This window comes from Hemitrygon akajei, chromosome 4 (genome assembly GCF_048418815.1).
Source record: "Hemitrygon akajei chromosome 4, sHemAka1.3, whole genome shotgun sequence".
Classification (NCBI taxonomy): Eukaryota; Metazoa; Chordata; class Chondrichthyes; order Myliobatiformes; family Dasyatidae; genus Hemitrygon; species Hemitrygon akajei.
Genome location: NC_133127.1, coordinates 97,044,875 through 97,189,053, shown reverse-complemented (window position 1 = coordinate 97,189,053; position 144,179 = coordinate 97,044,875). Strand labels below are relative to the sequence as shown.

The 144,179-nt window shown below is 42.3% G+C and overlaps 1 protein-coding gene and 1 long non-coding RNA gene across 4 annotated transcripts in view; both read left to right on the top strand.

Moving 5' to 3' along the window:
- Nucleotides 1-15,497, top strand: part of tll1 (tolloid-like 1) — a 396,079-nt gene extending 380,582 nt beyond the window's left edge. For both annotated transcript variants that reach the window (XM_073043080.1, XM_073043082.1), the window contains exons 21-22: nucleotides 2,723-2,973; nucleotides 12,844-15,497. In XM_073043080.1, the coding sequence (XP_072899181.1) occupies nucleotides 2,723-2,973; nucleotides 12,844-12,978 (386 nt within the window). In that variant the 3' untranslated portion in view covers nucleotides 12,979-15,497. The remainder of the gene's footprint in view (nucleotides 1-2,722; nucleotides 2,974-12,843) is intronic.
- Nucleotides 15,498-59,829: 44,332 nt separating this feature from the next.
- LOC140725940 (uncharacterized) lies at nucleotides 59,830-115,509 on the top strand. 2 transcript variants are annotated; one of them, XR_012098537.1, is made up of 3 exons: nucleotides 59,830-59,913; nucleotides 62,014-62,172; nucleotides 114,418-115,509. It is a non-coding gene; the product is annotated as an uncharacterized lncRNA (long non-coding RNA). The 2 variants fall into 2 exon arrangements; XR_012098536.1 differs by lacking the exon at nucleotides 114,418-115,509 and adding an exon at nucleotides 62,622-63,223.
- The last annotated feature ends 28,670 nt before the right edge of the window (nucleotides 115,510-144,179 follow it).

Here is a 144,179-nt window from a genome sequence, read left to right as displayed (position 1 = left end):
TCCTACCTGATGGTAACAGTGAGAAGAGTGAATGTCCTGGGTGATGGGTGTCCTTAATAATAGATGCTGCCTTTCTGAGGCACCATTCTTTGAAGATATCTTGGATACTATGGAGGCTAGTACCCAAGGTGGACCTGACTAATTGTACAACTTTCTGTAGTTTCTTTCAGTCCTGTGCAGTAGCACCCACCACCCCATAGCAGACAATGACGCAGCCTGTCGGAATGCTCTCCACGGTACATCCATAGAAGTTTTTGAGTGTTTTAGGAGACAAATCAAATCTCAAACTGCTAATGAAATATAGCCACTGTCTTGCTGCTTTTATAGCTGCATCTTTATGTTGGGATCTGGTTAAATCCTCCTAGATCTTGACTTCAATGTTCTGCTGACAATGAACCTCCTGGTTCACTCATGGCTTTTGGTTCGGGAAATGTACAGCAAATTTTCATAGGCACAAACTCATCCACACAGGTTTTAATGATACTTCAAGATTAAATCAACTTTTTGTTCAGACATTATGTCCTCAGTGGAGCTGGATGGATTTATGTTATTTCGCAGGCATTGCTCCTTCAGGAGCTTCGCAGAGAATGGGACCTTGTTGTCCAGTGTGAGGTTGGACTGGGATGTCTGCCAGGTGAATTATTAATGTCATCCTTAGTCCTACCATATCTTGATCCCAAGGAAATTTCTACCATCCCCTTCCATGCCTTTGGTTTCCACAGGAGATGTGATTGCTTAAGTTCCAGACCCTTGTCTGGCACACTCCTACCCAATAAAAACTGTCAGTTCTGTTTTATTCCCCCTTTCCTCTGAATCCCTGATTGTTGTTCCTACTCGCCCTTCTTCCTGATCCATATGAACAGCAGCATTCCAACGGTCCATACTGGTCTCTGAAAACAATGTCAGCAGGTGCACTTTAGTTCCCAAGGTCTCTACTTCCCCATCCACCACTCTTTTTTTATCTCGTAAACAATCAAGTGATGTGTGGTCAGTACATAAAAGTGGGGTAAAAGCTCGGTCAGGATGTATTAAATGGCAAATTAAGCACAAAGGGTCCAAGAACTCCACCTGCTCTCTCTTGCTGTTAAATAACCTGACCTTCATCCTTCAATCCTCCTTTCAGACTTCTCTAATGCATCCCTTCATCTTTTCCTGCTGTCCCTCCCTCTCTCCTTCCATTTCTTACCAGTGCCCCACTATATTTCCCTCACCTCTCATTCTCTTTCCTTTTGTCATTCTCTCTCCTTCCTCAGCCTTGCCTTTCATTCCATTCCACTCTGACTTCCCATCCCCTCTCTCATTCTCTTTCCAACTGCCAACACTCTTCCATTTCCTCTGTCCACTGCACCCTGTTATGCCTCCCTTCTTCCCTCTCCCCACCTAGAGCAACAGCCAGATGTAAGCCTTTGACTGTTGTCTGGGAACTTGGGGGATGTCCGTGAGCAAGACTTGTCAATGCAGCATTTATGACTCAACAGGAAGAATTTCTTCCAACAGTTCTGGAAAATTTGTGCCAGTTAAGTTTCAGTTTACTTTTATAGATAGCAATGATTTTGCAGTGTCTCTGCTGACTGTAAAATCCTGGTGGCTCAGTCTTTCCTGACCCGGAACTTGACCTTTGTAGCAAATTTACTAAGGGAAGTAGGGTAACCCTTAGTAATGTTATGAGAAAGCCTATTTCCCTTTGAAATAAAGGCTGCCCCAGGTAGTGTGAGATTGTCAACATCCCAAACTAAAGCACGTCTCCCATCGTGCCTCATGAAAGAAGTCCCTTACCCTGTTTTACACATTGTCCCTGTTCCCCATAGCCCTGTGTCTGTCATCTCCCAGTTCATCTAAACTTTAATTTCACAATCTCATGCTTATTTTAAAGTTTGCAAATTTTCGGAAGTTTATTTTTTAAAATTTTAATTTATTGAGATACAGTGTGCAATAGGCCATTTTGTCCCTTTGAGCCATGCTGCCCAGCAATTCCCCAATATAGCCACAGCCTCATCATGGAAGAATTTAGAATGACCAATTAACCTACCAACCAGAATGTCTTTAGAATGTGGGAGGAAACTGGAGCACCTGGAGGAAACTCACATGGTTACAGGGCTAACGTACAAACTCCTTACAGACAATAACAGAAATTGAACCTGGGTCGCTGGTACTATAGAGTGCAGTGCTAAGTACTACACTACAATGCTAGCTTGCTTTACAGTCTCCCCATAATCTCTGTGCTTTTATGAGGCCAGTCTCTTGCACAGGTGATTCTAGACATTGGACCATTGGTGGCATTGCTCTCAGGTTAGCCCCTAAGCTCTCCTTGACTCCATCCGACCTCTCTCCACCTTCAGTTTCTTCCTTAAAATATATACTCATGCCCAAGCTCTTGGAGAATATGGGTCATTGTTAAATCCTTGGCTAATTTACACTCCCGTTTTGAAACAAATTTAAATTGTTACTTTTTTTATTTACTAAAAGGATCAAATTAACTTTTAATGTTTATGCTTATGTTTAGTTACGTAGTGTGGGGAAAAGAGTTAACAATTTACAGAAAGACAGTTAATGTCTAATTGAGAATGGATTTTGGAAAACTCATAATGAGGATAATCAGGCTATGAAGTTAATATTATGATAGAGTATTAAATTTCTTCTGAATGGATTTCCATGCCTTCCATGTCTTGTAACCAGATGTGCCAATTGACAAATTGCTTACTTGTTAAATTCTTTGTTTCAGAATGTGGTGGGAGACTGCGGGCTGAAATTATATCCAAAGAGCTGTACTCCCATGCACAGTTTGGGGACAACAACTATCCAGGCCAGGTTGATTGTGAATGGCAGGTTGTTGCAGAAAAAGGTTATGGAGTGGAGTTATCCTTCCAAACATTTGAAGTGGAAGTGGAAGCTGACTGTGGCTACGACTTTATTGAAATATTTGATGGGTTTGACACCACTGCTTCAAGGCTTGGACAGTTCTGTGGATCAGGGGTAAGGAACAAGCCAACTTCAAAGGATTTATATTAAGATGTCTAACTATGAATTATTCTATGAAATTGTAAATTATTGATGATCTTTGCCTGAGAAGCTGGCTGGTAATGGAAACCTGCAATAAAGTAGAAAATGATGGAAATAGCAGGTGAGACACCAGACAATGTCAGATCTCAGAACAGTTAGAAATCAAACAATTTGCAAAGAGTGGAGAGGGTAGGAGAAAATAAAGAGAAGCTGAATGACAGAAATGTAACAGCTGAAAGATGTGGTGGATCACAGCCGCCCAGAGGAAATGTAAATCAAAGAAGATGAATGAAAATAGAAGAGAGAAAAGAAATACAAGAACTTGGATACAAAACACTTCAGTTGTTGGGCATATATAAATGTTGTTGATGTAGAACAACATGGCAAATAATCTTGCAGTGTAGAAACATCATCCATGTTCTTTTCATGCATCGTTCACGTTTGGCTCTCCCTTATCCTTCCATTTCTTTCTCAGCATGTATTAACACAATCAGAGACTCACTGGTTAGCCCAATCTGCTGTAAGTTGGGATGTGGACCAATCCTTTGGTGTATTCAGTTATTTACAGCTAATTCCAGTGGCACTTCACCCAGGGTCCTGATGAAGTTACAATGGAAATATCCCACATTTATTCAAGACCATTACCTTCTTCAGTAAAACGAGCACAATCAAGAGAAAATCTGCAGATGCTGGAAATCTGAGCAATGCACACAAAATGCTGGAGGAACTCAGCAGGCCAAGCAGCATCTATGGAAAAAAGTACAGTCGATGTTTTGGGGCAAAACCCTTCAGCAGCACTGGAGAAAAAAAGCTGAGGAGTAGTTTTAAAAGATGGGGAGGGGAGAGAGAAACACAATGTGATAGGTGAAAACGGGAGGGGGTTGAAGTAAAGAGTTGGGAAGTTGATTGGTGAAAGAGATACAGGGCAGGAGAAGGAGTAGTCTGACAGAAGAGGCCAGAAGGCCATGGAAGAAAGAAAAGGGAGGAGCACCAGAGGGCCGTGATGGGTGGGCAAGGAGGTAAGGTAAGAGAGGGAAAAGAGAATGCGGAATGGTGAATGAGAGGGGGGGGGCATTACTGGAAGTTCGAGAAATCACTGTTCATGCCAAGGGAGTCATGTAGCGAGTGATCCCTGCAGAGAGCAGAAAGTGGCGGGGTGAGGAGATGGGGGAGAGGGAAAGATATGCTTGGTGGTGGGATCCCATTGGAGAGAGCAGAAGTTGCGGAGAATTATACGCTGGACAGAGTCTGGTGGGATGATAGGTGAGGACATTCTACCCTCAAATTTACCTGGTCCATTTCTGACATGCTCTCCCCTTTCTCGATCTCTCTGTCTCTATCTCTGGAGACAGCTGATCTACTGATATCTATTACACACGCACGGACTCTCACAACTACCTGGACTATACCTCCTCCCACCCTGTTACTTGTAAAAACGTTATCCCTTTCTCTCAGTTCCTGCATCTGCTCTCAGGATGAGGCTTTTCATTCACGAATGAAAGAGATGTCCTCCTTCAAAGAAAGGGGCTTCCCTTTTTCCACCATCAACGCTGCCCTCAACTGCATCTCTTCCATTTCATGCATGTCTACCCTCACCCCATCCTCCCTATCAGGGAGAGGGTTCCTCTTGTCCTCAGCAACCACCTCACCAGTTTCCACGTCCCCCATATATTCCGTCTGGGTAGCCTCCAACTTGATGACGTGAACATCGATTTCTCGAACTTCCGGTAATGCTTTCCACCCCTCCCCCCCCCCCCCCCCCCCCCCACTCCTTTACCTTTCCCCATTCCCTCTTCCCTCTCTAACCTTATCTGCTTGAATGTCCATTGCCTCCCTCTGGTGCTTCTCCTTTTTCTTTCTTCCATGGCCCTCTGTCCTTTTCTATCAGATTCCCCCTTCTCTTGCCCTGTATCTTTTTCACCAATCAACTTCCCAGCTCTTTATTTCAACCCACCCCCTTCAGGTTTCACCTATCACCTTGTGTTTCTCTTTTCCCATCTGCTTCTCAGCATTTTCCCTCCAGTCCCACCGAAGGGTCTTGGCCCGAAATGTTGACGGTACTCTTTTCCACAGATGCTGCCTGGCCTGCTGAGTTCCTCCAGCATTTTGTGTGTGTTTCATAAAACAAGGTTTGTTTTATTTGTTGAAGTAACCTTCTGCAAGTCAACTGCTACAATTAATTGCCACCAACATTACAATGTGCTGATATTTGGCTGTAAGTTCAGACTGGCCAGTCCTGGCAAGTTTGGTCAATGTGATTAGACACTGCTGTCTACGTGGTCCTGCCATGACATTATCCCACATACCATATTCCTTTCAGAGCTTTGAGCTCCACCACCAGGTACTCCTGGTACAGTGAGGCCTTAAATATCCGCCACTTGCATTAAACCACGTCATTCAGCTAATGTAGCATATTTCTCAATCACGGAGACGCTCCCAACTTCCCTGTGCTAGTCTGTTCCCAGGAACCCATGACTTGTCTTTGCAGTTGAACTCCTGGCTTTGAGTCCTTCCTCTGAACACCAGTGCCCAGGAAATTCGATCCCATTACTTCTCTGTCTTCCCTCAAATGGCAGTCATACATAAGCAACCCCTCCCCCGCCCATACACTCTCTTTTTACACAGTCCCTCATGGAAGGGTGACATGAAACTGCTCTTTTCAGTGAGCTGTAAGGTGACTGATGTGACCCTTAAACTCTGTCACATCGGAGTTTCTGATGGGGTACGGTGGTGATTGGTGTGGTTCTGCCACTTTTGTTTGGCTTTTGTGTTCTGATCAAGAGTTACAAAATTCTGATTGCCATCCTGAGAGTTCCTTCTCCATTTTGACTAATAATGGGCCAAGGATTCCAACAAATATGTAGAGATACACACTTTTCCCCGAAGGCTTTGATGGCTCCATTTAGGCATTTTGTCTATCCATCTGGCAAACTCTCAGCTCAGAAAAGAGCATCTGATTGGAGAGTCTCAGTTAGGGTATGTGAATGACATGACCTTCCCAGCAACCCTGCTGCCTCTAAGCTGGTTAATGGTGCCAAGGAGATGGCACTGACACTGGTTCTCTTGTCCTCTAGGAGTTTGCAGATACGTTACTGCTAGTACCTTTCTAATGTGCCTTCTGCAAGTACTCTATGTCTCTGATTGCTGTGAGTGTACAGGAGGGCACGGATGCCCAGTAGACCATGAGTTTGATGGCGGGTTTGTGCTACCACACTGGAGGTTTTGTGTTGTTTTCAGTTGACATATGTCCTTTTCAAATTCCTGTCAGTCTTGGGAGTCGAGATTCTCATACCGAATATGTGAAAATTATTCTTGTTTATATTGCTGAGTAAATGGTCTATGTAACACCCAACATTCTTAGGATGTGGCTGATATTGCAAAGTTCCCATTCATTGCTCAGCCGTAGCTGCCCTGTGAAGATGGTAGTGAGTTACTTTTTGAGTCATTGTAATTGCTGTCATGAACAAATTCACACTGTGCTATTCCGGAACTTAATCAGAATCATAGGGAGAGTCATAGAGTGCCACAGCACAAAAGCAGGCCCCTTGTCCCACTGCGTTCATGCAAATGATCGGCTAAAGATAGACTCTTGATCATCCAGTCTACGTCATCAGAACCTTTCTGTTTTATTTGTATGTCTTATTGACATCTCTGTAGTTACAACACTGTTCTCCTTTTCATGACCAGTACAAAATGAAAAGTTTTTCACTGTATCTCAGTACATGTGACAATAATAAACCAATTTCAATACTAATCAATGTCCTTGTCTATATTAATCCCATTTATTCACATTTGGTCTATAGTCTTCAATGTGTTAATGATTCATGTGCTTGTCAGTAATCCTACTTAAGTGTTGTTAGAATACCTATCTCCACAAACTTATTCAGCAGAGCATTCCAGATTGCACACACTCAGTGTGGGGGAAAAATCCCCCTTCAGAACCCCTCCATTCCTCCTGCCTTTCATTTTACACCTCTTTATTTTAACACTTCCACCAAGGGAGAAAGTTTCTATCCTCTGTATCCCCCTCATACTTCTGTATACCTTTATTAGATCATACCTCAGACTCTTCTGCTCTGGGGTAAACAAACCTAGTCAATCCAATCTTTCCTCAAAAGTGAAGTGGTCCAATGGTCCAATCTTGCCAAATTCCTTCTGTACTGTCTCCAGTGGAATCATATCATCCTGTAGTACAGTAACCAGACTGCACACAATAGTCCAAGTTTTATAAGGTTGCATCCTGATGTTCCTGTTCTTATATTCCATGCCATGGTGAGCAAGATAAGCATCGTAAATGTCCACTTTTGGAGATCTATTGACCTATACTCAAGACAGTTCCATTCATCAAAACTCCCAAGAACCCAAATATTTATAGTGTATGCCCACCCTTATTTGATCTTCCAAAATGTATCACTTTGCATTTGTCAGGTTTAGAATGCATCTGCCACTACTCTGCCCAACTTTACAGCTGGTCAATCTCATGTTATTCCACCATATTCATTGCGGACTATCATAAGACTGCAGAGACCTCTGGCTCGCTCTGTTATTGAGAAACTTTAGTTATCAAAAAGCAGACTAGGTCAGGGCTGATGCTTTCTTTTGTAAAGGACATCTGCGTTTCTGGCAAACTACCTGCTTCATGGTACTGGTACCAGTTTACTTTAACGGAAATCAAATTCTCGAGCTATCATAGTGGGAAGTGAACTCGCACTGTGGATTATCCCTTTAATAATATACTGCATTTATGAGAACACAATTTTTACAGCCGCTACAAAAACCTGCAGTGAAAGCACATTCAATTCTCTGTGATGCTGTTGAATCATAAAAAAAACTCTTACATTTCAAAATTCGATTAAACTGAATATAATGGAAGTTTCAGATGCTGATTTTATTAATCACATCAAACTTCAAATTTTCCACATGCTTGAATCCCTCCAGGGCCTCAGATCTTGTGTTTCTAACATCCTGCAATTATACATTCCCCTTGCCAATTTTACCCATCCTCTGACTCATTCTGTCTTTTATGCATTTTTTCTTTGCTCTACCAGCTATGCAGGCAGCACATTTTGAGTTTTTATCCCTAAGGCTTTAAATTTGCTTCGCATCCTTTTATGGTCTTCCTTAGACTTCTCTTTTAGATTGAGCTTTTGATCACTGAACTTTAACTTTTCCTCCTTTGGCTCAGTGCCTGCATTCACTTGAACTTTTACGGGACATTTTCCCCATTAAGGAGCACAAGATCTCATCACATATTGTAGTTGATATTTTTATGCATTTAGTTTAACTCTTGTAACACTTGATGGCTTTAAAATTTGAACCTCCTCTACCAGGTACCTGACCCTGCTATAGAATCAAAGCTGGCAAAACAATTGCAATGTGAATAAGATCTTGGTAAACATTGCCATGATACTGTTCTTGGCATCTTTGCAGCCATTGATGTAGCTGACATACTGCAAGGTTGACGGTGGTGTTGGTGGTGAGTTGCCTGTGGCTACAGGTCAATATTGATCAGTTCATAAGATGATCTGAGAAATGGCGGAGAATGAATACAAGATGTGAAGTGATATATTTTGTGAGGAATAATAAACCTAGGATACTTGCACCCTTGAAAGTACTGAACAACAGAAGGACCTTACTGTATGCATCCAAAGCCCTTTGATAATTAGAGATTAATTATCAGATAAGGTGACTAAGTTATACATGAAGTCTGATTTTACTAGCCTGAACAACAGCAAAAAGGTTATGCTACAACAAGATAAATTATTAGTTAGGCCACAGCTAGAGTACTGTGTACAGTTCTAAACATCACACTGTAGGAAGAATGTCTAGAGTGTGCAGAGGAGATTCATTGGGTGTTGCCCAGAATAGAATATTTTAGCTGAGGAGAGATTAGACTGGTTGGATTTGTTTCGTTTGGGGGTTGTGGGTGGGGGAGGACTCATGAGATGTACATAATTATGAGAGGTATCGGGTAGATAGTGAGAAAGTATTCCGCTTTGCAAATAGTCCTAAACCAGAGAGCACTGGTTTGAGATAAAGGGCAGATTATTTAGAAGGGATTTGAAAAAAAAACTTTCTTCACCAGATGGAGGCTGAAATCAGGAGTGCACTGCCTGCAGTGATGTTGGAGGGCACAGACTCTCATTAAATTTCAGAATCTTGAAACACAATGGCATAGAAGCTATGGGATGGCTGTTGAATTACTATAAGTAATTATTTGATGGCTAAAACATGCACAGTGGGCTGAAGGAGCTGCTTTCCTGTTGCGTGGCTCTGCCTCTAATTTCCTGTTATGGATTATCCTCTTTTCCTTACATTTTAATTGTGGAGTCTCCCAAGGGTTTGTGTACTGACCATTCCAGTTAATATTTACATGTTATATCAAAAACTTTTTTTGAAATGAAAAACATACTTTATTCTTAAAATGTTCAATGGTACAATCAGGATATGTTGTAATCCTTGCATCAAGCAATTCAGTGCCTTCCTATTGCATAGGAACATAAGAAATAGGAGCAGGAGTAGGCCATCCGGCCCATCGAGCCTGCCCCACCATTCAATAAGATCATGGCTAACCTGTCTGTAAACTCAGCTCCATCTACCTGCTTTTTCCCCATAACCCCCCATAACCCTTAATTCCCCTTAATGTAAAAATCTGTCTAACTGTACTTTAAGTATATTGCAAATCAGAGGTGATGGTGATATTGCGGCACATAAGGATAACTAAATCCCCAGGGCCTGATGAAGTCTTAAGATCTTTGCATTGTCCTTAGACATGAGTGAGATACTAGAAGACTGATGAGTGGCTAATATTATGCCTTTTTTTAAGAAGGGCTGTGAGGACAAGCCAGGGATCTATAGACCAGTGAGCCTGACATCAGTGGTGAATAATTTATTGAAGTAGATTCTGCGAGGCAGGATCTATCTGCATTTGGAAAAGCAAGGGATCATTATGAATAGTCAGCATGGCATTGTGCATGGGAAATTATGTTTCAAACATTTCATTGAACTTTTTGAAGAGGTGACCAAGAGCATTGATGAAGGCTGGGTAGAAGATGTTGTCTACACGGACATTTTCCAGGCTTTCAATAAGGGCCAGCAGAATAGGCTGTCCAGTGGGTTAGAGCACATGGGATTCAGAGTAAGCTAGCCAACTGGATTCAGAGTTGGGCTGGTGGCAGAACTCAGAGTGGAAGTTGAGGGTTGATTTTCAAACTGGAAGCCTGTGATCAGTGATGTGCTGCAAGATCAGTGGTGGGGTCACTAGTACTTTTCATTTACGTTAACCATTAGGATGAAAATATTGGTGGCTTACTTAGTCATTTGTGGATGATTAGTGTGTGGTTAACAGTGTATTAGGTTGTCTAAGGCTACCACTAAATCTACATCAAATGAAAAAGTGGGGCAAGAAATAGCAGATAGATTTCAACTTCAGCAAATGCGAAGTAGTACATTTTGGGAAGTTAAACTAGGGCAGGACCTGCATAGTATACGACAAGCCTCTTGGGAGAGTTGTAGATCAGAGAGACCAAGAGGTAGAAACATATAGTTCCCTGAAGTAGTGTCACAAGTAGATATGGTGGTGAAGAAGGCATGTGGTAAGCTTGCTTTCATCCGGTAATTCACCTGATCCCTCAACACCACCTTTTTGGTCAAGAAAGCACAGCAGCGTCTCCACTTCCTGGGGTGACTGTGAACAGTGAGGCTCCCTCCTCTCACCATCACTTTAACCAGTTTTTACAGGAGCACCATTGAGAGTGTCCTGACAAGCTGCAGCACCATTTGGTATCAGAATCTGGTTTGATATCAGTAGGATATATCATGAAATTTGCTTTTTTGTGGCAGCAGTACATTGCAATAAAAGCTATAAATTACAATAAGAATATATTTTAAAAAATAAACAAGTAGTACAAAAAAGACATGAAAAAAATACTGAGGTAGTATTCAAGGGGTTCGTTGTCCATTCGGAAATCTGATGATGGAGGGGAAGAAGCTGTTCCAGAAACACTGAGTGTGTGTTGTGAAGCTCCTGTACCTCCTCCTTGATGACAGCAATGAGATGAGTTCATGTACTGAGTGATGGTAGTCCTTAATGATTGTTACTGCCATTTTGAGGAATCACCTTTTGAAAGTGTCCTGGATGCTGGGGAGGCTAGTGCCCATGATGGAACTAGCTGAGTTTAGAACTTTCTGCAGCCTTTTCCAATCGGAGCTGATGATGATCAGTCAGAACAGCTTCCAAAGAACAAGTCCTTGTGTTTACTATGATTGACACTATCCCGTAAACTGACAGTTGATCCTGCTCAGTCTGCATATTGGCAGTGGGCATGGTCAAAGGCTGGCAACATTTTTCAGGGAAGCTCTGAATTGAATATCTCCATGATGATAAGGAAATTCTCATCCCTGCTATGCCAATAACCACCTCGTGGTTTTGAAAAAAGATACAATACACGTCTTGACAGAAGAGAGCAGACTTTAGATTTCATGAGGGATTGCTGTGAGCCTATAACAGAGGACAGCACAACTATCTCAGACACTGATGATGAAGTTCACCACTGTCTTCAATAAACAATAGCAACCAAGAGATTTGAGAATGAACTCCTTAGACGTGGTGCAAAACTGTGGTCTACTGGGAAGCAATCATCCCTGTGTCATCATAGGTGTCTCTGAGACTTGTGTACAGCATGCACTGCAAAGATGCCAACAGCACCGTCTCAGCAGAATTCTCCAAATTCACTGGAAGGGGAAGTGAGCCGCATCAGTTCCTCTCCAAGCCAACATCCCAACATTGAGTTATTAGTTGCACTCAACCAACTCCTCTGGGCTGTCACATTGTCCATCTGCCTGATGTTAGACTCGCAAAATAGCCAGAGTTGTTGTACGGGAGGAAATTACCAATCTGACAAAATGATTCAAGGGTTTGCCCAGAGCTTCCAATAAAATGCCGTAATCCGACTGACTCCTGAGAAACCCTAGCCCATGACTCATAATTAGATCTAATGGTGAAGGAACAAAAGATCAGTCAGAACTTCCCATCAGCCACCTCTTGCCCATCATTTTCCCAGCACCTTGAAGCACCTGCAGTTCCTACTTTGGTATTCCAACATCAAAACCAGAAGAGAAGTAAGTCACCTTTGATCCCAAATAACTGCTTAAGAAGAAATGTGACGATGACCTGCCAGTTCACCACTTCCTTCCAGTGGCTTGATTTTTAATGTACTAGTGGAACATAACTACCCCTAATTAAGTTATAAAGTAAGTTGCATGGTCTTTCATTTGTTGATGCATTAAACAAAGAAAAAGATACATTGTTGAAGGGTAATCAATATTGTAATGTATGAAATTGGATCATGACACAATTCCATTCTCTCAGCACTGATCCCATTATCCTTCCCACAAAGGTTAAACTTGCTTAACAACCTAGGCATCCTGTTTGACCTAAATTGGTGATGAGCTGTTCTGCTCTCTTTTACAAAGACTACCCGCCACCAACTCTACAGTGTAATTAAAGATCCTTGCAGCTTCATTCTGTCACAAGCTCCAGTCCTTTATATAATCTTCAACTGTGAGTCTTTTATAAATCCCACCCCTTCTCCCCTTCACTGTGGCTCCTTCCTTTAGTTACTCTGAACATAGATTCTTCCCAAAACCTTTCTGTATTTCTGCTTCCTATTAAATACTGATTAGAACCCTTTAATGTCTCCAGCTTGTCAAGCTATCATTTTTTGATCTTGTGAACTGCCTTGAGGGGTTTTATTCTATATAAGTAGGAACTGGTATGTATTGTATAAGTCCAGCAATCATTTTCTAAGCGATTTAAAGTGGATTTGTTTACTTTTTTTATAGCCACCTGAAGAAATGTATTCAACAGGAAATGCAATTTTACTCCACTTCCATACTGATGACACAATTAACAAGAAAGGATTCCATATACGATACACAAGCACAAAATTCCAGGATTCCCTCCACATCAAAAAGTAACTTGGGCCATCAATACAGTTTGCTGTATCCTTAAAATAAAACAAAGGCAAAAATAACCTGAATGATTTATACTGACAGAACACGGAGGAACTGAAGGAAATGAATTGTTGCAATGTCAGCACGAAGTTGAAGAACTTCCAGTGGAAAATTCAAAACTGCGGAAAATTAGGCTGAGTACGAAACTGCAGGAACAGGATGCTACTGCAGAGTAATTATAAAGGTTTGCTTGCTGCATCAGCTTCTGTCCACTACTGGCTAGAGTTTCACCCAGTGGAAATACTGCTATACAGACTCTCAGCCAACTGCACTATCCTTAGGAATGAACCTATAAATTCAACAAATGCTATTCATTAATTTCTTCAATCAGGCACAAACAATAAAAGGAGAAAAGAAGTATCCTATGTACTGTTCACTTTTCAACATGTGGTTTATTAATATAAAGGAAAATCATTTACTACATAATTTATGAGGATTTTGTAATTTTTTTTAAACTGGATGTCTTTACTGGTGACTATTATCTGTGATTACGTCTCTCAGATACAGGACTTCAAGCAGAACAAATGAGCACTGTAGCAAACTGTGAATTCCTTCAGTACCAAAAAAAAATCACAGGTTTAAGAGCATTGAAAATCCTGATAGCATTTTTTTATATTTTGCTATTGGAATGTGCCAGGATAGTTTTATATATTGTGTGTGTGTGTGTTGGTAGTTTGCACTTAGAATGATACCAAGGGCCTAGTTTTAGGCTCTATATTGTATGTGTCTCTGAGCTATTATGTAAATCATCTGAAGTGATAAGCATATGACTTTATGTGAATGAAAATCAAATTAATAGGTAACCAGTTAACAATAGTGTTACAGCAGTAGTGTGAGCAAATGGCCATGGAGTATTAAAACAGCTAACTGCAATTCCACAACAGTACCCATATAGCAATTCTGTGTGTTGAGAAATTATAACTAAGCTGGTGACAATTGTTAGTGCTATGATTTTCAGAAAGAGGAACAAAATACATAAATAAACTCTGCATCCTATATTCCCATAATTCATCATCAGCTTTTCAGGATAGTCAGATCTCCTGAACTAGCAAACGAATCAAAGCTGAATTATACCCCTGAAAGACTCGAGAAAATGCCGTGTAAAGCAGGTTTCAAATGGTGCTACTCCATGTTCAGAACCATCTTGTGCTTATGAGGCACCAATCTTTACAACTTCATATGATTGTCTAAACAGCTGCAGACATACAGTAGGGCAAAGACAAATCTCATTTTGAACATGAAACAAAATTGTCCTGCTGCAAAACCACTGCTCCTATGATAGATAGATAGATAGATACTTTATTCATCCCCATGGGGAAATTCAACTTTTTTTCCAATGTCCCATACACTTGTTGTAGCAAAACTAATTACATACAATACTTAACTCAGTAAAAAATATGATATGCATCTAAATCACTATCTCAAAAAGCATTACTAATAGCTTTTAAAAAGTTCTTAAGTCCTGGCGGTAGAATTGTAAAGCGTAATGGCATTGGGGAGTATTGACCTCTTCATCCTGTCTGAGGAGCATTGCATCGATAGTAACCTGTCGCTGAAACTGCTTCTCTGTCTCTGGATGGTGCTATGTAGAGGATGTTCAGAGTTATCCATAATTGACCGTAGCCTACTCAGCGCCCTTCGCTCAGCTACCGATGTTAAACTCTCCAGTACTTTGCCCACGACAGAGCCCGCCTTCCTTACCAGCTTATTAAGACGTGAGGCGTCCCTCTTCTTAATGCTTCCTCCCCAACACGCCACCACAAAGAAGAGGGCGCTCTCCACAACTGACCTATAGAACATCTTCAGCATCTCACTACAGACATTGAATGACGCCAAACTGAGACAACGAATGCTTTAGAATGATTCCTTGTAAATCTTGCACATGGCGTACAGATCTTTCTGTAATACTTTGAATACTTGATTTAAAATAATTCAACAACTTGAGCATTTTTCATATCATTTTTACTTGCGGAAAATTATTCACAAAGTCAGTCTATTTAGTTCAATACAAAAGTGAAAAATTGGAACACAATTAACCTACAACAGAGCTGAATAACCAGCCTTCAGCCTGACAGCTCTGTCTTAACCATTCTTTCCAGGTTCCATAGATGAACCATAATCTTGAATGTTTAGTTACAACATGTGTGTTAGTACGTGTTCACTTACAAAGGCATTCTAAGATTAAGCAGTGAATTGTTACAGTACATGTCAAGCTGAAGCTTTTTTTTTGGTTTACTTTTTTTCTGTTGTTTATAACCAGAACATTGTGGTTTTTGAAGCTTCTTGTTAAAGGTTTTTCTCCAGTCAAGGTTCAGGAGTAAAATTAAATCTCATTGCAGGAGATGTTGTTTTACAATGTCTTTCATACAGTAAATTGCTACCTAAGTTAGCAGTTAGCACTAATGATCCTATTTGTATCTGTATTATACCCTACATCCATGACAGCATCACTAGCACTAATAAATATGTTTTTACAAACATTACACCAACATCTGCATATTATTGATGCTGTGTCACTAACTGCAATTTGTATGGAATCATACTTTTTTTAAGTCCCAGAAGAAATTTGTCTGTTTTGATGAGGTCATCTCTTATTCTTGGAAATTCGAGGGTATGGGCTTCCAGAAAGGACCAGTGCTCCAATCCTAAGAATTACTATTGTAAATGTTTGTTCCATTTCATTGTTCTTCTTTAGATAACGAGACCAGATCAATAAGGTCATCTCTTATACTTGGAAACTTGAGAGTATGGGCCTCTGGAAAGGACTAGTGTTCCAATGTCAAGTATTAATGTCGTAAATGTTTGTTCCATTACCTCTATTCACTGTTCCTCCTTGGGTAGTGAGACTGGACCAAAACACAGTGTTCCAGATGCAATGTAACTGGAGCATTATATAATTGCAGTAAAATGTCTTTACTCTTGTATTCAAATCCTTTTACCAAGATAGTTTTTTTTCTGAATGCTCCCTTTCAGACCCCTTTGTTTGAGGAACCCAGGTCCCTCAAAATAGTAAGCCCTTTCAATTTACAAATACTCTTCTACCTTTGCTAATAAATTATATGACAACATTTTTTTCACATTGCATTCCATCTATATTAAATGCAGACTGAGCTGAATCATCCTGAAGAAACCTAGGGTGGCCATTGGGGTTCTGGGTCTTGAAGAGTCAAGACAATTGAACAGCATTTTTACTGACACCTGATGAATAATAGATTGAGTAAAAACTAACCACTGGAAAATTTTGCACTATCTATTCCTCATTGCTTTTGTGGTTGAGCATATATTTTGTCCCATGTTTCAGCTGTGCCAGGATGCACCTTGTTTTGAAGCACAAGAAATTCTGCAGATGCTGAAAATATTGAGCAACTCAACAAGTCAGGCAGCGTCTGTGGAAAGGAATAAACAGTCGATGTTTTGGCACAAGAGCCTTCTCTGGGGCTGGAAAGGAAGGGCAGAAGCCAGAATGAGAAGGGGGAAGGAGTACAAGTTGAGATCAGGTGGGGGAGTGAGATGAAGTAAGAAGATGGTTGGAAGCAGTAATGGGTGGTAGAGGGCTGAAGAAGAAGCAATATAATAGAAGACAGTGGACCATGGAAGAAAGGGAAGGAGGAGGAGACACCAACTGCTCCACCTCCAGCCTCAAATGCCTCCACCTCCAGCCCAAGGCTTCCTCATATTCTGGGTCCCACTGCTCCTCTTCATCCACAACTGCCCCCCATCCACCCCTGGTGTCTCAGACTCTCCTATACTCTTTGTAACCCCCTTCATTCCTTTGAGCCTCAATCTTCCTCTCACCCACTTTGCATGAATACCCCAACCCTCCTCTCTCTTCTGATGCCCCTAAGCTTCTAACCTCCCTATAACCCTGGCTTCAAACCCTGCCATGCCTTCACCACTCTCCCTTTTCTGAGGCAAACTGTTTATCCTCAGCAAAACTCTTAGCTTTGACCCCCTACACTCACATTTCAGTGAGTTCCATGCCCACCATGATGTCAAGCTTTTCTTTCCAAAAATTCAAAGTTAGAGGTAAATTTATTGTAAAAGTTCATATATGTTATCATATACAACCCTGAGATTAATTTTCTTGCAGGCATACTCAATAATATCTAATAATGGGAAAATGGGGACACCGCCCTCTCCCTTATTAGGGAGAGAGAATCTGTGATATGTGGAATGCTGGATGAAACGCAAGTCTTCGGGGTAACTGCAAGTCCGTGTCTTTGCTCACGCTTGAGTGCTCGGTGGCGGTGCCAACGCTTGCTCTTTTGCCGGTGGGGGGAGGGAGATTGTTGCTCGCTACCGCTTACACATGGAAGGGGGGAGCTGGGAGAGACTTCGGGGTTCTCACATTTAACTGCCCTTCATTCTTTGGGGCACTTCTTTGTTCTCGTGGATGCTTGTGAAGAAAAAGCATTTCAGGATGTGTATTGTATACATTTCTCTGACCTTAAATTAGATCTTTGAACCATAATAGAATCAATGAAGGACCACACCAACAAGGTGGACAAAAGACAATAAACTGTGCAACTACAAAAAAGAAAGGAAAAATAAATAAATAATATTGAGAATATGGGATGAAGAGAGCCCTGAAAGTGAGTCCATAGGTTATGGGAACAGTTCAGTGATGGAGCAAGTAAAGTTGAGTGAAGTTATTCCCTGTGGTTCAAGACCCTGATGGTTGAGGGATAATAACCGTTCCTGAACCTGATGGTGTGAGGCATGAGCTGGGTGGCAGGGGTCCCTGATGATGGATGCTGCTTTCCTGTGACTACATTTCATGTAGATGTGTTCAATGGAGGGGAGGGCTTTGCCTAAGATGGACTGGGCTATATCTAATACTTTTTGTAGGATTTTCCATTCAAGGGTATTGGTGCTTCCATACCAGGCTGTGATGCAACCAGCCAATGTACTCTCCACACACATCTATAGAAGTTTGTCTAAGTTTTAGAAGTTATGCTGAATCTTTGCAAACTTCTAAGGAAGTAGAGGCGCCGCTGTACTTTCTTTGTAATTACATCCATCTGCTGAACCTAGAACAGATCCTCTGAAATGACAACACTGAGGAATTTAAATTTGCTGACCCTCTCCACCTCTGATTTCCCAATGAGCTCTGGCTCATGGATCTCTGGTTTCCTCCTCCTGAAGTCAATAATCAACTCCTCCATCTCTGAGCCTATTTCTTTGACAAGAATGACCCGTTCTCCTCTTCTTGGATGCCCCACCCTGGCCTTCTGCCCACTCTGAATCTGTTTACTTCTAACTGCTAACGACATAATGACCATCTTGACTTCCACTTTGCTCTCACTATTTTAACCTCTCCCTCTCTGAACGCACTGCCCTCCATTCCCCACAATAATCCCACTCTCAGCAGCAAATCCACAGACAAGGGTGCCTTGTTGAGACCATTTGACAGCTCTCAGACATGTCCTCTTACTTACCCTTTGCATAGGCCCCTTCTAAACAGCACCAGGCCTCGTCTCCACACTATCACCAACCTTATTGACTTGGATTAACTTCCATCCACTGCCAACAATCTCATAGTTTCCTGACCCCTCACTGTTCATTTGTACCTTCTACCTAGGATCCACAAGCCTAACTGTCCGGGTAGGTGCATTGTTTCTGCCTGCTCCTGCCCCACTGAGCTCGTTTCAACATAACTCAATTCCATTTTGTCCTGCTGTGTTCAGTCCCTTTCTACCCAAATTCATGACAATTCATTTGTGCTGCGTCACTTCACTGTCTTTCGCTTCCCTGGCTTGGATCACCATGCACCCCCAGTCTCTATGTACTTTCACCCCACGTCAGGAAGGTCAGAACTCTCTGCTTCTTTCTTGATAGCATACCTAACCAGTTCCCCCTACCATTACCTTCCAGGACCACTGGCAAAACTGGTCCTTTCCCTCAACAAACTATGTCTGCTTTTTCATCCTCTACAATAAGCTGTCCACGTTCCAAGCCTATATTGGTCACGGTCCCCAACTTTTCATCCACTGCATTGTTGACTGCATTGGCGCTGCTTCATGTATCCATGCTGAGCTTGTCAATTTCATCAACTTTGCATCCAGCTTCCCCCCGTGACCTCAGATTTATTTGGTCCATCCCTGACAGTTCTCTTTCTCAACCTCACTCACACTCTCCATCTCTGGAGGCAGGCTATCCACTGGTATCTTTTACAAGCCTGCTGACTCTCAGCTGTCTTTACTATAGCTCTTCCCACACTGTCACTTGTAAAAATGCTATTCCCTTCTCTTAGTAACTCTGTCTCCACCACATCTCTGCTCAGGATGTCCTCTTATTTTTTCAAAGAATGGGGTTTCCCTTCCACTACCATTGGCAGTGCCCTCGCCTGCATCCCCTCCATTTCCTACACATCTGCCCTTGCCCCATCCTCCTGCCATCATAACATGAATAGGGTTCCCCTTGTCCTTACCTACCATTCCATAAGCCTCCATATCCAGCGCATCATTCTCTGTAACCTCCAACAAGATCCAGCCACCAAGCACATCTTTCCGTTTCACCAGCCACCCTTCCACTTTTCATCAGGATCACTTGCTACATGCCACAATATCCACGTATTCCTCCAGCACTTATCCCTGTAGTGTGACAAGTGCTCTTCCTGCCTCTACACATCCCCCCTCACAGTCAAGCCTCAAACATTCCTTCCAGGTGAGGGAACATTTCACCTGCAAGTTTGTTGGGGTCATTTACTGTATCCAGTGCGGCATCCTCCTGACTTAAACTGGAGGACCAGTTTAGAGTCACAGAGCACTACAGCACAGAAACGGATCACTCCGCCAATCTATTCCATACTGAACTATAGCCCCAATTTAAAATCACAGCCAGAGGACTAGCCCTATGCTTCTCCATAATTATCTTGAACCACTGTAATGCCCTACACACACTTCTGTCATCTGCCTTTCCCTAATACCAAATCCAGTATTGCACCCTCTGATTGGAACCTCTATCTATTGATTAAGGAAACTTTCCTGAACACATTTTATAAACTCTAACCCATCCTGTCCTTTTGCAGTATAGGAATCTATGAAGAAAGTTAAAAATCAACTTCTACCATAACTTTCTATTTTTTGCACCAGTCTGCAATCTCTCTACAAATTTGCTGGTGTAAATCCTGCTGACAATTGGATGGTTTATAATATAATCCCATTATCTTGGTATTTGCTTTTTTTTTTCTTTTCAAATCTTTTTATTAATTTTAAGAAAAACATAAGTAAAATATGAGTACAAAACATTTGAGAGTACACCATTAATAGTTTAAATAAACAATCAGATATGTATTAATCAATATATAAAGTCTCCCAAACTCATAGTATTAATGTAAAGGAATTAAGAAAAAGAGAAAAAAGAGAAAAAAAAACCCCAAAAAACTAAGAGAATTTTAAAAAAAACTAATAAAAAAAAACTAATAAAAAACAACTAACCAACATGGGCAATTGCATAATGTTAAATACATACAGTAGTGCCGATAACTCCGAACCTCCATCCACACAATTCAGGATAGTAACAATAAGGTTCAGGATCAGACCATTTAATTCATATGAAAATGTTGAATAAATGGTCTCCAAGTTTCCTCAAATTTAACTGAAGAATCAAAAACCACACTTCTAATTTTTTCTAAACTCAGACAAGAAATAGTTTGAGAAAACCACTGAAATACAGTTGGAGGGTTAATTTCTTTCCAATTCAGTAAAATAGATCTTCTAGCCATTAATGTAACAAATGCAATCATTCGTTGGGATGAAGTGGATAAACGCTTATTATCTATCATTGGTAGACCAAAAATTGCAGTAAAAGGATGTGGTTGGAAATTAATATTTAAAACTCTTGAAATAATATTAAAAATATCTTTCCAATAGTTTTGTAAACAAGGACAAGACCAAAACATAAGGGTCAACGAAGCAATATTAGAATGACATCTATCACAGGTTGGATTAACATAAGAATAAAATCGAGCAAGTTTATCTTTAGACATGTGAGCTCTATGTACAACCTTAAATTGTATTAGAGCATGTTTAGCACAAATAGAGGATGAGTTTACCAATGATAAATTTTTTTCCCATTGCTCAGTAGATATAGGACAATGCAATTCTTCCTGCCATTCCTTCTTAATTTTTTCTGATACATCTGGCTGTACATTCATAATCATATTATAAATGATAGCTACTAAACCCTTTTGACAAGGATTGAGAGCTAAAATTCTTTCTGTAATGTCCAATGGACATTCTTTCGAAAAAGACTTTAATTCATTATACAGAAAATTTCTAACTTGCAAATATCTAAAAAAATGGGTTTTAGATAAATTATATTTATTAGATAGCTGTTCAAAGGACATAATGTTGTCATCCAAAAACAGATCACGAAAACATGTTATACCTTTTGTTTTCCATAAGAGAAAAGCTTGATATATAGATGATGGTCGGAAGAAGTAGTTAGATATTATAGGACTTGACAGCATAAACTTATTCAAGCCAAAAAATTTACAAAATTGAAACCAGATTCGTAATGTATACTTGACTATGGGATTAGTTATCTGTTTATTCATTTTGAGTAACGAAAAAGGAAGTGAAGATCCTAAGATTGAGATCAATGAGAAATCTTGCACAGATTTACATTCCAAATTTACCCATTGTGGGCCAGCAACTGTAGTCGATTCTTGTGTCCAAAATATCAAATACCGTATATTAACTGCCCAATAGTAAAATCTTAAGTTTGATAGAGCCAAGCCGCCCTCCTTCTTAGGCTTCTGTAAATATTGTTTACCTAGTCTAGGATTTTTGTTCTGCCACAAATACAAAGATATTTTAGAGTCAACCATATCAAAAAAAGATTTAGGAATAAAAATTGGTAATGCTTGAAATAAATATAGAAATTTAGGTAGTATCATCATCTTAATGGCATTAACTCTGCCTACCAAAGACAAAGATAGTGGGGACCACCTATTAGCAAGTTGCTTAATTTGATCTATTAAAGGTAAAAAATTAGTTTTAAATAAATCTTTATGTTTTTTAGTAATTTTAATACCTAAATAAGTAAAATAATCTGTAACAATTCTATATGGTACATGATTATAAATTGAAACATGCATATTTAATAGAAATAGTTCACTCTTATTAAAATTCAATTTATAACCAGAAAAATTACTAAATTGAGCAAGCAAAGAAGAAATAGCAGGAATAGATCTTTCAGGGTCAGATATATATAATAACAAGTCATCTGCATATAATGATACCTTATACATCATCTCCCCACAGGTAATACCTAAAATATTGGGTGATTCACGAATGGCTATAGCCAAGGGTTCTAAAGCAATGTCAAATAATAAAGGACTTAAAGGACAACCTTGCCTTGTACCCCGAAATAATTGAAAAAAAGGGGATCTTTGATTATTGGTAAAGACCGAAGCTGAAGGTTTATGATATATTAATTTAATCCATGATATAAATTTTGAACTAAAATTAAAATGTTGCAATGTATTAAATAAATATGACCATTCGACTCTATCAAATGCTTTTTCAGCATCTAAAGAGATGACACATTCTGGTATTTTAAATGAAGAGGTATAAATAATATTAATTAATTTTCTAATGTTAAAAGATGAATAGCGATTTTTAATAAATCCAGTCTGATCCTCAGAAATAATCCGAGGCAATATATTTTCTAATCTAATAGCCAAAATTTTACTAAAAATCTTAAAATCCGTATTCAGCAAAGATATAGGCCGATAGGATGCACATTCAGTAGGGTCTTTATCTTTTTTAAGAATTAAAGAAATAGAAGCTTCATAAAAAGATTGTGGTAGTTTGCCTATACTTAATGCATCTTTAAAAATTTTACAAAGCCAAGGAGAAAGTATGGAAGAAAAGGATTTTAAAAATTCTGCAGAAAAACCATCTGGACCCGAAGCTTTACCCGAGTTCATTGAAAAAATAGCCTTTTCTATTTCAGACTCCGTAATAGGTGTATCCAAAAATACACTATCCTCAACAGTTACTTTTGGAATATTCAATTTCCTTAAAAATTCATTCATTATAGAAGACTCCTTAGTATATTCTGATTGATATAAGGAATTATAAAAATCTTGAAAGGCTTTATTTATCTCTTTATGATCAATCGTCAGAGTACCATCTAGTTTGCGAATTCTAGTAATCTGTCGCTTATCCGAAGCAATTTTCAATTGGTTAGCTAGTAATTTACCAGACTTATCTCCATATGTATAAAATAGAGCTTTCGATTTAATTAACTGACTTTCAATCGAGGAGGATAATAGTAAACTATGCTCCATTTGAAGTTCCACTCTTTCTTTATAAAGTTCTTTGCTAGGGGTCAATGAGTAGATCTTGTCAATTGCCTTAATTTTATCAACTAATGTTAATATTTTAGAATTATTTTGTTTCCTAACTCCAGCAGAATATGAAATAATCTGTCCACGAATATATGCCTTAAAAGTATTCCACAAAATTCCACTAGAGATCTCTGCTGTAGAATTTGTTGAGAAAAACAAATCAATTTGCTGTTTAATAAGGTTGACAAAGTCAGAGTCCTGCAGTAAAACAGGATTAAACCTTCAACCTTTAGTACTAATATATGAATCCGTCATCTTAATAGATAACTTCAAAGGTGCATAATCAGATATAGTAATAGAGTCATATTTACAATCCATAACATCTGTAAGTAAATGCTGATCAATGAAAAAGCAATCAATTCTTGAGTAATTATGATACACATGGGAAAAGTATGAGAACTCTTTGTCATTAGGGTGTAAAAAATGCCAAATTTCACAAATAGCTGAATCAATCATAAAAGAATTAATAAGAGAAGCCGATTTATTCGGAAGAGTTTGAGTGGGCTTCGATCTATCCATCAAAGGGTTTAGACAACAATTAAAATCCCCGCCCATTATCAATCTATATTGATTCAGATTGGGAAAGGATGTAAATAAGCATTTAAAAAATTCAGGACAATCAGTATTTGGAGCATAAACATTAACTAAAACAACTTTTTGACTAAAAAGTAAATCAGTAATAAGCAAAAATCTACCTTGCGGATCTGAAATTGTTTCATGATGTATAAAAGCAGTTGATGAATCTATAAAAATAGAAACACCTCTCACTTTGGCTTGCGAATTTGAGTGATACTGTTGGCCCTACCAAAACCTAAACAACCGCTGACTATCCACCTTCCTTACATGAGTCTCTTGTACAAAAATAACATTAGCATTCATTCTATGGAATACTTTGAATGTTTTTTTTCCGTTTGATCGGATGATTTAAACCATTAGTATTCCAAGAAACAAAGTTAATAGTCTTATCCATATTGACAATATATATTACAGTTAACACATAAGTTTGAAAGAAAAGTGAACTCATGAACCCGGAAGAAGGAAGTAAGTTCAAGGGGAAACCGGAAGTCACAGCACTGCAACCATTTTTGTAGTTTCATATAAGCCCATGAAATAAAACTAAGCAAAAAGCAAGCGAAAAAAAGAGAAAAAAGAAAAATCCCCCTCCCACCACCCTCAAAACCCCAGGAAAAAAGCCAAAAAGAGGCAAGCAAGCAATCTAATACTAAAATTACCCCCTTGTCTCAAGACGGCAACTCAAACGTAACAAAGTTAAAAAAAATACAAACAACCCACATTATAAAAAAGGGTTGATATAACAAAAGTTAAAATATAAAATTAGTGTTATAAATGTATATAAACAAAAGGGTTAAAAAAAAAGAATTAAAACAATAAATGAAAGTTTAAAACTTTCAAACACATCAAAACAGTTATGACGCTCCAAACACTGAAGTCTGTCGGGAAGAAGAAACGCCATTTTATTTTTTTTCCAATCTTAATATTCAAATGTTAAAAGTATAAAAGAGAGCGTATATCGATTTAAAAAAGAAAAGCAAAAAGGATAAAGAAACCCTAATAAGTTATTTTCAACACTAATAGATTAATAATATGAAAAAATATAAATTCAAAATAAACCCAGCAAAAAAAAAGCTTTAACCGTATATAAGAAATACATGTAAACCATACCCCAAAAAAAAAACCAAACGTCAATCTATAACAGATCCAAATCTATAGGCTAGATTACATTGGTCAGCCCGATAGAATGTCATTGTTCCAGGAAACCTTGAGCATCCGCTAGCGATTTAAACAGCCGGAAATTTCCATCCTAAAAAGTGACTCTCAAGTGTGCTGGAAATAGCAGCGCTTGCTTGTAGCCTTTCTGGTGAAATTTCGACATAACCGATTTAAAAGCCAGCCTAGCCCGTAAAACCTCAGGGCTATAATCTTCCAAAATGCGAAACTTGAATTCTTGATGGCTTATCATACCTTTTTTCCGAGCTGCCCGAATCAAACGTTCTTTGATATGGGGATAATGGATCCGAAGAATTACGTGTCGTGGTTTCAAACTTGAATCAGCCCGAAAATGGGAAACCCGATGTGCCCAATCGATTACCGGGGGAATATCCAGTACCTCTGAACCCAGGACATCCATTAGAAATTTAGAGAAGAAAACGGTAAGATCACCGCTTTCAAATTTTTCCGGAATCCCAATTAGCCAAAGATTTTGTCTTCGAGAGCGATTTTCCAAATCAGTAATTTTAACTTTATAGCGAGCCATCTGTTGAGACGTCAAAGTTTGCTCTTCTTGTATTTTTTCGATTATACGATCTTTCTTAAGAGCGGCTTCTTCAAGAGCCAAAATACTTGCTTGTTGTTTTTGTGATTCCAATGAAAGGGTCTGGAGCTTTTCTTCAACTAATTTCAAATGTTCGTCATACTGAAAAAACTTTACGGATATTTTTCTCTCCAGTTCTTCAAATTTGTCTTCTATAAGCTTCACAATTGTTTCTAAAGTTATCGGTTCTTTTGTCTGTTTCGATTCTTTTGCTCTAGATATTTCAGCAAGTTGAGAATAATTCAAATAGTTAAAAAGAAAAATTCTGTATGTTTAGACCCCTTTAGAATAAGTATAAGAATATCCCTTAAGGGGTGTTTGTAGGTTAAAAAGACATAAAAGGTTTGGAGCAAAGCCTAGAAGCGGTTTACTCCATGAGCGCCATCTTGAGACTCAGTTTTGCTTTCTTATTCGCTTGAACCAGTGTACTACCCTGGTTCATATTTTTACTGTTATGCTGTATGTATTTCATTTTAGCAGTTCCGTAAGAGCAGGCTGTTCTGTTTTCAGCCTGTTTGGGTTACTGTTGAAGATAAGAGATGAGGAGAAATGTGTACCATACAATTAGGATGGTTGGATTAAGGGGAGGTTTCTCTAGTGAGGGGCACTGAGGTTGGGTTTGGAGCTTTTGCTTGAGAGGAGATGATGAGAGAATACGCTGGGGAGAACCAGTCATAGGATATGACCCAGTGGGACACCTATTTATTCAAGATGGATTGCGAGCAACATTTGGAAGGTGGTGTGTGCTTTCACGTTGACCGAGGGCCCAACGCATGAGTGACAGACAAATTCAAGATGAGCTCCAACTTGTGGACATTTGTCTGTGCAATTAGATTGGGCCCTTTTTGTTATTCTTTACTAACCCTTTAGTTAAAATTCATAAATATAATTCCTTTAATCGAATGCAGTGGCATTTATTTGTAACAGAGTAGCAAATTGCACAGCATACACACCAACAGGGGTTTGGAGCAGGAGCGTGCCTCAATCTTCCACGTTAGACAGGGCTGGAGGTTATCTTCCCTAGACTTATGTAACTGAGGAAACCAGGGGGTTTCATCCCCTTATAGCTTCAGAGGATCAGCTCTCCAGTTTGTCCTTTCTGAGCACTGCTGTTGTGACAATTTCCTTGACTACTAATGCCTCCCATTCCCTATTAAACCCTCTCGCTCTATCATATCTATCTTTGTCAAGCACCTTTTGTTTGTCTCTGCTGCGAAAGGCATTATCTCCTGGTTTCAATTCGACTTACAGTTCCCATTCTGACATGTATGTCTTTGGTCTCCTCTGCTGCCATGTTGAAGCCAAATTCAGGTTGGAGGAGAAACACCTCATATTCTGTTTGTGTAGCCTCTAACCTGATAGCATGAACATAAGTTCCTCCCCCCCTTCCCTCTTTCTCCTTCTCCATTCTGATTATCCTCTCACCCCTGCTCTTCTCCTCACCTGACTATCATCCGCCTATACCCCTTCAAACCCCTCCTGCTGTTCCTGCTCTGAGCATGGCTTACAATGCTCGTATGACAAGGGAAGTGAATTCAGAAATCAGAGGTGCAAAGGGACTTGAGAGTCCTAGTACAGGATTCCCTGAAGGATGACTTGCAAGTTGAGTCAGCTGGAAGGAAGGCAAATGCAATATTAACATTCATTTGTAGAGGACAAGAGTGCAAGATGCAGATGTAAAACTGAGGATTTTTAAGGAATTGGTCAGTCAACATTTGGAGTACAATGAGTAGCTTTGGACCCTATAACTAGGCCTAGTTAAGAGTGAATGTGAAGCAGGTGTTCCTTATAGTGGAGATTGTAGGACCAGAGGACACAGCTTCAGAAGAGAAGCACATTCCTTTAGAACAGAGATGAGGAGGAATGAACCCCTAAACCAGCTATTTTCTTAAGTTCTGATGTACAATCTTCAGGTATTGCTTGTCATTTCTTCTGTAGTTTGCTGCAACCATCTGCAGAACTTTATTCCACTTTCAAACTTTGACTTTGCTACAATAAGTGCCATAAGTTCTGGCCGCAAGCCATACATTCTACACTTTGATATCCTTGGCATTGGCAACTGGGATCGTATCAGTAACCAAGCTATCCCTTAAATATTAAATCACCTGTTCTCCTGTCTCTTTCACTTTGTACAGCTGGTATCTTCATCCCTGGCACCATGGACTGTACTCTGGTCATCCACATCTCTTGGACAATGTTTAAGAAGGTAGAGGTGACAGTACTCCCAGTTTAATGCTCCTGGATTAACCTAGTGGTCACCAGTTTCCTCAGTTTGAAAATCTGTCTGTCGCTGACCTCTGCCTGGAAAGTGCTGTCCATACCATTTTTTAGGTTCATGAATGCACGGTAGGAACGCCCGCTGTTGCTCATTTTACAAAGTCCAAATCTTGAGCTCTTGCAGGTTATGACACAGGTGTGGATTTCCATGGTACAAGATTAAATGGATCTGCTGTACCTCTATTTACCAGAATAAGAACTAAAATCCAATGGATCCCACGTGCTCATTTGAAAATGACTACCATTTATTTAAAATCAAATCATTGTAATTTTCTTCATATTTAACCTGATTTATTTTTTTGAATTTTAATACCTAGCAGCATCTCTTTCTCCCTCTTCACCAAGTTTTTATGCTCATCCAATTTCTAGCTTTCCTTCTGCATTCCATTCTGCACCAGATATAATCACCTTCCATATCAGGTAATTTTGTTTGGTTATATACCTTTCTATCAAAGAAGGAGGTTAGCGGGTTGGATAGAAGAAGAAAAGATTTGACAATGTTCTCTAAACGTCCTTGGAAAAACAATGCAACATCCTAGTGAATCCTGGGAATCTGTGTCCCATAGTTGGCTGAAGTGTAGAAGGGTTATTTGAGAATGACATTGATAATCTTGAGTCCATGTCCAAGTCAAGTTCATTGTCATGTGCAGAAGTGTATGTGTGCACAAGTGTAATGAAAAACTTACCTACAGCAAAATTATAGGCAATAGCAAGATTCATAAGAAATTAAACATAAATTACCGTAGATTTCGCACTACAGAGCGCACCTGATTAAAAGCCGCTGGCTCTAATTTTAGAAAGAAAATCAATTTTGTACTTGTACAGGCCGCACCGGATTTTAGGCCGCAGGTGTCCCACGTTGTAATATGAGATATTTACACAGAAAGATATTACACATGAGGATTTTTTAACTTTTAATTAAATCCATATGGTAACATAAACAAATACATATTACAAATGCTTTTTTTCGAACCGTGCCTGTAACGCGGCTACTTTTAAATATACATACGTATCGGTAACACAAATTACGTTGCGTATACTTTTTTACTGAACAACATTCCAATATCTCCTAATGACTGGTAAAAAATATATATACTGCAGCCTACCAGGAAAAGTTATTGATCGCCTTTAACTTAAAAGCAGCGTTCGCTCAGATCTAATGCCGCTCGCCCCCCACCTTCCCGTTTATCGCAAACCGGTATTTCCCACAAGACGCGGCGAAACCGGGTGTGATGTCATAGCATCCCGGGATGTAGTACAGAAAACAAATATAGTTAAAACACTTCTAACTTTAACTAGAAATTACTAACAAATGAATTACTAAGCGAAAATATTATAAACTAAATAACTGCCATAAAGGCAGCACAATGCTTTTCTTCGAGTGTTTTCCATGTTGATGAGGGTGAGTACAAATGACTGATTTACAATAATTTAATTGTGAAAGTGCGCTTGATTTATCGTGCAATTTCATTGGACCTCGGTGAACTACTCATCAATTTTATTGGTCTACTGTTACGAGGCAAAATGTTTTTGGCGGCATGAAAAAAAATCATGCATTAGCCGCACCGTAGTAAAGGCCGCAGTGTTCAAAGCTGTTCAAAATGTGGGAAAAAAGTAGCGGCTTATAATCCGACATCTACGGTATACACAATTTCTTTAAAAGAAAACACAATTAGGACAAAAAAAATGCTCATTTTAATATAAAGTGCTCAAAATGTTCATAGCTTTGCTAAACTGCAGTGATTAGGGTTTTACCAGTTATTCTAAGAACCAAATGGTGGAAGGGAACTAGGTGTTCTTGAAGCCGTTGCCATGCATCTCAAGCTTCTTCACCTCTTGTCCAATGGTAGGTGCAAAATGATGACATGACCTGAGTGGTGGGGATCTTTGCTGATAGATGCTGGCTGCTCGGGGAGGGATGTGCATGTGACAGATCGGGCCGAGTGCACCACTCTCTGGAGCTGCTTATGTTCCCACACATGTCTACTGTTGGTGTTGAATGAGAGCTTGTTTATACAGCACCAGTCAACTAGGTGACCTACCTCCCTCCGGTAAGATGACTCATCATCGGCTGTGTGAGGAACATGCAGAAGTCCAGTGTAAACTGCTGAAAGAGTGCACCACTACATTAGCTACCCACCTGCCTGCTCCACCAAATACCTTCTGCCTATCTGTTCAAGGACCTGCGGTTCTCATGTTGACCTCATCACTCCAATGCTTTTTAAAACAGGAATTAAAGCAAGTCACCCTCGATACAAAGGTACCAGTTACGAAGATATAAATCATAATGAAGAAAAGAATGCAAGTTTTTTTTATGCAATCATGATAATCTGGAAAACAATTTGAGAAGCCTGTAGGAATAAGGCTTTTGATAAAGAAACATCAGTGCCAATGTGCTGGACAGGAAACACAGGAGTAGAACTATTTGGATAACACTTTATAAGAGCCAGTAGAAGTATAACAAGCTGAATCCCTTCTTCCGTGCATTAAGTTTCTATAAACAAGCTCTAGAGTTTGGTATTTGGATTTAAACACATCACATTGATCCTGCTTTTACTGTGTTCTGGTAATTTTGCTGTCAGGTGAGAGGACCAGCTTGTTAAAAGTTTTCAGGCCCTTGACTTGGAGGCATATCATAATATTATTTCCTTCAATCACTGAATTCCTTGTTGGATTTCCAGTTGATCATCTTAACACTGAGGACTGTCACTTGTGCTTTTCCCACAACCAGCAACATCCTTTCTGCATCCACAAACCCCCAGTCTACTGTTTTCTATTAATTTTACACTTGCATTTCTGATACCAGTCGAGTACCCCTTTTATGAAATTCCAAAATCTGAAAACTTCTGAAGCCTGAAATTTTTTTGAGCTCTGCCACGATGTCACAAATAGAACATTTTTCCACCAGACGATGCTCAGGTCTCTACACACTATAGACAGTTCTGAGAAGTGACCTCATATGTGTAACAAACAGAAGATGATTAAAAAAAGAAACACTTCAAAACGTGACAAATGAAGATCTCGATCATGTGTTGAAGGAGTGGATTTGTCATCCTCCCATGAATTTATACCACTTAGAGTATGCTGATCATGAAACAAGCAAAAATTTATCACAATGAACTGAGTATTGAAGGTTATTGTGAATATTCAGCAGGCTGGTTGAAGAAATTTAAGAAAAGCACAACATTAAAATTTTAAAGATCTGTAGTGATAAAATGTTTGCTGATTACAAAGCAGCAGAGAAATTCATTGATGAGTTTGTCAAGGTCATCACTGATGAAAGTATAACATGCAGAATGGCTACATCAGTACGTATGTGTCATCAAGTGTAAGACAAAGACTACTTACTGGCAGCCAACATAGTGGCAGCAATTAAAAATAAAGCTACCTTCAGAGCATATGTATAGGCTCTATATCCAATGTAAATGGATTTTGTGTTTAGACCTGAGTCTTAGCCACATTGGTGGTGGCATCTGGTGAGGCTCGAACCAGTGGCCTTCAGGTTACTAGTCTGATGCCTTGCCCACTAGGCCACGCGCCAACTAGCCTCATTATATAGATGTAAATATACCAAAATATGAAAAAATCTGAAATTTGAAACACTTCCAGCCAAGCATTTCAGATAAGGGACACTCAACCTGTAATTGCAAATCTTCATTGCTCCCTCTTTAATGCTCCTAAATATGTTTATAATATGGTGTCAAGAACTGTACACAGTAAAGTGTGGCTTAGCCATGTTCATTATAGGTATAATACCACACCTTCACTTCTCAGACTTCTCTACTTTAATGGCTTACCAGCCTGTGAAGACACTGTAGAATTTGGTGTGATGATAAAATACAGAAACAGAATTAGGCCAGTAGATCTGCTCCAAGATCCCTTTGTTTCTCCACCTCAGTTTTTCTAACTAAACTCGCCGCCTCTCATTTACTTTATGTAGACATGACACTTACATAGATGTTTGCATCAGAAGAAGCATTTAATTGTACCAGGAAAAGCCTCAGTTTGGAAATTGGTACAGTATAACATAATATAAAATGCAATCCAGAGGCAAAGCCAAATGATTCAATCTACGGTAAAGCATGCAAGATGCTTATTTGTAGACTATATGTTCTTACTTATAGTTAAAGGTGTCTGTAGCATATTGGCCATTGTGAAATTAATTACTAAAATGGCTTTAACATCAATTTGCTGATTAAAAAGGCAACATCATTGGAACGTATAAGTAAAGCATTTTCAAAGAGAAAGGAAATAAAAATCATTTCAGGAGCAGCATTGATAACAACATTTAATAAGAAAGTGAGTTATGATCATATTCAGTATTACCACAATTACTCTGTCTGCTTTATCACTATTATCAGGATGATCCTTCTCTTCCCATTTGTTGGTATTGATCTGTTTTTTATCTCAAGTAGAAGATGAATCTTCAGTTCTCTTCCACACTAATTTTGTTTCTGAGAAATGCATAGTGTAGCTAAGATTAAGTATTATTGCTCAGCTACCATTAGGGTAGATAATGGGAGATCTGTGTAATTAGCACAGTGATCATGGTTAAAAAAATCACAGTGCTGTAGCCAGGAACCAGATGAGAGGAGCCAGCTCAACTGGGAGAAGTATCTTATTGTCTCTGCCACCACTCTTCGACATGTCTTTGCAAGTTGCTAGACAAAGGATTTAGCAATCATCTTTCTGAGTTATCTGGAATAAGGAGAAGGATCATTAAAGGCTACTTGCCTCCTACTGGTAGAAAAAGAGCTCCCTGCAAACCTCTCCATGGATCATAGAGTCATAGAACACTACAGCACAGAAACAGACCCTTTGGCCCATTGAGTCCATGCCAAACTATTAACCTGCCTAGTCCCATCAACCTGCACCTGTGTCATAGCCCTCCATACCCCTCCCATCCATATACCTTTCCACATTTCTCTTGTTGAAATTGATCAGCACAATCAGTGTGTGCAGTGTCCTTAATGGTGCAACTAACCTCTCTCTCTCTCTCTCTCTCTGTCACTGATTAAAACAGTAAAGGGTTTTATTAAACAATTCAGTTTTAATTAATTAATTAGCAGTTCTTATATCAAATATGCATATTTTCTAAATAACTATTATTTTCAAATACATTGTTTTCACTTTTAGTATCAATTAAATTTTTTCTGCAGATTGTAATGGCTCTGGTGATCAGAAATTGCTTAGAATATAGTACCTGACTATTTAGAAAATACTGAACAGACATTACACAGCATACTCAAGTAGCTATCAAGAAGCTGAAGGAACAAACCTCAGGTCTCATCACCTGAAGCATATTGACAAAGTAAAACAAAGGAAAGACAACTGATGCACTGTCTTTCTTTAGTTCGCACCATTGTAATTCAGCGCCTGTAAGTATTATGGTTCAGTTCATAAAGGAGAGCGTTAGATGAGCAATATTTTGTTTTAATAATAGGTTAAAGTTTATTCCCAAATATTAGTATGGATTTCAACCAGCCTTGGTAATTTAATAAATACTTAGATGGTATTAATCTCCTCACATATGTTAAAATTTTGTTCACCATTTTGTGTATAATTCTTGGAGATTTTTCATGCAAGTCTGGCTTCATATATTCCTAATTTATGGATGTGTGACCTAATCATCGCAAGTTTGCTGCATTAAGCATTTATGGGATTTTTTCTGGTTCGTTCTCAGCTTTCTGATTCCTTAAGGTTATTATAGCTGGGGGTGATATTGGGGACAATTTCTCACTACCAATTAGATGCTCCCAATGGCATGCACCTCAAACCAACTCCAGTTCCTGGCAGAACCATTTCTACTGACAGAAGAAGGGGCAAAGACAGGTTACTGGCACCTAAAAGCGATTTGCTTCAGGCAGATGGAGCTCATCATCTGTGGATGGCAGCTCACCTAGAAGAAGGAAAACTCTGATCTCAAACCGTCGCTGCCTTGTGGCTATATCCCCTCTCATGAGGAAGGCTTCGGGAGTAAACCCAAGGAAAAATCTGGAGCTGGAGTACCTAAGCCTACATTGAGTTCGATGTTGGCTGGCAACTCCTGCGATGCTGCTGCTACCAAACTGTATCAGTCTCTGCCGTTCCTTTGGGTTCATCAGATACATGGGGGGGGGGGGGCTTGCTACATGGACAACAGCTTGCTCCACATATCATAGGCTTGTGTATCTAGACAGCTAGGACACAATATCCATGGTCAACTCTAACTGATGAATGCCCTCTCAGTTTCACTCAGTTGTAGGTGTGGGTGCTGCCCAAATAAAGCACCCAGAGCTTGTATGCTATAACCCGATTCCCATGTTCAGATGAGTGGAGTTTGGCTTAATGCTGAGTTGTGTACTTCCTACGTCACACACAAGGAGTGCAGTACACTCACTCAAAAGTTGTCATCACTGTAGAAGAATTCCCTTGGTCACTTAGGCAAAAATAAACCAAGGAATTCAACAATACAATTACATGGATGAGGAGGTACTTAAAGGTTATAATATATCGTCTCTAATCCATGGCAGGGTGGAGCTACGTTTCTACCAAAGGAAATATAAGGCAGTCCTTCCCTCCGCTAGCCTGCAGGTCACTCTGGGCAAGGTGTAGTCCCTGCTTAGCACGCCCCCATCCCCTATCTGGGTTATGTGAAGCCATGTGAGCAGGTGGTGTAGATCCCAAGTCCTGGTTACGCAACCACTGATGCCAGGCAGACAATTGTTGAAGAGTATTGATAATGGCTTATGTTACCTGTCTTGTATAAGACACTGCCCAGGAGAAGGCAATGGCAAACCACTTCTGTACAAAAAATTAGCCAAGAATAACCATGGTCATGAGACATCATATGACATGGCACATAATGATGATGATAGTGATGTCTCCCTATAATATTCAGTATATACATTTTCTGAAGTAACTTTGATGGAAGCATGATCATTTTTACCAATTTTATAATGTTTCAACGTTGTTTGATGAAATTACAATTATGATTATTTTTATGGGTAGTTTAGTTTGGAAGTTATGAACACAAAGCACAGATTTCTGGAGCAGGATCATGCAAGAATATTAGGTTATCACATGGGAGAGCAGAGTCTCCAGTATGAGGGAATGGAAACAGAGAAACAGTCATCTTCAATAGCAAGACAGAATTCCATGCCCCATATCAAAATAATTGTGGTGAAGTTCTGTGAGGGAGTGAGAGAGTTGGGCATTGTCAGACTTGTGGGAGGTGTTGGATTGTTGGTGTTTTTGAGTATAGGTAGCTCTGTTCCTAGTGGGCCTTAGAAACGATGAACAAGAAAATGGATGATGGTGAGCTTGTGAATTGACCAAGCTGTGTCACAAGAATAGCAGTTTATCACAGGAACAGGAAGCTCAGCAACAATTATTAAAATATCCCTTCCAAAAATTGATTGCAACTATTGAACCCTATACAATCAATACAAAGACTAGACAGAATAAAATAGTTATTATAGCCTATTGCATTAATCCAGTAAACACAACACTAATTATTTCAAAACCTACATTTTTCTCCATACTTTTATGTAAAAATGTTGCCAGCAGATGGCAGAAGTGTAACAGAATACTTTAGTTCTGTTTGAAATGTGCTGAAGAGAAGTGAAATATTAAGCAGCAGTAATACAGATATGAAATCTTCAATAATGTCTCTCTGGGTATATCCAGAGCTGGGAGCCACACAGACTGAGAGGGTGGCAAGTTCTCTCTTTGGTTTGACAAACCTAGAATCTTCCAGTGGGGATAGAGCAACCAGCCTTAATAATCCCAGGTATTGGGGTTTCTCATCGTTTTTCATTGTTTGTTATTCTCTAATGAGTGTAATTATATGGAACGCTATGTAACCTGAATAACTGTGATGCTTCCTCAATAATCGAATATAGAACATAGAAGAGTACAACACAGGAAAAAGCCATTCAGCCCACAGCATCCATGCCAATCATGATAGCAATTTAAATTAATCCCATCTGCCTGCTCAAGGTCCCTATCCCCACATCCCTTGCTTGTGCATTTTCCTATCCAACTTCCTTTTAAACATTGCTTTCATATATGCTCCCACCATTTCTACTGGTGTTAGGTTTCAGGAACCTACCACTCTCTGTGTAAGATAAACCTGCCTTGTAAATCCACTTTAAACCTCCTCCCACCCCACCCCCACCTTAAAACTATGCCTCCAGTTGCTTGATATTTCCACCTAGGCAAAAGACCTTGGACTGTCTTTGCTATCTATGCATCTCAGAATTTCCTGTGAGGTCTCCCCTCAGCCTTCAGGTGCTCTGGAGAAAAAAAATCCAAATTTATTCAAAGTCTTCCTATAATCAATATCTCTAATCCAGGCAACATCATGCTGGCTTCTTCTGCACCCTCCTCTAATCCTCCACATCTTTCTTGAAATGTAGAGAGCAGAACAGTTCACAACACACTCAAATGTGGCCTAACTGATGTTGCAACATGACTTGCCATATTTCAATGTCCCAACCAGTGAAAGTAATTATGCCATATACCATCCAATCCAGCCACATTTTCACTTTCAGGGAGCTGTGCACATGTTCTCCAAGAGGAAGTTGTGAATGACACCAAGTTTTGGGGTGTAGTAGACAGTGAGGAAGACTATGAAAGTTTGCAGAGGATTTGAACTAGCAAGAAAAATGGGTAGAAAAAAGGCTGATGGAATTTAATTCTGACAAGTGTGAGGTGTTGTAATTTTGGTAGGACGTGCATGGTGAGTGTTAGGTACTTGAAGAGTCCTGTATAATAGAGGGATCTGGGAATACAGGTCTATTATTCCTTGAAAGTGATGTTACAGGTAGATAGGGTCATAAAGAGAGCTTCTGGCATATTGGCCTTCATAAATCAGTGTATTGATTACAGGAGATGAGATGTTATGTTGAAGTTATGTAATACGCTGGTAAAGCCTATTATGTGCAGTTTTGGTCACCTATCTATACAAAAGATATCAATAAGATTGGAAAAGTACAGAGATAATTCACAAGAATGTTGCTGGGACCTGAGGACCTCAGTTATAGGGAAAGATAGAATAGCTTAGGACTTTATTCACTAGATCATAGGAGAACATGGGGAGATTTGATAGAGGTATACATAACTATGAGGGGTACAGATAGAGTAAATGCAAGTAGGCTTTTTCCACTGGGGTTCAATGAGACTAGACCTAGAGATCATGGGTTAAGAGTGAAAGGTGAACTGTTCAAGGGGAACATGTGCGGGAACTTGTTCACACAGAAGGGGGTGAGCGTGTGGAATAAGCTGCAAACAGAGCTGGTAGATCTCCATATCATCTGCACTGGCTTGCTTAGACAGCTAGCATGCAACAGCCATGGTCAACCCCGATAAATGAAGGGCCTACTACATGGATGGGAGGAGCATGAAGCCTATAGTCCAGGCGCAGGTCAATTAATTAGGATTAGGCAGATTAATAGTAGAGCATGGACTCAGTGGGCCAAGGCTTCAGTGCTGAGGTGTTTATAACTCTACAAATGTCTAAGGGGTTGGAGGGAAATTAGCAGAAGGACATAAAAGTAAATATAACAGAAAAAGAACAGATGATCAAATAGTAATAACTTACTGAATACCTAGAAGCATCTATTCAACTTTAATTAATTAATTTATTTAGAAGTACAGTTCAGAACAGGACCTTCTAGCCCAATGAGCCACACCACATAGAAACCCACCTACTTAGCCATGCATAATGACAGGACAATTAATATACAGTATTTCTGTTTTTGCACATTTTTTTATAATCTATTAAATATATGTAATTCATTTACTTTGTTTATTTATTATGTTTTATTTCATTTATTATTATTTTTTTCTCTATCTGCTGTATTGCATTGAACTGCTGCTGCTAAATTAACAAATTTCATATCACTTGCCGGTGATAATAACCCTGATTCTGATTCTGATTTGCGATGACCAATTAACTTACTAACTGGTATGTCTTCATTTTGCGGGAGGAAACCAGAGAACCTGGAGGAAACCCACGAAGTTCATGGGGAGAACATAGAAACTGGTCACAGATGATGCCAGAATTTAATGCCGGACTACAGAATGGCCTGTGCTGTAATTGGATCATGCTAACTACATCCACTATCGCTAACCTATCATCGGGGAAGTAATTATTAACTAAATTAACATAAATTAATCTAATTAGATATTTAGATTTTTTCATATTACTTGGAAAGCACTCAAGAGAATTGCTTATTGTTTCCTCAGCTTCTCAAATTTTCTTTCCAGCACAAAACTCAGTACAAATTTGTCACCAGCATTGTATAAATTCATGTTATACTGTTGGATTCACTCAGTAAAAATTTGCAGATATAATGTAGCAAATATGAAAAAGTGAGGAATACCACCAGGAGGAAGATAACAGAATTTTCTTCTTGAAAACATACTCCACTGAAATGGAGAAGGCAATTCTAGATTTAGTGTTGTGCAATGAACCGGATTTGATCAGGGACCTCGAGGTAAAGGAACCATTAGGAGGTAGTGACCATAATATGATATGTTTTAACCTACAATTTGAGAAGGAGTAGGGAAAATCGGATGTGTCAGTATTACAGTTGAACAAAGGGAACTATGGAGCTGTGAGGGAGGAGCTGGCCAAAGTTCAATGGAACAATACCCTAGCAGGGAAGACAGTGGAACAAAAATGGCAGGTATTTCTGGGAATAATGCAGAAGGTGCAGGATCGGTTCATTCCAAAGAGGAAGAAAGATCCTAAGGGGAGTAAGGGGCGGCCGTGGCTGACGAGGGAAGTAAAGGGCAGTATAAAAATAAAAGAGAAGAAATATAACATAGCAAAGATGAGCGGGAAACCGGAGGACTGGGAAGCTTTTAAAGAGCAACAGAGATAACAAAAAAGGCAATACGCCAAGAAAAAATGAGGTACGAAGGTAAACTAGCCAAGAATATAAAGGAGGACAGTAAAAGCTTCTTTAGGTATGTGAATAGCAAAAAAATAGTTAAGACCAAAATTGGGCCATTGAAGACAGAAATGGGTGAATTTTTTATGGGGAACAAGGAAATGGCAGATGAGTTGAACAGGTTCTTTGGATCTGTCTTCACTAGGGAAGGCACAATCAATCTCCCAGATGTAATAGTGGCCAAAGGAACTAGGGTAAAGGATGAACTGAAGGAAATTTATATTAGGTAAGAAACGGTGTTGGATAGACTGTTGAGTCTAAAGGCTGATAAGTCCCCGAGACCTGATGGTCTGCATCCCAGGGTAATTAAAGAGGTGGCTCTAGAAATCGTGGACACATTGGTAATCATTTTCCAATGTTCTATAGATTCAGGAACAGTTCCTGCTGATTGGAGGGTGGCTAATGTTGTCCCACTTTTCAAGAAAGGAGGGAGAGAGAAAACAGGGAATTATAGACCGGTTAGCCTGACGTCAGTGGTGGGAAAGATGCTGGAGTCAATTATAAAAGAGGAAATTACGACACATTTGGATAGCAGTAGACGGAGCAGTCCAAGTCAGCATGGATTTATGAAGGGAAAATCATGTTTGACTAATCTTCTGGAGTTTTTTGAGGATGTAACTATGAAAATGGACAAGAGAGAGCCAGTGGATGTAGTGTACCTGGACTTCCAGAAAGCTTTTGATAAAGTCCCACATAGGAGATTAGTGGGCAAAATTAGGGCACATCATATTGGGGGCAGAGTACTGACATGGATTGAAAATTGGCTGGCTGACAGGAAACAAAGAGTAGTGATTAACGGGTCCTTTTCGGAATGGCAGGCTGTGGCCAGTGGGGTACCGCAAGGTTCGGTGCTGGGACTGCAGCTGTTTACAATATACATTAATGATTTAGATGAAGGGATTAAAAGTAACATTAGCAAATTTGCTGATGACACAAAGCTGGGTGGCAGTGTGAAATGTCAGGAAGATGTTATGAGAATGCAGGGTGACTTGGACAGGTTGGGTGAGTGGGCAAATGTATGGCAGATGCAGTTTAATGTGGATAAATGTGAGGTTATCCAATTTGGTGGCAAGAACAGGAAGTCAGATTACTATCTAAATGGAGTCAAGTTGGGAAAAGGGGAAGTACAACGAGATCTAGGTGTTCTTGTACATCAGTCAATGAAAGCAAGCATGCAGGTACAGCAGGCAGTGAAGAAAGCTAATGGCATGCTGGCTTTTATAACAAGAGGAATTGAGTATAGGAGTAAAGAGGTCCTTCTGCAGCTGTACAGGGCCCTGGTGAGACCACACCTGGAGTATTGTGTGCAGTTTTGGTCTCCAAATTTGAGGAAGGACATTCTTGCTATTGAGTGAGTGCAGCGTAGGTTCACAAGGTTAATTCCCAGAATGGCGGGACTGTCATATGTTGAAAGATTGGAGCGGCTGGGCTTGTATACACTGGAATTTAGAAGGATGAGAGGGGATCTGATTGAAACATATAAGATTATTAAGGGATTGGACACACTGGAGGCAGGAAGCATGTTTCTGCTGATGGGTGAGTCCAGAACTAGAGGCCACAGTATAAGAATAAGGGGTAGGCCATTTAGAACAGGGATGCGGAAAAATTTTTTCACCCAGAGAGTGGTGGATATGTGGAATGCTCTGCTCCAGAAGGCAGTGGAGGCCAAGTCTCTGGATGCATTCAAGAGAGAGTTAGATAGAGCTCTTATAGATAGCGGGGTCAAGGGATATGGGGAGAGGGCAGGAACTGGGTACTGATTATGTATGATCAGCCATGATCACAGTGAATGGTGGTGCTGGCTAGAAGGGCCGAATGGCCTACTCCTGCACCTACTGTCTATTGTCTATTGTAAAATTATTTACTACACAGTTAATACAAGGAATAGAAACATAAATAAGAGTGGATTTTATCATCAATTATATTTCATTTTATTTGTCAGTTGTCTGCTACTGATACCCTTCTGATCTGTGTTGTGTCCCCTTGTGATAAATTGACCCTGAACAGGTGTACTGTACAGATGCCCAATATATTTGTTTGCAGTTTATAAAAATTGTTTTTATGAAGATGTTAACCTCTTTAATTGAAAAACCCCAGGGAAAATAAAACATTTTGTTCCTCATAGCACATAGGCCACTCACTCTTACAGCTGCTGCCTTTTCTCCATGCCTAAAGAGTAAGAATACAAAAACACAATCCTCCCGTAAATCCGGAGCAAGACAAATAATGTCAGCAACTTCACATGACCTATCCAATAAGAGCTGGCCCTGATATTCCAGGCTGCAATTCTCTGACCTTATCATTAAATATTTGCCTGTGTACACAGATTAGCAACTCATTTGTACAATGTCTGAGCTCACGTTATCTGCCCCATGCCTCAATGAAATGACAAGAAAGATAACTGATAGATCTCTAACATTGTTCACTGATTGCCATTGGTGATATCAGTGAGGGAGAACAGGGGGAAAGGGCAGGAGGTTAAAAGGTAGCTGTGCAGTTCAGTTTTGGTGAAAGCACTACTGGTTTGGCACACACTGGGATTTCTGCAGATCCTCTGCTAATGTTGCTAAGACTGAGCGAGTGAATTCCAAGAAAGTTCCTGGTGAAGTTCACTACTAACACTGTCATTCCACTAGACCCCTTTGTTTCATAATAGACTGGCATTCCTCCACCAGGCAACAAACAGAAGACCTGACAGTTTGTGTCTCTATTTTCTGTTCTTATCTCTAGTCTCCAGTTCTCTATAGTGATGATAAAGGCAGACAGAACTCTCAGAGGTCTTACTGTGCAAGTGACAGATTTTAGTCATGCATCACTGCTGTTACTAAGTTCTACATTTGACTTAAATCATGTAAGGAGTGTCAACCAATTTAATTTCACCATTGATATCATAACAGTGCATCTTATATCTGACATAGAGAGCAGCTAAAACAGCAGATTACTGAGCAAACACGAGGAAATCTGCAGATGCTGGAAATTCAAACAACAACACACACAAAATGCTGGTAGAACACAGCAGGCAGACTAGGCAGCATCTATAAGGAGAAGCGCTGTCGACGTTTCGAGCCGAGACCCTTCGTCAGGATTCCTGAGCAGTTCCACCGTGCACCTGTTCCTTTGCCACTGAATTTATACTCTCCATTATAGTATTCCGTGACTTTTTTCCCATTTACAAGATTTTGAGTGCATACATGTACAGGTATTTCCATTCTGCAGCCACTTTCATTACTGTCTGTGAGGCATCTGTGATCAGGCTCGATTTCCTTCCCTATGGTTTCTGATCTCGTAAAGACACAGCTGCATCAGATAGAAAATCAGGGCAACAGGATGGTGAAAAAGCCGATCATTATTAAAAGTGTATGCACCCTGCAGGAGGACAGCAGAGAGGAATGAAAAATGCTTGCAATAGTAATAAATGAGAGGCTCAGGTTATTACTCAAATCGGTAAATTGTGATTGATGTGGAAGTAATACTTGCTGCAGGGACTGCAGTTCAAATTTTAAGCATGGAAGTGTCAGATCCCAGTAATGCAAACATAAATTTAATGGTTAAACTTTATCAAGCACTATATTAAATTCATCAATGCTATACTATCAATATTTTAAAGACTCTTCTGAAGACTACACATCTGATCATCTGATGTTAGATGAGTTAATACCCCTGTTTTTTTTTCCCAGCTCAGCCTCTGTGAAGTGTTTTGAAATATTGTTCTATGCTAAAGGCTTTATGCAAATACAAGTTGCTACCAAGCCAATTAAACTTGTTTTACTACAGCATTGGAATTATTCCAGAAGGTTGTTGCTTTTCCCTTGAAATATTGATTGTTTCACAGTGAGGAAGTCTGGTGGTCTGTAGAGACCAGCCAGAAGTGTAATAGTTGGATACCAGGAGAGCCCTGAACAAAACATTGCAGTCTCATTTCCTGAACTGTGCTGATGCGTTAGGAGTGAGTAACACGGAATCGTCAGAAACTGACATTTCTCCAACTAGCCTTAAGGCAAAGTATAAGTAGGGAAAATAATTAGGAAATACTGGCAAAACCATTGTTATTCACCTGCTCAGATTGATTGAGGAAATTAACTGTTGTACAGCAAGCTGTACTGGAATGGTTTCTTTGGGATTGTCCTACCTAAAATCTTAGACTCTACATAGCCCATGGTTTTTACGGCAGGATCTTCAGGATACCAGATCATTTGAAAGACAGATTCCTTCCTCTCTGGCACGGCGTTGTCTGTTTCCTTATAATAAGAAATGGTGCAGGTTCTTGGGAAGCACTCTAAATACCTCTCAATGTTCGAGCTTACAGGTAGAATAATTTATTAGGAAGCAGAACTCTGTGGGTTCATTATAAGCCATCACCAGTGAGTGCAGTGATAGTGGTAGAAATTATAAGTGGCATTAGGAAAATGGTTACTGCAGCAACCGGATATGGAATTGATGTGTAGAAGTGATTATCTTTATCGGAAATAAAACAGTGCATGCCTATGCCATCAACAATAAGGTAAAGTTTGTATCAGGACATTCAGCTTATTTCCTGTGTTGCTTCTATGACACCCTGGTCTTTCTGTAGAAGCAGTGATTGGGTGATGGTTAGAGATAACGGGTGCTTTGGAATGTGAGCCGTCCAATGACAGGAGGGTGTTTTCGTGCCGTGTGCCTGACACCAGGGTGATCCGGGTCTTCTGTTCACTGGGAGATGAAGAGAGAAGATGTCAGAGTGGGGTCATGACCCGACGAAGCCCGGGGAGGTCGAAGGAGGATCGGTGAAGAGGAAACCGTGAGCTCCAACTTGTGCACATTGGACTGTTTCATTAAAATGGGTCCTTCTCTTTTTTTGCTTTTTTTTCACTGACTCTGTAGTCAAATTAAGAATTATAAAGCTAAATTGTTTAATTGTATGCGGTGTACTGTCTGTTATTTTGTAGTACTGATTTATAACAGGGTAACAAATCACACAGCATCCACACAAATGGGGGGGGGGGGGAGGTTCATGGTGTACTCGCATCTCAATCTCACCCATTTGGCAGGGCCAGAGATTGTCTTCCCTAGACTTACACAGCTGACAGACCTGAAGAAACAAAACCTTGTGTTTCCACAGTCCAGCATCATGATTCTTAGAAAGACACTGGGATCATATTCCTACCATTATTTCTATACTTATTCGATTAAATAAGGCCAACCTCACTAGAGAATCAGGACACTGTTTTTGTATCTTGATACCTAAATAAGCTCATGCTAAATTCCTATAAGGGACAGGTCACTGAGGAGTGATGTGAGCTCAACCAAACTAACTTTGTTCTCTTGGTTCAGATATCAAGTTAAGTTGCGTGCTGTGTTGACAGCATGCATAAGGCTGATATGATTTTGTGTCTTGTTTTTAATTTCATATAGCATCACTCGCAATTGTTGAAAACAAGAAACACATTTATTTATTTCAGAGCTTAATTAATTGTTAATTTTGTAGGCTTTTTCTTTAGAATGCAGTGATATTAATGTGATCTTCATAAATTATTGTGACATGATCCAAGTTAGTGCCTTCACAGGTAGAAGAGGATTTTGTAATATGTTAGATGGACTCCATGTCTACTTCTCACACCTCCCATTCAGATCCTGTTCAGAGTCTCCCTGAGCCAGGTGAAACCCAGGGAAATTTGCCAGTAGGTCTTGAATAAGTGTGTTTATAGTAACTGGCATTTTAGATCCAGGATTTATTCCATTTTTTATCAGAATTGAAACTGATAAGATGAAAATGGCAAAAGTGAAAAGAGTAGTCCTCCCAGTCAGGTCTCAATTCAATCAGATGCCCCCAAATGGCAGATCTCACCAACTCCCACCCTGGCTCCAACAGCCCTGGATGTCACCAAACTGGAAGCACAATAGTCGCCAACTCCAGGCAGATCTAGATCTCAGATTCCACTGCTGTCAGCTTCAGTTCCTATGACCCTGGGCACCTTCAGACTGCATATTGCTGAATCTCTAGTTCCGGCTCCAGCCTGCTCCATGTTGAGATCTTCCTCACTGCCGCTAGACCCCCATTGCCTACCACCACTCTCCAACCCTGGGTTTCTCAGGCTCCACCATCACTTTGGAGACCTCAGAGACTCCATCTTCCTCTCACCCCACCTTCCCTGAAAGCCCCAACCCTCCCCTGTCCTCTGACGCCAGCTACTCTCATACCCTCCCCCATCAATCCCTGCCGTGTCGTCACCATTCCCACCGACCCTCCCCTCTCTGAGGCGGAATGTTCTCTCCTTAGCAAGGCCTTACCATTGTCCCCCTTCACTTGCACCTCCATGAGTTCCGTACCCACCATATTGCCTCTGTCTCCAAGTCCACTTTTTCGGCAAGAATTCCCCACCCCATACCAACCCTCCACCTTCGGCTCCTCTCACTTTCTCCAGACTCAAGGGGTAGCCATGAACACCAGCATGGGCCCCTGCCATGCCTCACACTAGGGAGCCCGCACTATTTTCGAAGTCAAAGGTAGGGTTGCTTTCACTCTCAGAAACTTGACCTCAATAGCATTGTTAGCTGCCTTTGCTGAGGCCAATTGCCTGCACTGCTTGGCTTCCTCATGCAGACACACAGCAGACACTCAAGCCCTTGTTTACAGCTGAAATAAAAAAACTGAAAATTCTGGAATCAGCCAGAAGATTAGACAGCCTCTGAGGAAAAACAAACTGAGTTAACAGTTCAGTCAGAACCCCTTGTCTGTGTATCAGATTGGAGAGCTGAGGTACTGACTCTGTTTCTCTTTCCAGAGCTGCAATCTGGTCTGCTGAGTGTTAACAGCATTTACTGTTATTCTGATAGCTCTTTTTGATAACAACTTCCTTCCATGAGTGCCACTCCATTTGTCAGATATCTTTGTTTTCATTTAACTCCTTTTAAATCAAGTGAAAATGGAGTCACGTCTGTGTCAGCCTACCCACCATCAAGAAGATATATTGAGAAAGGTCCAGAAAAAGAGCATCATGAAGAATCCCAACAACCCTGCCCATGGACTGTTTGTCCCTCTCCCGTTACTTTCCCCAAGCAGCAAGGCTGATCAACACCTCTACTCACAACACACCCCACTACCACTACTTTATCATTTCCTGTCAGAGTCACCTTATCTACAGACACTTCTGTACATAGCATCACTCTCTGTACATATCTATGTATATTAGATACTTACATGTTATATTTAATGTGTTGTTGTTGTTATTATTATTATTATTATTTTCTTTATCTTATTTATTTGTTTAATTTATTGAATGCCTGATCAGAGACATCCAAGTCTGGAGACCGAGGAAGTTGTAGGAGGTCCAGGTACAATCTCTGTAAAGCCATCTCATGGGCCAAATGAAAGTTCTGGCCCAAACATGAATCAATAAAGGGCGTTCAACAGCTGTGGCAAGACTTGAATCCTATCACCTCCTACAAAGTTAAATCAAGCGACATGGGAGACAGCAGGCCTTTGCTTCCAGACGAGCTCAAAACCTTCTATGCTTGCTTTGACCATCAGAACATGGAGGAACCATTGTGAACTCCCACATTCCCAATGATCCTATGATTTCAGTCTCTGAAGCCGATGTGTGAGCTGCCTTCAGAGGATGTACCCATGAAAAGCACCTGGCCACATACTAAAGAACTGTGCTGATCAACTGGCTGGTCTGTTCATTGAGGTCTTTAACCTCTCACCTTGGCAGTGTATGGTACCAACTTGCTTCAAGCAGACTTCAGTTATACCGGTGCCCAAGAAGAGCGTGGTGACCTGCTTGATGACCATTGCCCAGTTGCACTTACATTCACAGTGATGAAGGGTTTTGAGAGGGTGGTGATGAAACATATTGGCTCCTGCCTGAGAGATGGCTTGGATTTGCTCAATTTGTCTAACAGAGTAACAGGTCCACAGCAGATGCCATCTCATTGATTCTTCACTCAACCCTGGAACATCTGGAAAGCAAAGATGCATAAATCAGGATACTCTTTATTGACCACAGCTCAGCAATCTATCCCCTCAAAGCTAATTTCCAAGACCTTGGCCTCAATACCTTGGGCAATTGGATCTTGGATTTCCTCATTTGTAAATCATAATCATTTTGGATTGGCAACATCTCCTCCATGAGCTCCATCAGCACAGATGCACCTCAGGGCTGTGTGCTTAGCCCCCTCTCTACTTGCTTTACACTTTAAACTGTGTAGCTAAGCACAGATTCAATGTCATATTCATACTTGATGATGACATCATGGTCATGGACTGAATCAAAGGTGGAGATGAATCAGCATCTAGGAGGGAGATAGAAAATCTGGCTGAGTGGTATCATAACAATAACCTCTCACTCAATGCCAGCAAGACCAAGGAGCTGATTGTAGATTTCAGGAGAAGAAAACCAGAGATCCATGAAGTAGCCATCAGAGGTGCAGAGGGTTAGCAACTTTAAATTCCTGGATGTTACTATTTTAGATGATTTATCCTGGGCCCAGCACATAAATGCAATATTGAAGAACTTAGGAATTTGCAAAGATTTGGCATAACCTCTAAAAATTTGACAAGCTTCTATAGATGTGTGTGGCAAGTATATTGACTGGCTACATCACAGCCTGGTACGGAAACACCAAAGCCCTTGAATGGACAACACTACAAAAAGCAATGGATTCGGCCCAGTACATCACAGGTAAAGCCCTCCCAACCATTGGGCACATCTACATGAAACACTGTCGTAGGAAAGCTGCATCCATCATCAGAGATCCTCACTACACTGCCACGCTGTTTTCTTCCTTCTGCCATCAGCTAGAAGATACAAGAGCCTCAGGCTCGCACCACCAGGTTTAAGACCAGTTACTCAACCATCAGGCTCTAGAACCAATGGGGATAACTTCACTCAAATTCACTTGTCCCATCATTGAAATGTTCCCATAACCAATGAACTAACTTTCAAGGGCTCTTCACCCCTTATGTTCTCATTATCTATTGTTATTTATTTATATTTGCATTTGCACAGTTTGTTGTCTTCTGCAATATCCTAGTTGAGCAGTCTTGATTCTGTTATTGTTATTATTCTATAGATTTGTTGAGTATGCCCACAAGACAGTGAATCTCAAGGTTGTATATGGTGACATGTATGTACTTTGATAATAAAATTTACTTTGAACTTTGAAATTCATTGTGTTTTTATGCTAAGTCAAATCCAGAATAATTTTATTTTGTTCCCTTTTGTCTTGAAATGACAATAAACACCCTTGAATTCTTGAATTGTGGCTTATTCTAGCATTTTTGACCAAGCAATTCTGTATGTGATGATAGAGACACAAGCTCGTCTGTCCTCTTGAGATTTGTTTTGGAGAGAACCATTCAGCATGGTTTATGAACCTTTAAAAATTGATTCTGAAAGCTCAAAGCCCACAATAATATTATATTGTGACAGAACAATGCACGTATTTTGTCCAATCTTTGAGAAGGAAGGGAGGCAATAGACAGCAAATTATAGGCCAGTTAGCCTGACCTCAGTATTCGAGAAATCATTGGAGTTCTTTAGAAGTTTCTTGAAATTGGGGGCAAGTGATAAAACAAGCTGAAACCAGCATGGTTTCCTGAAGGGGAAAACTTGCCTGACAAATCTGTTGGAATTCTTTGAAGGTATTCTTTGTGGAGGCAAAGTCACTGGGTATGTTTAAACAGAGCTTGATAGCTTCTTGATTGGTCAGGGTGTGAAGGAATACAGGAAGAAGGCAGGAGATTGGGGCTGAGAGGAAAATTGGATCAGCCATAATGAAATGGCAGAGCAGACTCTATGGGCCAAAAGTCCTAATCCTGCTCCTTTATCTTATAGCCTTATGGTCTTATATAACAGGCAGGATGGACAAAAGAGATTGAATAGATGTTGTTTACTTGGATTTTCAGAAAGCCTTTGACAAGGTTCCGCACATGAGACTTCTAAACAAGATAAGAGACCATTGTATTACAGGAAAGATACTAGCATGGGTAGAAGATTGGCTGACTGGCTGGAGGCAAGGTATGGGAGTAAAGGGGACATTTTATGGTTGGCTGCTGGTGACTAGTAGTATTTGGCAAGGGTCAATGTTGGGAATCTTTTCATGTTGTATATCAATAATTTGGATGACAGAATTGATAGCTTTGTGGCCAAGTTTGCGAGTGATATGAAACTGGATGGAGAGGCAGGTAGTGTTGAGGAAGCAGAATCTGCAGAACGACTTAGACAGATTGGGAGAATGGGGGAAAGAAATGGCAGATGGAATATAGTGAGGGAAGTGTATGGGTAAGCTCTTTGGTAAAAGGAATAAAGACAAAGACAAATGGGGAGAAAATTCAGAAATTAGAGTTGCAAAAGGACTGGGAGTCTTAGTGCAGGATTTTCTAAAGATTAACTTGCAGGTTGAGTTGGCAGTCAGGAAAGCAGATGCAATGTTAGCATTCATTTCGAGAGGGCTGGAATATAAAAGCAAGAATATAATGTTGAGGCATTGGTCAGCCCACATTTGGAGAATTGTTAGCAATTCTGGGTCCCATATCAAGGAAAGGATGTGCTGGCATTGAAGAAGGTCTAGAGGAGGTGCACAAGAATGATCCTGGGAATGAAAGGTTAACATATGAAGTGTGTTTGATGGGTCTGGGCCTGTAATCACTGAAGTTTATAAGAATGAGGGGTACCTGATTGAAACCTATTAAATATTGAAAGGCCTCGATAGAGTGGACATGGGGAGGATGTTTCCTACAGTGGGTGAGTCTAGGACCAGAGACCACAGCCTCACAATAGACGGACATCCCTTTACAATAAAGATGAGGAGGAATTTCCTTAGTCAGGGTGTGATGAATCAGTGAAATTCACTGCCACAGACAGCTGTTGAGACCAAGTCATTGGGTATATTTAGCAGGTTCATAAGTTCTTTATCAGTAAGGGCATCAAAGTTTATTATGGGGAGAAGGCAGAAGGATGGGATTGAGAGAGATAATAAATCAGCTATGATTGAATGGCAGACCATATTAGATGGGCTGAATGGCTTAATTCTGCTCCAATGTCTTGTGGTCTTATGGTACTAATTTAGATGAATATGCTTGAAACCTTACCAGAAATTATTTTTCTGCTATTGTGTTGCTATTAAAATTAATTGGGTGAGCTAATTGCCAGGAGGATGAAAAGGTCTTGCACAAAATGTCCATTCTTATTACAATTGGCATGGACTCACTTAGCAATATGTAAATAATTGGCTAGTACCTTATTAATGTATTTTTCATCTGCACAAAACCATATTATTAAATGTGCCAACACATTTCAAGCCCTATAATCATCATTAGCTGATAGAAACATTTGATGGATAGCAACTGGGAGAGCTTGACTTCTGCATTGCTGGCTCAGTGGAGAGGTTAAATGACAGCGTTTGAAGATAATCTGTATGATTTCTGGTTACATTTGTGCCTGTCAGCTTCTTTTGAATTTATATACTCACATCCAGAGATCTAGTTGTGAGCGGTTAGAAGCAAATTGAACATACAAAACAAGTTGGTCGAAAATCTCATTGTTGTAATTTATGGCCTGTTATATGCACAATGGATCAGTGTAGGAACATACATGAATCAAGCTTTGCTATTGTACTTTGGTTAGAACAGACAAACATTGGAAATGGATGCAGGAGTAGGGCATTTGGCTCTCTAGCTCCACTCAGCATTCAATGACTAATCTCTTGCCTCAGTATTACTTGCCTGCATGACCCCACATGTATTCATTTCCTTAACGTCTTCGCATCTTTCAATCTATCTTGAATATACTCAGCAATGGAGCCTCGGGATTTTCAATTTCTGCATGAAGACACTCGCTTCACATCAGCCTTGAACAGCCAAACATTTATTTTTAGATTGTAGATCTGGTACTAATCATCCCAGCTAGAGGAAAATGAATTCCACATCTACCCTGTCAGAATCCAGAAGTAATTTACATTTCCATTGTGTGGTTTATTATTTTTAGTAGTGAACTGAATTTCTGAAATGAAATTTTCTACACGTTATTACAAAGGACATTTTGCATCTACATCAGAGAACAAATTTCTACATTATTTTGCATCAGATTCCTTTCTGTGCTATTTAGAAGGAAGAGTCCACTTGAAATAAATAGGTGACCGTCTCCATTATAACAATAGTGAAAAACGTACATTAGCGGTTTGATGAATATCCTTGCAGAAATGTCTAAGCTTAAATGATCCTTCCAGGCTCTGTTTATGTTTAAAGTCTTAGAGGTTAATTTTTCAATGAATTCTAATTAATTTCTAATTCATTCAGATGTTTGTAGTTGTATCTATAATACTGCAATCAAATTATTTTCTACTGCCATGCTTCAAAAATAGCTTGATTTTATTCTATTAACGATTGTGTCCTGCAAGAGAATAGTTTTTTATCCCTAAACAGCGGTTGAGTATCTGTCAGAATTAATTTTGAACATAGGAAACAGAAGCAGGAAATGGTTATACATCTCCTTGAGCAGTTCTGTCATTCAATTAGATTATGTTTGATCCTCTACCTTAATCCACTTTCTTTCTTGATCCCCATTTCCCTTGGTACGTTAAGAATCCAAAGCACTGAAATTTTACTCCATGACTGAGCATCTCTAGATTCAGAAATTCCAAAGCTTGTGTATGAAAAATCTTTTATTTCATTCATAGAATGACCACTTTTCAAGAGACATTGCCTTTGGTTCTGGGCATTAAGAGCAACCATAGGGGCTTAGGTAGCAGAACTGCTAGTTCATTGCTCCTGTGACCCACGTTTAATTTTGAATTTTGATGCACTCTGTGTGGAGTTTGCATTTTCTCTCTGTGGTTGCATGGAATTCTTCCAGTTTCTTCCCATACTCTAAAGACCTGGGGTTGGTAGGTTGAACGGTCTTTGTAAGTTGCCCCTTGTGTATTAGTGGTTGAATAGGAATGCAAAGAGGATTAAGAAATGGGATGCACATAGGATTAGAATAAAGTCAATGTTTTTTAGTCAATGCAGGCTGAAGGACAAGTGCCACATATGCCCCTATATTTCCTCCCTCACTACCATTCAGGGCCCCAAACAGTTCTTCCAGGTGAGGCAACACTTTATCTGTGAGTCTTTTGGGGTCATGTACTGTGTCCAGTGCTCCCGGTGTGGCCTCCTGTATATCAGTGAGACCCGATATAGATTGGGAGACCGCCTCACCGAGCACCTACGCTCTGTCCACCAGAAAAGGCGGATTCCCCCAGTGGCCACCCATTTCAATTCCACTTCCTATTCCCATTCTGATATGTCTATCCGTGGCCTCCTCCACTGTGGTGATGAGGCCACACTTAGGTTGGAAGAACAACACCTTGTATTCTGTCTGGGTAGCCTCCAACCTGATGGCATGAACATTGATTTCTCAAACTTCTGGTAATGTTCTCCTCCTCTCCTTCATCATTCCCCATCCTCTTTTCTCTCTCTTGTCTTATCTCCTTGCTCGCCCATTACCTCCCTCTCTTGCTCCTCCTCCTGTTTCTTTCTTCCATGGCATTCTGTCCTCTCCTATCAGAGTCCCCCTTCTCCAGATCTGTATCTCTTTCACCAGTCAACTTCCAGCTCTTTACTTCATCCCTCCTTCTCCTGGTTTCACCTATCACCAATCACCCCCCTCTCTTCCCCCACCCCCCCCCCCCCCCCCAGCCTTTTAAATCTACTCCTCATCTTTTTTTTCTCCAGTCCTGCTGAAGGGTCTCAACTCGAAACATCGACTGTACTTCTTTCCTATAGATGCTGCCAGGCCTGCTGAGTTCCTCCTGCATTTTGTGTGGGTTGCCTGCACTTCCAGCATCTGCAGATTTTCTCTTGTTTGGGCATGTTCAGTCAAACCCCATTAGAAATTGAAACATCGCAACAGTATCACCTGTAATTCTCTAAACTCCAGTGAGTGACAGCTGATTCTATTTACTGTAAAGCTCCCATATTCCAAAAAGCAACACAATGATTAAACATATAACTTCAATACAGACACAGTTGCCAAAAGTGCATACGGTATCCTAAAAAACATATTAAAGAGAAATTTTCTGTTATATTTATATAAGCTGCCTTGCTACCACCGTCTAATTTCAGGAGAAGCTTCATACAGTTTCAATTCTACTATTACAGAACAACAACTCAAAGACGGAGAATGCTGAAAGCACTCCACAGTCAAGCAGCATCTGTGGATGCAGAGTCAGACGAAGTGAATTGACATCTTGGATCACTTTCCAAATGAGAAACAGAAAACAAGAATGTCAAGTTGCATGGAGATGGGGTCGAGATGATAGAACAAAAGACTGAGTAGAAACCAAAGCTGTCAAGGCAATAATTGCTTTAAAAAATGGCAGCTGGAGACAAGAAAGAGAGAAAAAATAAAACAAATTGAATCCAAAGTTTCAACCACACACTTGGAGAAAAAGATAAATGGTTACTTGTTATTTCTTCTCCAGCCCACTCAGTAAAATCAGTTATGAGTAAAGTTTTGAGAACATCCAGGAAGAAATCCAAGTCAAAGTTGAAAAAGATTTAAAACTTATATTTCCAAAGTGCTGATCTTTGTTTCTTATTCAAAATTATAAATATTTCTTTCAATCTATAAAGGAATTCATAATGAGATGACCAAATATCTGCATTTTCTCCATCATGATCTGTGCAGTTATCCAGTAAAGTTAATTGTCAACATAATATAGAACCTGACTAACTTTCATATCAAGATTCAAGTGGTTTTTCCAATTTACTTTGTTAGATGCCTGCCCAGACATGACAGGTAAATATGATCAAAGTGATTCAGACTCTGACTCCGATTTTGACCTTCATCCACATGAATGTTCCTCCAGCATATCATATGCACTTATTTTCAATTAAATTGTTTATTTACCCACTGTTCATCTGCTTGCCCCTGTGCTACCTGATGCTTTCCGACTCACCACTCATTTGGAAGAGTGTGGACATATGAGGAGGAGCCAGCATGGCTTTGTGCAGGGGAGATCCTGTCTCAAAAATCTGAACTTCATTAATGCACATTGATTTCATTGGGTTGATAATGCTTGACACCTTTTCTGAAACAAAGAAAAATGAACACAAATAGTCAAAAAGTTTCTGGTGACGGGGATCCCAAATACCCAAAATTATTGTTGTTAAGGCTGGTTTCTTAAGCGGAGGTAGTGGGAGGTAGCTCCCACTACCTATTAAATGCTCCCAATGGTGTGCATCTCATGTAGCCTCGGACAGCCAAGTCCAGCTCCTGGCCTTTGCGTGTGGCTTAGCTACTAAGCTCAATGGAACAGCTTCTACTGGCAGAAGGATTAAAGGCCAGCTACTGGCACCTTAAAACCAGTTCGTTCGAGCAGATGGGACTCGTCTTCCATGGTTGGCAGCTCACTTTGATGAAGGACAACTCTGATCTCAAAACTCTGCTGCCTTGCAGCTATACCTACTTATGGGCAAGGCTTTGGGGGTGAGTCCTGAGGAAAAATCCAAAGCCAGAATTCCTAAGGCAGCCCAGCGCTGAGTTCAATACTGACTGACAACTCCTGTGACATCGACAATTCTATATTGATTTATGCCATTTCTTTGGATTTATCAGCTATGTGTAGAGAGGGAGCCTACTGCATGGGTGACAGCTTGTTCTCCATATCCTACTACCCTATCTTGTGTATCATATGACAGCTGGTATGCATTGCTGACCCTGACCAACAGAGGGATGACTCTCTGGGTGCACAACAGATCAGTTATTTGGTGTGCTATCTGATAGCATCAGTCTGGTTTACAATGGTGCAGATTACTTAAGCCCATAGTTTGATTGGTTTGATGCAGGCCAATTAACATAACCCCATTGCACCTGGCTGGTGCACATGCAAACATCTCACAGGTGCTGTTTTGCAAACTGTATTTCTTGGTTTGGGGGCCTGCCTGGGCTTCAGAGACATAAAGGAGTGCTTTTAACATCAATTTACTGCTTGGAATTTACTATTTATATTAAGAACTGAATACTGGTTCTTGTTTGAGTTAATATCTGCTATATTCTCATAACCCTGAATACTCTCTAACTCTGTATATATTGTTTACATGAATTTTAGTAAAGGATTTGACAAGGTCACCCTTGGTCCAGAAAATTAAGTCACATGTGACCATGGTAAATGGGATCCAAAATTAGCTTGATCACAGATGATAGAGAGAAGTGGTTGAGAGGCTTTTTCTGACAGGAGGTCTATGATTGGTGGTGTTCCACGTCATCTGTCGCTTGTAATGCACAAGTACTTTGCATAAAAATGTGTGCTGTTTTATAAATCATTAGTAGGTTTGCAGATGACGCAAGCATTGATGGAGTTGTGAATAACAAAGTATATTGTCAGAGGATACGTTTCAGTATGAAACATGGGCAGAGAAATGACAGCTGCAATGTAATCTAGGCCAGCATAGGGCAATAAACTTTGGAAGGTCAAATGCAAGAGGAAGGTATTCAGTAAATGGCAGTACCCTTAGGCACACTGATGTAGAGTGGGATTCTGGGTTGCATGTCCATTGCTCCCTGAAAGAGGCAACACAAGAAGATAAGGTAATAAAGAATGCTTATAAAAGCTGGATGAACTCAGCAGGTCGGGCAGCATCTGTTGAAATGAGCAGTCAATATTTTGGGCCAAGACCCTTCGTTCTGACCATTTCTGGTTGCTGCTTTACAGGAAGGATATGGAGACTTTGGAAAGAGTGTTGAAAAAGTTCACTAGGATGTGGACCAGTTTGGAGTGCAGTAGCTATAAAAACAGGCTGGACAAATTTGGATTGTTCCCTCTGGAATGATGGGAACTGAGGGACAATGTGAAGAAAGGATATAAAGTTATGGGAGCAATGGATCGTGTCTTTTTCCATGTGTAGAAACATCAATTACTGGAGAGCACATGCAGTAGGGTTAAAGTCAGAAGGATAATGTTTAAAGGAGATTTACAAGGCTTTTTCTTACATTGTGAGTGGTAAGTGCCTGGAAAGCATTTACACAGGGGTGGTGGTATAAGCAGAGAGGATAAATAAATTTGAGAGTCATTTAGACAGACGTAGAAACAGGCAAGGATGGAGGGATACAGGCTGCGTGCAGACTGGTGTGATTAGTTAGACTGGTGTCCTTGTCATGATGTGGTGCACAGTACTGTTTTATGTAACTGTTTGATTGTGAAGCTGAATGTTTGAATAGCCTTTGGATAAAGTTTTGCAGGCAACTTCGGATAAAAGAATCAATTATTGGAAAACTTTCTTAAATTTTATCCTGATTCCTAATTGTTGTCATTCTGGCTGTGTGTGCAGTCTGGCCTGGTGTAATGATGAGCTTCCATACTAAGTAACCCTTAAGGAGGGAGAACCTTGTAGTGTGGAGGTGGTGAAATCAGTAAATGGGGTTTCCATTTGAACCTTTCTCATTTGTTGTAGGTCCTTTGGAGGGAAGTTTTATACATTGGAGTCGTGGCAGTGGGGGAAGAAGTATGGAAGTAAATCTATGCTTAAAGACAGAGGTACAATGAAGCAAATATTATTTAACCGATAATAAGATATCTGGGGTTCTAAAAAGATAGTCTGAGCCCACTCCAGTATTGCAGAGATCGAGATCAGGAATTTGATTTCACCCTTAAAAGTAAGCTTATGGATAATGGGCCTATCTCAGTCACCTTGGTAATTGGACAAAGTGAACATTATTGCAGCTCATTATGAGACAGCTACACTGCCTCTATGGCACGTCTACTGGGACAGCAAACTAGACTTCAGCAACACCACATCTCTGAGAGATGCCTTGATTGATAAACACAACGGGGAAAGTGATTTCAATAGGTACATTTAATGTCAGAGAAATATGTACGATATACATACTGAAATTCTTTTTCTTCGCAAACATCCATGATAACAGAGGAGTGCCCTAAAGAATGAATGAGTTAAATGTTAGAACTCCAAAGCCCCCCACACGTAAGCAGCAGCAAAGCAATGACCCCACCTCCCCCACCAGCAAAAAAGCATCGGCACCTCCCACCGAGCACTCAAGCGTGCAGCAAAGCATCAATAAAGACACAGACTTGCAGTACCCCAGAGATGACTCATTCACCCGGTATTTGACGTACCACGGACTCTCTCTCTCTCTCTACCTAATTAGGGAAAAAGAGCTGTCCCTATTTCACAGCGAGAGGGGAGACGTAACAAAACAACTCGTTGATTTATGGTGTTAAAGGTCTGTCATGTCGCTTTTTCCAAGCTCTGTGCCTCTGGGCACACAGCCAGGAGCCACATTAGGTCAACGGTAGACACAATCTCAATGGCTCTCCACACGGCTTTAGACCACTTGGACAACACAAACACCTATGTCAGGATGCTGTTCATTGACTATAGCTCAGCATTTAATAACATAATTCCCACAATCCTGATTGAGAAATTGCAGAACCTAGGCCTCTGTACCTCCCTCTGTAAATGGATCCTTGACTTCCTAACCGGAAGAACACAATATGTGCTGATTGGTGATAACATCTCCTCCTCGCTAACAATCAACACTGGCGCACCTCAGGGGTGTGTGCTTAGCCCACTGCTCTACCCTACCATCTACAAATTTGCTGATGACATAACCATTGTTGGCAGAATCTCAGGTGGTGACGAGAGGGCATACAGGAGTGAGATATGCCAACTAGTGGAATGGTAACACAGCAACAACTTGGCATTCAACATCAGTAAGACAAAAGAGCTGATTGTGGACTTCAGGAAGGGTAAGATGAAGGAACACATACCAATCCTCATAAAGGGATCAGAAGTGGAGAGAGTGAGCAGCTTCAAGTTCCTGGGTGTCAAGATCTCTGAGGATCTAACCTGGTCGCAAAATATTGATATAGTCATAAAGGAGGCAAGAGGCTATACTTTATTAGGAGTTTGAGAGATTTGGCATGTCAACAAATACATTCAAAAACTTCTATAGTTGTACCGTGGAGAGCATTCTGACAGGCTGTATCACTGTCTGGTATGGAGGGGCTACTGCACACGACCAGAAGAAGCCGCAGAAGGTTGTAAATCTAGTCAGCTCCATCTTGGGCACTAGCCTACAAAGTACCCAGGATATCTTCAGGGAGCGGTGTCTCAGAAAGGCAGTGTCCATTATTAAGGACCTCCAGCACCCAGGGCATGCCCTTTTCTCACTGTTACCATCAGGTAGGAGGTACAGAAGCCTGAAAGCATACACTCAGCGATTCAGGAACAGCTTCTTCCCCTCTGCCATCTGATTCCTAAATGGACATCGAAGCTTTGGACACTACCTCACTTATTTAAATATACATTATTTCTGTTTTTGCACATTTAAAAAAATCTATTCAGTATACATAATTGATTTACTTGTTTATTTATTATGTTTATTTTATTTATTATTATTAGTTTCTCTCTCTCTGCTAGATTATGTGTTGCATTGAACTGCTGCTGCTAAGTTAACAAATTTCACGTCACATGACGGTGATAATAAATCTGATTCTGACCTTCCTTGTTCTCCCACGATACATCAGTTGGCGGCAGCAGCCTTGAATCAGCCCGCCGCCAGAGCCACGGAAATCCAGCACCTTGAAGGCACGCTGGACTTCTAGGCTGCATCCTTGGCATATCAAAAAGCAGGTCCCATTCCCGCAGAGAACTGAAGTCAGAGTGTAACCCCAGGTCAGGGTCTTCAAAAGAACCTTGAAAGGGAAAAGAAGAGATATCAAAGAAAGAAATAAAGCTGTTTCCGAAGATGCAAGCGAAGGTGTCGCTGTTTAGTGCCATCATCTCTCAGCTCCGCCTCTTCAAAGGTACACATAGTTTTTTTAATGCAGTTTTGGAGCCCTGGCTACAGGTGACAAACAGAAGGAGCAGGATAGCTACAATGATCGATAAAGCTCAATTGCCTCATTGTCTGTAACAAATCCTGAACAATTCACAAACAGATGCTTCCAAATTTATGCACCTCTCTCCTAACTTTGTTTATGGTCTCATCTCTCTGAAGTGTGGCTATGATATCTCATAAACCAAAATCTGAAAATACTTCTGCATCACCCAGCCTTGCCCCTTTCAAAACAAACTTATTAAATTATGGTTGGATTCTACCTGGAGTTTAAAGGATTGGGGGGTGGGGTCAGGGATCTCATTAAAACCTACCGAATATTGAAAGGCCTAGATAGAGTGGATGTGGAGAGTATGTTTGCCAATAGTGGGGAGTCTACAACCAGAAGTCACCACCTCAGAATAGAAGGGTGTCCATTTAGAAGAAAGATGAGGAGGAATTTGTTTAGCTAGAGGATAGAGAACCTGAGGAATTCTTTGCCACAGATAATTGTGGAGTCATTGCGTATAGTTAAAGCAGAGGTTGATGGGTTCTTCATTAGTAAGGTTGTCAAACATTACAGGGAGAAGCCAGGAGACTGGGGTTGAGAGGGATCATAAATCCACCATGATGGAATGGTGGAGCAGACTCAATTGGCCGAATGGTCTAATTCTGCTATGTCTTATGGTGTTATGTAGGAAGAAACCATAGTACCCTGATGAAATAAGACAGTAACAGGGAGAATTTACAAACTCATTACAGACGGTGGTGGAGTTGAACCCGGGTTGCTGACACTGTAACAGCGTTACACTAACCACCATGCCCCAATGTAAAATCTGAACTACGGAAAACTTCTGTCTGCGCTCACTTTTCAGCTAATCTGAACATTAATCTGTCCTTCAAATCACTGTCCAAAACATTTTAAAATTGCAATGCCCTGCTAGGCTTGCTAAATTCACAAAATAGTCACTGATTGCTTCCTTTGCCATTTGATTACTCATACTGATTTAATATGTTTCATATGGGGCCAGGCTAAAATGTAACTAATTTTTAACTATCAGCTGTATTATCTGCTGTCACACAGACAGTGAATGTTATGTGCATGAGCACCTTCGCCTCCTTTTGCTCGTGCATCACTGCCCTTTGCTCTTCTGAATGCTTGCCTGCGGCATTGAACTTATGGACTCAACCAAGGTACAGTAAATGCAAAATACTTCTTGCAAGTTGTTTTTCTTTTCTAATTTTCCTGCTCTACCTTATTAATTATGCTGCTGCCATCTCCGCTGGAATCCTTTATAAATATATTACAACTTGCTTCATCATTAAAGTACTCACCTTTACAGCTAATTGCAGTTTCATTATATCACAAGATCTCTTATCTCACTTTAGATACTCAGTCTCTCATAATAGATAACCATTCTTGTTGATTGTGTGGTGTACTGGATTGTTCTTGTGATTGGATTTGGCGATCACATTACACAGAACATAGAATAATACAGCACAGGTACAAGGCTTTCAGCCCGTATTGTTTGTGCTGATCATGATGCCGGGCCAAACTAAACTCATATGTCTACAGATAGTCGATACCTCTCTATTTCCTCCCTATTCATGTGGCTGTCTAAAGTCTTTTTAAATGTTGTTATCATATCCCCACTTTTACGAGCTGTGTGATTCTGGCACCTACCACTTTGGTGCACAAAACTTTCCTTCTGAACCTTTGTTAGACTTTCTCCCTCTCACTTTAATGCTATGCCTTCCAGTACTTGACATTTTGAACATGGGAAAAAGAATCCATCCACCCAAACCATGAACCTCATAATTAGACAAACTTCTCCGGTCAGCACTCTGCCTCCAACACTCTCCAATCTCTAAACCAGGCAAACATCTTGGTGAACTCTTCTGCACCCTCTCCAAAGCTTCCACACCCTCCCTTTGATGTGGCAACTAGTACTGCATATAACACTGCAGAAGAAGCACGGCCAATATTGTATATAGCTGCAACATGACTCACTGATGAAGGCACATATGCCATATACTTTTTTTTATTGCCCTGTCAGTTTGTTCTGCCACTTTCACTCAACAATGGACTTGTATTTCGGATCCCTCTGTGCATCAATGATCCTTAGCATCCTTCCATTTATTGTATACCTTCACTTACACCTGACCTCCCGAAGTGCAACACCTCACACTTGTCCAGTTTAAGCTCCATTTGCCATTTCTCAGTCCGTGTTTTATACTGATCTATATCCTGCTGAACCATTTGTCAACCATCCTCACAATTCAGTTTTTGTGCCATCTGCAAACTTACTAATCAAGTTTGTTATCACAGATAATAAGCGTTCCTGGCAATGATATCTGTGAAATACCACTGGTTTCAGAACCCCAGTCAGAGTAGCACCTCTCCACTTATATCCTTTGACATTCATAGCCAAACCAACTTTGAACCTAATCTATCAAGTTTCCTTAGATTCCACGTGTGTATTAACCCATCATGGTGGACTTTGATGAATATGTTGTTAAAGCTCATGTATAGTATATTTGCTACTCTTCCTTCATCAATAATTCTCATTACCACCTCAAAAAACAGCCTATCTTTAAGAACCTTCTCCGATAATTTCCTTATTACTGATGTAAGGCTCACTGGCTTATAATAAACTGGTTTCTCTGTCAAGGCCTTCTTAAACAGAGGAAAAACACTGGCTGTGTTCCAGTCCTCTGATACCTTGCCTGTGATTAAAGGTGATAGAAAGATCTCTGTCAAGGCCCTGTGTTTCTTTCCACAGATGCTGCCTTCCCTGTTGTGTACTTCAGCAGGTGGGTGTGCAGTTTTTGAGGTGATGCTGTCCTACTGTTCAGGGATTCCAGATAGCCTGGTGCAAGGACTCTAGTCTGCCAATATTATGCTGAATTTTTCTTCTCCACTTGGATTGCTCATGCACTAAGGTTTCCAAGGAGTCACAAGGAGGCTTTAAGCACATTCTTGAATCTTTTCCTCTCTCCCACCTCATTCTTTTCCCATGACAGACTGTTTGGCAGTCTGGTTTCATGTTTGCCCAACAAAGCTGGCCATGGACAGTTAGGGATGTTTGCTTGGAAAAGAGGACTCACTTGTCCTTCAAATGGTGTCTGCAGTAGGAGTGCATATCTCTGAAACACACGTACAGGAATTACTGCTGCTCTGTGCAGTTTGTGTCATCTTCCAGATTTGCTCTTCGGCCAGAATAATGTACTTTGATATCTCAGTAACTTTCCCAGTGGTATTAATGAACATTTTCCTCACTCTAACATTCCTAGCCCTGGAAGTTTTGGATGAACCCAAGGTGTAGTTCTAGTCTGACTATGAACATCTCCTGCTTCAAACCTGAAATGGAGACCAACTAGAGCTCCTGGTTAACTTCAATGCTGTGTGGAAGAAGACACAGCCCTCTGGCAAAATGTGATCAGCAAAGAAAGGTAGGGAAAGCAAACTCCAACTGAGTCCTTCTCTTGACTAAATGCTTGGAGCAGGATCTTATCATAAGCAATATACAGGCTTATAAAATTATGAGGAGCATAGATGGGGTAGACAGCCATATTCTTCATCCCAGGGTAAAAATGTCAAATCCTGGAAGGCATAACTTTAATGTGAGAGGAAGACAGTTTAAGGAAGATTGCAGGGCAAGTTTTTTCTTCATATAGGATGTGTTGGGTGTCTGGAATGTGATGTCAGTTATGACAGCGGAAGCAAATGACAATAGTGGCATTCAAGAGGCTTTTAGATGGGCAAATGAATAGGCAGGGATAAAGGGATAGGGATCATGTGCAGACATAAAGAATTAGCTTAATTTGGAATCAGGATCAGCACAGACCATGTGCCTGCTCCTGTACTGATTTGCTGAACGTTCCATATCCTAATATACTAGATCATCACAGGGAAGGACAATGACATCTCTGAGGTAATATCATCATCCAAGGCACCACAAGGAGGCCTGCATGACCTGGAACACTGCAGACACTGATGATTCTCCACCCCCTCATCTTAATTTATTACCTCCATCAACCTAGACCACAGTAGACACTGATGATTCTACACCTCCTCATCTGAATTTATTACCTCCATTAACCTGGACTACAAGGAGGCCTGCACAACCTGGACCACAGCAGACACTGATGATTCTCCACCCCCTCATCTGAATTTATTACCTCTCAAAGCACCAACAGCAACAGAAGCACTGCAGCAAGAACATGAATGCCAAAGCTCTCAAGCACCACACAAAGTGTGCCTCACAACCAGCCTGTCAGCAGCCAGCCAACAAGGGAAAGTAAACTTCCACAGGCCTCTAGAAGCAGAGATGTACAGAAAACAATGTCCTAAAGAACAGATGAGAATATTGGAGGCAAAGCATCTCGCTGAGAGCAGTGCTGTCAACACCATCTGTTGCTAAACACCCAAGGCAATACCCAAACACCTCAATGAGAGCCAAGAGTGAAGGTGAATTTATCAAGGACACAGAGGAAGTCAACAAATACCAGAAATATTCCTTTCTGTTGAGATAGTTTGCTGTTTTGGCATGTGTTTCATGGACATTGATAAATGTGTTGGTAATGTTTGATGAGGCTACAGATAAAGGTTTCTTAAGAAATAATCAGTAGCATCAGTATGTTTTGTTCGGGCAAAGATTCCAGCTACTAAATTGTTCGTGCCACCACAGGAAGAACAGCTGCCCTCTTGCCATGAGTACATGATCTTGGCATTCTGCATTAATGGTACCATGTCCTTATGCATCTCCTCTCTCCTTTCTGTTCACCATGAGCATCCCTTGAAGAGACAGAATCACTGTTAGAGTTTTGCCCCAACACATCCATGCTGACCTTTTTGCCCAGCTCCATTAATTGCAGCTGCGCACATTAGGATCAGATATTCTTCTATACTTTGCCCATTAAGTGCCTGCCTAAATATTTTAAAAACTTATTAACTATATCTGATTCCACCACCTTTTCTATCTACAACTGCAGAATCATTTTCTCCATAGAAAATTTATCCCTTCTAAAACAACTTCTTCTCACCTAAAACCTGTATCTGCATATTTTTAATGCCTCCTACCATGGGAAAATGATTTTGACTGCCTCCTCTATCAGAGCCTCTCATCATCTTGTGAACTTCTATCTGGTTGCCCCTCAGCTTGCTTCGCTGGATGGAAAACAAACCAAACCTGTTTAACCTCTACCCAGAAGCAACATCATTCAATGCAGGTAATATCCAGGGGAATCTCCCCTGCACTCTCCCCAGATACTCCACCTGTCAGTGCTCTCTAACCTGGCTGTATTGTCTCTGGCCCTCCCAACTGCCAGGCTGGGTTGCAGACAATGGCTGCAGATCGATTTGGAGCTACTGCAGTGTGTACCTACATGAATGCAGACAGCAGAATCTCATTTTGTGACACCCAGTGACATTCCCCCCAGTGCTCTATCTGTGCTATGATTTTTATATAGTCGTAGGGCATAAACATGGAGTCAGACTACAGAATCTGTGCCAATCATCAATTACAACTTTTACACTAACCAATAGATATTCCATTTTACTCTCCATACGCTCCATCAACTTCTTCCCAAATTCTATGATTCACTATACACTGGAGGCAACTTATTATCACCATTTAATCAAATATTGCAGCAGAGTGCACAGCTTCCTGCTCTGGATTCAGTCTTTATCTCTGCTGCTGACTGTGTGGAGTTGTCCTGCATGTGGTAGAACCTGGAGGATGGGAGTTGATGGAATGCAGGAGAACAGTGTAGAGCAGGAGTTTTTATGCCATGGACCCCTGCCATTAACTGAAGAGTCCGTGAACCTCAGGTTGGGGATTGCTGGTATAGAGGAATTATCTTTGAGAGCCAGCATAGACTCAGCAAGCAGAGTGACTTCCTTCTGTGATGTAAGGAAATAGAGAAATTGGGTAACACACAGGTTGTTGTGATGGTTGTCAGGAGTGGATGGAATCAGAAACCACGCAAGCTGTGAGCAGCCCTTTCGGGGTCAGGGCCAGTGCTTAAGATCCTTCAAGGAATGGGTACATCAGTGTAGTCAATTCCTGCTGCTTCTTGTGAAGGTGGCAATGCTGGGAAATTGACTTGTTCATGGAGACAAATCCTCATCTTTGGAAGCCCCTTCCCCTTGTCACCTCTCTGATGCTGTGACATGCAACAAGATGTGAGGGATGGTGTGAAGCAGTCCAACTGAAATGATCATTAGGCTAGAGAAGATGAACTCAATTTCCATTGGCAAAGCAGTGCAGAAATGTGGCAGCTGGACTTCTGCTTACAAAACATCACAAGACTCAGTGATCGCTGCTAGTGTGGCATGGTAGCGTAGTGGCCCCGGTTCAGTTCCCGCTGCTTACTGTAAGGAATTTGTCTGTTGTGGGTTTCCTCCAGGTGCTCTGGTTTGCTCCCACAGTCCAAAGCCAAACCACTTAGTAAAGCAATTTGTCATTGTAAATTGCCCGTGATGAGGTTAGGATTAAATCAGGAAATTGCTGGGCAGTGAGGCTTAATGGGCTGGAAAGGCCTTTCCTGCAATGAAAATAAATAAATCTAAATAAATAAAGGTTCAAAGGTACATTTAATGTCAGAGAAATGTATGCCATATACATCCTGAAATTCTTTATCTTTGCAACCATCCATGAAAACAGAGGAGTGCCCCGAAGAATAAATGACAGTTAAATGTTAGAACCCCAAAGTCCTTCCCCAGCTCCCCCCTCCCACATGTAAGCAGCAGCAAAACAATGAACCCCTCTCCCCCACCAGCAAAAAAATAACCATTGGCGCCCCCCACCGAGCACTCAAACGTGCAGCAAAGCATCAATAAAGACACAGACTTGCAGTACCCCAAAGACTACTTGCTCACCCGGTATTCAACATATCACAGGCTCTCTCTCTCCCTAATAAGGGAAAAAGAGGTGTCCTCATTTCACAGTGAGAGGGGAGACATAACAAACAACTCACCGATTTGCAATGTTAGAAGTCTGTTGTGTTGCTTTTCCCGAGCTCTGTACCCAAAGAACTCAGGTCTCTGGACACACAGCCAGAGATCTTCTATCTCCAACGACACACCAATTTCCTGCAGATGCACTGACTCGAATCCACCCACCTCCAGAGCCATGAAATCCCAGAACTCCGAAGGCAAGCTAATCCTCTAGGCCGTGTCCTTGGCATATCAGATAATGGCCAGTCGTGAGACCCTGAGAGCAGGTCCCATTCCCACAGAGAAACAAAGTCAGCGTGTAACTCCAGGTCAGGGTCTTCAAAAGAACCCTGAAAGGGAAAAGAAGAGATACTAATGATAGAAATAGAGCTGTTTCCGAAGATGCAAGCAAAGGAGTAACCATTATCTCCCCGAAACTCCTTCCCTAAGCACCTATGTCTGTGGACATAGTACTTTTTGGAGTAGATAAGATTTATATTTGTGTCCCTATATCTGCCATGGGGATGGAGTCTTCAGATTTGAGTGTTTCAGAGCCTCTTTCTCCAAGGACCCAACTTTGCTTGAGGTCAGATATCATATTTGTCTCAGGTTATCTGCAGAATCCCCAAGTAGGGCCTCTCAGGAGCGGACTACCAGTGTTAGTTTTGAGAAAGCTGAATGGAACTTTTGGTTTTGATTGTGAGCACTTTTGAAACTGCCTCTAGAAATATTGAAACCTGTCAGCTGCAGTTTCCAAAGCAACACACACAAAATGGAGGAGGAGCTCAGCAAGCCAGGCAGCATTTACAGAAGAGAGTGAACAATTGACATTTCAGGCTGGGATCCTTCATCAGGCCTATGGTCTCCAATTGTTCTAAGTGTCCCTTTACAAGACATTCCATTGGAGTCCTTTCTTTGAGACAGCCAGATGTCTGTAGTTGCCTAAACAGAGAGTAATGATTATATTGGCAACAGTGAATAGTGTCTTTGCTTTATAAGTTAGGTCATTAGCTGTACGTCTGATGGTGAAAATGTGACAGAGATGCTGGTGCAGATCCCAACTGGATGTGCCTAGTTCAATTTTTGTGACTTGATCCAGAAGTAATCACAGTCACATTAAACTAAGGGTAAAATCAATTTTCATTGTGTACTACTGAAAAAAACGTGCTCTGTGATCTAATTACTAGGCAGAAATCTATAAAAACAGGCAGTGCTGCAGCTGGAGTGTTGCCATGTGGTATGTTTCCTTTTAAAACAAGAGATGGAACATTGTGTTTTTTAAAGGTGAAACCTTAGTCATTTTCTTTCTCTGTATGTTTATAATTGTGCTGTAATTAGCCATCAGGAAAATATTCCTTCCATTTGAAATTCACACAGTACATAATGGCTGCTGCCTTCTGTGTCCTCCAAGTCTGTAGCTGAGACATTCAGTATCACAAAATAACACCTGTAATTCAGCACACCAAATCCACCGAAAGAAATTGAAAATAATGTGGAGATACTAACAAGCACTTTGGTACACTGAAGAGTTATGGTTTAGGCAGATTAGAGAGAACTTTACTTTCCATCAACACATGCTGTGCTTGGGTTATTTTAAAACTGTCGTTAGGAAAAGTAAGTAGAAGTATAATATATTATGTAGTAAAATGCTTTTATTTGCTAACAATGACATTACATCCCTCCATTCGATCTTTCAATACACAATATATTTAATTAAAAATATACAGTGATAAGTGTTGCTTTTGATTATTCTCATCTTTCCCAACAGAAACACAACATGTGTTTGGATGCTGTGTACACAAACTATTAGTTTGGGCTCAGTCTTAGGTCTGAAGTCTGGAGAGAGTGAATACTGGAATGCAAATGAATACCAGCTGAATGCGGGTGCTCTGGAAAAATCCAAGCAGTTCCCTGCCAATACTTACACAGTAATTACCATCACTGTGAGTTAGCTGCTACATTTTGAGACTTTACTGATAGTTCATAGATTCCTTTGACTTTGCTTAAGAGCGTGGCATGCTAAGAAATGTGAAAAGAGAGATGATTGCTGGTTACCTATTATTTATCGACTGCGAGTGTGAAATTAGTTCCCATTTTAGCAGGGAAATGTTTCTATCATTGCCACTCACTCTTTGATCTTGAAGCAGGAGTGCTGATTTTTACTGGGGAAGCTACATCAGAGTCAGTGCTGATCAAAGTCAAAGTCAAATTTATTATTGAAGAGCATATATGTTACCGTTTACTACCTTGAGATTCACTTTCTTGTAGGAATTTACAGGAAAATTTAAGAAATACAACAGAATTTATGACAAAGAAATGAAACATAAACTAAAACTGACAAAAAAATCAACGTCAGAATCAGAATCAGGTTTATTATCACCGGCGTGTGACGTAAAATTTGCTAACTTAGCAGCTGCACAACAAAATAAAATAATAAATAAATAAACAAATAAATAAATTTTCAGTATACGTATATTGAATAGACTAAAATTTGTGCAAAAAAACAGAAATAATATATATTAAAAAGTGAGGTAGTGTTCACGGGTTCAATGTTCATTTAGGAATCGGATGACAGAGGGGAAGAAGCTGTTCCTGAATCGCTGAGTGTGTGCCTTCAGGCTTCTGTACCTCCTACCTGATGGTAACGATGAGAAATGGGTATGCCCTGGGTGCTGGAGGTCCTTAATAATGGATGCTGCCTTTCTGAGACACCGCTCCCTGAAGATGTCCTGGGTACTTTGTAGGCTAGTACCCAAGATGGAGCTGACTAGATTTGCAAAAGATAAAATATGCAACTAAACATAAAAGAAAGTACTGAGAGCATGAGTTGTAAAGAATCCTTGGAAGTCAGTCTGTAGTTTGTAGTCAGTTCAGAATTATGGTGAGTATAATTATCCACTCCAGCTCAAGAGCCCGATTGCCCTGAAGCAGGTGGTGTGGTACCTATGACTTCCATATCCCTTGCCCAATGGACATACTGAGAAGAGACTATGGCCTGAATGGTGGATGCTGAAGGTGCAGTGAGTGCTGAAACTCATAAAAGTTCCTCTTCAGATCCCTTTTTCTCCTGCTTCTATAACCTCTTCTGTTTTACAGATGGTTTAAATCTGAAACTTCTTACACCTTTCACACAACATGACTTTAACCTTTGTTGTTACCTTTTACTTGTATGGAAACAAAGTTTCACAATGGCTGAGGTCATAGCTGTTGAGTAGAGGATATCCTTTTCTTACTCTGACATCTGTAGTCACCAGCTCAGGTACTGACACTCATGATGAAGGGTCGTAGGTGATTTCAAGGCAGGGTCTGCATGTGGTGAATCAGGAAGCACGTGCAGCTTGAGGCCAAAGCGGTGGGGAAAAGTGGCATGATTTTCAAATGCTTGAATATGTACCAAAGTCTAAGTAGACACATAAATAACAGAGACATTTAGCACTCTAGTATCAAGATGCATATGAATGTTTCAATTGCATGCAAGGAAACAGATTCCAGTCTTTTGCACCAAGTCACAGACCCAATATGAATGGACAAATAGCCTTTTGATTCATTTATTACAGGTCATGCACATTTATTGCCTTATAAGAGGTTAAGATATTGCCCCACTAGTTAAGTAAACCCCATTGCCTTGTAACCAGTTTTACAAGTGAGTTTGTTTGCTGCCTCTGTACCCTGTCCGCTGCCCTGGCCAGAAAGTCAAACTGTACTCGTGTCTGCTTTGTACTGCATGTTCTTTGACTGTTCGTTATCTCTGAGCTCTCTTAATCCTTTCAGTCTGTGTTAACATGACTTTTCATCCGTCAGGTGGGAACCCTGCTGGAGAAGCCTACAGAAGATGGCTGATAGCAAGCCTGCTTGAAAATAAACATAAAGATAAGCACTGAGAAATCCAGCTCCATTATACCAAAGGTTTTGTCTATAGTTCAATACCCTTCCTATGCAATTACAGACTCAACCATGCTGCTGAATCTAATGACTTAGGCTGCTGTAGAACTAGCTTCACCTCCAGTCAAGCTGTTTCAAGACAGTTATCACACTAGCATTCACCAAACAATGTGCAGGATTATACAGGCATGTCCTGTTCACCAAAAGCATAATAAATACAATCTGGCTAATTGCTGGAGTACAAGTGTCTCACCCTTCTTTGCAATGGCCCACTGAGATGATTACTCCTAGCTGTGTTAGTTAGGAATTCTTCAGGACAAAACAGAATTCTTTATTCTGCTGTGCAATGTTTTTATTTGAAGATGGGAGATTGTAACAGTTGCAATATAATAGCTAGCCCAGGATCCCCTTTCTGATTCTCTACCCAATTTCACAACAAGCTAAACTCTACTGTCTGACCTTTCTGGTTGTCAATATGTCAATGATTCAGAGAACATAAAACATAGAACACTACAGCACAATACAGGCCCTTTGGCCCATGATAATGTGCAGACCTTTTACATTTTCCAAGATCAATCTAACTCTTCCCTCCCAAATAGCCCTCCGTGTTTTTTGATCCATGTGTGTCTTTAAGAGTATTTGAAATTTCCCTGATGTATCTGACTGTGCCACCACCCCGGTACAATTATGATTGTCTGTGTAAAACATCTACTTCTGAAATCCCCTCTACACTTTCTTCCAATCATCTTAAAAATGTGTCCTTTTGCATTAGCCATTTCCACCCTGGGAAAATGGTGCCAGGCTGTCCATTCTATCTATGCCTCTTATCATCTTAAATACCTCTGTAAGGTTACCTCTCATCCTCAAAGAGAAAAGCCCAAGATCGCTCAATCTCTCCTCATAAGAGTAATCCAGGCAGCATCCTGGTAGATCTCCTCTGCACTCTCTCTAAAGCTTCCACATTCATTCTATAATGAGATTACAAGATCTGAACACCACACCCCAAGTGCGGTCTAACCAGGGTTTTATAGATCTGCAACATTACCTTGTGGCTTTTGAACTTAATCTCCTGACTAGCAAAGGCCAACATACAAAATACCTCTCAACCATCCTATCAACTTGAGCAGTAACTTTGCGATATCTATGGACTATGCACAGAGGTAGCATTTCAGGATGTATATTGTATACATTTCTGACATTAAATTGCACCTTTGAACTTGGACCACAAGAACCTTCTATTCCTCCATACTCTAAGAATCTTGCTATTAACCTTGTATTCTGCCTTCAGGTTGGATCTTCCAAAATGTATCACTTTGCACTTTTCTGGATTGAGCTCCATCTGCTATTTCAGTCTAGCTCTGCATCCCATCAATGTTGCTTTATAACCTATGACTACCTTCTAGTCCTTGCACACCACCACAACTTCATGTCATCAGCAAACTTACTAATCCACCCTTCCACTTCCTTATCAGTCATTTCTAAAAATCGCAAAGAACTGGGACCAGAACAGATCGCTGCTGAATACTACTAATTATCAACATCCAGTAAGAATATGTTCCACCTCCTACCACTCTCTACCTTCTGTGAGCAGGCCAGTCTGAATTCATGCAGCCAAATCTTCCTGGATTTTATGCCTTCTGACTTTCTGAATGAGCCTCCCCTGTGGAATCTTGTTGAACACCTTGCTAAAATCCAGATACACCACATCGACCTCTCTACCTTCATCAATTTGTTTTGAAACAACTTCGAAAAAGTCAGTCAGGTTTGTAAGGCATGACTCTCCCCTCACAAAGCCATGCTGATATCTCTAAGAGTATGCTTCTCCAATTGCTTGTAAATCCTGTCTCTAACAATCTACTTCAATAGTTTGCCCACCTCTTGTAAGACTCACTGATCTATAATGCCTGGAATTATCCCTGTAGCCTTTCTTAAAAGAAAGAATAACCTTGTCACCTTCCAGTCTTTCAGTGCTACTCCTGCATCCAGTGACAACACAAACATCACTGCCAATGGCACAGCAATCTCTTCCCTTAATTCCCATGGCAGCCTGAGGTATATCCTTACTGGCCTTAGTGTCAGGACACTGGAGCAGGGATCCAATCGCAGACCCAGTACTGTGCACACAGTGATATTAATTGAGTAACAAATCCCGAGGTGCAAAGTTGACGTCAGGCAAAGATCAAAACATCCAGAAAAATCCAAAAACGAGAATCGGGAAACAGGCAGAGTCAATACTCAGACAGAGTACAGATTCAGATACTGGAAAGGCTCAGGAAAATTCATTGGCACAATATGATAACAAACAGGTGAAAACACAGGACTGAAATACACTGAGCAATAAACAGAGAGGCAGAAGATAGGTGGAGCACAATGAGACACAGGAACAGCAATACAGCTAATAATGAGAAACAGATGAGAGACGGAGTACTCAGTGATACAGGGGCCGGAGTAGAGCAGGAGCGGGGGGGCAGGAGCACATGGCAATACAAAATCACAGACTGACAGCTAGGAGAAACACACAAAAAGTCAGAGTTCAACTGGAGGTACTGACACCTTAGGAACCTATCTTCCCTAACATTTTTCATAGGTTCCAACACTGCCTCTATCTTAACCTTGGCAAGCTGCAGCACATTAGCTTGACTCATGTTCATCAAGCTCTCTCTTACTGGTGAATACTGAAGCAAAAGTATTCATTAAAGGTTTTCCTGACCTTCTCTGACCCAGAGAACATCTTTTTTCTTTATCCCTGATTAGTCATCCACCTGTTCTTTGTGGAGATGTGGAAAGCCTTGGGGTTTTCTCTAATCCTACTCACCAAGGCTTTCTCATGTCCCCTTCTAGCTCTCCTAAGTTCTTTTTTAAGCTCCTTCTTGGCTAGTTTATAACTTTCAAGAGCCCTGATTAACTTTGCTTCCTAAAACTTAATAGTGCTTTCTTCTTCCTCTTGACTAAATGTTCCACCTCTCTTGGTTTCTCCATTTTACCATCCTTTCCCTGCTTCACTTACCATTCTATCCATTAGAAAGTCTTCCCATGAATGGTCACTTCACTTTCCAGACTGCAGCTCCTGTTGTTGCTGTCCATCTGCCTACTTCTTTTGAGGAGGGACATATTACTTTATCCTGACTCCAGTAACTTTGCCCAACTCTACTGGCACAATAACTTTATGGCTGAGAGACTCCACCTTTAATGTAATAATTCACTACTCCAATTAGTGGAAGTGCAGAATTTCCTTTATATTGCTTCAGGCCTGAGCAAACACTTCTCCAGCTTTCTTTACCTGTTCCGTCCCTTATCTATGTCCAGTCTCTCAAAATTCCCTTCAATAACTTGCCTACCACTGATATTAGGCTCACTGACCTGAGGGTCCCAGGCTTTTCCTTGCTGCCTTTCATAAATAAAAGAGCAGCATTATCCACTATCAAGTCTTCTGGCACCTCGCCCATGGATATTGATGATCTCTGTTAGGGGCCTTGCAATTTGTTCCCTGGCTTCCCACAATGTCCTACGAAGCAGTGGATCAGTTCCCAGGGAATTAGCTGTCTTTGTGTGTTTTAAGACTATTGGCACCTCCTCCTCTATAGTATGGACTGTCTTCAAGAGATCACGATTAACCTTCTTCACGTTTCCCAAGTATACAATCATATTCACAAACACGAGGAAATCTGCAGATGCTGGAAATTCAAGCAACACACTCAAAATGCTGGTGGAACGCCGCAGGCCAGGCAACATCTATAAGGAGAAGTACAGTTGACATTTCAGCCCGAGACCCTTCGTCAAGACTAACTGAAAGAACAGATAGTAAGAGATTTGAAAGGGGGAGGGGGAGATCCGAAATGATAGGAGAAGACAGGAAGGGGTGGGGTGAAGCTAACAGCTGGAAAGGTGATTGGCAAAAGAGATACAGAGCTGGAGAAGGGAAAGGATCATGGGACGGGAGGCCTAGGGAGAAAGAAAGGAGGAGGGGAGCACCAGAGGGAGAAGGAGAGCAAGCATGGAGTGGTTGTAAGAGGGGTAAAGAGAGAAAAAAAGGGGGAATGAATGAATAAATAAATTAATGAATGAAGGGAGAAATAAATAAATAAGTAAACAAACAAATGAATGAATAAATAAATAAATAAATAAATAGATAAATAGATAAATAGATGAATAGGTAGATAGATAGATAGATAAATAAATAAGGGATAGGGTAAGAAGGGGAGGAGGGGCATTAACGGAAGTTAGAAAAATTAATGTTCATGCCATCAGGTTGGAGGTTACCCAGCCGGTATATAAGGTGTTGTTCCTCCAACCTGAGTGTGGCTTCATCTTGACAGTAGAGGAGGCCATGGATAGACATATCAGAATGGGAATGGGACGTGGAATTAAAACATGTGGCCACTGGGAGATCCTGCTTTCTCTGGTGGACAGAGCGTAGATGTTCAGTGAAACGGTCTCCCAGCCTGCGTCGGGTCTCACCAATATATAAAAGGCCACACCGGGAGCACCGGACGCAGTATACCACACCAGCCGACTCACAGGTGAAGTGTCGCCTCACCTGGAAGGACTGTCTGGGACCCTGAATGGTGGTGAGGGAGGAAGTGTAAGGGCAGGTGTAGCACTTGTTCCGCTTACAAGGATAAGTGCCAGGAGGGAGATCGGTAGGAAGGGATGGGGGGGATGAATCGACAAGGGAGTCACGTAGGGAGTGATCCCTGCGGAAAGCAGATGGGGGGGAGGGAAAGATGTGCTTGGTAGTGGGATCCCATTGGAGGTGGCAGAAGTTACGGAGAATTATATGTTGGACCTGGAGGCTGGTGGGGACAAGGGGAACCCTATCCTGAGTGGGGTGGCGGGTGGATGGGGTGAGGGCAGATGTGCGTGAAATAGGAGAGATGCGTTTGAGAGCAGAGTTGATGGTGGAGGAAGGGAAGCCCCTTTGTTTAAAAAAGGAAGACATCTCCTTTGTCCTGGAATGAAAAGCCTCATCCTGAGAGCAAATGTGGCGGAGACAGAGGAATTGCAAGAAGGGGATGGCATTTTTGCAAGAGACAGGGTGGGAAGAGAAATAGTCCAGGTAGCTGTGAGAGTCTGTAGGCTTATAGTAGATATCAGTAGATAAGCTCCAGAGACGGAGACAGAAAGATCAAGAAAGTGGAGGGAGGTGTCGGAAATAGACCAGGTAAATTTGAGGGCAAGGTGAAAGTTGGAGGCAAAGTTAATAGACAATAGACAATAGGTGCAGAAGTAGACCATTCGGCCCTTCGAGCCTGCACTGCCACTTTGAGATCATGGCTGATCATCTACTATCAATACCCGGTTCCTGCCTTGTCCCCATATCCCTTGATTCCCGTATCCATAAGAGCTCCTATGGATCTAGCTCCTTCTTGAAAGCATCCAGAGAATTAGCCTCCACTACCTTCTGAGGCAGTGCATTCCAGACTCCCACAACTCTCTGGGAGAAGAAGATTTTCCTTAACTCTGTCCTAAATGACCTATCCCTTATTCTCAAACCATGCCCTCTGGTACTGGACTCTCCCAGCATCTGGAACATATTTCCTGCCTCTATCTTGTCCAATCCCTTAATAATCTTATATGTTTCAATCAGATCCCCTCTCAATCTCCTTAACTCCAGCGTGTACAAGCCCAGTCTCTCTAACCTCTCTGCGTAAGACAGTCCAGACATCCCAGGAATTAACCTCGTGAATCTACGCTGCACTTCCTCTACAGCCAGGATGTCCTTCCTTAACCCTGGAGACCAAAACTGTACACAATACTCCAGGTGTGGTCTCACCAGGGCTCTGTACAAATGCAAGAGGATTTCCTTGCTCTTGTACTCAATTCCCTTTGTAATAAAGGCCAACATTCCATTAGCCTTCTTCACTGCCTGCTGCACTTGCTCATTCACCTTCAGTGAATGATGAACAAGGACTCCGAGATCTCTTTGTATTTCTCCCTTACCCAACTCTACACCGTTCAGATAATAATCTGCCTTCCTGTTCTTACTCCCAAAGTGGATAACCTCACACTTATTCTCATTAAACGTCATCTGCCAAGTATCTGCCCACTCACCCAGCCTATCCAAGTCACCCTGAATTCTCCTAACATCCTCATCACATGTCACACTGCCACCCAGCTTAGTATCATCAGCAAATTTGCTGATGTTATTCTCAATGCCTTCATCTAAATCGTTGACGTAAATTGTAAACAGCTGTGGTCCCAATACCGAGCCCTGTGGCACCCCACTAGTCACCACCTGCCATTCCGAGAAACACCCATTCACCGCTACCCTTTGCTTTCTATCTGCCAACCAGTTTTCTATCCATGTCAATGTCTTCCCCCCGATGCCCTGAGCTTTGATTTTACCCACCAATCTCTTATGTGGGACCTTATCAAATGCCTTCTGAAAATCGAGGTACACTACATCCACTGGATCTCCCCCATCTAACTTCCTGGTTACATCCTCGAAAAACTCCAACAGATTAGTCAAGCATGATTTACCCTTGGTAAATCCATGCTGGCTCGGCCCAATCCTATCACTGCTATCTAGATATGCCACTATTTCATCCTTAATAATGGACTCTAGCATCTTCTCCACCACCAATGTCAGGCTGACAGGTCAATAGTTCTCTGTTTTCTCCCTCCCTCCTTTCTTAAAAAGTGGGATAACATTAGCCATTCTCCAATCCTCAAGAACTGATCCTGAATCTAAGGAACACTGGAAAATGATTACCAATGCATCCGCAATTTCCAGGGCCACCTCCTTTAGTACTCTAGGATGCAGACCATCTGGACCTGGGGATTTGTCAGCCTTCAGTCCCATCAGTCTTCTCATCACCGTTTCCTTCCTAATGTCAATCTGTTTCATTTCCTCTTTTACCCTATGTCCTTGGCCCATCCATACATCTGGGAGATTGCTTGTGTCTTCCTTAGTGAAATCAGATCTAAAGTACTCATTAAATTCTTCTGCCATTTCTCTGTTTCCCATAACAATTTCACCCAATTCATTCTTCAAGGGCCCAACGTTGTTCTTAACTATCTTCTTTCTCTTCACATACCTAAAAAAGCTTTTGCTATCTTCCTTTATATTCCTGGCTAGCTTGCGTTCGTACCTCAATTTTTCTCCCCGTATTGCCTTTTTAGTTAAGTTCTGTTGTTCCTTAAAAATTTCCCAACCATCTGTCCTCCCACTCACCTTAGCTCTGTCATACTTCCTTTTTTTTAATGCTATGCAATCTCTGACTTCCTTTGTCAACCACTGTGGCCCCTTTCCCCCCCTTTGAATCCTTCCTTCTCTGGGGATGAACTGATTGTGCACCTTGTGCATTATTCCCAAGAATACCTGCCATTGCTGTTCCACTGTCTTTTCTGCTAGGCTATCCATCCAGTCAACTCTGGCCAGCTCCTCCCTCATGGCTCCATAGTCTCCTTTGGTCAACTGCAACACTGACACCTCCGAGCTGCCCTTATCCTTCTCAAATTGCAGATAAAAACATCATATTATGATCACTACCTCCTAATGGCTCCTTTACTGCAAGATCGCTTATCAAATCCTGTTCATTACATAACACTAAATCCAGAATAGTCTTGTCCCTGGTCCCTGGTCAACGACCTCGGCATGCATGCAGGAGGCAGCGCCAATGCAGTTGTCAATGTAGCGAAGGAAAAGTTGGGGATGGATACCCGTATAGTCTTGGAATATGGACTGTTCCACAAAGCCAACAAAAAGGCAGGCAGAGCTGGGACCCATACGGGTGCCCGTGGCTATACCTTTGGCTTTGGTTTGTAGGAAGTGGGAGGAGCCAAAGGAGAAATTATTAAGAGTAAAGACTAATTCTGCTAGACGGAGGGGAGTGGTGGTAGAGGGGAACTGGTTAGGTCTGGAATCCAAAAAGAAGTGGAGAGCTTTGAGACCATCCTGGTGGGGGATGGATGTATATAGGGACTGGACATCCAGGTGAAAATAAGGCGGTGGGGGCCAGGGAACTTAAAATCATTGAAAAAATTCAAAGCTTGAGAACTGTCACAAACATAGGTGGGAAGGGATTGAACGGGGGGATAAAACAGTGTGGAGGTATGCAGAAATGAGTACAATCATATTCTATGTTAAATATAGATGAGGATGACTAGATCCAAAAAGCAGAAAGCCTCTACTTCAGCTCAGATTAGTACTTGTAGCCTAAATCTATAAGCTGGTTGAATACAACTAGATCATCGTTGAAATGGTGAAGCATCACTGTAAATACTGCTGTTGGGTGAAGGAGGGACACTTTGCTCTTCACACTTTTTGCATGGTTTACACAATGTTTTTGTTTCACACGCATGAAATAAATCACCAGTTCTATAATTAAATATGCATTGCTCAAGAGCCAATGTCGCCATTGTTGATTATGTCTACTTAATACAATCCAACTTGACAAGAAGCACAAGGAATATCACAAGCATTTCAGAATTATAATTTCAATGAAACCTGGACTGTAGCATCCAGAAAATCGTATTACATGATCTAGTTTCCACACTTGGAACTTGCTGCATAGTGCTGTATTTGTCAACATGGAGCGGAGAGAAGTCTGTAAATCTGGCGGGAGTGAAAGATGTTGGGAATGGTGAGAGTGGAGCACTACAGAAGGGGGTGGGACAGGTTGCATAGATGGACTACCAGGGGCAGGGAGTGGCGTGGGTGCAGACATACTCAGCCTCGAGACACCAGGTTCATTTAAATAAATCATTTGATGCCAAGCAATTTGTTTATTGATCATTACAGAATGCTTCCTGTTTCTTGCCCCCTCTGGTCCATTTCTCCCAACCAATGTTCCCCTCACCATGCCCCCTTCCCACTCTCAGTCCACAATAGAGAATCAGGTTTATCATCTCTCACATATGTCATGAAATTTGCTTTTTTATGGAAACAGTACAGTGCAATACATAAAATTACTCCAGTACTGTGCAAAAGTCTTAGGCACCCTAGCTATATATATATATATATATATGTGCCTGACTTTTGCACAGTACTGTATAAATCTATGTTGAAACCCAAGCTAGCGAATTGTGAACAGTTTTGGTCTATGTAGCCAAGGCGTATTGGATGCTGGACACAACCATGCTTAATGTAGGCAACCTGGTTTTCAGGCTTCATTGCAGTTTAGAACCATACTTGTAAATTATTGTCATATGTACGGAAGTGCAGGGGAAGGCTTTGTTTTGCATGCATGCATTGTAGACCATTTCATGATAACAGTGCATTGAAGTAGAACGGGGAAACAAAAACAGTGTACAGAATAAAGTGTTAGTTACAGAGAAACTGCAGGATGGTGCAAGGCCACAGCAAGGTAGATTGTGAGGTCAAAAATTAGTCTTATTACACTACTCGATCATTCAATGGTTTTATAACAGCAGGATAGAAGCTCTTTGAACCTAGTGGTATGTGCTTGCAGGCTTTTGTATCCTCTGTCAGACAAGAAGCGGGGGTGAGAGGTGGGTGGGTCTTTGGTAATGCTGGTTATTTTACTGAGGCAGCAAGTGTCCCCGGAGCGGAGGCTGGCTTCCATGATGTCCATAACTCAGCAGGTTTTGCAGTCAGAGACACAGCCGTGATGACCTGGATAGGATGCTCTCATGGTGTATCAGGAAAATTCACTGAGGGTCAAATGGACCGTGCCAACTTCCTGAGGCACTGTCACACCTCCCTGCCTGTGGCACCTACACAGTTGGACCAGACAGGCTGTTGGTGATGTTCACTCCTAAGAATGTGAGGCTCTCAACTCTCTCAAGCTCAGCATCATTGGTGTAATCAGGTGTGCGTACAGTGACTCCTGGCATATACAGTGCACATACACTGTGTGTACAGTGACTCCTGGCATATACAGTGCACATACACTGTGTGTACAGTGACCCCTGGCATTTACAGTGCACATACACTGTGTGTACACTGACCCCTGGTGTGTACACAACGGCCTCGTGTGTGTACCTCAGCACTTGGTGTGTAAACTGACCTCTGGTGTGTTCAATGATCCCTGCTGTGGACACAGACCCCTGGTGTGTACTCTAACCCCTGTTGTATACAATGATCCCTGCTGTGGACACAGACCCCTGGTGTGTACTCTAACCCCTGTTGTATACAATGATCCCTGCTGTGGACACAGACCCCTGGTGTGTACTCTGACCCCTGTTGTATACAATGACCCCTGTTGTGGACACGGACTCCTGCTCTGTACACTGACCCCTGTTGTATACAATGACCCCTGGTGTGTACTCTGACCCCTGTTGTATACAATGATCCCTGTTGTGGACACGGACTCCTGCTCTGTACACTGACCCCTGTTGTATACAATGACCCCTGGTGTGTACTCTGACCCCTGTTGTATACAATGACCCCTGTTGTGGACACGGACTCCTGCTCTGTACACTGACCCCTGGTGTGTACTCTGACCCCTGTTGTATACAATGACCCCTGTTGTGGACACAGACCCCTGGTGTGTACTCTAACCCCTGTTGTATACAATGACCCCTGTTGTGGACATGGACTCCTGCTCTGTACTCTGACCCCTGTTGTATACAATGACCCCTGTTGTGGACATGGACTCCTGCTCTGTACTCTGACCCCTGTTGTATACAATGATCCCTGCTGTGGACACAGACCCCTGGTGTGTACTCTGACCCCTGTTGTATACAATGACCCCTGTTGTGGACACAGACCCCTGGTGTGTACTCTGACCCCTGTTGTATACAATGACCCCTGTTGTGGACACGGACTCCTGCTGTGGACACAGACCCCTGGTGTGTACTCTGACCCCTGTTGTATACAATGACCCCTGTTGTGGACACGGACTCCTGCTCTGTACACTGACCCCTGGTGTGTACTCTGACCCCTGTTGTGGACACGGACTCCTGCTGTGGACACAGACCCCTGGTGTGTACTCTGACCCCTATTGTATACAATGACCCCTGTTGTGGACACAGACCCCTGGTGTGTACTCTAACCCCTGTTGTATACAATGACCCCTGTTGTGGACACGGACCCCTGGTGTGTACTCTGACCCCTGTTGTATACAATGACCCCTGTTGTGGACACGGACTCCTGCTCTGTACTCTAACCCCTGTTGTATACAATGACCCCTGTTGTGGACACGGACTCCTGCTCTGTACTCTGACCCCTGTTGTATACAATGATCCCTGCTGTGGACACAGACCCCTGGTGTGTACTCTGACCCCTGTTGTATACAATGATCCCTGTTGTGGACACGGACTCCTGCTCTGTACACTGACCCCTGTTGTATACAATGACCCCTGGTGTGTACTCTGACCCCTGTTGTATACAATGACCCCTGTTGTGGACACGGACTCCTGCTCTGTACACTGACCCCTGTTGTATACAATGACCCCTGGTGTGTACTCTGACCCCTGTTGTATACAATGACCCCTGTTGTGGACACGGACTCCTGCTCTGTACACTGACCCCTGGTGTGTACTCTGACCCCTGTTGTATACAATGACCCCTGTTGTGGACACAGACCCCTGGTGTGTACTCTAACCCCTGTTGTATACAATGACCCCTGTTGTGGACATGGACTCCTGCTCTGTACTCTGACCCCTGTTGTATACAATGACCCCTGTTGTGGACATGGACTCCTGCTCTGTACTCTGACCCCTGTTGTATACAATGATCCCTGCTGTGGACACAGACCCCTGGTGTGTACTCTGACCCCTGTTGTATACAATGACCCCTGTTGTGGACACAGACCCCTGGTGTGTACTCTGACCCCTGTTGTATACAATGACCCCTGTTGTGGACACGGACTCCTGCTCTGTACACTGACCCCTGGTGTGTACTCTGACCCCTGTTGTATACAATGATCCCTGCTGTGGACACAGACCCCTGGTGTGTACTCTGACCCCTGTTGTATACAATGACCCCTGTTGTGGACACGGACTCCTGCTCTGTACACTGACCCCTGGTGTGTACTCTGACCCCTGTTGTGGACACGGACTCCTGCTGTGGACACAGACCCCTGGTGTGTACTCTGACCCCTATTGTATACAATGACCCCTGTTGTGGACACAGACCCCTGGTGTGTACTCTAACCCCTGTTGTATACAATGACCCCTGTTGTGGACACGGACCCCTGGTGTGTACTCTGACCCCTGTTGTATACAATGACCCCTGTTGTGGACACGGACTCCTGCTCTGTACTCTAACCCCTGTTGTATACAATGACCCCTGTTGTGGACACGGACTCCTGCTCTGTACTCTGACCCCTGTTGTATACAATGATCCCTGCTGTGGACACAGACCCCTGGTGTGTACTCTAACCCCTGTTGTATACAATGACCCCTGTTGTGGACACGGACTCCTGCTCTGTACTCTGACCCCTGTTGTATACAATGATCCCTGCTGTGGACACAGACCCCTGGTGTGTACTCTAACCCCTGTTGTATACAATGACCCCTGTTGTGGACACGGACTCCTGCTCTGTACTCTGACCCCTGTTGTATACAATGACCCCTGGTGTGTACTCTAACCCCTGTTGTATACAATGACCCCTGTTGTGGACACGGACTCCTGCTCTGTACTCTGACCCCTGTTGTATACAATGACCCCTGGTGTGTACTCTAACCCCTGTTGTATACAATGACCCCTGTTGTGGACACCGACTCCTGCTGTGGACACAGACCCCTGGTGTGTACAATGACCCCTGTTGTATACAATGATCCCTGCTGTGGACACAGACCCCTGGTGTGTACTCTGACCCCTGTTGTATACAATGACCCCTGTTGTGGACACAGACCCCTGGTGTGTACTCTGACCCCTGTTGTGGACACGGACTCCTGCTGTGGACACAGACCCCTGTTGTATACAATGATCCCTGCTGTGGACACAGACCCCTGGTGTGTACTCTGACCCCTGTTGTATACAATGACCCCTGTTGTGGACACAGACCCCTGGTGTGTACTCTGACCCCTGTTGTATACAATGACCCCTGTTGTGGACACGGACTCCTGCTCTGTACACTGACCCCTGTTGTATACAATGACCCCTGGTGTGTACTCTGACCCCTGTTGTATACAATGACCCCTGTTGTGGACACGGACTCCTGCTCTGTACACTGACCCCTGTTGTATACAATGATCCCTGCTGTGGACACAGACCCCTGGTGTGTACTCTGACCCCTGTTGTATACAATGACCCCTGTTGTGGACACAGACCCCTGGTGTGTACTCTGACCCCTGTTGTATACAATGACCCCTGTTGTGGACACGGACTCCTGCTCTGTACACTGACCCCTGTTGTATACAATGACCCCTGGTGTGTACTCTGACCCCTGTTGTATACAATGACCCCTGTTGTGGACACGGACTCCTGCTCTGTACACTGACCCCTGTTGTATACAATGACCCCTGGTGTGTACTCTGACCCCTGTTGTATACAATGACCCCTGTTGTGGACATGGACTCCTGCTCTGTACACTGACCCCTGGTGTGTACTCTGACCCCTGTTGTGGACACGGACTCCTGCTGTGGACACAGACCCCTGGTGTGTACTCTGACCCCTGTTGTGGACACGGACTCCTGCTGTGGACACAGACCCCTGGTGTGTACAATGACCCCTGTTGTGGACACGGACTCCTGCTCTGTACACTGACCCCTGGTGTGTACACTGACTTCTGAAGTCAATTTTGTTTTGACAACATTTGGGGAATGATTGTTGTTATGTACACTATATCATTAGGCCATCTATCTCCTTTCTGTACTCCAAATTATCGTTGTTTGAGATTCATTCCACTATGGTATGGATGTAGAGCAGAACTAGGCCACGTGGTCATGAGTGTGTCAGGAGTAGAGTTGGGTCTGTGGATGCAGCCTTGTTGGGCCCTAATGCTGAGGATAATTGTAGTGAGGTGTTGCTGCCCACCCTTACTGCTTGTGCTCTGTGGGTCAGGAAGTCAAGGTCTAGTCACTAAGGGAGGTGCTGAGTCCCAGTTATAACTGATGGGTTCTTGATTCATGAGGGTGTGGAAGGTTATGTCAAGATGAATGCAGAATGGCGTTGAAAGGGATTATAAATCAGCCATGGTGAAATGGTGGTGCAGTCTCAATGGGCCGAATGGGCTACTTCCACTCCAATGTTTTATGGGTCTTTTGGTCCTATAGTTGCAGCACAGACTATGTCCTGTTGAATGAAACTAGACTTTTTTCCAATGTAATTCCCCCAAACCAACAAGCAATTATGTTAGCCAATACAGTTCATGTCTGAATTCCTGAGTCCAGGTTACAGGTTACAGTGTTACAGGTTACAGGTTACAGTGTTCATCTATTTAAGGAGTATTGCTTGGAAATTGTGCAGTGTAACCTCACTGTATTATTTCTTGGAATGAGGGATACACTTTATGATGAAATATTGAATGAGATAGGAACACATCTGCATTTATTACATTTCCGAGTTTGATATCACCTGAAAGCTTTGAAATGATATTGTGTTCAATGAAATCAAAATATATCACAAAGAGTTGTGCTCCTAATACTGACCTCAGTGACACACTATTGTATAGTTCTCTCCAGTTTGAAAAACAACTGTTCAGCACCTGTCTCCACTCTGTCCTCGGCCAATTCTATGTTCAGGTAACTGTGCTTGAAAATAAAAAAATAATTATGATACCTAAGGTTTAATTTATCTAATCTATCTGCACAATTGGTCAATTAATTCAGTATTTGCTCACATTTCTGTACAGAAGTGTAAATTATGTACTGTCAATTTGTATGCAGGGCATAAATATATAAAGAATAAGTGTTTCATGTTTTACTAAGTCTTGGAAACTTTGATAAATAAGCATATAAAAATATACTAGCAGTTCTTCAAAAAAAAATCAAACATTATCTAAAGTTGAAAAGGAAAGATAGCATTTACTGTTGAAAATGGAAGCTGGTGTTATTGTGAAAGAGATGCACACAATGTAGCAGAACTGAATGAGCTCATCTGGAAAATGTCGACACATAAATCAATACAGTGCCAGAAACGAGATCAGTGCTTGGGAAAAAATAGAAGTAAGTGTTGTAAGGAAAGGAGCTTGGCAGGGGTACAAATGTTTCTGACCATTATTCCTACCTGCATTACAGTAAATCACTGAGCTTTCAGAGGCTGCATGATTACACTAAACGTGCAGCTTTTAATCTTGAAGAACCAGATGTAGCTTGTGCACGGTGGATGCAGCTATTGATTCAATACACCCAGTGTGCCATTGGAGAAATTGCTTTGTTATTATATGCATCTTTGTGCTACTTATTTATTTTATGGTGCAGGATGAATGTGTTACTGACTATACATTAGTCTAGCTTCTGTGCCATCTCCACTCATCTCCCAGTTCAGTGTCACTGAGCAATTTGACCCTGAAATCACAGCCTGCTTTTTCTTTCCCTTCTCACCAGTGTACCGCATCCTCTCTGTATTTCCTTTTTGACAGACAATTCTGCAAAAATTTTAAACCCCACCCCCCCCCCACCCCCAGGCACGATCTGCTCTAAAATGCTCTCTTTGTGGTTGAATGGAAGAGCATTTGACTGAATGTGGCAAACGTGTTATCAGAAGTGGCCTGCAATAAACAAAAGGGATTTCAATATTATCACATCCAACTGATTGTTACCTTAAGTCAAGATGGCGCCGAGCTGCGATGACTGTTGATGTCATCCCTCAGACTTTGTTGTTTTTTCAGGTTTGGAGGGATGGTTTTGGGGACAGAGTGGGAGCTAGGAATGATGAGGAGTTAGAGGTCAGGCTGGGGTTGAGGGACAAGGATAATGAGGGACTTAGAGGTCAGGTTAGGGCAGAGGGATGGACAGAAGGGATGAGGAGTTAAAGGTCAGGTTAGGGCTAAGAGACAGGGATGATGAGGAGTTAGAGGTCAGGTTAGGGTTGAGGGACAGTCAAGTCAAGTCACTTTTTATTGTCATTTTGACCGTAACTGCTGGTACAGTACATAGTGAAAATGAGACAACATTTTTCAGGATAGACAGAGATGATGAAGAGTTAGAGGTCAGGTTAGGGCTGAGGGACAGACAAAGACGGCTCCTTGGTAGAGATTGTTAAGAGCACCAAATTTCTTGGTGTTCACCTGGCAGAGAATCTCACCTGGTCCCTCAACACCAGCTCCTTAGCAAAGAAAGCCCAGCAGCATCTCTACTTTCTGCGAAGGCTGAGGAAAGTCCATCTCCCACCCTCCATCCTCATCACATTCTACAGGGGTTGTATTGAGAGCATCCTGAGCAGCTGCATCACTGCCTGGTTCAGAAATTGCACCATCTCGGATTACAAGACCCTGCAGCGGATAGTGAGGTCAGCTGAGAAGATCATCGGGGTCTCTCTTCCCACTATCACAGACATTTACACTACACGTTGCATCCGCAAAGGAAACAGCATTTTGAAGGACTCCATGCACCCCTCATACAATCTCTTCTCCCTCCTGCCGTCTGAGAAAAGGCACCGAAGCATTCGGGCTCTCACGACCAGACTATGTAACAGCTTCTTCCCCCAAGCTATCAGACTCCTCAATACCCAGAGCCTGGACTGACACCAACTTACTGCCCGCTACTGTGCCATATTGTCTTGTTTATTATTTATTGTAATGCCTGCACTGTTTTGTGCGCTTTATGCAGTCATGGGTAGGTCTGTAGTTAGGATAGTTGTTGTGTGTTTTTTTTTCTCTGTGTTGTTTTTTTACATAGTTCAGTCTAGTTTTTGTAATGCGTATGTAACACCATGGTCCTGAAAAACGTTGTCTCATTTTTACTATGTACTGTACAAGCAGTTATGGTCAAAATGACAATCAGAATCAGAATCAGACTTTAATCGCCAAGTACCTATGCACATACAAGGAATTTACTTCCGGCAGATGTTGTCTCTCTGCTCATAACAATAATAATGATAAATATAAATGAAAATATAGATTATACATACAGGTAGTGCAATCCAAGTAATAGTTAGCCGACAGTTAACCGGCAGTTAACTGTTCAGCAAAGTGACCGCAGTAGGGAAAAAACTTCTCCAGTGCCTATTAGTCTTAGTCTGGAGGGATCTGAAGCGCCTACCAGACGGAAGCAGATCAAACAGTCCGTGCGCAGGATGGGAGGAGTCCTTTATGATGTTCCCCGCCCTCTTCTTCAACCTGGAAGAGTACAGGTCCACAATAGAGGGCAGGGAGGCTCCAATGATGCGCTCGGCAGTCCTCACTGTGCGCTGTAGTCTGGTTCTATCCTGCTTGGTGGCGGCTCCAAACCACACAATGATGGAGGTGCACAGGACAGACTCAATGACTGCAGTGTAGAACTGCAGCAGCAATTCCTGAGGCAGACCGTATTTCCTCAAGAGCCGCAGGAAATACATCCGCTGCTGGGCCTTCTTCAGGATGGAGCTGATGTTCTGCTCCCACTTCAGATCCTGAGAGATGGTGGTTCCCAGGAACCTGAAGTTCTCCACGGTGGACACAGGGCTGCTGAGGACTGAGAGGGGAGACATAGCAGGGGGGTGACTTGACTTGACTTGACCTGATGAGGAGTTAGAGGTCAGGGTAGGGTTGAGGGACAGACAGGGATGATGAGGAGTTAGAGGTCAGGTTAGGGTTGAGGGATAGACAGGGATGATGAGGAGTTAGAGGCCAGGTTAGGACTGAGGGACAGACAGGGATGATGAGGAGTTAGAGGTCAGATTAGGGTTGAGGGACAGACAGGGATGATGAGGAGTTAGAGGTCAGGTTAGGACTGAGGGACAGACAGGGGTGATGAGGAGTTGGAGGTCAGGTTAGGGTTGAGGGACAGACAGAGATGATGAGGAGTTAGAGGTCAGGTTAGGACTGAGGGACAGACAGGGATGATGAGGAGTTAGAGGTCAGATTAGGGTTGAGGGACAGACAGGGGTGACGAGGAGTTAGAGGCCAGGTTAGGACTGAGGGACAGACAGGGATGATGAGGAGTTAGAGGTCAGGATAGGACTGAGGGACAGACAGGGATGATGAGGTCAGGTTAGGGTTGAGGGATAGACAGGGATGATGAGGAGTTAGAGGTCAGGTTAGGGTTGAGGGATAGACAGGGATGACGAGGAGTTAGAGGTCAGGTTAGGACTGAGGGACAGACAGGGGTGATGAGGAGTTGGAGGTCAGGTTAGGGTTGAGGGACAGACAGGGTTGATGAGGAGTTAGAGGTCAGGTTAGGACTGAGGGACAGACAGGGATGATGAGGATTAGAGGTCAGATTAGGGTTGAGGGACAGACAGGGGTGACGAGGAGTTAGAGGTCAGGTTAGGGTTGAGGGACAGACAGGGATGATGAGGAGTTAGAGGTCAGGTTAGGGTTGAGGGACAGATAGGGATGATGAGGAGTTAGAGGTCAGGTTAGGGTTGAGGGACAGACAGGGATGATGAGGAGTTAGAGGTCAGGTTAGGGTTGAGGGACAGACAGGGATGATGAGGAGTTAGAGGTCAGGTTAGGGTTGAGGGATAGACAGGGATGACGAGGAGTTAGAGGTCAGGTTAGGACTGAGGGACAGACAGGGGTGATGAGGAGTTAGAGGTCAGGTTAGGGTTGAGGGACAGACAGGGATGATGAGGAGTTAGAGGTCAGGTTAGGACTGAGGGACAGACAGGGATGATGAGGAGTTAGAGGTCAGATTAGGGTTGAGGGACAGACAGGGGTGACGAGGAGTTAGAGGCCAGGTTAGGACTGAGGGACAGACAGGGATGATGAGGAGTTAGAGGTCAGGTTAGGGTTGAGGGATAGACAGGGATGATGAGGAGTTAGAGGCCAGGTTAGGACTGAGGGACAGACAGGGATGATGAGGAGTTAGAGGTGAGATTAGGGTTGAGGGACAGACAGGGATGATGAGGAGTTAGAGGTCAGGTTAGGGTTGAGGGATAGACAGGGATGATGAGGAGTTAGAGGTCAGGTTAGGGTTGAGGGATAGACAGGGATGATGAGGAGTTAGAGGCCAGGTTAGGACTGAGGGACAGACAGGGATGATGAGGAGTTAGAGGTGAGATTAGGGTTGAGGGACAGACAGGGATGATGAGGAGTTAGAGGTCAGGTTAGGGTTGAGGGATAGACAGGGATGACGAGGAGTTAGAGGTCAGGTTAGGACTGAGGGACAGACAGGGGTGATGAGGAGTTGGAGGTCAGGTTAGGGTTGAGGGACAGACAGGGTTGATGAGGAGTTAGAGGTCAGGTTAGGACTGAGGGACAGACAGGGATGATGAGGAGTTAGAGGTCAGATTAGGGTTGAGGGACAGACAGGGGTGACGAGGAGTTAGAGGTCAGGTTAGGGTTGAGGGACAGACAGGGATGATGAGGAGTTAGAGGTCAGGTTAGGGTTGAGGGACAGATAGGGATGATGAGGAGTTAGAGGTCAGGTTAGGGTTGAGGGACAGACAGGGATGATGAGGAGTTAGAGGTCAGGTTAGGGTTGAGGGATAGACAGGGATGACGAGGAGTTAGAGGTCAGGTTAGGACTGAGGGACAGACAGGGGTGATGAGGAGTTACAGGTCAGGTTAGGGTTGAGGGACAGACAGGGATGATGAGGAGTTAGAGGTCAGGTTAGGACTGAGGGACAGACAGGGATGATGAGGAGTTAGAGGTCAGATTAGGGTTGAGGGACAGACAGGGGTGACGAGGAGTTAGAGGCCAGGTTAGGACTGAGGGACAGACAGGGATGATGAGGAGTTAGAGGTCAGGATAGGACTGAGGGACAGACAGGGATGATGAGGAGTTAGAGGTCAGGTTAGGGTTGAGGGATAGACAGGGATGATGAGGAGTTAGAGGCCAGGTTAGGACTGAGGGACAGACAGGGATGATGAGGAGTTAGAGGTCAGATTAGGGTTGAGGGACAGACAGGGATGATGAGGAGTTAGAGGTCAGGTTAGGGTTGAGGGATAGACAGGGATGACGAGGAGTTAGAGGTCAGGTTAGGACTGAAGGACAGACAGGGGTGATGAGGAGTTGGAGGTCAGGTTAGGGTTGAGGGACAGACAGGGATGACGAGGAGTTAGAGGTCAGGTTAGGACTGAGGGACAGACAGGGATGATGAGGAGTTAGAGGTCAGGTTAGGGTTGAGGGACAGATAGGGATGATGAGGAGTTAGAGGTCAGGTTAGGGTTGAGGGACAGACAGGGATGATGAGGAGTTAGAGTTCAGGTTAGGGTTGAGGGACAGACAGGGATGATGAGGAGTTAGAGGCCAGGTTAGGGTTGAGGGATAGACAGGGATGATGAGGAGTTAGAGGTCAGGTTAGGGTTGAGGGACAGACAGGGATGATGAGGAGTTAGAGGCCAGGTTAGGACTGAGGGACAGACAGGGATGATGAGGAGTTAGAGGTCAGGTTAGGGTTGAGGGACAGACAGGGATGATGAGGAGTTAGAGGCCAGGTTAGGACTGAGGGACAGACAGGGATGATGAGGAGTTAGAGGTCAGGTTAGGGTTGAGGGACAGACAGGGATGATGAGGAGTTAGAGCTCAGGTTAGGGTTGAGGGACAGACAGGGATGATGAGGAGTTAGAGGTCAGGTTAGGGTTGAGGGACAGACAGGGATGATGAGGAGTTAGAGGTCAGGTTAGGGTTGAGGGACAGACAGGGATGATGAGGAGTTAGAGCTCAGGTTAGGGTTGAGGGACAGACAGGGATGATGAGGAGTTAGAGGTCAGGTTAGGGTTGAGGGACAGACAGGGATGATGAGGAGTTAGAGCTCAGGTTAGGGTTGAGGGACAGACAGGGATGATGAGGAGTTAGAGGTCAGGTTAGGGTTGAGGGACAGACAGGGATGATGAGGAGTTAGAGGTCAGGTTAGGGTTGAGGGACAGACAGGGATGATGAGGAGTTAGAGGTCAGGTTAGGGTTGAGGGACAGACAGGGGTGACGAGGAGTTAGAGGCCAGGTTAGGACTGAGGGACAGACAGGGATGATGAGGAGTTAGAGGTCAGGTTAGGGTTGAGGGACAGACAGGGATGATGAGGAGTTAGAGGTCAGGTTAGGGTTGAGGGACAGACAGAGATGATGAGGAGTTAGAGGTCAGGTTAGGGTTGAGGGACAGACAGGGATGATGAGGAGTTAGAGGTCAGGTTAGGGTTGAGGGACAGACAGAGATGATGAGGATTTAGAGGTCAGGTTAGGGTTGAGGGACAGACAGGGATGATGAGGAGTTAGAGGTCAGGTTAGTGTTGAGGGACAGACAGGGTTGATGAGGAGTTAGAGGTCAGGTTAGGGTTGAGGGACAGACAGGGGTGATGATGAGTTAGAGGCCAGGTTAGGACTGAGGGACAGACAGGGATGATGAGGAGTTAGAGGTCAGGTTAGGGTTGAGGGACAGACAGGGATGATGAGTTAGAGGTCAGGATTGTAGATTAAGAGTCTGGACAGGAGCTGATGTTCGGAGTTCAGGTCAGAGGGCTTTGCGGTTGAAGGTCAATAATACCAGAGATCAAGTTAGCATTTGCTGAGGAGACGAGTAATCTCCAGTTGATGAGTCTAGTGTCTTGGATGTCTGTACAAGCAGCAAACATGAGGGCTGCTGATGGTCAAGTCATGGGGTCTACCCGAAGGTCAAACCCGTGATCAGCAAGTCCGAGGATTGATCTCCAAATTTGGAGGCCTGATGTCTGTGAGTCTGAGAGTCTGGGAACAAGGACTGGAGGCTTGGTGGTGACCTTTCTTAGGGTTGCAGACATTCTGAGTGAGTAGCTGGGTGGGTCAGAGGGTGAGAAAGGGGCTTTTATTCTGTTGTTGTAGTTACACCTTTTGTTGTTCTGCTTAACATTGTGGGCATACTATGTGACACCTGTGGGCTGTCCCCAGCACATCGTCGGGTGTGTTGGTAGTTAATGCAAATGATGCACGTCATTGTACGTTCCAATGTACAAGTGATAAAAGTATCTGAACCTGAATCTGAAGTGAACTGATCATTATCAAAGGGCAGGCCATCACTATCACAGTCCGTCACTCACTGTCACAGGCTGGTGAATGATTGGTCACTTGAATATTATCACATGAAAACTGATGCAGATGGAGTGGTCATTACCTCAGCTGATTGATCAACCTGCCTGTCATAATGATATCATTGATGCCAATCGCCTTACATATAATAACAAGCAAACCACCTTTGTTGAAATTGAGTGGGTTAATTACTTCTGGAATGGGGGAGGATGTTTGTCAAGAGTCCTGTGGGCCTCTGCAGGGTATTATCAAGCATTGGGCTTCTAGGTTTCTTGAGCACCTGCATTTACTAATTGTTGTCTTAACTAAAGTCATTAAGCTCCTGTGTTTTCTGTTTAATCTTGTGAAGGTAATTGTTAATGGCACAGAGTTTCTGCATTCTGTGATTATTTAAAGCAACCCCAATTATGACAGGGTCCTTGCATGTTTTGAGAATAATTCATCTCATGACATTGCTTGGTCAAGCCACCAAAGTTCTCCTGGAATTCTGATTAATAAACTTTTGTTTCTGTCTCAGCTTGGGAGTTGATCATGCCTCTGCACCTGGGTTTAGTTATCCATCACCACGCACTGTGAGGGGTTTGAAGGTCAACTTCAAGTACTCCCTGGATTGTGACACACAAATTATACAAAACCCAAGCATACGTATGAGCCCTTGGAAGACCAATGGGATGGATTCACCGGCTGAGCACATCTGCTGTGTGGGAACTCAGCTCATGACCACATTTCCAACTTGCAAACTGTTCAGGTTATGTAGAGTTCACGGGAGCAGAACCCTGTCAAAACCCTGCGGAGGACCCTTATTATCACAGCTAGGTCAATCAGTTACACAAGCATGAGTGCTGTCAATCATTATCATAAGTAAACTTTGTCAATTATTCTGACAGGTGAATTGGCCATTACAATGGTCTGAGTTTGTAATCATTATCATAGATAGATTCTGTCAATACTAACACAATGGATTTTGTTGATCATTCCGACTGGCAGGTCAATCATTATCACAGGTGAATGTCATCCATACAATTGCAGGCAGATTTTGTTGATCATTATCACAGGTAGGTTGATTCTATTTATGATTGTTACTAGTGCTTTATCATTGATGGATCAATCATTATAGTCCTGTCAATGTTTATCAAGAGTGAGTTCAATTTTATTGTTGGAAACTATTTACTTTCACTTCCTGGGAGGTGCCCTCCATTGAAATTAAAGTGATTTTCTTGTTTCTTTCCTCCTAAATGCCAAGAGAACTTTTCAGGGAAGTGGAGGCACTTCAATGGACTTATGCTTTATTGCTCTATCTGAATTACATCACAGTAGATGCTTTTGTTAGTTTGGCATTACTTTAAAATTGTAAGTCATCAAGTGAAAGAACTATTAAGTGCTCTAACCATGCTCTTTAATATGTGAATACCTATAGTGGTGTGAGCCTGTGTAACTTTTTCTGCATCTATCTCAGAAGGAATGAGGTACCCTGACAAGCTTCTCAGTACATTAATAAATATGAAGTTTACACCAGTTAATTCCTGCTTAAGTAACTACCTTGGCAGGATTCTTGTGATTCATTCACTGAGGAAATGTAGTAATCATATATCATAAACATCTTTAAATTTATTGCCAGGCATTCGTGGATTTCCTTGCAATGCTGAGGGAATCACAGGTATGTGATTTATTTCTAAAGCATCTTCCCATCTGACAGAGAGCTACATATTTTGCGATGTCCTCTCTGCTTTTCTCCGTCTCCTTTGTAATCTCCACCTTTTCTCCCATGTGGTGTGAAAGAAGAGACTTGTGAGTGATAAAAGTTGAAGTGTGAATTGTTAAGGTTGACTATCAAACAGAGACATTACATCACAATTTAATTTAGTTGAGTGCAAAGGGAAGTGAGCAAATGTTTTGAAAGTAAAGGTATGTTTTTAAAACTTAAGTGGGTGTAGGGATTTCAATATTGATTTTTTGCACCTTCAGAAGTGAATGGCAAATCATCTTTGACTCGTTTATTGAGGTAAATATGATAATAGTCCTTTATGATCTTCAACCAGGTGCATAATACTGCTCTCCACTATTAAAGATGCACGGAGTTGCACATTGGCCTTCATAAATCAAGGCATTGAGTGTAAGAATTGGGGTGTCATGTTGATGTTGTACAAGGTGCTGGTGAGTCCAAATTTAGAATATGGTGTTCAACACTGGTCTCTTACTTTCAGGAAACATAAATAAAGCTGGAAAGGTTATGGTTATGGATCCAGCAACCCACCTGGGTCGTAGGGGCACTGTACAGATGAGCGCTGCACCAGTTGCCTCCATCTCTCACGGTTGTGGGCAAGTGCCTGGGTTGTGGCAAAGCTCTCTCTGGTCAACTCTGCAACATTGTCTCTCCATTTCTTCCTCGTTCTACCCCTTTTTATTTTCCCCTACCCTGTTCCCTGAAGAATGGTCTTTGAGAGTAGGCCTGATCTTGTTATGAGGTCATACTATCTCAGTTTCCTCTTCCTTACTCTGGACAGTAGATCTTCTGGTGTCTCATGTGCAGGGTGATGGTTCTTTGTATTTCATCGTTTGTGAAAGGGTCTGTACAGGAGAGGCTGAGGAGCCTTCTGAAGCATCTTATTCCTACTGCCTGGATCTTCTTTTGCAGTTCTGCTGTCACAGTCCATGATTCACATTCATACAAGAAGATGAAGAGCACAAGTGCATGCAGGAGTTCCAACTTTGATCTGAGAGCGACGTTATTGTCTCTCCAGACTGGTTGTGGTTTAGCCAGCATTGCTGTTGTTTGGGCTGTCCTTGCAAGGAGCCCAGGCTTAGATCTTTCTTGGTTGATGTTGGACCATTTGACATTCTCTAGTTCTTGTCCACTGACTGTGATTTTTGTTGTGATTGGCTCCTCAGCAGCTTGGGTTTCCCTGTGCTGGTAGATGTATCATCCAGACGGTTCAGGGATGTGGTTCAAGGGTGTAGGGGCTCTGGACAGAGGCAGTACATTTGATGTCTGGCAGCTGCAGTCTACTAGTAGGGTGGACAGGCATCACTGGTCCTCGTCCATCCCCTAAACCTCTCAGGTCTGCCTCCAAGTGGCACACGCTGGTACAGCACTTCATTTGGTGGACCAAACAACGTGAAAGAGTGGTGTTAACGCGGCATCACAGGGTGAAGTGCCTCGTCGATGAAGTCACTGGCCAGGGCGGATGAGTTCCCCAAAGAACTACAATGGCCATGTGTTTGAGACCAGGGCGAGCCACGAGCTGGAGGACATCGACTGTGGTCTGGCCTCGAGACGGGTGGGTGCTGCCAGGCATCAGTGGCCCAAGACAGCAAGCTAGAAAGAGTACCAAGATGTGCTGGATTTAACAACTCAAGTTATAAAGGTTGAAAAGATTAGGACTTTATTCCCTGTTGTTCGTCCTTCGGAGTCGAAGACGATCACGACTTCTGTCAGGTGGAGGGTTTGTGACTGTGGGTCTGGAGGTGACTGGTGAGGCCAATCCCGGCCCTGAAAGCTCGCCCACATGTGGGACACATGAGCGTAGGTGCTGCAGTGGAAGTGGAGATAGCTCGAGCCTTGCGCGCGGCGCGTTTCCTCTGAGCCTCTGCGGTGCGTCTGATTTCTGCTGCATACGCTCCTTTAGTGGTCCTGCTCCACCAGGTTGGGCGGTCCAGAGCAAGCGATTCCCAGCTACTGGGATTGATGTTGAGGTCTTTGAGGGACACTTTGAGGCAGTCTTTGAAACGTTTCTTCTGCCCTCCAACTGAGCGCTTGCCCTGGCTCAGCTCTCCATACAGCAGCTGTTTTGGTAGTCGACTGTCAGACATCCTGATGACATGGCCAGCCCATCTGGCTTGGGCTTTCTGTAGGAGGGTGTAGACGCTGTGGGTGCTAGCCCGCTCCAGGACCTCCGTGTCTGGGACTTTGTCCTGCCATCGTACGTGGAGAAGTCTGCGGAGGCAGCTCAAGCGGAAGTGGTTGAGCTGTTTAGCGTGTCTGCTGTAGACAGTCCAGGTCTCACTGGCATAGAGGAGGGTGGTGAGAACCACTGCTCGGTAGACCTTCAGCTTGGTGGTAAGGCTGAGTCCTCTCTGCTCCCATACATTCTCACGGAGTCTCCCAAAGGTGGCACTGGCTTTGGCAATTCTGTTGCTGATCTCTGCATCTATGTTCACCGCTCGTGATAGAGTACTGCCCAGATAAGTAAAGCTGTCAACTACCAGTAGCTTCTGCCCCTTTACTGTGATGTGTGGTTCCTGATAGGGCTTTCCGGGTGCGGGCTGGTACATAACTTTGGTCTTTTTGGTGCTGATTGTAAGTCCAAAGTTGTCACAGGCTCATGAGAAGCAGTCCATTTCTCGCTGCATCTTCTGCTCTGTGCTGGCGTTGAGGGCACAATCATCAGTGAATAAGAGGTCTTTGACGACGGTCTCCTTTACCTTTGTAACAGCCTGTAGACACTGATGGTATACATGCCAGTCCTGTATCTGACGTGTATACCATCCTGACAATCGTGGAAGGCATCATTCAGCATAGCAGAGAAGACCATGCTAAAGAGTGTAGGGGCGAAAACGTATCCTTGCTTTACACGGTTCGTCACTGGGAAGACTTCTGACTCGTCACCATCATCCAAAACTTTCACCATCATGCCATCGTGGAACTGCGGAACAATCGTGATAAACCTGCTAGGGCAGCCAAACTTCTCCATTATCTTCCATAAGCCATCTCTGCTGACCTTATCAAATGCCTTGGTCAGATCTATAAAGGTCATAAAGAGGTTGCTGTGCTGCTCTTGAAATTTTTCCTGGAGTTGGCGTGCAGCAAATATCATGTCGACAGTTCCACGCTCTGCAGGGAAGCCACACTGGTTTTCTGGGAGGAGACCTTGCTCAAGGTGTTGGAGAAGGTGATTAAGCAGGACGCGAGCTAAGATCTTCCCAGCAATGGAGAGGAGGGAGATGCCTCTGTAATTGTCACAAGACTGGCGGTTGCCTTTCCTCTTGTAGATGTGGACTATGCTGGCATCTTTCAACTGTTGCGGGACCTTTCCTTCATTCCACATAGACTGGAAGAACTCAGTCAGCTTCTGCATCATGAATGGGCCTCCTGCTTTGTAGACTTCAGCAGGGATTGCATCTGATCCTGGTGCTTTGCTACAAGAAAGTTGCCTGTAGCAAAACTTTATTCCTTAGAGTGCAGGAGAATGAGGAGAGATCTCATAGAGGTATGCAAAATTATGAGGGGTATAGATGGAGTTAGTTCAACAAGAACTTTTTACTTTCGGGGGAAACTAGAACTAGAGGTCGTAGGTTTAGGGTGAAAGGTGAAATATTGACAGGGGGAACTTCTCCACTGAGAGGGTGGTGTGAGTGTGAAATGAGCTACTGGTTGAAGTGGTAGATGAGGGTACAATTGTAACATTTAATTGTTGAATGAAGGCAGGCATCAAAAATACAATCCACCATCAGCTTCAAAGATTTATTTTTTTATTGTCAAATTATGCATGTACAATACAACTTTGATAATCGCCTTATCCAGATAGAACATAGAAATCTACAGCACATTACAGGCCCTTTGGCCCATAATGTTGTGCCGACCATGTAACTAGAAACTGCCTAAAATTTTCTTACCGCATAGCCCTCTATTTTCCTAAGCTCCATGTACCTTTCTAAGAGTCTCCTAAAGAACCAAGTTCACTCAACCTATTCTTAAAAGGCATGCTCTCCAATCCAGGCAACAGCCATGTAAATCTCCTCTGCACTCTCTCTATAGAATCCACATCCTTCCTGTAATGACGTGACTAGAACTGAGCACAGTACTCCAAGTGGAGTCTAACCAACATCTTATATAGCTGTAACCACGAAATTCAGAAAAAAACCATGGGAGTATTTGAGAGAAAAGACATCTAATCCCCCCACCAGCACGAAAAAGAAACAAAACTCGCAAACCCGAAAACATCCCACCCCCTCCCTTGCACAAGAAACTAGCAGATCGTCCACGTAGAAAATGACAGCTGCAACATTACAAACCCCCAGCCTCTCCCTAGACAAAAATAATAATGACAACAACATCAAACCCCAAACCCCTTCTCTCACACCAAAGTGATTTCCGACTGTCAGAGAAAATCCATGTTTGAGGATCAAGACCTGATGCAGCAAGAAGCTCATTGAGCACAGGGAGGGAAAGATGCCTGAGTCCATGTATGCTCCATAGGCGTGAACCAGCCACAGCTTCTCGAAGTACATGAGAGATACCACTGGTACTGTCTCCCCTAAATCCTTCCTGGACACACTTAGCATGGTAGTGTGGCCAGCTGTGGAAGCATTTGGGGCAGCTCTATTACAACACCAGTAACTCGGCTTCAATTCCACCACTGTCTGGAAGGAGAATATGAGCTCTCCTTGTGATTGTGTGAGTTCTGTTTGGGTGCTGCCGTTTCCTCCCACATTTCAAAGGTGTAAGGTTTAGTAGGTTAAAAGTTCACATTGGTGCAAGTGGGAGGCCCGGGCCTGGGCCTATTACAATGCTGTAGCTCTAAAAACAAACTGCCCTTCAACACAACAGCACCGCAGGAAACCACGAGCAACATCCTCAGTGCAGAGGCTTGCTTTCATCTGGCTGACTCCAAAGCTCAGGCCACAGCATGTTTCTAATTCCATTTTTCCAAGTCAGATTATTCAGAGCTCCATCTTAGCATGATATCACCATGAGGAATGAGGAATTATTCAAGGTATTTTCAAAGCTTCTTTAATAAAGTATTATATTCCGACAGACTTGGAGGAATCCTTAGCTCATGACTACTAAAAATGGAAAAGAAGAGTGTGGGTGAGAAACTCGAGTCCATTTGTCATGAATGCATCAAACCAGTATCAAACCTCGCTATTTTTAAACTCCAACCTCTTTACAATGAAGGCTAAAATGCCATTTATCTTCTTGACTACTTGTTGGATCTACATGCTAACTTTAACAGCTAAATATCAAAATATACTGCCTCAATTCTTCCTATTACACCCTCAAAAATTTGATCAAACTTATCAAACATGATTTACCTTTCATAAGCCATGATGAGTAGGTTTAATTGTATTTGTCACCCTCTCTATTGCATCAGATTCTTCCTGTAGTGTGGTATGGAGGGGCCACAGCACAGGATCAGAAAAAGTTGCAAACTCAGCGGGCTCGGTCATGGGCACTAGCCTCCCCAACATCGAAGATGCCTTCAAAAGGCAATGCTTAAAAATCTATCATAAAGGATGCCCATTACCCAGGAATTGTTCTCAACACTATAATCAAGGAGGAGATACGGGAGCCTGAAGACACACTCAACATTTCAAAAACAGCTTCTTCCCCTCCACTATCAGATTTCTGAATGAACTCATGATCGCTATCTCAGTTTTTTCTCTCTCTTTCTTTGCACTACTTATTTAATTTTATTTATATACTTACTGTAATTTATTGGTTTATTATTATGTATTGCATTGTACTGCTGTGGCAAAACAGAATAATTTCAAGACATATTAAACCTGATTCTGATTCCGATTCTGGCTCTCTGTCCTCTCTGCTCCTGACTGCAGCCAGCATTAATTCAAAGAAAGCATCATGGAACCTGGGTGTGAGTTTTTCTTGTCCAAGTCTATCTCCTTCCCAAACTTCAGCATCCTTTAATAAAAATGTCATTACCAGCTAATATCATCATAATGTTGCACAAGGATTGTATTTAGTTGGAAAACTCGTGAATGGAGAAACAAGACCATCCAGTTCTGCACCGATGAAGTGACATACAGTATCCCACCCACCCGGCTTCACCTATCACCTTCTAGCTTACCCTTCTTCCGCTCCCTGCACCTTGTTATTCTGGTGCCTTCCCCCTTCCTTTCCAGTCCAGATGAAGCATCTCAGCCTGAAATGCTGATTGTTTACTTATTTCCTTAGATGCTGTCTGACTTGCTGCATTCCTCCAGCATTTTCTGCGTGTTGCTCTAAGTGGAGAGTGCTCACAGGCTACTCCTTAGATATAAATGTAAGTAATTCAGACCACTTTTGTGCAATTTTTGCCTGCATAAGAAGGTTTGCATGTTACATTTGCTGCATGTCTGTAACCACAATAGACAATAGGTGCAGAAGTAGACCATTCGGCCCTTCGAGCCTGCACTGCCATTCTGAGATCATAGCTGATCATCTACTATCAATACCCGGTTCCTGCCTTGTCCCCATATCCCTTGATTCCCCTATCCATAAGATACCTATCTAGCTCCTTCTTGAAAACATCCAGAGAATTGGCCTCCACTGCCTTCCGAGGCAGTGCATTCCAGACCCCCACAACTCTCTGGGAGAAGAAGTTTTTCCTTAACTCTGTCCTAAATAACCTACCCCTTATTCTCAAACTATGCCCTCTGGTACTGGACTCTCCCAGCATCTGGAACATATTTCCTGCCTCTATCTTGTCCAATCCCTTAATAATCTTATATGTTTCAATCAGATCCCCTCTCAATCTCCTTAACTCCAGCGTGTACAAGCCCAGTCTCTCTAACCTCTCTGCGTAAGACAGTCCGGACATCCCAGGAATTAACCTCGTGAATCTACGCTGCACTTCCTCTGCAGCCAGGATGTCCTTCCTTAACCCTGGAGACCAAAACTGTACACAATACTCCAGGTGTGGTCTCACCAGGGTTCTGTACAAATGCAAAAGAATTTCCTTGCTCTTATACTCAATTCCCTTTGTAATAAAGGCCAACATTCCATTAGCCTTCTTCACTGCCTGCTGCACTTGCTCATTCACAATGGTCAAGTATAATATCCTTGTGTTACAACAGGGAAGTGTAAGCACAGCACTATTACAGCTCGGACTGTCGGTGTTCAGAGTCCAATCCTGGAGTCCTTCGTAAGGACTATGCACAGCTTTCCTGTGGAATGTGTAGGTTTCCCCCAGTGCTCTGATTTCCTCCCACAGGCCAAAGATATTCTGGTTAGTAGGTTAATTAGTCATTGTAAAATTCCCTGTCCAATGAAACAGTGGAGGCTACCTTGGTAAATATATTTTAGACAAGGTTGGATAGGTTTTTGCGTTATAGGGTAATTAAGGGTTATTGGGAAAAGGCAGGTAGATAGAGATGAGTCCATGGTCAGATCGTTCATGATCTTACTGAATGGTGGAGCAGGCTCGACAGGCCAGATGGCCGACTCCTGCTCCTATTTCTTATGTCCTGTGATTAGGCACGGATTAAATCAGGGGTTGCTGGGTGGTGTGGCTCGAAAGTCTGGAACAACCTATTCCACATTATACCTCTAAATAAAATAATTAGACATTTTCTCATTTCATCTTTGGGAAAAGACAGATTCTATCAAAGAAACAAAGGCTGGAATAACCACTTTTATGCCTAGAATTTAATAATCCAACCAATCAGAGCCAGAACAAATTTAATAATTGGAGGTTAATCCAAGATTAGTCCCTAATCTACCCATGCAGTTATTTTCCCAACATATTCATAAATGCACCAGAGAATTGATCACAGATCCAGGAGGCCTCCTGCTGAGTTACAGCTCTGTGAGAACAGGCCAAACATCCATGCCAATCTCTCTAATTCATAGACCTTTAAACGGCCCTCACCACAAGAGCACCCCAACTCTAATAAAGGCTGTCACGATAGATGGGAAAACATGGAGAGGGGTTACACATGTGGAGGGAAATGTCCCTTGAATTAAGTAAATTGGAAAGAAACTCGGAGAACAGGAATTTAGGTTAATCCCACCTAGGTTAATAAGTTAGTTCTGTCCTATGACTCTTGTTTCATTATTTGACCTACATTAAGGGTTTCTATGATCTTCAGCTCCACAATTCACGTTTATGCATGTGGATTACCTACTATTTTCTTCTCTTGCTTCAACCGTCCTGCTTACTTATGCATTCCTATGCACAAAGTGGCCCTAAGCCATTGTAGAGCAAGGTAATAAATGGGCAATGACGTTCTTCACTCAGCAGTGAAACACACTGAAGTTATGTGTTGGTACGCCGATCCATCAGTGATCAGTCAGTTTGGAAACGTGCAGGAGTAAAACATTAATGTCTGAGTGTTCTTTGATTCCTCTACAGTTGATTACCTGCCATGGGGTTTGATCTTTATTGGTCAATAGCTGATAGATGCAGATGGTAGTTTGCATATTTTTGCACCAATTTCAGTTATGAAGGAATGAACGTTGTACATAGTAATGACCAAACACGAGGAAATCTGCAGATGCTGGAAATTCAAACAACACACACAAAATGCTGGCGGAACACAGCAGGCCAGGCAGCATCTATAAGGAGAAGCACTGTCAACGTTTCGGGCAGAGACCCTTCGTCAGGACTAACCGAAAGGAGAGATACTAAGAGATTTGAAAGTAGTTGGGGGAGGGGAAAATGCGAAATGACAGGAGAAAACCGGAGGGGGTGGGATGAAGCTAAGAGCTGGAAAGGTGATTGGTGAAAGTGATACAGAGCTAGAGAAGGGAAAGAATCATGGGACGGGAGGCCTCGGGAGAAAGAAATTGGGGGCGGGGAGGGGGGGGAAAGCACCAGAGGGAGATGGAGAACAGGCAGAGTGATGGGCAGAGAGAGAGAGAGAAAAAAAACAAACAACTACATATGTAAGGGATGGGGTAAGAAGGGGAGGAGGGGCATTAACGGAAATTAGAGGTCAATGTTCATGCCATCAGTTTGGAGGCTACCCAGCCAGTATATAAGGTGTTGTTCCTCCAACCTGAGTTTGGACTCATTTTGACAGTAGAGGAGGCCATGGATAGACATATCAGAATGGGAATGGGACGTGGAATTAAAATGTGTGGCCACTGGGAGATCCTGCTTTTTCTGGCGGACCGAGTGTAGGTGTTCATTGAAACATAGTAATGACATGCATTTTTGATGCTATAGAACTGACACCATTGCTAAGGTGAATAACATCAAGAGGACAAATTCTGATTTCATAATGGGTAGCATTTTAATTGTAAACAGACACACACGTGTTAAAATATGTAGATATCAATTTGTAAGTATATTTTATACATAAAAACATATGCAATTTGTGGTTTGTTACACAATATATTCTTCTAGGAAACTATCCCATTAAACCCATTCTCAAGAATAATTTGTACAATTTATATTAAAATTGCTGTTCATTTTTGCAATATCTTTCTTACAAATGTCAATTATTTATTAAATTACCATTCACTCTACCACTTGTAGCCTATAGACTTCTCCCTCTAGGACAGGGGTTCCCAGTCTGTGGTCCACAGACCCCTTGTTTAATGGTATTGCTCCATGGCATAAGAAAGTTTGGAAACCCCTGCTCTAGGATGCCCTTCCCTTGTCCCTGCGGCACTCATCCCACTTTCTACCCTACTCTGTAGGCAATAACCAATTTTCAGTTCTAGTCATCTTGTATCTTGTCTCTGTAATGACTATTAAATGTATGACCATTTGTATGAATATGATTCATAAAACAAATCATACAGACTTAATTTGTGCCATCAATATCAACAGTCATGTTATGATTGTTGCTGTTGTGACTGTAAACACTCCACATAGAAACTGAAGCTTGAAGATGCAAACTGTCTTTTTCAAACCTGAAGAAGTGTCTCAGCCTGAAATGTTGACTACATATTCATTTCCATAGATGCTGCCTGACCTGCTGGGTCCTCCAGCATTTTGTGTGTGTTGCTCTGGATTTCCAGCATCTGCAGAATTTCGTGGTTATTCAAACCAAGGTGGTTTTCTGGAGAATCTACTGTATTTGTCCTCTCCTGATCCCCAACAGTTCCAAGATGTGGGAACTGGAGCTGCAGCTTGATGACCTTTGTCTGGTCAGGGAGAGTGAGGAGTTGATAGAGAGGAGTTACAGGCAGGTAGTCACACCGTGGCCACGGGAGGCAGACAAGTGGGTCACAGTTAAGAGGAGGAAGGGGAAGAGTCAGATACTAGAGAGTATCCCAGTAGCTGTGCCCCTTGACAATAAGTACTCCTGTTTTCTTACTGTTGGGGGAGACAGCCTATCTGGGGGAAGCAACAGTGGTCGTGCCTCCGGCACAGAGTCCGGCCCTTTAGCTCAGAAGGTTAGGGAAAGGAAGAGGAAGGCAGTAGTAATAGGGACTCAATAGTTCAGGGGTCAGTTAGGCGATTCTGTGGATGCAATCAGGAGACCCGGCTGGTAGTTTGCCTCCCTGGTGCCAGGGTTCTGGACGTTTCTGATCACATCCACGATATCCTGAAGTGGGAGGGTGAGGAGCCAGAGGTCGTGGTACATATAGGTACCAATGACATAGGTAGGAAAGGGGAAGAGGTCCTGAAAGGAAAATATAGGGAGTTAGGAAGGGAGTTGAGAAGAAGGACCGCAAAGGTAGTAATCTCAGGATTACTGCCTGTGCCACGCGACAGTGAGAGTAGAAATGGAATGAAGTGGAGGATAAATGCGTGGCTGAGGGATTGGAGCGAGGGCAGGGATTCAGATTTCTGAATCATTGGGACATCTTTTGGGGCAGGTGTGGCCTGTACAAACAGGACGGGTTGCACGTGAAACCTAGGGGAGCAATATCCTGTGGGGGAGATTTGTTAAGGCTACTGGGGACACTTTAAACTAGAATGGTTGGGGGTGGGAATCAAATTGAAGAGACTAGGAGAGAGGAGGTTAGTTCACAAATAGAGAAAGGAAGTAGACAGTGCCTGAGGGAGGATAGGCAGGTGACAGAGAAGGGGAGCGCTCAGACCGAAGATGTAGGGGAGAAGAAAGAAAAAGATAATAAAGTTGTTTGCACTATTAGGGATAAACAGAGAGTAAGAGGTGTAGAATTTCTTAAATGCATCTATTTTAATGCTAAGAGCATTGTAGGATAGGTGGATGAGCTTAGAGCATGGATTGATACCTGGAAATACGATGTTGCAGCTATTAGTGAAACATGGTTGCAGGAGGGGTGTGATTGGCAACTAAATATTCCTGGATTTCGTTGCTTCAGGTGTGATAGAATCAGAGGGGCAAGGGGGGAGGTGTTGCATTGCTTGTCAGAGAAAATACTACAATGGTGCTTTGGCAGGATAGATTAGAGGGCTCGTCTAGGGAGACTATTTAGGTGGAATTGAGAAATGGGAAAGGTATAGTGACACTTATAGGGGTGCATTATAGACCATCTAATGGGGAGCGAGAATTGGAGGAGCAAATTTGTAAGAAGATAGCTGATATTTGTAGTAAGCACAAGGTTGTGATTGTGGAAGATTTTCGTTTTCCCCACATAGACTGGGAAGCCCATACTGTAAAAGGGATGGATGGTTTGGAGTTTGTAAAATGTGTGCAGGATAGTTTTTTGCAGCAATACATAGAGGTACCAACTAGAGAAGGGGCAGTGTTGGATCTCCTGTTAGGGAATGAGATAGGTCAGGTGACGGAGGTATGTGTTGGGGAGCACTTTGGATCCAGTGATCACAATAACATTAGTTTCAATATAATTATGGAGAAGGATAGGACTGGACCCAGGGTTGAGATTTTTGATTGGAGAAAGGCTAACTTTGAGGAGATGCGAAAGGATTTAAAAGGAGTGGATTGGGACAATTTGTTTTATGGGAAGGATGTAATAGAGAAATGGAGGTCATTTAAAGGTGAAATTTTGAGGGTACAGAATCTTTATGTTCCTGTTAGGTTGAAAGGAAAGGTTAAAAGTTTGAGAGAGCCATGGTTTTCAAGGGATATTGGAAACTTGGTTCAGAAAAAGAGGGAGATCTACAATAAATATAGGCAGCATGGAGTAAATGAGGTGCTCGAGGAGTATAAAGAATGTAAAAAGAATCTTAAGAAAGAAATTAGAAAAGATAAAAGAAGATATGAGGTTGCTTTAGCAAGTAAGGTGAAAATAAATCCAAAGGGTTTCTACAGTTATATTAATAGCAAAAGGATCGTGAGGGATAAAATCGGTCCCTTAGAGAATCAGAGTGGACAGCTATGTGTGGAGCCAAAAGAGATGGGAGTGATTTTGAACAATTTATTTTCTTCGGTATTCACTAAGGAGAAAGATATTGAATTGTGTAAGGTAAGGGAAACAAGTAGGGTAGGTATGGAAACTATGATGATTAAAGAAGAGGAAGTACTGGTGCTTTTAAAGAATATAAAAGTGTATAAGTCTCCAGATCCTGACAGGATATTCCCTAGGACCTTGATGGAAGTTAATGTAGAAAGAGCAGGGGCTCCGACAGAAATATTTCAAATGTCAAATGTCATTAGAAACAGGGATGCTGCCAGAGGATTAGCGTATTGCTCATGTGGTTCCATTGTTTAAAAAGGGTTTTAAGAGTAAACCTGGCAATTATCGGCCTATAAGTTTAACATCAGTGGTGGGTAAATTAATGTAAAGTATTCTTAGAGATGGTATATATAATTATCTGGATAGACAGGGTCTGATTAGGTACAGTCAACATGGATTTGTGCGTGGAAGGTCATGTTTGACAAATCTTATTGAATTTTTTGAAGAGGTTACGAGGAAAGTTGACGAGGTTAAAGCAGTGGATGTTGTCTATATGGACTTCAGTAAGGCCTTTGACAAGGTTCCACATGGAAGGTTAGTTAGGAAGGTTCAATTGTTAGGTATTAATATTGAAGTAGTAAAATGGATTCAACAGTGGCTGGATGGGAGATACCAGAGAGTAGTGGTGGATAACTGTTTGTCAGGTTGGAGGCTGGTGACTAGTGGTATGCCTCAGGGATCTGTACTGGGTCCAATGTTGTTTGTCATATACATTAATGATCTGGATGATGGGGTGGTAAATTGGATTAGTAAGTATGCAGATAGGTGGTGTTGTGGATAATGAAATAGGTTTTCAAAGCTTGCAGAGAGATTTAGGCCAGTTAGAAAAGTGGGCTGAAAGATGGCAGATGGAGTTTAATGCTGATAAGTGTCAGGTGCTACACTTTGGTAGGACTAATCAAAATAGGACTTACATGGTAAATGGTAGGGCATTGAGGGATGCAGTAGAACAGAGTGATCTAGTAATAAAGGTGCATAGTTCCCTGAAGGTGGAATCTGATGTGTATAGGGTGGTGAAGAAAGCTTTTGGTATGCTGACCTTTATAAATCAGAGCATTGAGTATAGGAGTTGGAATGTAATGTTAAAATTGTACAAGGCATTGGTAAGGCCGAATTTGGAGTATTGTGAACAGTTCTGGTCACCGAATTATAGGGAAGATATCAACAAAATAGAGAGAGTACAGAGGAGATTTTTGAACAAGTTAGGTCTTTATTCTTTGGAGCGTAGAAGGTTGAGGGGGGACTTGATAGAGGTTTTTAAAATTATGAGGGGCATAGATAGTGTTGACGTGGATAGGCTTTTTCCATTGAGAGTAGGGGAGATTCAAACAAGATGACATGAGTTGGGAGTTGGGGAAAAAGTTTAGGGGTAACACGAGGTGGAACTTCTTTACTCAGAGAGTGGTAGCTGTGTGGAACGAGCTTCCAGTAGAAGTGGTAGAGGCGGGTTCGATATTGTCATTTAAAGTAAAATTGAATAGGTATATGGACGAGAACGGAATGGAAGGTTATGGGCTGCGTGCAGGTGGGTGGGACTAGGTGAGAGTAAGTGCTTGGCACGGACTAGAAGGGCCGAGATGGCCTATTTCCATGCTGTAGTTGTTATATGGTTATATCCATTATAATCCCAGTGCTTTTACCATTTTCCACTCTTATGCACATTATATCTGCTTAACACCTACATACTCCTCCCACCGTTCCCAACTGCTTACTGACCTTCCTTACTTGGTCCTGATGGTCAGAAAGAACTACAATTTACAAAACAGTGAACAGGAGTGAGGCAAAGACAGTGGAAATAGACAAAGCAAAAGTCTTTGTTCTTGCTATGTGGTTGCAGGAATGGAGGCAGCCATATTGTGAGACTCTCCTAGCAGATGCCATTTTGTGAATTATTTGATGAAGTGGTTGTGGTAAACTATGTATACCTGTCTGGACACGCCCCTTTGCCGACTGCTCTCTGGACACGCCCCTCTGCTGACTGCTCTCTGGACACGCCCCTCTGCTGACTGCTCCTGTGGCTCCTCCCACAGACCCTTGTATAAAGTCGATTGGAGGCACTGCTCCTCCCTCAGTCTCCAAGATGTTGTTGTCTCTTTTGGTGCTAATAAAAGCCTATTGTTCGCCTCCCATCTCCGAAAGTTATTGATGGTGAATCAGTGGTTCTTGCGCAGGGATAGCTGAATCGGAGCAACTGAATGTGGGCACAAGGGATTTCTGTTAATGATCGGGTAAAGCTGAGACCATTTTCGTTTATTATGTAATATACCATAATAAGGAAGAAGAAACAGCCTGTGATCTGGTCATCTGGGTCTATTGTTTGGTTGACCTGGTTGAACTAGTTAGAACCACTATGTTGGAAACAGTGGAACAATCCTCAGCCCTCTGGCACCATGACGTTAAGCATCACATACAAAACGGTCAAATCTCTAAAAATGCATCTGACAAAACCAATCTCCACTAGCAGATGCTCAGTATTTATTGAGAGCATGTTTTAGTTTGTTTGGGTGAGGAAGAATGAAATGCTCACATATTTCATAGCCAGAATTGATGCTAACAAGTTGGACTGTTCTGTATTGTAATTCTGTAGAATATAAAGTGTATAATTACATCATGCTTTTGATCGCTAGCGAGCAGAGAAGTCATAGGTAATTATCAGGTGAGTGATTTCAATCCTATTTTTAAGACGAGTTAAAACTATAGATGTTACTAACGTGACCACATAGCCATTAAAGAGGAATCTGGATGAGCAGGGTTCGAAGTAAATTTATTATCAAAGGACATGTATGTCACCATTTATAAACCTGAGATTCATTTTCTTGCAGACAATCACAGAAAATCCAGGAAATACAATAAAATCAGTGAAAGACCACAGGATGGACAAAAAACCAATGTGCAAAAGGCAATAAACTGTGCAAATACAAAAATAAACAAATAAATAAATATATATATATATAAGCAATAAATATCAAGAACATGAAATGAAGAATCCTTGAAAGTGAGTCCATGGGCTGTTTGAACAGTTCAGTAAGGGGTTGAGTGAAGTTGAGTGAAGTTATCCCCTCTGGTTCAGGAACCCCTTGGTTGAGGGGCAATAATTGTTCCTGAACCTGGTGGTGTGGGTCCTGAGGCTCCTGTGCCTTCTTCCTGATGGAAGCAATGAGAAGAGAGCATGGCCTGGCTGGTGGGGGTCCTTGATGATGGATACCTCTTTCCTGCAACAGGAAGATGTAGATGTACTCAATGATGCCAAGAGGTTTACCTGTGATAGACCAGACTATTTGCACTACTTTTTGTAGGATTTTTCATTCAAGGGTATTGGTGTTTCCATAGGAATTTGCCAAAGCTTTAGATGCCATGCTGAATCTTCACAAACTCCCAAGAAACAGAGGTGCGGTGTGCTTTCTTAGTAATGACACTTATGTGTTGGGCCCAGGAAACGTCCTCCAAAAAGATAACACCAAGGAATTTAAAGTTGCTGACGCTCTCCATCTCTGATCCCCTGATAAGGATTGACTCAAGGATCTCCAGTTTTCTCCTCCTAAAGTCAATAATCAGCTTTTTGGCCTTGCTTACACTGAGTGAGAGTTTATTGTTGTGGTACCACTTAGCCAGACTTCCACTTTCCCTCCTATATGCTGGTTGGTAAACTTAAATATGGCATTGGAGCTGTGCCTCACATTCATAAAGCAAGTAGACAGGGGGCTAAGTATACAGCCTTGTGGTGCTTCGGTGCTGATGGAGATTGTAGAAGAGAAGTTTTGCCAATTACTCACAGGGTTCTGCAAGTGAAGAAATCGAGGATCCAATTGCACAAGGAGGTACAGAGGCCAAGGTCTTGAAGCTTATTGATTAGTTTTGCAGGGACAATAGTTTGAATGACAAACTGTAATTGATAAAGGGTATCCTGATGTTTGCATTTTCACTGTTCAGATGTTCTGAAGTTGTGTGAAGAGCCAATGACATGACACCTGGATGGATGTATACAAGGGAGAAAATATAGAAGGATATGTGGATAGGGATTGATGAAGTAGAGTGTCTAGAGCCTTCAATGCAGCATGTACTGTATGTTGGCACAGACAGGTTGAAAATGTTGTAAATTCTCCATATGCCATGTAATGGCCTCTGCAGAGTTCTTGATTATCCAACAATTCCTGTAGAATGTGTTTTTTCACAAACCTATGATTTCGCTTCTTAGTGATAATGACAGAAACTTCCTGATGGAACAACTTTGCCTCAGATGTTTCAGTTGTGGTGGAATGATGTAATGTAAAGGATAAACAGGAATGCCTCAAATTTCACTCGCAATTGCATTATCCAACTGACCAGTCGGGATACATTGATTTTTCCTGAGGCATCTTTTCCAGACTCAATGTGTGATTAGGTATTCAATGGTTCAAGTGTTCAGGATGTTCTTCAGACTGCTGGGGTTATGAATCTTTAAATGCTGATCTCTTTGAACCTTAAAATCAGTCGTACTAAGACTTCCAACGCTGCCTATTTGAACTGCTTGAAACTGAGAAATCAATGGCCACTGATGAAAGGTAATCTGAGAGAAGAGAGAGTCAACATTAACTCCTTTCCATGGGTAATGATGTAATTCAGACATTGTAACCGAGGCTGTAATATTTCAATATGGGTTGCTAGGCAACTCTCAATATCTTTTTAATAACTCCTTTTACATTTTCATCTGTGGTGGATATGATGATGGGATAAATTTTCATCTTTACCATCAGAATTGCCTGATCGAAATATTGATAGAAAACTGAGGATTAAATGTGCAATTCCACAGTTTGAATGTTTTGTCTAATTTTCCAGCCTTTCAGATTTACTCTCTCCTTCCATTTCCGTTTCCTGTAACATAAATTTCTCCCGGTTCTAATGGCCCAGATTTTCATAGGCAATAATGGTGTTTACTAATATTTCCTCAGATAATTGCTTGCAATTTTAGAGTTTCTATGTAATTAAATGATCCTTAAAATTCATCAACTGTTTGCAGTAGTATTGCAAAAATGTTTCAACAGTGGACTTCTCATGGCCCAGTTCAAAATTCAAAGTACAGAGTTCAAAATAAATGTATTATCATAGTACGTATATGTCACAAACACAACCCTGAGATTAATTTTCTTGCAGGTAATCATAGTAAATACAAGAAACACAATAGAAGCAGTTAAAGACCTCACCCAACAGGATGGACAATCAATCAATCACAGTACATTTATTATCAAAGAATGTAGTATTTATGCAGTGACCATCGCTCCCTGACCTTTAGCATTATCATGGAAAAGGGTAGAATCAGAGAGGACAGGAAAATTTTTAATTGGGGAAGGGCAAATTATGAGGCTATAAGGTTAAAACTTGCGGGTGTGAATTGGGATGATGTTTTTGCAGGGAAATGTACTATGTGGTCAATGTTTAGGGATCTCTTGCAGGATGTTAGGGATAATTTGTTCTGGTGAGGTAGATAAAGAATGTTAGGGTGAAGGAACCATGGCTAACAAGTGAAGTGGAAACTCTAGTCAGGTGGAAGAAGGCAGCATACATGAGGTTTAGGAAGCAAGGATCAGATGGGTCTATTGAGGAATATAGGGTAACAAGAAAGGAGCTTAAGAAGAGGCTGAAGAGAACAAGATGGGGGCATGAGAAGGCCTTGGTGAGTAGGGTAAAGGAAAAGCCCAAGGCATTCTTCAATTATGTGAAGAACAAAAGGATGACAGGAGTGAAGGTAGGACCGATTAGAGATAAAGGTAGGAAGATGTGCCTGGAGGCTGTGGAAGTTTGAGGATATGAGTTGAGAGTTAGGGGGCAAAAGTTTAAGGGTAACTCGAGGGGGAATTTCTTTACTCAGAGAGTGGTAGCTGTGTGGAACGAGCTTCCAGTAGAAGTGGTAGAGGCAGGTTCGGTATAGTCATTTAAAGTAAAATTGGATAGGTATATGGACAGGAAAGGAATGGAGGGTTATAGGCTGAGTGCGGGTTAGTGGGACTAGGTGAGAGTAAGCATTTGGCATGGACTAGAAGGGCCGAGATGGCCTGTTTCCGCGCTGTAATTGTAATATGGTTATATGATTTATATGGTTAAGTGAGCAAGGTCCTCAATGAATACTTCTCTTTGGTATTCACCAATGAGAGGGAACTTGATGATGGTGAGGACAATATGAGTGAGGTTGATGTTCTGGAGCATGTTGATATTAAGGGAGAGGAGGTGCTGGAGTTGTTAAAATACATTAGGACAGATAAGCAAACACCAGAGAGCATATGTACAAAATTAAGGGAGGGAATGTTAGGGGAGACATCAGGGGTAAGTTTTATACACAGAGGGTTGTGAGTGCCTGGAATGACTTGCCAGGGATGGTGGTGGAGGCTAAAACATTATGGGTATATAAGAGCCTCTTGGACAGGCACATGGATGAAAGAAAAATGGAGGGTTATGGGGTAGTGTGGGTTTAGTACTTTTTTTTAAGGATTATATGGGTCAGCACAACATGGAGGGCTGAAGGGTCTGTATTGTGGTGAAGTGTTCTATGGTTCTATGGTTTTATAAGTCCCCGGGGCCTGATGGAATATTCCCCAGGCTGCTCCACGAGGCAAGGGAAGAGATTGCTGAGCCTCTGGCTGGGGTCTTTATGTCTTCGTTGTCCACAGGAATGGTATCCGAGGATTGGAGAGAGGCGAATGTTGTCCCTTTGTTCAAAAAAGGTAGTAGGGATCGTCCGGGTAATTATAGACCAGTGAGCTTTATGTCTGTGGTGGGAAAGCTGTTGAAAAAGATTCTTAGACATAGGATCTATGGGCATTTAGAGAATCATGGTCTGATCAGGGACAGTCAGCATGGCTTTGTGAAGGGCAGATTGTGTTTAACAAGCCTGTTAGAGTTCTTTGATGAGGTGTCCAGGCATATAGATGAGGGTAGTGCAGTGGATGTGATCTACACAGATTTTAGTAAGGCGTTTGATAAGGTTCCACACGGTAGACTTATTCAGAAAGTCAGAAGGCATGGGATCCAGGGAAGTTTGGCCAGGTGGATTCAGAATTGGCTTGTCTGCAGAAAGCAGAGGGTCATGGTGGAATGAATACATTTGGATTGGAGGGTTGTGACTAGTGGTGTCCCACAAGGATCAGTTCTGGGACCTCTACTTTCCTTGATTTTCATTAAAGACCTGGATGTGGGGTTAGAAAGGTGGGTTGGCAAGTTTGCAGATGACACAAAAGTTGGTGGTGTTGTGGATAGTGTAGAGGATTGTCAAAGATTGCAGAGAGACATTGATAGGATGCAGAAGTGGGCTGAAAAGTGGCAAATGGAGTTCAACCCGGAGAAGTGTGAGGTGGTACACTTTGGAAGGACAAACTCCAAGGCAGAGTACAAAGTAAATGGCAGGATACTTGGTAGTGTGGAGGAGCAGAGCGATCTGGGGGTACATGTCCACAGATCCCTGAAAGTTGCCTCACAGGTAGATAGGGTAGTTAAGAAAGCTTATGGGGTGCTAGCTTTCATAAGTCAAGGGATAGAGTTTAAGAGTCACGAGGTAATGATGCAGCTCTATAAAACTCTGGTTAGGCCACACTTGGAGTGTTGTGTCCAGTTCTGGTCGCCTCACAATAGGAAGGATGTGGAAGCATTGGAAAGGGTACAGAGGAGATTTACCAGGATGCTGCCTGGTTTAGAGAATATGCATTATGATCAGAGATTAAGGGAGCTAGGGCTTTACTCTTTGGAGAGAAGAGGATGAGAGGAGACATGATAGAGATTTACAAAATATTAAGAGGAATAGGTAGAGTGGACAGCCAGCACCTCTTCCCCAGGGCACCACTGCTCAATACAAGAAGACATGGCTTTAAGGTAAGGGGTGGGAAGCTCGAGGGGGATATTAGAGGAAGGTTTTTTACTTAGAGCTGAAGAGCCTGTACTGTGCTGTACTATTCTATGGTCTATGTTCTATATGTAGCCTGGGGAAAAATATACATGCAGGACAACAAATAATTTTTCGGATCTTAAATTCCTTTATCTGTATTAGATGTTCTATTGCAGAAAGAGGGTATCAAAATAAAAAGGACAAAATAAATAGAAATAACAGTTCCCACTATTATAATCTCAGTTTAACTTCAGACCACACCCTTGTTACGTATGCAGTATGAAAATAACTAAAAACAAAATATACAAAATCAATATAGTAGAAGCAATTCTAAACAATTACAAACATAGAACATAGAATAGTTGTACTCTGCCTTGGAGTTTGACCGTTCAAAGTGTACCACCTCACACTTCTCCAGATTGAACTCCATCTGCCACTTCTCAGCCCACTCCTGCATCCTATCAATGTCTCTCTGCAATCTTCGACAATCCTCTACACTATCCACACCACCACCACCCTTTGTGTCGTCTGCAAACTTGCCAACCCACCCTTCTACCCCCACATCCAGGTCGTTAATAAAAATCATGAAAAGTAGAGGTCCCAGAACCGAGTGCTGGGACAATGTTAGAATCTCACCAACCCTGTACTTTATACACAACATCAAAAGTATGAATAAATACATCTGATCTTAACTAAGAGATATACTCACATTTGGCACACACATGCTTAACTTACAATCACATATAGGGTAGACTTTGAAATGAGTTCTCCTTGCTCACACTAGTAGGCCGATTAAGGAACTTCACAATCATGCTCTCCAGCACTAATCAATTTATTTGCGAAAATCTTTCCTCACCAAACCCGAGAAAAATATTCAAACGTTGTCCTTTCTAGAACATGGCAACTCTTCGTTCTACTTCAGCCATGCAAAATAACATCACAGTTTTCTCTTAAAGGTACAGGCAGCTATTTTAGCATTACCAAGGTGAATACGTAAGTGCACTTTAACAACAAAATAATGATATTCAACAGTCGCCTGGTTACATTTACACCTTGAGATTTGTTTGCTTACAGGCAGCCACAAAGCAAGAAACTCGAAGAACCCAATTTTTAAAAAATGAAGACCATAATCGCCGTGCAGTGTAAGAGGGAAAAAAACACACATCATGCAATCAATAGATGGAAGCGAGAGCATTGTGAACCAGGGATCCTTAGATCCTCACCCAGAGCAGCTGGAGTGGTAGGAGGCTCAAGCCTCAATCTCGGTTTATCACTTTAGCAGGGCACAAACTCTGCAAAGACTTGCAAAGACGACAGCCACCCAAGAGAGGAATGAACATCACAGGAGAGCAAGCAAAATGAGCCTGACCCTTGCCTCTGCACTTGGGCTTTTCCGTCCATTTGGGTTGGTGTCTAAATTGTCTGAGCACCAGGTAGCGCCTTGCTCTAGGACCCCAGCCCCAACAGAGTGACACACTTGGACCACACAGCCCGAAGCTGTACTTGATCTCACCAAATTAGCTCAGCGCTTGGAGCAGTTCAACCTCTTCTCCAAATTGTTCACTTCAATAGCGACAGCAATACTAACTCTGTCTGCGAGCACTTCTTGAACACATTGCCTTCTGTCTTTGAGATATTCCAGTATGGCTCATCCTTCAAATCAGCTTTGCATCTGCTTGCTTCTTCACTGTTTGCAGTGATAGTTGAGCACAATTTACTTCAGAAAATGTGCTATTGAAAATGGTTTTAGTCATATTTCTTGCCTTCTGAACTACCAGTAAGCTTTTGCACAACTTCAGTAATGCCATTTTAAACCAGAAATAACCAATGTACAAAAAAAATTGTGCAAATACAAATTAGAGAAAAATAGAAATGCTAATAATAAATAAATAAACAATAAATATCGAGAACATGAGATGAAGAGTCTTGAAATAGAGTCCATTGGTTATTGGAACAGTTCAGTGGTGGGGTGGATGAAGTTGAGTGAAGTTACCTTCTCTGATTCAACAGCCTGATCATTGAGGGGTAATAACTGATTCCTGAACCTGGTAGAGCAGGTCCTAAGGTTCCTGTACCTTCTTCCTAATGGTATCAGTGAGAAAAGAGCATGGCCTGGATGGTGGGCATCCTTAACGACGGATTTCCTGAGACAGCGCTCCATGTCAATGTGCTCAATGGTGGGAATGGCTTTACCGATGCTGGAACGGGCCATACCAACTGCTTTTTGTAGGATTTTTCATACAAGGACATTGGTGTTTCCATACCGGGCATGATGCAACCACTAAATATACTCTCTGCCACACATCAATAGAAGTTTATCAGGTGTTTAGATGAGATGCTAAATCTTTGCAAACTTCTAAGAAAGTCAAGGTGCTGCAGTGCTTTCTTTGTAATGGCACAAACATGCTGGACACAGGGCAGATAATCTGAAATGATAACACCAAGGAATTTAAAGTTGCTGGCCCAGTCCAGCTGTAACTCTTCATTACTTGTGGTGATAAACTGTGTCAAATAACTTGTGCAGATTGAAGCTGGAGCATGAATGCTTGTCTTTTTACTCCAGTGGAAGAAGCAGCTATGGGAACCATAGCAAGCACTACCTTCATTACATTTAACAACATTTGGAGGAGGCACAGTAACATAGCTACACAGATCCACATTCAATACTGACCTTCAACACTGTCTGGATGGAGCTGCAATTTTTCCCTGTGACAGCCTGAGCTCCCTTCAAGTACAATGGTATCTTCCCACATCGCAAAAATATGTAGGTTAGTAAGTTAATAAGCCCGTAGTGTGACAGTGAGTGATGGATTCTGTTGTGTATTTAATATTTCAGTAATATTTGAGTAGTATTGGAAATGCATTGTTTGATTCTTGTTCATTTAAATAATTAATTACAGGGTTCTATGTAAAAATAAGTGAATTGCATACAGTACACCAGCACACCGCCGGCCACATTATGTGCAGGTGTCTCACATAAAAATGAAAATGATGTTGGAATTGCATTCCCAGCTCCCTTGTTTTCCTTTCAATTAGTTAATGTTTTGGATTTACCAAACACCGCAGAGGCAATGAGGAGGTTTTAAATAAACCCAAGACAACTCCCTATCTTTTGAAGTGCAACAAGATATTCATGTTATAAAAACAATGCAGTGAGAAATGGTTAAGTTAAAACAAAAACAGCACAGCTGTGTTTCTTTTGAAGGGACAGACAAGGTCGAGTTTAAAAAAAAGGCATAAAAAGAACAAATTCTTGGCTTCAATGTGATAGCAAATAATAGACAAGCAATATAGCTTACACCAGAAGCGAATTTTATTAAATGGTCACTGGATTGGCTGTTTTGGTCATTTCACAAAATGAGTTTGAAGGCATTTCAAAGAAATTAAACTGAAGCCTGAAGGTATCCAACTAAGAACATAGTGGAGAAAAGGTAACCCCTGTGGGAATGACATTCGTAAGAGTGAAATACAACAACCAAGCAAGATACATTGGGCTTGTCTGTAGTAAAAATAGGAGCTCCGGCATTGTGGAGCTGTGATTAGCTGCAACAGCTACAACTTGATTGGAGATCCATCCATTATTTGCATGCCACATCCCCTGCAATAGAATCAACTGAAGACAAATTAGGAAAAGTACAAGATGCTGCCACAGCAGTGTTCATGGGCTTCGGAAAACTGAAACATATCAAGGGTAAAATAACGTTAAATGAAAGTGTCATATTCAAGTTTTTCAAAACCTTATACCATCAGCAATAAAGTAGCCAGTGAGCTAGATTTCATGGAGGCTGAAGGAATTCTTCCCAAGATTGAGTGGAGCTCCTAGGCAATGTCAGTTGTCCCAGTCACCAAGAAGGATGGGTCTGCCATAATCTGTGGTGTCACCCATTAACCCAGTACTGGAAGTAGATTAATACTCTTTGCCCAAGATAGAGGATATCTTTACAAATATTTCTAGAAGGAAACACTTCAGAACAGTGGGCCTAGCTGAGGCCTCCTCATAGATGGAGATAGAAGAAGAGTCTAAAATGTTTCTCACCATAAACACTCACAAAGGGCTTTATCACTATAGTAGGCTTATTTTTGGATTAGCTTCTACATTTGCACTCTGACAGAAAGCTATGGAACAGGTTTGGCAAGGCTGTGCAGCCACTCAGTGTTACCGGCATGACATTATTGTTACTAGTTTGGATGCAAGGAACATCTCCAAAATCTGAAAGCAGTGTTAAGAAGATCAGAAGATTATGGGCTTAGAGCCCAACTCAACAAGTGTGACTTCTTTAAACAAGCATCACTTACTGTGATCACACTGTTTTTGCACAGGCCATACACAAGAGTGTGAAAAAAATTCAAGCAGTGATGGATGTCCCAAGGCCAAAGGATGTGTGCATTCCTTCTTAAGATTTGTCAATTACTATGATAGGTTCGTCTCAAGCCTAGCATCACCTCTTGAGCTCATTACTACAGGTTGGGAAGAAATGGCAATGGACAAAGCAGTGTGAGGTGGCTTTCAGAAAGGTAAAGGAAATGGTGATGTCAGACACTGTACTATAGACAATAGACAATAGACAATAGGTGCAGAAGTAGACCATTTGGCCCTTCGAGCCTGCACCGCCATTTTGAGATCATGGCTGATCAACTACTATCAATACCTGGTTCCTGCCTTGTCCCCATATCCCTTGATTCCCCTATCCATAAGATACCTATCTAGCTGCTTCTTGAAAGCATCCAGAGAATTGGCCTCCACTACCTTCTGAGGCAATGCATTCCAGACCCCCACAACTCTCTGGGAGAAGAAGTTTTTCCTTAACTCTGTCCTAAATGACCTACCCCTTATTCTCAAACCATGCCGTCTGGTACCGGACTCTCCCAGTATCTGGAACATATTTCCTGCCTCTATCTTGTCCAATCCCTTAATAATCTTATATGTTTCAATCAGATCCCCTCTCAATCTCCTTAATTCCAGCATGTACAAGCCCAGTCTCTCTAACCTCTCTGCGTAAGACAGTCCAGACATCCCAGGAATTAACCTCGTGAATCTACGCTGCACTTCCTCTACAGCCAGGATGTCCTTCCTTAACCCTGGAGACCAAAACTGTACACAATACTCCAGGTGTGATCTCACCAGGGCTCTGTACAAATGCAAGAGGATTTCCTTGCTCTTGTACTCAATTCCCTTTGTAATAAAGGCCAACATTCCATTAGCCTTCTTCACTGCCTGCTGCACTTGCTCATTCACCTTCAGTGACTGATGAACAAGGACTCCTAGATCTCTTTGTATTTCTCCCTTACCTAACTTTACACCATTCAGATAATAATCTGCCTTCCTGTTCTTACTCCCAAAGTGGATAACCTCACACTTACTCACATTAAACGCCATCTGCCAAGTATCTGCCCACTCACCAGCCTATCCAAGTCACCCTGAATTCTCCTAACATCCTCATCACATGTCACACTGCCACCCAGCTTAGTATCATCAGCAAATTTGCTGATGTTATTTTCTATGCCTTCATCCAAATCGTTAACGTAAATTGTAAACAGCTGTGGTCCCAATACCGCGCATACTCACACATTATGATCCACATCATCCAGTAAAGTTGCCATGTACTGTTTGGGAGGCCATCATGACCAGACAAAAGCTATCCAGAGCTGTTAGAAGCACTTCCTGCAATCCCAAGCCTCAGCTACCAAGTAGAGTGATCCTCCTTGTCAGGAAAGACGTTATCCCACAAAGGTTAAAAAAGCCTCCACAGTGGTTGAATATTTAGGCCCATATGGGACAATTTAAAATTTACTGTGCTGAGGATATTTATATAGTAGTTGTATTATATAATATACTGTGTATATAGTTGAAATACATTCTCTATTGAGTTGGAGTTTGTAGCTAAGTAGAGAGGGGTGTTGTGTATTTAATATTTTAGTAATATTTGAGTAATATTGTAAATGTTACTTGATTAAGCATTCTTGTTCATTTAAATACAAACGGTTTGTAATTATGGGTTCTTTGTAAAAATAAGTGAATTGCATATAGATGTCATCACTCCACGGTGTTTATACGTGCACATCTCATTTAAAAGTAAAAATGACATTAGACTCATGTTCCTGTTTTCCTTGTTTTCCTTTCAATTAGTTTAATGTTTTGGAGTTACAAAACATAAAAGAATCTTATGGAATAGATAGGAACGTGGGCTGAATAAAGTAGAATTATTATAAATGGATGCTTTATGATCACCACAAATGCAGTAGACTGAAGGGGCTGTATCCATTCCTTATAACTCTATAATGCTTTGTTTATTTTTGCTGATAATTTTGACAGCCAAATTTTTATTTCAGATCTACTTCCACTCTTTTCTAAGTGGAGCTTTTACAGGCTTCCCCAAACCAAAGTGCTCACTTATGTAGTAGAACTCATTTAAATAGTCACAACTTAACAGCAGGAATAAGTTTGCCCCTGTAAATTGTCACCAGCTGATCAGAAACTTAAGCATGATCAGTAACAAGCATAGATATATCACCACTGAGCTTGAGTTTTCAGCTCTTTCTCACTTTCAGATGTTGCATCATCAACTGAGGGTCTCCAGCAGCTGCTGGATTTTGTTTTTGAACTTGATTTATCGGACGGCTTTTCATAAAAAAAGTTAATAATGCAGTTATTTCTCTTTTGGTTCCTCCTACTTTCTCCAAACTCAAGTTGTTGCCATAAGCATCCACAAAGGTCCCAGCTAACCCTGCCTTTTTGTTGCCCATTTGGAACAGTCCATGTTCCAAGACTTCCATGGTAATGCTCCCCAACACTTACTGCACCACATTGACAACCGCATTGGTGCAGGTTTGTGCACCCATGCTGAGCTTTTCAATTTCATCAACTTTGCCCCCAATTTCCCCCTGCCCTTAAGTTCAATTGGTTCATTTCTGACACCTCTTCCTTTTCTCTATCTCTCTCTGTCTCCATCTCTGAAGACAAACTGCCTACCGATCTCTTTTATAAACCTATCCCCACAACTATTTTGACTATACCTCTTCCCACCCTGTCTTCCGTAATAATGCTATTTCCTTTTCTCAGTTTCTTTGTCTCCACTGCATCTGTTCCAGGGATGATGCTTTCCTTTCCAGGACATCAGAGGACAGGCAGATGTCCTCCTTCTTCAAAGAACAGCGTTTCCCTTCCTCCATCATTGATGCTGCCCTCACCTGCATCTACTCCTTTTCCCAGACACCTGCCCTCACCCCATCTTCCTGTCACCTTTAAAGAGATAAAGTTCCTGTTGTCCTCACCTACTATCCCAAGAACTTCCACATCCACACATCGTTCTCCACAACTTCCGCCATCTTCAATGGGACATTACCATCAAACTCATCTTTAGCTCCCCCCACTCTCTGCTTTCCACAGGGATTGCTCCCTCCATGTTTCCTCTGTCCATTTGTCCCGCCCCACTAATCTCCCTCCCGGTACTTATCCTTGCAAGTGGAAGAAATGAAGGGCCTGTCCACTCAGCTCCTCCTTCACTTCCATTCAGAGAACCAAACAGTCCTTCTAAGTGAGGCAACATTTCACCTGCAAATCTGTTAGAATTAGCTACTGTATCTGGTGATCCTTTACATTGGTGAGACCTGACATAGATTTGCTCCATCTGCAAAAAGCAGGATTTCCCTGTGGCCATCCATTTTAAATCCAAAACCCAATTCCCATTCTGACATGTGGTCCATAGCCTCCTCTGCTCTCATGATAAGGCCACTCTCAGGTTGGAGGAGCAACATCTCATATTCCACACACAAAATTCTAGAGGAACTCGGCAGATCAGGCAGCCATGGAAACGTCGGCTGTACTTTTTTCCACAGATGCTGCCTGGCCTGCTGAGTTCCTCAAGCATTTTGTGTGTGTTGCTTGGATTTCCGGCATCTGCAGGTTTTCTCTTGTTTGTGATCTCATATTCCATCCGGGTAGCCTCCAACCTAATGACATGAACATTGATTTCCCCCTTCCCCTTCCCTCTTCTTCCATTCCCCACTCTGACCCCTCCTTACCTCTTCTCTTCACCTGCCTATCACCGCCTCTGGTATTCCTCCTCCTTCCCTTTCTCATTTGGTCCATTTTCCTCTCCTATCAGATTCCTTCCTCTCAGCCCTTTACCTTTTCCACATATCTCCTCCCAGCTTCTGACTTCTTCTCCCCTCCCCCACCCACCTAGCTCCACCTATCACCTTTGAGCTTGTACTTCCATTCCCCACCCACCTTCTCATTCTGGCTTCCTCCCTTCCCATTCAAGTCCCAATGAAGGGTTTCGGCCCAAAACATCCATTGTGTGTTCATTTCTATAGATGTTACCTGACCTGCTTGAGTTCCTCCAGCATTTTGTGCATGTTTCTAATAATGAAAGTGCTGTTTTTGAATTTGTTTTATCTGGCTGCTCTTAACAGCAATAATCAGAATCAGAATCAGAATCAGACTTTAATCGCCAAGTACCTATGCACATACAAGGAATTTGCATCCGGCAGATGTTGTCTCTCTGCTCATAACAATAATAATGATAAATATAAATGAAAATATAGATTATACATACAGGTAGTGCAATCCAAGTAATAGTTAGCCGACAGTTAACCGGCAGTTAACTGTTCAGCAAAGTGACCGCAGTAGGGAAAAAACTTCTCCAGTGCCTATTAGTCTTAGTCTGGAGGGATCTGAAGCACCTACCAGATGGAAGCAGATCAAACAGTCCGTGCGCAGGATGGGTGGAGTCCTTTATGATGTTCCCCGCCCTCTTCTTCAACCTGGAAGAGTACAGGTCCACAATAGAGGGCAGGGAGGCTCCAATGATGCGCTCGGCAGTCCTCACTGTGCGCTGTAGTCTGGTTCTATCCTGCTTGGTTCTATCCGGCTCCAAACCACACAATGATGGAGGTGCGCAGGACAGACTCAATGACTGCAGTGTAGAACTGCAGCAGCAATTCCTGAGGCAGACCGTATTTCCTCAAGAGCCGCAGGAAATACATCCGCTGCTGGGCTTTCTTCAGGATGGAGCTGATGTTCTGCTCCCACTTCAGATCCTGAGAGATGGTAAGAAAAGCAGTTTTTATACTGCCTGAAATTCAAATCCATTGAAATATTTTATTGAAACTTTACCGTATCTTTTAAATGGATTCACTCTCAAAGGTTTCACATTTTAAGTAAGGATTATTTTCCTTGAATTGGTCCATTCTATGTGTTATACTCTCTGAAATTAGCTTGAGAAAGCTGCTGCCGAGTTACCATACTGCAGCAATAAATCGTGGCAACATTTGACAAGAGATTAAATTGTCAATAATGCATACTCATTATGGAGAGGTTTCTATAAAATTATAGTCCCCTGATATTGCAGATGCAAATTGTACGTGCAGAAATCTAGATTTTCTCCCTCAATGAAATTTGTGTCAATTATTTTGAAGCAGATGAACCAAACCATTAAAGTTCTAAATAATGTATGTACAATTATTTTGAAGTTGTTTTTCTTTGCACTGGATACTACATACAAACATCAAAATGTTTACACCATCTGTGTATATTTTGAAGTTCTGAATTTGTAAGACATTTTTACTAATATTACAGATACTTTAGGTTTATATGTACGTGATATGAATCAGGGAAAGCTGGTGAACATTTTCTTTGAAAATTAAATCTATTTGGTAAACTATTTTGATAAGAATTGTATTTTAATTAAGCATTTTAAATTAGACGCACAGATGTTCTAATAAATGTGATGCATTTCCTCCAGGAAAAAGGGATTGACAAGTTTATTGAAATGTTACTCTTGAGTGAGATTATAATTTCCATAGTTTAACTTTAAATCAAAGAAGTAATCCTTGCAGCTTGGCTAATATCTCCACAACCAGCAATATATTAATATGATCAGATTTCAAGGTAGATGAGGATAGACCTGAACACATGGTTAACATTGCACATGTATTAGAGAATTATTCTTCGCCTGTCTGCAATTTGACTCAGCAATGTAATCAGGCATATTAAAAATGATTTTAAATGTTCTGATGAAATTAGGTTCAGTATAATATTTTTTATAAATAACAGGAGATGGATGAGACGTCATTCTATAGATAATCCTCACCGTTTCTGAAACTACACATATCCATTATGTGCCTAGAGATCAAATCACAAAGCACCATTTTTTTGGTGCAATATGGTCCAGTTTCAATAGCACCCGGGGAGATTGCTCTGAACACAAATACTGAGCAAGACAACTGCAGGTGTGAAATTTTATCAAGCGCTGTTCACTTAGTGTGCCTGCAACCATGGTAGAATAGTCTCGGGAGAACAAGGAGAACATTGCATTAGCTTCTGCTTTTTTAAAATTATATAAATGGGTGCAGCTGATATTAGGGGCAGCTGTAAACACAAGGGAGTCTGCAGATGCTGGGAATCCAGAGCAACACACACAAGGAACTCAGCAAGATAGGCAGCATCAACGGAGGGGTATAAACAATCAATATCTTGGGGCTAGACCCTTCATCAGGACTGGAAATAAAGGGAGAAGAAGCCAGAATGAAAAAGTGGGGAGAGGGGAAGGAGCACAAACTGGCAGGTGTGAGGGGTAGGTGAGTGGGTAGGCTAGCGGTGTTGAAGTGACAAGCTGGGGCATTAGGAGAAGCAGACAGGCACCTTCAGAAGTGACTACAGGCTGACCAAATGTTGTCAAAAGATCACAGAATGTGCTACAGTTTCATGAATTTGCTGAGACAAACTTTCTATGAAACTGGATGTCCCATTAGTAGAGACACTGTTATGGTTTTGGTTGGCCACTCACAGTGCATTAGGGACATTCAGGCAGGAAACAATGAAGATCTTTAACCCAAATCACCTACATGGACCACTTGAAAAACAATACATTCACAAAGTAATATTTTAACAAAGATCAGAGGTTACCAAAAAGGTCTCAACATAAAGCATTTTTGTTGGTACACAAATAAATGGCAGTTATCATAATATAGAAATGCAAAGCAGACGTACAGAGTATAACAGATGTAAAAATTTCCCGTGATAGATTAGTCTTTTGTACAATATACAAGAAAATGCCCCCATTTCAGCCATGCAAGAGTAAGTCTTCCTTTAAGTTTTCTTGGTCTTCTTCATCTCCATCTGGCCAAGTTGCACAGATAAGGTAACTGAAGACTCACAATAGTTCCACCGCAAAGAGTTTTCAGCTCACTGCCTACTGCTTACCCTTCAGTGCATGAATGAAAAGAGACTTTATAAGGGGTTTGGCAAGTGCCCCTTGCTCATCGCTATTCCAATGACCTTAGTCCATGAATGGACCAATCATGAATAAAGAAGGATCACAACAAATTCATCTTTAATTAGGTGATGCTGAAGAAATTTTTCCTTATGTGATCTTGGTACCATGCCCACTCCAATTACACCAACTTAATTGGCTTGAATATTTAATGAGCCTGAGGGTATTGACATCAGAGTCTCCCTTGCCCTTATCTGCATCTCAACTAGCAGAATGTGCTTATCCTACTTTTTTCAAAGAAAACTTAACTCAGATACCAGAGGGGAATTGGCAGTCAATGCTTCTGGCTGAGACCCTTTCTTCAGAAATGGAGACATCTCTATCATTTCAATGGTCATATAATTGTGGATGATGAGGAGAATTTCCTCATGGTAAATGCCATATATTTCAGGAAGCACATGAAGCATCTTTATAGAACATAGAACATAGAAAACCTATAGCACAATACAGGCCTTACAGCCCACAAAGTTGTGCTGAACATGTACCCTACCTTAGAAATTACTAGGCTTACCTATAACCCTCTATTTTACTAAGTTCCATGTAGCAATCTAAAAGCCCCTTAAAAGACCCTATCGTATCCACCTTCACCACTGTTGCCAGCAGCCCATTCCACGCACTCACCATTCTCTGAGTAAAATACTTACCCCTGACATCTCCTCTGTACCTACTCCCCAGCACCTTAAACCTGTCTCCTCTTGTGGCAAACATTTCAGGCCTGGGAAAAAGCCTCTGACTATCTACACGATCAATGCCTCTCATCATCTTATACACCTCTATCAGGTCACCTCTCATCCTCCGTCGCTCCAAGGAGAAAAGGCCAAGTTCACTCAACCTATTCTGATAAAGCATGCTCCCCAATCCAGGCAACATCCTTGTAAATCTCCTCTGCACCCTTTCTATGGTTTCCACACCCTTCCTGTAGTGAGGCGACCAGAACTGAGCACAGTACTCCAAGTGGGGTCTAACCAGGGTCCTGTATAGCTGCAACATTACCGCTGGGCTCCTAAATTCAATTCCACAATTGATGAAGGCCAATACACCATATGCCTTCTTAACCACAGAGTCAACCTGCGCAGCTGCTTTGAGCGTCCTATGGACTCGGACCCCAAGATCCCTCTGATCCTCCACACTGCCAAGAGTCTTACCATTAATACTATATTCTGCCATCATACCTGACCTACCAAAATGAACCACTTCACACTTATCTGGGTTGAACTCCACTTCTCTGCCCAGTTTTGCTTCCTATCAATGTCCCACAGTAACCTCTGACAGCCCTCCACACTATCCACAACACTTCCAACTTTTATGTCATCAGCAAACTTACTAACCCATCCCTCCACTTCCTCATCCAGGTCATTTATAAAAGTCACGAAGAGTAAGGGTCTGAGAACAGATCCCTGAGGCACCCCACTGGTGACCAACCTCCATGCAGATTATGACCCATCTACAACCACTCTTTGGCTTCTGTTGGCAAGCCAGTTCTGGATCCACAAAGCAATGTCCCCTTGGATCCCATGCCTCCTTACTTTCTCAATAAGCCTTGCATGGGGTACCTTACCAAATGCCTTGCTGAAATCCATATACACTACATCTACTGCTCTTCCTTCATCAATGTGTTTAGCCACATCCTCAAAATATTCAATCAGGCTCATAAGGCACGACCTGCCCTTGAAAAAGCCATGCTGACTACTTCTAATCATATTATACCTCTCCAAATGTTCATAAATCCTGCCTCTCAGGATATCCTCAAACAACTTACCAACCACTGAGGTAAGACTCACTGGTCTATAATTTCCTGGGCTATCTCTACTCCCTTTCTTAGAACATAGAACATAGAATAGTACTGCATGGTACAGGCCCTTCAGCCCACAATGTTGTGCCAACCCTTAAACTCTGCCTCCCATATAACCCCCCACCTGAAATTCCTCCATATACCTGTCTAGTAGTCTCTTAAACTTCACTAGTGTATCTGCCTCCACCACTGACTCAGACAATGCATTCCACGCACCAACCACTCTCTGAGTAAAAAACCTTCCTCTAATATTCCCCTTGAACTTCCCTCCCCTTACCTTAAAGCCAAGTCCTCTTGTACTGAGCAGTGGTGCCCTGTGGAAGAGGTGCTGGCTGTCCACTCTGTCTAATCCCCTTAATATCTTGTACACCTCTATCATGTCTCCACTCATCCTCCTTCTCTCCAAAGAGTAAAGCCCTAGCTCCCTTAATCTCTGATCATAATCCATACTCTCTAAACCAGGCAGCATCCTGGTAAATCTCCTCTGTACCCTTTTCAATGCTTCCACATCCTTCCTATAGTGAGACGACCAGAACTGGGCACAGTACTCCAAGTGTGGCCTAGCCAGAATTTTATAAAGTATCATTACCTTGTGACTCTTATACTCTATCCCTCGACTTATGAAAGCTAACACCTCATAAGCTTTCTTAACTACCCTATCTACCTGTGAGGCCACTTTCAGGGATCTGTGGACATGTACCCCAAGATCCCTCTGCTCCTCTACACTACCAAGTATCCTGACATTTACTTTGTACTCTGTCTTGGAGTTTGTCCTTCCAAAATGTACCACCTCACACTTCTCTGGGTTGAACTCTATCTGCCACCTCTCAGCCCACTTCTGCATCCCATCAATGTCTCTCTTCAATCTTCGACAATCCTCTACACTATCCACAACACCACCAACCTTTGAGTCGTCCGCAAACTTGCTAACCCACCCTTCTACCCCCACATCCAGGTTGTTAATAAAAATCACGAAAAGTAGAGGTCCCAGAACCAATCCTTGTGGGACACCACTTGTCACAACCCTCCAATCTGAATGTGCTCCCTCCATCATGACCCTCTGCTTTCTGTAGGCAAGCCAATTCAAATGCACCTAGCCGAACCTTCCTGGATCCCATGCCTTCTGACTTTCTGAATAAGCCTACCACGTGGAACCTTTATTCTTGAATAAAGAAACAACATCCACAACCCTCCAATCCTCCGGAACCTCTCCCGTTTCCATTGTTGATGCAAAGATCATCGCCAGATGCTCAGCAATCCCCAGTGTTGGACACCACAGTGTCGGGCAGTTCCATCGGCTTACACTGCATAAAGAAATGGATCCTGCAGGACTGTGAGTTCAATATTTTTGGTCCAAAGGAATGGCCCTATCAAAATAAATACTGATATTCCAACTGACAAGACTGTCAAACATCCTTGTTGTGACAAAGTCATTCTCATGCTTCAAGGTCCAGAAGTCCAATTTCCTTTCAAAGTCCAACAGCTTCTGAGGACAGGAAACCAGGGTTGACTCTCAGGGTATCACAACTACCCCAGCTAATGACTAGCAGTCAGTATCTACTGACACTTAAAAAATTCCAACCTCTGTGAAGTAATTACTTCTGTGGGGTTCTCCAATCAATGACACTAACAGTGTTGTTATCACCTTGTCGTTCTGTGTGTGGACATGGGATTTCTTTCCAAATTGCTCCATTGTCTGGGGATTCTCACACTTGGTGGCTACTGTAGCAATTTGAGAGGGTCTGCATGTGGTGAGTCTAGAGATCGTCTATGCTCCTCTCCTCCCCACCTCTCCACCTCTCCATCTCCCCCCCAACCTTGTTATGACCATCAAATACAGGATCTTCCTCGGGGTATATGCCAGGACTTGCATGTCTTTCTGAGTGAATGATATAGGGAGATGAAGACTTTGTGCAACCTAGTAACAGAATTCTATCTCATCCAGCTATACTACACCGGACACTCAAATAGATGAAGGAGAAATGAGCTAAATATGAACACAGACCATCGCCATTCATACTTCCATGTTCCCAGCTCAAATATTTTCTCTTCCACAGAGCCTTCACCAATGATCGTCCACTTGCCTTACACCAAATAGTGACCTGCATTTCTGGCAGTGCTTCCACCATCATTTCCAGTTACGATGGCGCTACTGAACACATGTGGCAGCTTCTGGTAATCAAAAAGATAAGAAATTTGAATAAAAACATCAATAAAAATTGTGCTGAATTGCCACCACAAACTGTGAAGGGGTGAGCAATGGCAAGGCGAGGTCGTGGGGTGTTTTAGAATCATTGCAGGTATGGTTCTGATGCTTGTACAGCTACCCAGGTGCGAGGCTGGATTGCTCTGGGCACCGAATGAAGTTGGGTCTTGGACAGTGAAGTTCTAATGCCTGTACTGCTGCCCCGGCTGTGAGGTTGGATTACTCTGGGTGCTGAAAGGAGAACTCTGGGCCTGGGCAAAGAAGTTCCGATGTTTGTTCAACTGGCCCAGGACTGAGGTTGGATTGCTCTGGGCATCGAGTTGATATGAAGGGCTTGAGAACAGGTGATGAAATCTGAGCCCAGAACAAGTCACTGGATGGTGAAATCTGGGCCTGGAGTGAGTCGATGAACAGCATAGTCTAGGCCCGGAGCCTTTCGCCACAGCTGGGTCCCAGTGTGAGGTATGATTCGCTGTTTAGGTAATTTAATGCTGGCCCAGATTGGAGGCAAGAGCCAATTTTGCCTGCTCTCTGCAATCTTCACTCCTCTTTCCAGGGCGTGAAGCGCTTCGCTGTTCTGCCGTTGGGTCAATTCAAATTTCTGAAAAGACAGGGTGTCGGTTGGAATGAGACCCAATTTCACTTGCTCTCTGCAGTGGTCACTCCTGCCTCCATGGTGTTGAGGCTATGAAGACGGCCCTGATTGCCATGCTCCGTGCCTGCTGATATGATGAACTGATAAACGTGACAGTGAGCTGTTCTGGGGTTCATAGCTGAGGACTCCATTATGATTTGCAATGCTGTTGCTCTTCGCTTCAATCATTTGCATGATTTTTATTCTTATATATTTTCTTTCTTTTGCGTATTGAGTATTGGTTTTTTAAAAATTTTTGTTCTTTTTTTCTTTAATTGGCTTCTTTGGGTTTCTTGCTTTGTGGGAAAGCAAATCTCAAGGTTGTATAATTTATACTTTCTTTCATAATAAATGAATCTTGGATGTTGAATCTTGAATCATTTAGCAAGCCCCTGTCTTCCCCCTCCCCATCTGCTAAAAGCCATTGGAGTGGAACTGGCCGAGCAGTCAAGAGCTCAGGCAAACTTCATTCTGCACATTCATTTGTGATTATGTAGGGTCTTTAGTATCAACTGGACTGAGTTCTGCTTCTGACAGAGCCCACTCTGCATGCCACATTACTGAACAAAAATGTCTGGTTAACCACAGGGTTTGACCTTGAAAATCGTATAATGGAGATGAACAGTTTCAGACTAGATGAAGGATTTAACCATAACATCGACTGTCCATTTCCCTCCACGGAAGCTGCCTGACCCACTGTGTTCTTCCAGCACTGTGTTTGTTGCTCTTCTGGATTATCAAGTTTTCTGTACTTAACTTTTCATCTCACACTTTTTCAGTCTAAAGGATTCCAGTTAAATCCAGGGAAGAACTATCAGTTGAGCAACAGATGGACACTGATTTAAGTCTTTTAGCTTCAAGGAATTCCACATAAGCAGAAGAGCTGATATAAAATGTATAACTGCAAAAATCTTACTCCTCAGTCACTGTGCAGAGTATTAGACTTCCTAACCAACAAACCACAAATAGTCAGGATGCACAACTGCTCCTCCCTTGGCTGTGTGCTGGGTCCACTGCCATACACTCACCTCACACATAACTGCATGGCCAAATACCTGAGAAATCATATTGTCAAGTTCACTGATGACACAACAGTTGTGGGACTCTTCGTCAACAATGATGAGACGGTCTGCAGAGAGGAGGTGAAAGAGCTCGAGGCCTGGTGCCAGAAGAATAACCTCTTCCTCAATGTCAACAAGATGGTTATCGATCAGGAGAACTTGCATCACTCACATCCCTCTCTGTGAGTGCACATCTTACACAACCTCTCATCATCCCAGAACACATCGTACACTATCAGGAAAGTTCACCAATGCCACTACCTCCCGAGGAGGCTGAAGAAAGCAGGAAAGCACACATCTATACTTAATTCATTCTTCAGATGTGCAGCAGAGAGCATCCTAACAAGTTGCATCAACTCATAGTACAGAAACTGCTTGCGTCAGACAGGAAAGCTTTAAAACAGGTCACCAAAACTGCCCAGTGCATCACTGACACAGCCTACATGCTATTAAGGACATATAGTTTTTTTTATAGAAAGGGCCAGTAACATAATGAAGGATTCCACCCACCCTGCTTATGTACTGTTTGCCCCACTCCCATCAGGGAGGAGTCTATGTAGCATCCACACCAGGACCACTAGACTCATAAACACATATATATAATTATCTGGATAGACAGGGTCTGATTAGGTACAGTCAACATGGATTTATGCGTGGAAGGTCATGTTTGACAAATCTTATTGAATTTTTTGAAGAGTTTACGAGGAAAGTTGACGAGGGTAAAGCAGTGGATGTTGTCTATATGGACTTCAGTAAGGCCTTTGACAAGGTTCCACATGGAAGGTTAGTTAGGAAGGTTCAATCGTTAGATATTAATATTGTAGTAGTAATATGGATTCTACAGTGGCTGGATGGGAGATGCCAGAGAGTAGTGGTGGATAACTGTTTGTCAGGTTAGAGGCTAGTGACTAGTGGTGTGCCTCAGGAATCTGTACTGGGTCCAATGTTGTTTGCCATATACATTAATGATCTGGATGAAGGGGTGGTAAATTGGATTAGTAAATATGCAGAAGATACTAAGATAGGTGGTGTTGTGGATAATGAAGTAGGATTTCAAAGCTTGCAGAGAGATTTAGGCCAGTTAGAAAAGTGGGCTGAAAGATGGCAGATAGAGTTTAATGCTGATAAGTGTGAGGTGCTACATTTTGGTAGGACAAATCAAAATAGGACATACATGGTAAATGGTAGGGCATTGAGGAATGCAGTAGAACAGAGTGATCTAGGAATAATGGTGCATAGTTCCCTGAAGGTGGAATCTGATGTGTATAGGGTGGTGAAGAAAGCTGTTGGTATGCTGACCTTTATAAATCAGAGCATTGAGTATAGGAGTTGGGATGTAATGTTAAAGTTGTAGAAGGTATTGGTGAGGCCAAATTTGTAGTATTGTGTACAGTTCTGGTCACCGAGTTATAGGAAAGATGTCAACAAAATAGAGAGAGTACAAAGAAGATTTACTAGAATGTTACCTGGGTTTCAGCACCTAAGTTACAGAGAAAGGTTGAACAAGTTAGGTCTTTATTCTTTGGAGTGTAGAAGGTTGAGGAGGGACTTTATAGAGGTATTTAAAATTATGAGGGGCATAGATAGTGTTGACGTGGATAGACTTTTTCCATTGAGAGTAGGGGAGGTTCAAACAAGAGGACATGAGTTGAGTGTTAGGGGGCAAAAGTTTAGGGGTAACACGAGGGGGAACTTCTTTACTCAGAGAGTGGTAGCTGTGTGGAACGAGCTTCCAGTAGAAGTGGTAGAGGCAGGTTTGACTTTGTCATTTAAAAAAATTTGGATAGATATATGGACAGGAAAGGAATGGAAGGTTATGGGCTGAGTGCAGGTGGGTGGGACTAGGTGAGAGTAAGTGTTCAGTACTGACTAGAAGGGCCGAGATGGCCTGTTTCCGTACTGTAAATGTTATATGGTTATAAAAAGCTGGAGGAACATAACAGGTCAGGCAGCATCTATGGAAAGGAATAAACAGACAACATTTCAGGCTGAGATCATTCTTCAAATCTGAAAAGGAAGGAGGAAGACACCACTCACTGCTACGGGCAGAAGTTCCCACTTGCTTCACAAAGGCAACAATTATACCAGTGCCTAAGAAGAATAATGTAAGTTGCCTTAATGACTATTGCCCAGTAGCACTCACATCGACAGTGATGAAATGCTTTGAGAGGTTGGTCATGACTAGACTGAACTCCTGCCTCAGCAAGGACCTGGATTCATTGCAATTTTCCTATCACCACAATAGTTCAATGGCAGATGCAATCTCAATGGCTCTTCACACGGCTTTAGACCACCTGGACAACACAAACACCTATGTCAGGATGCTGTTCATCAACTCTAGCTCAGCACTTAATACCATAATTCCCACGATTCTGATTGAGAAGTTGCAGAACCTGGGCCTCTGTACCTCCCTCTGCAATTGGATCCTCGACTTCCTAACCAGAAGACCACAATCTGTGTGGATTGGTGATAACATCTCCTCCTCATTTACGATCAACATTGGTGCACCTCAGGGATGCGTGCATAGCACACTGCTCTACTCTCTACATACCCATAACTGTGTGGCTAGGCATAGCTCAAATACCATCAATAACTTGCTGATGATACAACTATTGTTGGTACAATCACAGGTGGTGACAAGAGGGCATACAGGAGTGAGATATGACAACTAGTGGAATGGTGTCGCAGCAGCAACCTGGCACTCAACGTCAGTAAGACGAAAGAGCTAATTGTGGGCTTCCGGAAGGATAAGATGAAGGAACACGTATCAGTCCTCATAGAGGGATCAGAAATGGAGAGAGTGAGCAGTTTCAAGTTCCTGCATGTCACGGTCTCTGAGAATGTAACCAGGTCCCAACATATCGAAGCAGTTATAAAGAAGGCAATATAGCAGCTATACTTCATTAGGAGTTTGCAGAGATATGACATGTCAACAAACACACTCAAAACTTCTATAGATGTACCGTGGAGAGCATTCTGACAGGCTGTATCAATGTCTGGTATGGAGGGGCTACTGCACGGGACCGAAAGAAGCTGCAGAAGGTTGTAAATCTAGTCAGCTCTAACTTGGGTACTAGCCTACAAAGTACGCAGGACATCTTCAGGGAGCGGTGTCTCAGAAAGGTAGTGTCCATTATTAAGGATCTCCAGGACCTGGGACCTGCCCTTTTCTCACTGTTACCATCAGGTAGGAGATACAGAAGCCTGAAGACACACACTCAGTGATTCAGGAACAGCTTCGTCCCCTCCGCCATCCAATTCCTAAATGGACATTGAATCTTTGGACACTACCTCACTTTTTAATATATATTATTTCTTGTTTTTGCATGATTTTTAATCTATTCAATATATGTATACTGTGATTTATTTATTTAGTTACTATTATTATTTCATTTTGCTTTTTTTTACTTCTATATCATGTATTGCATTGAACTGCTGTTGCTAAGTTAACAAACATCACATGCCAGTGATAATAAACCTGATTCTGAATAAAGAAGTGGGGGGAGGGGAAGGAGGAACACTTGAAAATGATAGTGAATCCAGGTGGGTAGGAAAGGTGAAGGACTGGAGAGGACAAATTCCCAGGAAGGATATGTGGCCGTGATAGCAAGACATGTGGAGTACATGGTTGAGGAGTCGGAGAGCAGCAGAGATCACAGAGGGCCAATACAGTCTTCCCCCTTCCTTTCCAGTCCTGAACCGACCAGGGTCGGCAGTCATTCTTCATGGAAGGGCTGAGTTTGTGTGTCCACTCTCTATGTATGCTGACAAAAAGATGTTTCCAATATTCTGAGATTTATGTGATTATTGGACTGACTTTATACTGATCTCCTTCAGTGCTTTGGTGTTTTCTTTCTTGTGGTTGATTGGTGGATGAGTGATCTGTTAATTTCTTGGGTGTAGGAGAGGGGGTTGGGGTTTTAATGCCACTGTTGTATTTTTTCTGCAAGGGGGGTCAGGGATTGAGCCTGAGAAGCAATTATCCACTACCACTCTGTCTTCTCCCACACAGTCAATTTTGAATCCAGTTTACATCCCCTCCATGGATACCTAGTGTCTGAACCTTCTGAACTAATCTCCCATGTGGAACCTTGCCTTACTACAGTCCATGTATACAACATCTACAGACTTTCCTTCATCTACTTTCTTGGAAACCTTCTCGAAAAACTCTACAAGATTCATTAAACATGATCTACCATGCACAAAGCCATGCTGACTATTCGTAATCAGCCCTTGGCTGTCCAAATACTTGTATATCCGAACTCTCAGAACACCTTCCAAAAATTTACCTACTACTGATGTCACTGGCCTGTAATTACTTGGTTTAATTTTGGAACCTTTTTTAAACAACAGAACAACATGAGCTACCCTTCAATCCTCTGGCACTGCACCTGTGGCTAAGGACATTTTAAATATTTCTGCCAGGGTCCCTGCAATTTCTACACTAGTCTCTCTCAAGATCCGAGGAAATATCATGTCAGGCCCAGGGGATTTATCTATCTTTATTCGCTGTAAAGCAGAAATCACCTCCTCATCTTTAAACTCTATATGTTCCACGACACTACTGCTTGTTTCCCTTCCTTCCATATGTGCTATGCCAGTTTCCTGGGTAAATACTGATGCAAAAAAATTGTTTAAGGTCTCCCCCGTCTCATGAGGTTCCACACATAGACGACCACTCTGATCTTCTAAGGGACCAATTTTGTCCCTTACTATTCTGCCAAAGCAACCTCATGGGTTCTTTTTGCCTTCCTGATTTCCTTCTTTAATATTTTCTTACATTTTCTATTCTCTTCAAGTACCTCATTTGTTCTTTGTTGCCTATACCTGCTATACACCTCTCTTTTTTTCTGAACCAAATCGCCAATATCCCTTGAAAACCAAGGTTCCCTATGCCTGTTAACTTTGCCTTTAATCCTGGCAGGAACATGCAAACTCTGCACTCTCAAAATGTTGCCTTTGAAGGCCTACTGAACACATCCTTGCCAGAAAACAGCTTATCCCAATCCACTCTTCCTAGATCCTTTCTCATTTCCACAAAATTGGCCCTTCTCCAATTTAGAACCTCAACTCAAGGACCAGACCTATCTTTATGCATAATTAACTTGAAAACTAATGACATTATAGTCACTGGACCCAAAATGTTAGCCTGCACATTCTTCTGTCACCTGACCTATCTGTCTCCTATAGGAGATCAAGTATTGCATCCTCTTTCGTAGATACCTCTATATATTGATTTAGAAAACTTTCCGGGAACACATTTGACAAACTCCAAGCCATCTAGCCCTTTCACAGTGTGGTAGTCCCAGTCAATATGTGGAAAGTTAAAATCCCCTTCTATTACAACTTTCTGTTTCTTACATCAGTCTGCTATCTCTTTACAGATTTGCTCCTCCAATTCTCTCTATTAGGCAGTCTATAATACAACCCTATTAGTGTGGTCACACCTTTCCCGTTCCTCAGCTCCACCCACATGGCCTCTGTAGACAAGCCCTCCGGGCTGTCCTGTCTACGCACAGCTGTGATATTTTCCCTGACTAGTAATGCCACTCCTCCCCCTTTCATCCCTCCCCCTTTATCACGTCTGAAACAACAGAACCCTGGAACATTAAGCTGCCAGTCCTGCCCCTTCTGCAACCAAGTCTCACTAATAGCAATAATGTCATAATCCCACGTGCCAATCCACACCCCAAGCTCATCTGTCTTACCTACAATACTCCTTGCATTGAAATAGATGCACCTGAGAACATTTCTATCACGTACAAACTTTTGATTTCTGTCTATACATGCAGTCCTCGCATGACCTTTATCCTTCTCCACCACACTATCTGCTCTAACACTCTGGTTCCCCTCCCCTGCAAATCTAGTTTAAACCCCCCCGGAGCAGCACTAGCAAACCTTCCCGCAAGGATGTTAGTCCCCCTTCAGTTCAGGTGCAAACCGTCCCTTCGGAACAGGTCCCACCTGCCCTGGAACAAGGCCCAATTGTCCAGAAACTTGAAGCCCTATCTCCTGCACCATCTCCTTACCCACATATTTAGCTGCATTATCTTCCTATTTCTAGCCTCACTAGCACATGACACAGGTAGCAATCCTAAGATTGCAACCCTGGAAGTCCTGTCCTTCAACTTTGCACCTAACTCCCTAACCTCTCTTTGCAGGACCTCCTCCTCCTTCCTATCCATGTCATTGGTCCCTACATGGACCACGACATCTGGCTGCTCACCCTCCCTCTTGAGAATATCAAGAACTCTATCCAAGATATCGCAGACCCCGGCACCAGGGAGGCAACAGACCATCCGGGATTCTCAATCTCTCCCACAGAACCTCTTATCTGTCCCCCTAACTATCGAATCCCCTATCACTACTCCTCTCCTCTTTTCCCTCCTTACTTTCTGAGCTGAGGGTCCAGTCTCGGTGCCAGAGATGCAACCACTGCAACTTATCCCTGGTTAGTCATCCCCACCAACAGTATCCAAAACAGTATACTTATTATTGATGGAACGGCCACAGGGGTGCTCTGCTCATTCTGTCTAATCCCCTTCCCTCGCCTGACAGTCACCCAGCTACCTGTCTCCTGACTGACTCCTAGGGGTGACTATCTCCCTGTAACTCCTGTCTATTTCTGCCTCTGCCTCCCGAATGATCCGAAGTTCATCCAGCTCCCGCTCCAGTTCCCTAACACGGTTTGTCAGGAGTTGCAGCTGGATGCACCTTTTGCAGGTGTCGTCATCAGGGACAGCTGTGCTCACCCTGACTTCCCACATACTGCAAACAGAGCACTCAACTGCCCTAACTGCTGCCTCCATTACCTACTCCTAAGCTAATTAAATTAATTAAATGAACTTACCTGGCCTTACCTCACTGGGAGCAAGCTTGTCCTCAGCCTCTGCTTGCCGAAGCTTCTCGAGCCAAAGCCTCAAAGCTCCACTCCTACCCTGAGCCACTCACACCACTGGCCACTCCTCTTCAGTTACCCCTGCTTTTATTTGTCCCTGCCAATTATCTCCAGTACGCACTCCGTCTAATCAATTATCAACACTCTGTTTAACCCTTCAGTTGCCCTCCACGCTCCTTTTAAAGCACACTCACCTCAGCTCCTCAGCTGCTTCCCAGCAGTCAGCGCTCTCCTGAGCCCCTCACTCCTCCTCCTGCTGCGATGGTCCCCCAATCACACTGTCCCGAGTAACCCCCTCCGCGCTCCTTTTAAAGCACACTCACCTCAGCTCCTCAGCTGCTTCCCAGCACTCAGCGCTCACTCCTCCTCCTACTGCGATGGTCCCCCAATCACACTGTCCCGAGTAACCCGCTCCGCGCTCCTTTTAAAGCACACTCACCTCAGCTCCTCAGCTGCTTCCCAGCAGTCATGCTGGGGTGTGCTGGCATTGGAGAGAGTTCAAAGGAGGTTCACAAAAATGATCCCAGGAATGAAAGGGTTAGCATATGAGAAGAGTTTGATAGCTCTTGGCCAGTACTCACTGGAATTTAGAGGAATGAGGAGAGGATTTTTCCTGTGGTGGGTGAGTCTAGGCCAAGAGGGCACAGCCTCAGAATTGACTTTAGTCCACTTAAGACAGAGATGAGCAAAAATTTCTTTAGCCAGAGGATGGTTAACCTGTGGAGTTCATTGCCACAGGCCAAGTGATTGGGTACATTTAAGGCAGAGGTTGATGGGTTCTTAATTAATCGGGATGTCAAAGGTTATAGGAAGAAGACAAGAAAGTGAGGTTGAAAGGGATAATAAATCAGCCATGATGAAATGGCAAGAGCAGTCTTGATGGGCCAAATGGCCTACTTCTGCGCCAATATATCTTATTGCCAGAAGGGACTAGTCCATGCCATATCACTAAATAAATAAATAAGGAATAAACAGGGCAACATTTGGCAGAGGGTGAATGCTGGAAATACTTGTTGGTTCAGTCAGTAACTTGGAATGAGGAGCAATGAATGTTGTATGTCATTATTCTTTATCAGAACCAGAAAAAAATTCATTATTAATCAAGCTGTAATTTGGGTGGAGAGGAGAGGTGAGCAAAAGGATTTGATAGACTGATTGAATGACAGAAGCGATGATGAACATCTTGGGGATCTGAAAATACAGAATCTGAGATTATCAAGAAATTATAGAAGGAAAGCTGGAAATCTGAAATAAAATGTTACTGAGATGTGAATTCACTGTTGAGTTTGGAATGCAGCGATATGACTGGTCAGAAGATTTCATGCTGTTCTTTCCACTGAAATTGTATAGGGCATCGATAACAAAGAAGATCGGAGCGAGACTGGAAAGGAGTAGAAAGGAGCAAGGCAACTGAAATGTCATGGCCACACTTGCGGACTGAACTTCTATGCTCTCTATGCAACACTGATCAACATTTGGTCTTCCCACATTATGACCAATGAATACATTACTATAAATTGAAAGGATTATATCGTAGCCCTCTTCCATGCAGCAAGGGTGTTTGGTGCCCTGAATGGCAACAAGAAAGGAAATAAAAGCCTCTCTCTGTTGCATCAGAAGATGCTGTGGAAGAGGAATAGGTTTCGGTGGAGTTGGAAACATGAATCAGAGTGAATTAGTCATTCAACGCTGCAAAGACAGGACTTCACGTAACAGTATTTTAGAGACATTGGAAATTAAATGTAAAACTGGAAGACTGTGAAGTGAAGACAGGAACACTAGAATATTGTTCATCGACTTCAGCTCAGTGTTTTACACGATCATCCCTCAGAGACTGGTGGATAAACTGTCTTCATTCTACTTAACACCCCTCCCTGTCACTGAATCTTGCACTTCCTGATAGAAAGAACAGTCAGTTCGAGTTGGCAGCAACATCTTAAGCTCATCACACTGAGCACTGGTGCTCCCCCCTCTACCCCGCCCCCCCCACCGAGTTGTGTGTGTTCAGTCACTTATTCATTTTGCTGACTCACAATTCCAGTTCCACCACTCTCTGGCTAAAGAAATTCCTCTTCATCTCCATTTTAAAAGGACATACTTCTATTCTGAGGCTCTGTCCTCTAGTCTTAGACTCCCTCACTGTAGGAAACACATCCACTCTATTGTGGCCTTTCAACATTCAATCGGTTTCACTCCTCATTCTTCACAATTTCAGTGAGTAGAGGCCCAAAGCCATCTATATGACAAGGCTTTCATTCCTGGAATTATTTTTGTGATCCTCCTTCGAATCCTCTCCAATCTCAGCACATCCTTTCTTAGATAAGAGGCCCAAAACTGCTCACAATACTACAGGTGAGGCCTCACTAGTGTTTTCTAAAGCCTCAACATTACATCCTTGCTTTTATATTCTAGTCCTCTTGAAACAAGATCACATTTGCCTTCCTGACCACTGACTCAATCTGCAAATTAACTTTCAGCAAATCCTGCATGGGGACATCCCAGTGGCTTTTTGAGTTTTCTCTTCATTTAGAAAAAGTGGAATGGAAGCTGCAAGGTAAGGCCCTATAGAGGACAGTATAAACTGCTGAATGAATCACCGGAGTTTTCCTTCCCTATTATTTGTGACATTTACCGGAAGCATTGCAGACGAAAGGCTTAAAGCATTGTTAAGGATCCCTACCACCCATCCCACAATCTCCTTGAGCCACGACTCTCAAGATGGAGGTACAGAAGCATGAGGTCTAGGACTGACAGAATGGTAACAGCTTCTCCTTTGGGCTGTGAGACTAATGAATACTCTGCCACCACCAGGGTCCCTTCACCAGGACAGTAAGTTGTTTCCTGTACAGTTTTTAAAGAGCAAACACGAGGAAATCTGCAGATGCTGGAAGTTCAAACAACACACTCAAAATGTTGGTGGAACACAGCAGGCCAGGCAACATCTATAGGGAGAAGCGCTGTCAACGTTTCAGGCCGAGACCCTTTGTCAGGATGAAGGGTCTCGGCCCGAAACGTCGACAGCGCTTCTCCCTTTAGATGCTGCCTGGCCTGCTGTGTTCCACCAGCATTTTGAGTGTCCTGTACTGTTTGCTGTTTACTGTTTGCTGTTTACCTGTGTTGTGCTTTACTACATGCATTTTGATTTATATTTTATTAACATTGATTTTATGTACCAGGTGTGATATATGTTGTGTGGGTGCACCGTGGATCAGAGGGATATTGTTTCATTTCGTTGTATATATGTACAGTCAGATGATAATAAACTTGAACTTGAGCATTCCTCTCCTGGCTCTGAAAGTCAGGAAGAGTCTTCAAGGAAATAATATGGGAAATGGTATGGATATAGTTGAGGTCCCATGTCAACCACAGTGGAGTCCTTGGTTAAGGTGCAATGTGAAGATTAACTTATCAGAAGGTCAGTGATCATGTCAACAGTCCTGAGGCACACTGAATCCAAGACAACCACAGAGCATCTGTTTACACATTGTCTACCTCATTCAAACCACATTTCTGTCAACTTTCACCATCAGCTACACACAAAGGATAATTTAGAACGTGAGAGGAAACTAAAGCGCCTGGCAGACATCCTTATGGTCACAAGAAGAATAAGCAAACTCCAAGCAGACATCAGCAAAACTCGGGATTATGTCTTGAATCCTGGAAATGTGAGGCAGCAGCCCTATTGACTATGTCACTATGCAGCACGAAGACTTGTCTCCTCTGCTTGGTCTGAATGAGAAATTAGGAATCATCCCTGACAACTGAGCATACATTATATTGGAGCTTGCTTGGATCCTGAGAATAAAAGTTTTCCCAAAGTTTTAATTCTCAAATGTGCTTCCACTTAAGTTATAAATGATCAAAGACATTTTTGCAAACAAATTGTAAAATAGTTCTTTAAATACAGTTATTCTCTTTGGGATCAGCAACCACAAAGCCTTTTTTTTAATGTTATCTCATAATAGGCCTGCTTTTAATGAAATATGTCTGGGCTGGTGTAAATAATTACTGGAATCAATTTCAGAATTCAGAATGCAATAATTTTTGACAGACATTTCTAATCATTATGGAGTAATGACATAGGACAGTAGATGCTAATTCGAAGGTGATGATTCACAGTTTTATGCACAAGAGAAATAAATCCATGACTCTGAAGAGACAGACAGTTCCCTCGGTGAAAAATAATAATTAGGAGATTCTGTAACGTAATCCAATAGCACTTTCCAGATTACCCTACAGAATTCTAGTGTTACACTGTCAGATCCTGGACATCATTTATTCAGTTGTAAGAAATACCATACAATAACGGACTTTTTTTCTATACAGATTTAATCTGGGACCAGCTCATCTATAATTTTGAAACCTTTTATTTTGCTTAAAGCACAAACTAATCTTAGCGATAGCACATCAAAGGATCCTGGGGGAGAAATCATGGTTTAGATTTAATTGTAGCCCATGATATGAATTCCAGATGCCTTCCTCATACCTGTGTAATGCCACATTTGGAACCAAGGGAGAAATTATTGATGATTTAAAAGACAGAGAGTGAACAAGGAAAGATGAAAGGATGGTGGAGGAAGGAGGTATCAACAACTTTAAGAAGTGCTGCCTGAGCACTTGATGTGTTATCGCCTATAGGAATCAAAGGTATGAATTCAATATTTCTATTTTGTTGCCTGGTAAGTACATAATAGGCCAAGTGACCTTTGTCTGGGCAATGGAAGGTATTTGCTTACTGCAGAACAATGAGGTTGTCATGATTTGGTCTGATCACTAGGGGGCACCAGAGTCCTCCAAGCTCTAACGCTCCTCCTCCCTGATTATTAGTTGATTATTTTCATTAGTGTCTTCTTTTAGTTATCAGTGTACCTGAGCCTTGTTTTCTTTCTCTATTTAAGTTCCATCTGTTCTGATAGTCTTTGCTTGATCTTGCGTTTACCTACCCTGTGAGTAGGACTTCTTGAGTCCTGAAGTGTATTGTCTGCAAACCAATTCTCACAGCTACCTGGACTATACCTCTTCCCACCTGTTACCTGTAATATCGCCAACCCCTTCTCTCAGTTCCTCCACCTCTGCCACATCTACTCTTCAGGATGAGGCTTTTCATTCCAGAACAAAGGAGATGTCCTCCTTCTTCAAAGAAAAGGGACTTCCCTTCCTCCACCACCAACGCTGCCCTCACCGGCATCTCTTCCATTTTGATCATTTCTGCTCTTATCCCATCCTCCCGCCAGCCTACCAAGGCTAGGGTTCCTCTTGTCCTCACCTATCATCCCACCAGCCTCCATGTACATCACATAATTCTCTGTAACTTCAGTCATCTCCAACAGGATCCCACCACCAAGCACATCTTCCCCTCCCATTCCACTTGCTGCTTTCCACAGGGATCTCTCCCTACACAACTCCCTAGTTAATTTGTCTCCCTGCTGATCTCCCACCTGGCACTTATCCTTGCAAGTGGAACAACTGCTACACCTGAGTCTACACCTCCTTCCTCACTACCATTCGGGGGCTCAAACAGTCCTTCAGGTGAGGCAACACTTCACCTGTGCATGTGTTGGGGTCATCTACTGTAACCGTTGCTCCTGGTGTGGCTTCCTGTATATCGGTGAGACCGACATAGATTGGGAGACTGCTTTGCCAAGCATCTACAATCTAACCGCCAGAAAAAGTGGGATCTCCCAGTGGCCGCCCATTTTAATTCTACTTCCCATTCCCATCCCAGCATGTCAGTCCATGGCCTCCTCTATTGCCATGATGGGGCCACACTCATGTTAGAGGAGCAACACCTTGTATTCCATTTGGGTAGCCTCCAACCCAATGGCATGAACATCAATTTCTCAAAATTCGAGTAATGGCCCTCCCTTCTCCTTTACAATTCCCCAGTACGATTTCCCTCTCTTACCTTATCTCCTTACCTACCCATCACCTCCCTCTGGTGCTCCTCCCCTTCCCTTTCTTCCATGGCCGCCTGTCCTCTCCTATCAGATTCCCATTTCTCCAGCCTTTTATCTCTTTCACCAATCGACTTCCTGGCTCTTTACTTCACCCCTCCCCCTCCTAGTTTCACCTATCACCTAGTGTTTCTTCCTCCCCTCCTCCACCTTCTTATTCTGACTTCTAGTCATTTTTCTCCAGTCCTGATGAAGGGTCTTGTCCCAAAACGCTTTTCCAGAGATGCTGCCTGGTCTGCTGAGTTCCTCCAGCATTTTGTATGTGTTGCTTGGATTTCCAGCATCTGCAGATTTTCTCTTGTTTGCAAAAAATAAAGATTATTTGTTCAACTCCATCTTTGTCTCTGGTCTCCTCTGCTCTTGGATCCACCTGGTCTACGCTTCTCCTGTTAGTTTACTGGTTGAAGAAACAGACCCGCACCATAACAACCCTGGATCAAACTCAGTCTGGGAACCACCCCTGTTACAGTTGTGTGTTCTGACTCAACAGAACATGGCTTACACCTGCCACATCTGATGATGCTATTCATCCTGAGGGCATTTTAATTCTCTGATGAACGATGCGACTTCCTCAGACGAAGTTAGAGGCAGAGAACTCCCCGTGCTGCTCAGGTGACATGGTTCTGGCAAGTTCCTGTTTCCCTAGCCTGGAATTTCTAACAATGAAGTGTTCCTGTACTACCAGCCATGGGAATTCACTTCAGCTATCCCGAAAGCAGTCTGCACCCCAGCTGACATAGGCATGAAGCCAAAACCCAACAAGCTATATTCCATACCCCTTTGTGATTTGTCTAAAAATCTGCACTCCTTTCTGATTAATATGAGGCTTGTATTATATACCTAGCAAAGTCATCACCTTTTGGCTCCTAAGCTCCATCCACATGGTCTCATTTGAAGAGTTTTCCAGGATACCCTCACTCATTGCCATAGTAGTGAACTCATTAATCAAATATTACAACATCACCTCTTTTATACCCCCCTTTCATGATTGAAACTTCTATAAGCTGAATGGTGA